Here is a 144,179-nt window from a genome sequence, read left to right as displayed (position 1 = left end):
AAAAACACTTGCGAATGGTCAGCCGAATTCACAATGTATCCATTTCGTAAGTACGTTTTTTCAAATACACAGACTACTTCGCTAAGGATATGTGCAGCATAGTGGTTGGCTGGAGTAACGTCCTAAGTTTTTTATCGTAAAAAAAAGGTTTCGTGAATTCAGACAGAAAATATTTGTGTCACCTCAAAGCGTCATTGACTAACCAATCTAGACACAGTGAGCGTTGCCGTTTGCCTATACGAGCTCGGTGTATTTGACATGTCCTGAAGGGAGGCTTGTGTTTACCTTGACCCCCTTTGCCCGCTGCGGTGGTCTTGTGGCTAAGGTACTCGGCTGCTGACCCGCAGGTGGCGGGATGTAATCGCGGCTGCGGCGGTCGCATTTTCGATGGAGGCGAAAATGCCGTAGGCCCGTGTGCTCAGATTTGGGTGCAGATTAAAAAAACCCAGGTGGTCGAATTTTCCGGAGCCCTCCACTGAGGCGTCCCTCATTATCATATGGTGATTTCGGGACGTCAAACCCTACATATCAATCAATACTTTGACCCCTTTCGTGTGTCTACTATATGCTAAACATGCACAGCAGTTTCTTCGAAGTCATTGATTTTGTTTTCACGAGAAGAAGTGGTGTGGTAGATGTACTTGAATATCGTCGCATATCAATGGATGTATCGATTGAAGTAAATAAGAGCTAGTAGGTATTAGTGTTGGTCTATCGCTAGTTCTTTTGCACATGCCTAATGATTTCGCGCTAATTAGAGCAGTGCTACTCCAACTAGTTCAACAGACTGCCCTATGGGGCTCACCAGCGTTGTGCATTCCAGCAGTGTGAGTGCGAATACCGTGATGGAGCTGAGCTCGAGCGCCCCGAACCAGATAATGATAAAGAGGAGCCATGGAGGATAGCAATGCCACGAAATGCCTGCGACCTTGCCGAACACGACAACCTGAGAATCGTTGAGGAAGAAAAAAAGAAAAGAAGAAAGTATTTTTATAACTTCGGCTTGCCAAGGCTGGCTGTGTTACGTCATGCTGTTTTCTTGCCTATTTTTTTCTTTCGTAACCTCATACCCGTCAGCTTCACGAATGCGTGCCCGTGTTTGTGCGTTTTACAATAGAGTACGACGAGAAAAAGAAATTAAGGAATTACGCAAGCTAAAAAGACGATGCGACTTACTTGGATTTATTCTATGATTATGTTTCTGCATAAACGAATAACACAAGTTTTCTACAAATTTTATTGAATAACACAATTTTTCTACAAATTTTACTGAGTATGAAGTTTTAGGTAATACTAACACTACCAGGTTTTCGGCTCACAACTTCCTGCTTTTCAAGATTCATACCAACTATGGTAAATGATCTTCATAACCTCTGTGTCTTCTCATTATGGAACTCCTTACCCTTATCACTAAAATGTGATTGTTTTATTTCACTTAAAAGTACATTTAAACATTATTTTTTAAATTTCTGAAGTTTATTTATTTAAGTGTACCATATTTATCGCTATATATTGTACTACTGATGCGTGTTTTACTTTCACATGTTTTTGTTTTTTATTCTAGTTTAGGCATTCCTTGCTTGTTCAGTTGTTCTAGTTTTGTGATGTCTTTAGGTTTACTCTTTATATGCAGTGTTTTTGTTTTTGGTCTCTTTCCTTCTTGCTTTTCAAATTCGTTTTTTTTTTCAGTTCTGACTGCTGCTTTTAATTGTTTTATTCGATTGTAAACATAACCGAGGGTCCCTTTGCAGTCGCGTACTTTGGGAGTATGTTTTATGCTTTTTATTCATTTTTTCCGTCCTAATAAATCTCATTGATTGATTGATTGATTCTGAGGCGCGTCGTAGTGAGGGAGCCGTTATAGACGTCGACTACATTGGTGAAAATTTGATTTGCTGCACAAGCTTGAAGGAAAACAAGGGAGACAGGAAAGAGCGCAGTTCCTGTCTCTCTTGTTTTCCTTCAAGCTTGTGCAGCAAATCAATTTTTAGGTATGAACCTACTAGTTTGCTGCACAAGCTTGAAGGAAAACAAGGGAGACAGGAAAGAGCGCAGTTCCTGTCTCCCTTGTTTTCCTTCAAGCTTGTGCAGCAAATCAATTTTTCAGGTATGAACCTACTAGGTTGCTGCACAAGTTTGAAGGAAAACAAGGGAGACAGGAAAGAGCGCAGTTCCTGTCTCCCTTGTTTTCCTTCAAGCTTGTGCAGCAAATCAATTTTTCAGGTATGAGCCTAGTAGTTTGCTGCACAAGCTTGAAGGAAAACAAGGGAGACAGGAAAGAGCGCAGTTCCTGTCTCTCTTGTTTTCCTTCAAGCTTGTGCAGCAAATCAATTTTTCAGGTATGAACCTACTAGTTTGCTGCACAAGCTTGAAGGAAAACAGGGGAGACAGGAAAGAGCGCAGTTTCTGTCTCCATTGTTTTCCTTCAAGCTTGTGCAGCAAATATATTTTTCAAGTATGAACCTACCAGTTTGCAAAAAAGTATTGACTTCATGGGGCTTCTTCAGACACACGGGTTTTCTTATACTTCGCCTGTAGTGGGCATCGAAGCCTTGTCCACGAGCATTACTCTTTGACACCTGAATGGCTTTGACGATGAAGGATAGATTAGAAAAGAGACCGTGAAAACTGAAGCGTTACCCTGAACACTGTTATAATACCCATAGAGCTTGTGATACGGCTCTGTATTCGAACGCTGTAGCTGCTATATTTATGCAAAGTGTTCTGTTTTACAGCGTGCGAGTGTGTACACAATTTAACGGCGATGTACTTACACCGATGACGAGCGGTATGACCGACGACCAAGAGATCTTGATGAAAATGCTGGGATCTCGACTGGTCATCATGTTCTCGTCGATGACCAGTCTTCGCACACCTGCGAAAATATAGAGTCGCTAACGAGGAAAAACACACACAAAAACTGTAAGGCAAACATTGTATTCAAGGGTTCAATCCGTAGAGGTTTGAACATGCCAGGCTATAATAAACATCTATAGGCATTTTGTATGAGTCCTTGAAGTATTTTTCACTAGCTCAAAGTTTTCTCTAACAAAAGCCGAAGGCTTGAAGTGAAACTAAAATATATAATTGAATAAATTTTTAACATCGAGAATAAAAAAGCGGGAATCAGTGAGTTAAGAAATGTAGCATGCAGAACGTTAGCATAGCGGTCAAGCTGACCATCGACAAAGATGTCAATATCACGGCTTTCAGAATTTTGCGCCTCTGAAGGGCATGCTACCTTTCACACAGTGGTCGATCACAGAGTTTTTCACTTTCAATTATATGCTGGTCAATTTGTTGAACTCAGTATGAAATAAAGAAAGTACACTGCTGTCACATAGCTAAACAACCTTGGTGTATGAAGTTTTTGTTAGCTTAGCTAGTCGGTGTGTGCTACGTGACACTTTTTAAGCCGGTAGTTGACTTTGCGGTGTGAAAAACTGCGGAAGCTGATCTGCCCTAGCGGAGCAAACGGAATCCCAGTCTTCAATCTTTCGCACAAGTGAAACACATAAAAAACGGCTGTTTAAGGCCGCTGACTCTTCTTGACGCTAGCTAACCGAAAGCTGCCTCCGGCATGCACTTCCGCATGTGCAAGGTTTTTCATTAGATGGAGGCCATACTCACCGCAGCGCACAACTCGCCTCGCCGTGAATACGTGGCTCGTTGGAAAAGGGAAAAAAAAGCACCATTTTCTACCGCCCTTGCGGGAGCCCGACCTAGCGCCTTGTGGGAGATGAGAGAAGAAGGTTATAAATTAATAGCGGAAAGATATAGTTAAGAAAAAAGGTCATGTAAGCGACATAAAAAAAGAACATAGTGTAGTGAAGAAGCAGTGGGTCATGCATAGCTTGAAAAACACATCGTCAGTGCTAAGCACGAGACGCTCGCCCGGACATTGTCGCTGATTTCGCTGGCTAGGCCTACGCTCCTACCTCGTCTGAAATAACAGTTCTGACTGTCTCAATTCTTTATTATATTTGGTGGAGTTTGCTGGTTCTCCTCGCAATCCTGGAGTTACGAAGCCGGACTCGACCTCCCGCTATGATCACTGCATCTGCCACAAGCCCTCCGCCTATGGCTCCCCAGGCCAACGTGTGCTCCGGCGCTGTCCGTCAGCGGCCACTGTCGGCATTTACCTCAGTGGCATTGCCCACTTATGGCTTCGGAACCATGAGACCGACGTTCTCACCTGGACAGCATTGAAGGCAAAGTTCAGCGAAGTCTTCGGTCGTTCTCCTGTCAGCAAACTACGTGCGGAGCAGCGCCTTCAGTCGAGATCTCAACTCCCTGGTGAGAACTTTACAAGTTACATAGAAGACGTCATTGACTTGTGCAAACGCGTCGATGCGAACTTGACAGAGGTAGACCCTATTAAGCATATTTTCAAGGGTATTGACGAGAACGCATTCCAAATGCTCATTTCAAAAAGCCCGGCTACTTTCGCCCAAGTTACCGAGCTCTGCCAAAGCTATGATGAGCTCCGCCGGCAACCTCTCGTCACCCACCGTGCTGTCCCACATCAGGAATCGATGTCTGGCTTGACTCTCTCGCAAGATCCCGTCCTCCTCTCGCAGATCAAAGATTTTGTGCGCGAAGAAGTTGCCCGCCAACTGTCACTTATCCCCACCCTTCCGGAGCGCAGTGCGCCACTTAGCTCTACACTACGGACTATTATACAAGACCAAGTGTCTGAGGTCCTTCCTCCGCAGCTGGTGCCACCAGTTAATGCACCATTGACGTATGCCGAAGCAGCAGCACGACCACGACCCCAAACGTTACGAGCGCCGCCTCCACTGCCTGCTCCTGTTTATGCCGCCCAGCCGCCACGACCACCAGTCCACCGAGTTCCTAATTCATGGCGCACTGCCGACAACCGACCAATCTGCTTTTCGTGTGGTCTACCCGGACACGTCGCACGTCTGTGCCACTACCGCCCACTCCATTCACGTGAAAACCCACAATAGTATGAGTACGACCACACGTTTCCCTACACTCCAGACCTTGAATTGCACCCTCCTCGACCAAGCCACTGACCTTCTTCTGATCGCCGATCTCCTTCTCCACGTCGTCGCTCGCCCTCCACGTTGCGCCGACGCCCCCCTACAATTGACGCGGAAAACTAAATGACGCAGTTCCCGAGGCAAGAACTGCGTCCTCGTCGCAAAGCGCGAGCCCTCTTCATTCGCCGCCGAATGTAATTAATGCCGTTCTTGAAGGTGTACCTGTACTTGGCCTTATTGATACTGGTGCCGCCACTTCTGTAATTGCCGAAAAAGTGTGCCGTTCAATTCGTAAAGTTACAACTCCTTACTTGGGTTCGTGTCTTCGTACTGCCACTGCACAGCCTGTGCAGCCTGTGGGCGCATGTACCACTAGACTTGTAATTCAAGGAGTGCCCTACACAGACCAGTTCGTAGCACTCCCGCACTGTACTCACGACATCATTTTAGGCTGGGATTTTCTCTCCGATCACCAAGCCGCCATTTATTGCGCTCGTGCCGAAGTCGTTTTTTGTCCCCTTGGTGATGCCCTGCTTGCGGACGATCACCCTTCCTATGCGAAGTTGGTCATTAGTTACGACACGCAGATCCCTCCGCGTGCTACTGTCTTCACACCTGTGTCTTGTTCCGCCGCCGTCGACGCTACCGCATTCTTCGCATCTTCCGCTGCTTTCGTTCATCGCCACCTATCACCGCTCCCAACCGCTGTCGTTACTCTTCAAGGTGGTGGGACCGACGTGCCTGTGGAGAATCCGTTCCCATTCACAATTACGCTGCTTCGGGGCGAATGTATCGGTTCAATCGAATCATTCGAAATCATCGCTACACTTGACGTTCCTGATGGATAATTGGAAGTCAGCGCCCTCTCCTGTAGTTCCGAGAATGGCCCTTCAACTGCCGACGTTTTCAACAGTGTCATCGACGAAGGCCTAAACCCTCAACAGAGGTGTGAGCTTTTGAACCTTCTTGACAAGTTTCGGCCATCTTTTGACAGTAACAGCGCTATCTTAGGTCAAACATCTACTGTATGCCACTAGATCGACAGAGGTAATCACTCACCACTACGGCAGCGACCGTACCGTGTTTCACCGACTGAACGCCGTGTCATCGAGGAACAAGTAGGTGACATGCTAAAGCACGGCGTCGTTGAACTATCAAACAATCCTTGGGCATCGCCAGTTGTTTTAATTAAAAAGAAGGATGGCACAATACGCTTTTGCGTAGATTATCGTCACCCAAACAAAATAACACGAAAGGATGTTTATCCTTTGCCTCAGATCGATGACGCCCTTGAATCTTTACAAGGCGCAGAGTTCTTTTTCTCCCTGGATCTACGCTCTGGGTATTGGCAAGTGCCCATGAATCCGAATGATAGACCAAAAACTGCCTTTGTTACACCAGACGGCTTATACGAATTTAACGTGATGCCATTCGGCCTATGCAATGCACCGGAAACATTTGAGCGCATGATGGACACTATCCTACAAGGCCTCAAATGGAACACGTGTTTTTGCTATTTAGATGATGTGGTGGTGTTCTTGCCCTAGTTTCCCACGCACCTTCGTCACTTGGAACAGGTTCTACGCTGCCTTTCTGCAGCAGGCCTCCAACTCAATTTGAAGAAGTGTCACTTTGGAGCGCGCAAGCTCACCATTCTCGGACACGTCGTGTCGAAGGATGGCGTTCTCCCTGACCCCAATAAGCTACGTGCTGTTAGTGAGTTCCCGAGGTCCGCGTCTCTCAAGGAGCTGCGTAGTTTCATTGGGCTTTGCTCATACTTCTGCCACTTCGTCCGGGATTTCACCTCGATCATGGAACCTCTGACAGACCTACTTCAGGGAGACCGCAATCTATCTGTGTGGTCTCCAGCCTGCGACAGTGCCTTTGCGAAGCTCCGTGAACTTCTTACTTCACCACCCATACTGCGACAATTTGATTCAAGCGCTCTCACGGAAATCCACACGGATGCTAGCGTGTCGGTCTTGGCGCTGTACTCGCCCAACGAAAGCCTGGCTACAAAGAATATGTTGTTGCGTACGCGAGCCGCACTCTTACAAGTACAGAAGCAAATTATTCGGTAACTGAGAAAGAATGCCAAGCGATCATGTGGGCCATTAAGAAATTTCGGCCTTATCTATGCGGCCGCCCTTTCGACGTCGTTACCGATCACCACGCGCTCTGCTGGTTATCCTCCCTCAAGGATTCCTCCGGACGCTTGGCACGATGGGCTTTATGGCTCCAAGAGTACGACATCCGTGTCATTTATTGCTCAGGCCAAAAGCATGCCGATACCGATGCTCTTTCGCGTTCGCCCGTTTCTACTTATATTGCGAGTGTCTCCATCCAAGACAACTTACTTTCGCTATCAGGACCCATCAACAAGGCTGTGGAGCAGCGCAAAGATTCGTGGATTGCGTCTCTGATGGATTACCTATCTGAAACACTCGCCCACCTGCCATCTCGAGCGCTACACCGACAAGGCTCTCACTTCGCCTTCCGTGATAGAATACCTAATCGCCGCAACTACCACCCTGACGGCCGCAAATGGCTACTCGTCATACCCAGGCATCTCCGTGCCAGCATATGTGCTGCTTTTCATGCCGATCCGCAGTGTGCGCACGCCGGTTTGTTTAAAACCTACGCCAGGCTACGTTTTCGGTTTTATTGGCGCGGCATGTACACATTAGTTCAAAAGTACATTCGATCTTGCACAGAGTGCCAACGCCGCAAGCACGATCCTAGCCGTCCTACTGCACCAATGCGCTGCAGCCGTTACCGTGCCCACTGTGACCATTCGACCTTGTTGGAATAGACCTTTATGGTCCTCTGCCATATACATCAACTGGGAATCGCTGGAATATTGTAGCGATCGACCATCTCACGAGATATGCAGAAACGGCCGCTCTACCAGCCGCGACGACACGTGACGTTGCGTCTTTTCTGCTGCAACGTTTTGTTCTGCGTCACGGCGCTCCGCGTGAACTTTTGAGCGACCGAGGCCGCGTCTTTCTCGCAGATGTAATTCAAGACCTTCTTGCTGAATGCCATGTAGTTCACCGCTGTACTACCGCATGTCGTCCACAAACGAACGGCTTGACCGAACGTTTCAACCGCACTCTTGGCGACATGCTTTCTATGTTTGTCGCCTCCGACCACACCAACTGGGATCTTATCCTTCCATACGTAACGTACGCTTACAACACGGCGCCTCAAGCGACGACCGGCTTTTCTCCCTTCTTTTTACTCTATGGTCGAGAGCCATCATCTCCAATCGACACCATTTTCCAATACCGACCCGACTCATCCGAAGGCACACCAGTTTCCGAAGCCGCTCGGTACGCGGAAGAATGTCGGAAATTAGCTCGCAGCCTTACAACACAAGAGCAAGGGCTACAGAAATTTCGTCAGGCCGATGGGCGGTCCCACTACCAGTATTCACCCAACTCTCTTGTTTGGCTGTGGGTACCTCCCTCTGCGGCTCCTGGTACCTCTACAAGGTTCGGCAGCAGGTACCACGGGCCTTATCGCGTCATACAGCGAACTTCCACTGTCAACTACCTCATCGAACCACTTACGTCCACTCTAGACCTGCGTCGCCGAGGCCGCGAAATCGTACACGTGGATCGTCTCAAACCGTATCTCGAACCACTTGTCCTCACGACACCTTAGAACAGCTACTTGGCTCCGTCTTCAGCGAGGGGGAAATATGTAATGAAGAACCAGTGCGTCATGCATAGCTTGAAAAACACATCGTCAGTGCTAAGCAAGAGACGCTCGCCAGGACATTGTCGTTGCTTTCGCTGGCGAGGCCTACGTTCCTACCTCGTCTGAAATAACAGTTCTTACTGTCTCAATTCTTCATTATAATAAGAAAGATGGGAGCCGTTCGAAAAAGTCCGAGGACGGAGCACCACACGGTTAGAGCCGCACGGCGTCAGGAGGTCGCGGAGGGCGAACCAGTCGGCGAGAGGTACGCGTTGGAGATCGCGGGCGGCACAACCGTTCAGCTTGAAATACTTCGAGCAACCGGCGAACTGTCCAGGTGATGAAGAAGCGGCAGTTCTCTTCTTCTAACCGGGTCTCCCCTTACCTAAGAAAATTTCTTAACACACGGTAAATGGCAAGTACTTGCGTCCAAGCATCCCCTAGAAACGAAGCGTTGCAGCAGCAGTGAATGTGCAAATCGAAGTAAAATGGTAGCATGCTGCTCGCAACTGTCTCTGCCTCTCTCCGGCTTTCCAGGCGTGTAATTGAGAAGTTAAAACAGTTCTCGACGGGCAACACCAAAATTTCTTGGCCGCCATTATGGTTGAATACTTGCGTGGCCAAAATCCTAGACTTGGATCAATGACAAGACTGGCATGCCTGAGCAGAGGCAGAGTTTGCGCCCCCCCCCCCCATATTAGAGCATAGGGATGCAAACTCTCATTCACCGACTCACCATAGAACTGAAGGATGACCACCGCCTCGAGCGCGACCATCAAAAGCCGAAAGGACTGGTCCTGGCTGTAGGCCAACACAGACACAACGCTGGCACCTCCCTGTGCATTGAGACGGAAGTGAAAGCTTCTTCAACTCGTAACGCGTGGCACAACAAAGACAGAAATACTGCGTAGCTTCTTTCCCACTTGATGTGTTTTGCGAAACTATTTACTAGTAAGTACCTTCTTGTCCACGAGAAATCGTTACCTGACGTTATTGTTACTGCTCTTTTACTGACGAATATAGAGGTCATTTTTTCCGCTAGCATAGTAACGGGAAGTAGGAAGGAAAACATTGAAAACACGTTCAAGAGGCCATAGAGCAGAACGCAGTCGTCAAGCAAAAAAGTGTACATAAGAGGAAACTTTTAAACAGAAAAATAGCTCTTGCAAATACATTCGTCAGATTTGTACTACACATTACGAGTGATTGTTGCTTGAATATTCAGTCGCTGTTCCGTTCATATAAGTTGTTATGGTAGGATGTTTGCTTAGACCATTTATGAGATCTTACGACTGATTTCCCGGTATTTTCAAAACACCATCCATAGAGACTACTTTTTACGCTTTTGATAGTATATATTCCTTTAAAATACCTTTTTGTTAATTTGGTTGTTGTATATATAAAAGACTGATATTTCATATTAGCTGTAATAAAAAAGATGCTAATATTATAAGCTATAGCACAGGTAACAAATTACAGAAACAACTGAGTCTAATGCTGTCTACCTTTCCACATTTTCACGTTTAAATAAGAAAAGTTTCACTTGAGGAATTGAACAGGCTCGTTGAGGCCCAGGACCTGACTTTTCACATTCTTGTCACCCAGAGAGGCCACGATAGGGTGGTCAGGTTTAACCTTACCATTCCCGAGTGAGCCTAGCGAGGTGACGTCGAGTTGACTCGCGGCTATCGTTGACCTAATAGAGTTGCCTCACTCACTCGCTCGCTCACTCACTCACTCACTCACTCACTCAAAATGCAGAGTCCCTGAAAACATAAGAGTTCAGCGGAAAGTAAGTCGCCCTACAGCTTGAATAGAATTCGTAGAGGTGTGCTAGCCAGGCGCGTCTAACTTGTAATCACGTCAAGATGAAGGCGAATGCCTATCATAGGCTGCCTAAAATCTTGTTTAGGACGCGTTTCTGGCTCTCGCACTTCAATCGAGCACGCAAAAATTGAGACTTATTCAGAACAAAGCGTTTACAAGATGTGAATCGGGGAAACTCAACGCAATTAATTATACGGGTATTCGCCGGTAACTACGGGTTTAAGGACTGGTGCACCTGCCCTAAGTGTAGTGTGGTTGTGTGGGCGGAAACTTTGCCGGACACTTAATAGTAGCACTTTACACAGAAAAAATTAAGTTCTCGCGACCCTGTTTACAGCAAACTTGGATTACGTTTAGCCCAGTTATCAGCTGTTTGTACGGTCAGCCAAGAAGCTGCATGGTAATCTTAGTACTTATTGAGCTGCTAGTTGGTGATAGCTGGGCTAGACGGTGAGGGGCTAGTTGACACTTCTTGAGGTGGTAATAGGGCTTGTCCTGTTGTTGTACTTCGTGTAGTGTACGTTTTGCGCCTCTCCATACAAGCTACACCCAACAGCGAGTAAACGCCGGCCAAAAGTATTTGATGAAAACCTGCGTGTGAGCAATCGCGGCATGTTCTTAACGACCACTAGGTTTTATGGTCGTTCGTGTCACTTGGCCCGCTGTTCAATGGTTTGAGGTGTCTGTTCGTTAAAAAACTACGCAAATGCAGATACACAGACGACGAACAAACGAAACGGTGTTAAACAAAGTTACCACTTGAGGTGGCCACACAGGGACAGGGCTCAGGTGGTTCCTCTTAAAGGGCCACTCACCACAATGCGTGTAAAGACAAGGAATCATTTTCTCCTTTCCTTCACAGACACGATGCACCTTACTTACTCCTTAGTTCTTGAATGCACGGGAACAGTATTACACTAAGCGCTTGAGCCTACCACGATTTCGCACTTCTCGGCTGCACGGTGTTATCGCCACTCGCACAGTTGTGAACACACAAAATGAAGTTTGATCGGTTCATCGTGCCCGATATTCTTGTGAGACAAAGAAGAACGGATGGGCGGCTGGATGACAAAGCAGGGCAGGAGTCGAATCACATGTGATATTTCGCGTATATCAATGAATCGAGAGCATGTACGCTGTAGACGTCACGAGTATTACTGTTTCCGTCCCAGTAGTGCACCAAGAAAGACGAGACATAACAGGAAACAATACAGCGCACTTTGTTTGTATGTTGAGCGCCTGGTGAGTGGCCCTTTAAGAAAATTTCGAATAGTGGACCCTGTTTTCTCTTATACCGATCGTGGTCGGGTAATGTATGTTGCGTGCTCCTGAAACCGATTGAAACGTCACAGGAGTGCTGCCGATATACGAATGTCTCTTATGGCGCATGACTAAGTTTCACTCACGCGGCTGCAGCCGATGATGCTTATGATGAACATAACGCTGCAGATGATGAAGTGTGCCACAAGGCGGTGCCGCAGCACGTAGGGGTGCGGCAATGACACTGCCTCGATGATTATGTCCGGGACAATCAGCTGTACCAAAAAAGAAAAAAAAAGATGTAAATTCTTGCGCAATTCAATACGAACGCACCCAAATGATGATGATGATGATGATGATGATGATGGTATGTGGGGTTTAATGTCCCAAAACGATATGATCATGTGAGACGCCGTAGTGTAGGGCTCCGGAAATTTCGACCACCTGGGGTTATTTAGCATGCACCCAAATCTGAGCACACGGGGAACGCACCCAAACGTCCAAGGTAATTAGAAAGGCCAGCTTTGCTTATCTTCTATTTCGTATGTACTCTACTGTGTTACTTCGCATGGTTTAGCTAGCCAAAAAAAAGAAAAGGAAACTACGGCGAGCCGGAAGTCACGTTCACTGAACAACGTTGGGACGCCGACGGTTAGTATGCATCACCATTTGAAGTGCTGTCGCAAACGCGCCACTGCTCAGTCTCTGCTCTGCCCTACTTCGCCTCAGAAAGACGCATATAATTATCCTGATTGCAAATAAAAAGTATTAAGAAGAACCAATTTTTCTCAACAAAATACATACTTATTTTGGGGGCTTTCCAGAAAGTACGGCACACTTTTTTGCTTGGTCGCTCACCAGAAAGAGAGAAACACGTTTATTTACAGAAGGGCAGAGAGCTCAGCCTGAGCGATAGCATGCTCAGACCTGCTATTATACACCGGGGTAGGGAAAAGGGGAGAAACAAAATGTAATGGATGACGATGGTGAAATAGAGAGGCGGGTATGTACAAATCTTTTCAACTGAGGAAATTCTACAGCCGTGCACACAGTGCAGTTACTTTTAAGGAGGCTATAACCGCCCTTATAGCCATATTTGCACTGTTGGTGCCAGGCCGATTGCCCAACATGGTCTCATCAATTAATGACCTACTGAGAAATCGTTCAGTAAAAAAAAAACTGTTTGTCGTTCACGTGCGTATGTATGGCTGGGCAATCACAACAACGCTCAGCAGGAAAGCTCGGTATTGTGCTGCCATAAGAATCGGCCTTCTGAGGTCTGCGTGCATCTCAGGCAGACAGTGTCACGGCAAAGTGGGCTAATGTGAGAGACGATATATTAAAACGCCGCCATATTTGGGGCAGCCAGAGAACACCTAGATCCTTGGCGCGTCCCAATTTTACCACACGCCTAAGTCCGACCGGCTCCGATTCACATTGTCATTTCTTGCCGTGATGATCGCTGACACTTTTCGCATTACGTATAGGTCAAGTACTGCGGAACTGCCCCGTTTTGTTTTTTGCTGTAAATTCTCACGTAAGACTTTGAATGTGAATACGGTTCAGCACCTTAAGTGTACTCACCAACTTCGGCACCAGCGAGGACAGCAGCCACAGTAGGTACATTTGGCTCCAGAACTCCGGGTCGGGAGCAAGGCTCAAAGCCTGTGGCGTGATCCTAACAATGATGTTAGACCCTGTGCAATCATAGGCACAAAAATTATATTGATGACTTTGAGACTTTGAGCAGGCATGCACCGATGTATGAAACCCCTTTAATGTTGAATACACTATACTTCGCTTTATTAAACCCACATACTTATGATGAATCGTGCTCCATCGACTTCTCGTTGTAATCAACGTATGTTTACAAAAGAAATAAAATGTCGTACACTCTATTGTAGGACGGATGTTGGCCAGGCCAGAAAACGCTAGCACACCCGGTAATTCACAAGCAGTGCCGGTATTTATCCATATAGATGAAAAATGTTATGTATTGTGATCATCATCATCATCATCATCATCATCATCATCATCATCATCCTGACTACGTCCACTGCAGGAAAAAAGCCTCTTCCATGTTCTGTCAGTGAACTTGGTCTTGTGCTTGCTGCTGCCAATTTATACCAAGCAAACTTCTCAATCTCATCTGCCCACCTAACCTTCGGTCTCCCCCTAACGCACTTGCCTTCTCTAGGAATCCAGTTAGTTACCCTTAATGGCTAGATGCGGCGATGACGTAGTGGTTAGAGAATCCACCTCCATGTAAAAGGTCCGGGGTTCAAATCCTGGTGGCGCGCAGTTCCCAACCAGATAAAAAATCGCGTGGTGACGGAACTGCATTAAGAGACCTGGGCTGCGGTCTCACCGGTAACCACCGCCGGTAACGCACTCCCTCACCAGAGAAGGATTGGCCACTCTGGTGCAGTATCTGGCCACTACCTCCCACATGTATACGTCAAATAACTCACGGCCCTCAGTCCTCAGCAGCTGTGAAGCAACTGACCACGGTGGTGATCAGATCGGCAACGCAGCAGAGGGTGCTCAGAATCTCTGGATCCGGACAGGCCGCCATTGGAAACTGAACTTGGCAACTTTTAACGCTAGGGAACGTTTAGCACTTGGGAACGTTTAACGTTTATCTCATCTGTCTTAATCTCGTCTGCCTTAATCTCATCTGTCATGATTTGAGAGTGCTTGCCAAATGTGCTCCACCCCATTCTTATTCTTCTAGTTACTTCAATCTCGTGGTTTGGCTCCGCGGCTATTACCTGTCCTAAGTAGATATAGTCTTTTATAACTTCTAATGCACTATTACCTATCTCGTAGCTGTTCTCTTTCGAGGAAGTTTTACATTGCTTTTTTTCTGCAGACTAACTTTAAGACCTACCTTTCTGCTCTCCTTGTCTAATTCAGTAATCATGAGTTTGCAATTTGTCCCCATGAGTTACTCAGCAGTGCAATTAGAGTTCTAGTACGCATTAGTACGTATTGTCACGGGGTGAGATTAGGTAGAGGGTAGAAATATATTTACAGATTGTACACGCAGTACACAGTGTCCTTGAACCAACATGGCAGAGTGGCAACAACAACACGACCCTTAGTTCAGTCGTCATCTTCGTCGCCTTTATGGTGCATTCGTTGATGTTAATGATGACTTGTATCATATAGCCGCCGCCGGTGAAAGCACCGTCTCGGCTCTTAAGAAAGCGTGCGATCCCGTGCAGAGAATTACGGCTTAATGCGGGAGGCATGAACACATCAGTGAACCGCAGAGACGATGAGGATGGAGTGTCTAAGGAGCGACTTCATAGGTTACCCCGGTCTGTTGGCGCAAGACTTTGTAAGGCCCGTTGTAGCGAGCGAGGAACTTCGAGGACAGGCCAACGAGACCGGAGGGGGAGCCCAGAGCAAGATCAACGATCCTGGGGAGTAAGAGACAGCTCTGGGACGGCTGTCGTAGCGATCATTTTGATAGAGCTGCGAGGCAGAATGGCGATCCCAGGCAATCTGGCGGGCCGCTCGAGCCCGAGTAGTTTCATCGCGAGCGTACTTGGTAGGAGTGTCAAAAGGCAAAGTGAGGTGACGGCCGTACAAGAAATAGAAGGGAGAAAAGCCAGCGGTGTCGTGTCGTGACGAGTTGTAGGCAAATGTCACGTAAGGCAAAGTGGAAGCCCAATCGCGATGATCTGCGGAGACGTACACGGATAGCATTGTAGTCAGTGTGCAGTTAAGGCGCTCAGTGAGTCCATTTGCTTGCGGGTGGTAGGCAGTGGTGAGTTTATGACGTGTGGAACACGAGCGAAGAATGTCATCCACGACCTTGGAGAGAAACGAACGACCACGGTCGGTCAGTAGTTGACGCGGTGCTCCATGGTGGAGAATAACGTCATGAAGGAGAAAGTCCGCGACATCAGTAGCACAGCTTGTTGGTAATGCTCGCGTGATGGCAAAGCGTGTCGCATAGTCTGTTGCCACTACTATCCACTTTTAACCACTCAGAGACGTTGAAAATGGTCAAATGAAATCGAGGCAGACGCGGTAGAACGGGTCTGTTGAAATGTCGATAGGCTGAAGTGGGCCTGGTGGTGCCAATGAAGGATACTTGCGGCGCTGGCAAGACTCACAAGATGCTACGTATCGGCGCACAGAGCGGTAAAGGCCGGGCTAGAAAAATCGACGCCGTACGCGGTGATACGTGCGGGCTGCTCCGAGTTGTCCCGCAGTTGGGGCATCATGAAATTGTTCGAGCACAGTGGAATGGAACGTTCCAGGAACTACCAGAAGAAGTTCTGGGCCTTCGGTGCTTCTGTTGCGCCGATAGAGAATTCCGTCATGAAGCTTGAACAGCCGAAAGGAAGGATCCGAGGTGTCAGAAGCTAGATGGCGTATGATACACCAAAAATTGGCATCACTAAGTTGTTCTCTACGTATGTCCGTGAAATCAGAAATTGCGAAGACACAGGCATCAGAATCGTGCACTGAAAAGTCGGGGAGATCGATGGGATGGCGAGATAGACAGTCGGCATCCTGGTGCATTTGGCCAGACCTGTAGGTCACGTCAAAGCCATATTCCTGTAGTTTTAAAGCCCAACGACGCAGACGTTCAGAAAGATCTTTGAGAGAGGACAACCAGCACAGGGCGTGGTAATCCATGATGACCGAAAAGTGGCGGCCGAACAAGTATGGTGGCAATTTTCCAACCGCCCATACAAGAGCGAGACACTCGCGCTCAGTGATGGAAAACTTGCACTCGGATGGGGAGAGGAGTCCGTGTTGACCTGTAGACCCTGTTGACGCTGGGCGAGGACAGCGCCAATACCGCGTCCACTGGCGTCGGTGCGAACTTCAGTAGGCGCTGAAGGATCAAAATGACCTAAGATAGGCGGGGAAATGAGCAGCGCAGTAAGTCGGCGAAACGAATTGGCTTGCTGGGGACCCCAGGAAAACGGTGTGTCCTCCTTCAGTAGCTGTGCCAAAGGATGGGTATTGTCGGGGAAGTTGTGAACGAAACGCCGGAAATAGGAACAGAGGCCGACAAATCTCCGTACGTCTTTCGTGGAACGTGGTGTGGGAAATCTTCGACGACGCGAATTTTGTGGGGATCGGGTTGCACGCCTTTAGCACTGACAAGATGGGTGAGCACAGTGATTGTTTGGCGGCCGAAACGGCGTTTGGAGGAGTTGAGCTGAAGGCCAGACAACCTGAAAACTTCCAGAACAGCCGACAGACGGCTAAGGTGACTTTCGAATGACGGCGAGAATACAATGACGTCATCGAGATAACAGAGGCACGCTGACCATTTGTAACCCTGTAGCAGGTAGTCCATCATTCTCTCAAATAAAGCGGGAGTGTTGCATAAGCCAAAGGTCATTAACTTAAACTGGTGTAAGTCTATCCGATGTAACAAATGCAGTCTTTTCACGGTATGATTCGTCGACAGAAAGCTGCCAATATCCTGATCGCAGGTCGATAGAGGAGAAGTCGGCAGACTCGTGCAGACAGTCGAGGGCACCGTCAATCCGTGGCAGTTGGTAGACTCCCTTGCGCGCGGCCTTGTTTAAGTGACTTCCGCGTTAGCTGCCATGCTTATTTTTTACTAGGACGACTGGTGAGGCCCATGGACTGCAAAATGGTTCAATGACGTCTTTTGTGAGCATTTTATCAACTTCACGTTGAGTGACGTGTCATTCTGCATGTGACACGCGATAAGGACGTCGTCAGACTGGGCTGTCGTCTCCAGTGTTGATCCTGTCACAACTGACGTCTAACCTAGAGGCTGTCGCCAAAGTCGAAGATGTCGCTGAAGGATGCCAAGATATGCCGGAGATTGGCTTCGTGTGCTGAAACGACGTCTGGCGCGATCATCTTGTCAAAGTCGGCATCAGTGGAGCATTGTGAAGAGGATGCAGTAGCAGGCAAAGGAGTGTCTGCAATGCATGAAGAAACAGAATGTTCACTGATGGAAGAGACGTTGGCTAGAGTCATGCCATCTGGAAGAACTTGAGCGCACCAGCTGAAGTTCAGTATCGGTAGCGACGCCACATTATTCGTAATCGTCAACACAGTAACAGGAAAGGCAACATTTCTGTCTAATAACACGTCCAAAATCGGTGCCACCACATAATCGCTGTCAGGTACCGGAGGAAAAGACCTCATTGCTACCTAGGTAACGGCTTGGGGTGCTAGGCGAACGTACCCGACAGAACACTAACGTGGTTGAGTTGTAGTTGGAGTGACATAGCAATAAGATTCGTCAAGCTGAAGCAAGCCTATTCCACAGTCAATCAAGGCAGAGTGCGTGGCAAGGAAGTCCATGCCCAAAATGAGTTCATGAGAACACTTCTTGGGCACGGCAAAAAGCTCACTTGTGGAGCGGTCAGCAACACTAGCACGTCCGGAGCACATCCCAAGCACAGGAAAAGTTCCACCGCTGGCGACTTGTATGAGCGGCACTGTGGGCGGTGTTAAAACCTTTTTAAGGCGGCGGCGAAGCTCTGAGTTCATCATTGAAATGTGGGACCCTGTGTCTACAAGGGCAACATGTGCATTGTCTAGTTTAACGTCTATGAGGTTGCGCCGTGTCGGCATATTCAGAGGATTTGTCTGGCGAATCGTCGATGCAGCATCACCTCTGAAAACTGCATTGCCTAGTTTTCCCGAGCCAGTTGTGCAGTCGGTGAAGGAGGACGGCGAAATTGGGGTGAGCGCGACGATCGAGACAGCGCTGAGCGGGACTGGTGGTCGGGAGGGGATGGTGACCGACAGTGCACCGTCGACGAACCGTCACCACCGGCTGGCTGAGGCGACTCGTGGCGAGTTCTGAAGCGGCGATCATCTGCCTCTGTGCGAGGGTTGTAGCCATAGGAAGACTGACGCCAATACTACCTGATATTGCAATAGCTGATCACGTGACCAACACGATGGCAGTTAAAGCAAATGGGTTGGTCATCAGCAGTCCTCCACTCAGCGGTATTGCGAGAGCGCGCTGGCAGCCTCTGGCCTTCGGCGTAGGAAACTGGCGGACGACGGTCAGTCGGTCGGGAGGGGGCGGCAGTGCACACAGGTTCCAGGCCAACGTTCGAAAGCTCTTGGCGAACGATCGCATGCACTAAAGTAACCATTTGGAAGCTGGACTCACAGGCACGATAGAAAGTTGAAGTGGGAGACATAGCTTCAAGTTCTCGAAGGATGATCTTCGTGACGTGCTCTGCAGTCAGCGGTGCCTTTGGTACAGGCATGTCTTCGCACGACCATGTTGCTGCGGTGTTGAAAGTCGAGCGAACTGATGGGAAATGCGTCGGCTTTTGGTGGCCTCAAAGCGCTGACACACTCGGAAAATGGCATCTACAGTGTCACAGTCCTTGCAAACTAGCAAATTAACGCGTCATCGGCAATGCCTTTTAATATGTGCGCTACCTTCTCGGACTCATCCATGCCGTCATCTGCTTTGCGGCAAAGGGCGAGCACGTCCTGCATGTAAGACAGGTACGACTCCGATGACTTTTGAGCCCGAGATGAGAGCTCCTTCTTGGCCGCTGTCTTCCTGCCAGTCGGTTTGCCGAACAGTACACGCATGTTTTCTTTGCACGCATCCCAGCTACCAATTCCCGCTTCGTGGTGCTCAAACCACACTCTGGCTGTCCCCTTCAGGTAAAATAGGATGTTCGCCAGAATGAGTGTTTTATCGCAGTGATGATTCCTGCTTGTTCACTCGTACAGCGGCAACCATTCTTCAATGTCGACATTGTCGGTCCCGCAGAACGTGCCCGGGTCTTTCAGCTGGGGCAGAACAGCTGTCGTCGTTGAAGTAGCTGCTGCGGGAGCTTGAGCCGGACCCTCTCGTGCCATCGTGGAAAAAACAAAGCGTCGGCCACTGCGTAGCTCCGCCTTATAACCCCGCACAACCACAAAAATGTCACGGGGTGAGAGTAGGCAGAGGGTAGAAATATATTGACAGATTGTACACGGAGTACACAGTGTCCTTGAACCAAGATGGCGAAGTGGCAACAACAACACGAGCTTTTGTTCAGTCGTCATCTTCGTCGCCTTTATGGTGCATTCGTCGATGTTAATGATTTGTATCAGTATTGTAGTGACTACGTACAAATGAGTGCTTCTAAAGTTCTGTGAAAAGCTACAGGGTATTTATCCGCGCCAATATCAGTGAACGTCGTCGTCTTCTGTAGACTCGACTCCACTTTGTCTCTGCCCGAGGTTTCATGTCACGACCTTCTGCGGTGAAGATGCCTTCCTCGTACATGTTTGGTACGCCCATGTGGACATGAATTAAGCGTTAGTTGTCCCGCGGCTGTTATTTATGACCACAGATAGCTTAAAACCGCCATTTGAGGAACATATGTTGAGGTCCAGAGCGACGGTCCTAATCGCCGGACAGCCGGCCCACTGCTGGCCTTCAGGGAGTGAGGCGCCTTCAAGCGCCCTCTTAGGTGAGGCGTCCTTTAAAACGGACCTAGGCGCTCCGTTCAGGAGTGCCTTGCAGTTGTCTTTGCTTTTTCTTTTGGCTTATCATCCATGTTTTATTTTAAATCCCACGGCACAAGGGGAATATCTATTTCCAAGTAATATATCGCTTTAACACATTGTGACGTAAATTGCATCAAATAAAGATGGAATGAGATTCTTGATGTTGCAGAACACCAAGAAGGGGGTTTAGTTATATTTCCTGTCATGTTGCTTGCATTATTACGAGGATCCTTCATAAAAGGCGCGGGTGCTTGTGCCTAAATGAAAAGTATAAAAAGATGAAACTTGGCTGGTTCATATCAGTAAGCCCAAGTGAGCCAAATGGTGCAAAAATACTTTGTATATTTGGCGTGCAGTCTTTTTTAACGTGATTGTATGCAGGAAAACATTAAGAGGAAAAAAAATGGTTTTGTGCATTAACTTGCAATAATGCTGGCCTACGCACCATAGTCAATGAGCACCCTGACATCGACGCCCATTCTGGCGGACAAGTAGCCGAGGTACAGGAAAGCAGTGAAGGTGCCGATACCATTGCAAGCGGTGTCAGCGACGAGCACGTACAGCACATCCCTGCACAAATTACATGCACGCCGCATGTGAGAGCGTGTCGTTTAAGTAGTCTTTCGTCACTGTCAGAAAACTTTGCACGTTTGTTGTAACCTTCCTGTACTATACATCTCGATAATGATGCCAAGCCTAACACGTAATGTCGACGCCTGCACGCACCGTATCTTCGTTATCTACGTGGTTTTTACTATATATAATGGAAGTGTAGAAAAAAATCATAAGCGATACTTATTTAGCTGTGATAGGGCAGTGACGCCTGGCTGCCAATCGTAGTGAGGTGCCATCAAAAGACATTCACGGCACTCGCAATATTCAGTATATGCTGCAAGCACTCAGAACGATGAAAGCGCCCCTGCATGTATCCAGCGTAACGCGCGCAGAATCGAAATCAAAAAAGCGTTCAACATCACTAATAGTGTACTGGCACCCCCCTTTAATATAAATCCCTCCACCGATAATTTCGAGCCTGCGCTATATAGGTGGTGTCTGCTGCGGCAAACCCTTGTTTAATATCAACCGCTTATCTGGTTAAGCCAGGGCTTGGACCGTATCGCGTAGACCCGAAATGATGCCTGGCTATGACGTCACTGTGCGCTGCCTAGAAACCACTCTGTACAACAGGGTCTTGCTTCGCAATAGAAAGAGAAACATTGTTACCGTGAGCGGGGTACAGAACATGTTAATAGAGAAAGTTTTCGTTGCTAAGGGCAAGAGAACGAGCAAGAGAGGAAAAAAGAAAGAAAAAAAGTAAGACAGAAATATAAAGAGGAACAAAACATGGCATAACAACGCATAATATAGCATAGCAACAGATGGAAAAGGAAAGTGAGGTTGAGGGGCCTTCATCAGGCCTTACTCGCGTGTTACGCACGTTAAGATCAAACAGCGTCGCACAACTCTTATAAATGTGACAGACTGAATGAAGCAAGCAACACTGGCGGCTTGACAGACTCGGCCATACCGTCACGCTGATTCGAGGTGCCATACAGGGCTCCAAAAGCATCTGTGCCAAGTCTAGGCCGCTCTACCAGCCGGCCAACGGGCCAATGTCAGCATGAAATTCGTGAAACCTCCGGAGCCGCTGCGGATTGAAGGCGATGTAGGCAAGCGCTGGAGCCTCTTCAAGCAATGTTTCCAGCTCTTTATTACAGCTACAGAGCTTGCAAAAAAATGAAAGGGCGTGTGCTTCGACGAAAGTTACGTTGCTGTTGAGCGTCGCTGATGAGGAAGCCATCGAGGAGTACAACGCATGCAGCTCCACTGAAGGCCAAGATAAACATGACTGTGACGTAGTAATCGAGAAGTTCGACGACTGCTGCGCTTCAGAAGTCAATACGTTAGTACATCAGCGTTATCTCTTCCGCCCACGAAAGTAAGAGCCAGGTGAGCGTTTTGAACATATTTAGGGGCGAAGCTTGTTAAAGCGGCACCCGTTCGTCCCTCGTCGTAGTGCGCAACGTGTCTTACACTTTGACCTGCTAGGTGGTGTCAGTGGGAGATTTCTGCTGTGCCTTGTTGAACAATAAAAAGTTCGAAGCGTGCGCATTAACTAAAAACGAATTCTCCCTTCTCTCATTTCCCATTAGCAGCAATGGCTTGTACATTGAGCACTATCTGAAAAGAAAGGGTTGATACGTTATACTCGCTGGGTGTAACCTCCTTAGTTTAAGAAAGGTTTAGCGAGCGTTGAGCCGCAGTGCCACGAATGCAGTGAACTAGTATGTACTATGAACTCGAGGTGATTAGAGGTGGGAAGTAGACACGAAGTGCAAGCCGTAAGAAAGTGTGCGTGTGGCACCTCTCGTTCAGTCCTTGGAATGTCCGCTGGATGGCGGTGCTTCTATATGCGGAACATGTGATGAAAAGATGCGAGAAGGTGGTACTTGGAGTGTTGACTAGATGGACGAACTGACACACAGACAGATCCAGGGACGTACGCACGAATGGACGTGTGGATGCACGAACAGACGCATGCAGGGACGGGCGGATGGACGCACGAATGCTCACACAGACGAACGCATGGACGGATGAAAGCAAAAACGAATGGACAGACGGATGCTTCGCACCACTTTCCGTTATTCACTTCGTGGATATGCTGCCATTTTTTTACGAGACTTGAAGATGAAGGCAGGAGGAGCATGGAACTTCAAAGAGGAAGCAGAGTCAATAAGAGACCAAATCATTTTTGGTACAAATGAAGCTAAGCCTCAGGAGAAGCTTTTGTCCGACAACAAGTAAACGTTGCAAATGGCCGTGAAAGTATATGCAAGGCAGCTGGTATAACTGTCACAAACTAAGCAATTTGCACGCGAGAGGAGAAACCAATTGACGCCAGGCGCTAGACACGTGGTGGTTCATAGTTTAAGCAACAAAAACGTTCTAAATGCCGAAAGCGCGGCCGGGTGCACGCACCTTGGGAGTACCCAGCGCACGGAACAAACATGCCGCGCGTGTCATAAGCGAGAGATCACTTTACCGTGTGCTGCTAGACAAAGCAGCAATTAGGCTAGTTTCAAGGCAGCGATGACGATGTGGAAGTCCTCGCGATTGGCAGTGAGAGCAGTTGGTTAGGTTGGATCATTACGGCAAAAGTTTGAGAAAAGCTTGCTCGTTTCAAAGTGGACGCGTGGTTCTCAGGCTAATTTGCAATGCTGCCGGTCGCGTTGTGCGCAAAGAGGCATGCGGTGGACAGTGCGACATGACAGTGGGTGCGTCATCACGGACACACCTACTCTCCGCTGATTCTTGGTCCCATAAAAGGAGAGGAAGGAGGGCGGAGAGGATAAAGAATCGCGAAGGCATGTAGAGTATGTAAGGAGGTGGAGAAGCACAGTGAGTGCGAAGAGAGAAAGGAAGAGGGAGAGGGCTAACATAGCATAGAGGGCTAACGTAACACAGGAGTGAAAACAGTGAGGTAACAGAGGCAGGAGGGTGACGAGGATCGGGGGCAGCATATAATAGCAAGAGGAGAGAACAAGTAAGTAAGAGAGAGTTGGTGGTTCAAGGCCATCAGCTCCACCATTGCCTTAGTCTTCGCACCACTGATTCGTAGCTGCACTTTTTCTTTTTTGGCAAATATATATCAATATCAAAAACATTGCAAGCCTTCATAGACAGCTTGTGCGAGAAGAGTTAATTTTAAAAGTGCCTTAAATACCTTTTGCATTGCAATAACGGGTATTCATCTGAACTTTTCATTATTAAGCTAACAACGACACATCTTTGCCACGAAAAATGCCGAGATGTTAACTCATACCCATAAATTTCATGAACCTGCTGCGAAACGCTGAAAGTCCACGAAGTATACGTTCCGTGAACTTACTGGTGGCCGGACTTAGTCAAGCTGCATGTAAGACAGCTTTTTTTATTCAACCCCTTTCTCCTTGCTTAGATTAAAGAAGGTTGGTTTGATTTAGTCTGAAATTGCTATGTGCGGAGGCCACTTACAACAGCTGATACATCACTTGGATTTTCTAACGAAATCATCGAACGACAAGAACTGTCTTATTGCCGTTCAATAAAAAATGCCGCACTAACACCACTTATTCAGCGATGGCACTCTTTAACCTTGTCGCCGAAAGTTAAGCTCAATCCTTGGGTGATAAATGTAACCGGGGAATCGCGCGGCTCACTCGTGGAAGTTGTTCTTGAAGGCGTTGAGTCTCTGGACGGCCAGGTAGACAGTTCCCGTGACACCCACGCTTTCCAAGCAGGTGTACAGAGCTTGACACCACATCTGCGAGTTGATAATATTAAGCCATGAAGTTGATGATCCATTGCGTGCGCAGTTTGAAAACACAGCTGTATTCTATATGCAGTAGACCTCCGTGGGCAACACCTAACAACTCCGCGGGCAAACCATCAATTGCTCTTCTAGATGGGAAGCTTCAGTATCTGGCGAATGCCGCATAAGGCTAATTAATCTGCTATTGTGCCTCGTGCGTATGAGTTTAGTTGTTTGTTCAAAACTGAAACCGTTTTTTCCCCTCATATATGGTGCGTGATGAATGAGCGTTCTGTCTATAGTCAGCGCCTGTCCTTATCTGCTCATCGTCCGTGTTTTCTACCGTGCTGTATACAACGATCATGAATCACCAACAGGCTATTTATCCACGATGAAGTTAGGCGTAATGAGAACACTGGGTGAGGTCCGCAACACCTTGGACCAAAAATGTGGCGTTGGTTTCCACCAAGAATTTCGGTGGTCTCCAAACTAAAGGAAAAATGCAAATAAAACAAGCTCCTCCTAAAAGTTAAATCACGCAGGTCATGGGCACCTGGGTAACCACGAGGTTGCCCGTTTCACAGCTGGAACGAATAGTTTTGCAATCTCACCAAATAAAGCTCGTTACACTTTGATCGAATAATGTTTTAGCTCTCACGTACGAGTGTGCTCCTAGAAAAACACAAATCCTAAGAATATTCAAAACTTGAGAATTCATTATAGAGCTTGTGGTTTCTGCTTAACTGTGATAGCGTTTAGACTCCGAACAAGGTAAGACGTGACTTTGCTGCTGTGCGCATTTGAAAGCTGCGCTCTCAGAGAGACCGACAGTGAAGTAGTGGAGTTACGAAGATTTGTCACACGCTGCAATCGCGTTGTTTTTTGCCTCGTCCCGACTCGAAATTGTTGCAGGGCTCTTTAACGCGGACGAAAGGAGCAGACTGGTTGATAATTAAACTGTCAATTTATTTGGCCAAACTTCCGGCCGTGTTGGTTCCCGAATAATCTGCAATGTTCGTGTTGTGAACGGGATCTTAACAAAATGATCCAGTACATCCCTGTAGCTTCTCGAACACTGCAGGTGTGGTTAGCGCTGGGAATTACTCTGTAACGAGGTGGTAACAAAACTTAAGGAAGGAATGCGGGAATACATCTTTGTCGGCTGAAGAAGCAACGTGCCGCTTTGGTCTTAGAGTCGGGCCATAATCAGAACAGCGCTATTGCCGCGTTACGAATGAGTTCATATCAGCTCCGAGATTATCTGCATAAAAATGATAGTGAAGTGCGCTGAAATGAATCCCTGCCAAGTTTCGATGCATGTCGGCGTCCAACCTGCCACATTGTTAAATGTGCAACGAACAACAGGGAAATCGGCAAGTTAATTTGAGGGCGCTGCCTACTTGTTTTTTTTTTGTTCCTACGGGAGGGAGTGTAGTCACGTATTTTTCATATTACATAGCACAGCACTGGAAACGCACATCAGTTAGACGCACGTGGAGGTTTATTTTTACCAGCCGTGGATATTAAGCCATTCTCTATATCTATAAACACGTGTGCGGGTGTTATCGCATCTCGTTTTCATTGAAATAGTGCCGCCATTTTCAACAATAATATTCGCGACCGCAAGCCCAGCAGCTTGGCACATTCACCGGACTGCTACACTCATACTTGGATACAAAGATCCCTGATCGAACAAAATATTGGTTCTATCGTAGTAATTAAAAAATAGTCTTGCGGTATATATACCGTTAGGAATATGCTTTCATAACTAATTTTTTGGATATAACCAACTTGCTTTTGTGTGTGTTAGATGCAACTTTGTTATAATGAGGTTTGAGTGTATATCAAGGCAGGTGCGAACTTGCCTCCGCGCTTAGCACGTGGCTCCAGTCTGCGTAGGCAAAGGCCTGGAGTCCCCTTGCGGCGCCTTCCAAGGACAGCGCCCTTAGCAGCAGCGCGACGGCGGTTGCAACGTGCAGGCCCAGCATTACGTAGAAGAACTGCGCGCAGTGCGGGAGTAAGCAGCAATATATTTTTTAAGATAAGGAGGCCGTGCAGCCGAAATCTGTTTGGTATGGAAGATTTTCGCCGAAGCTACTGCCCCATCGCATTTGCGTCGCTTTCTGTCCAGCGGTAAACTTGCATTCCGCTAGTACGTGTGTTGTGCATCGAGCTGTGCTCGGTAGCTAAATCTTTATATATAATAGTTATCGCAGTTTTACGTTTCAAAACAGCGATGCCATTACAAGATACGCCGTAGTGGAGGACTCTGGAGACTTCAACCATCTGCGGTTAATAATAAAAAATGCCACCCACACCTTCCCACGGGGGGAACTTGATTTAATGCGTCGCATTGTGTGGGAGGGGGGTATCACGGGAATTTTGCGTAAGTTGGTATAGTTTGGGATTGTTTATGTGTTATTTCGTCATCATCATCATTATTATTATTATTATTATTATTATTATTATTATTATTATTATTATTATTATTATTATTATTATTTGTTGACGTACGTTCTTGAGCCGGATGAATCCAACGTGGGCGAGGGTGAACACTAATACCCAGATAGCGGCCATCGACAGCAGAGGCTGCACCCGTATGTTGTCGAACGTGTGTTCCACAAATGCTTTCTGACGTCGGCTGAAAAACAAAACAAAATAAATAAATGTAAAATAAAGACGCTGAGCCTGCGCGGAATCCGCAGTGCAGTCACCTGCGGCGAAAGCTGGCCTTCTAAAGCCTCTTGGTGCAACACAACAAATAAACTTGCGTGGCACCGATTGTGCCATAGATTATTTTTCGGGAAAGTAGGGAAGCAGCACGGTCGGGCACTACCAGTATGGGTCAATAAAGACATCCGGCTTAAAAATTAGCCTCGGTGTCCATATAGCGGGGGTTTCAAATACGTGGCACCCAACCCGCATAGGGCAATATATGTCCATAGCATTAATTTTTATTTTGATAAGTAAGTGCGATAGCTCTGCAGGCATGAGTGGTCAAATGCATTGTCTGCGCGAGGCACCCCAAAGGTCACTATGTGTTGAAGCGTAGCTGTGAAAGAAACGCCATATTTCAGAATTTCCGTCCACATGTTAGTCATTTTGGAGATTTTTATTTATATGCTGTCGGACAAAATCTTGCGATGGCCCCAAATATTTTTTTCATAAATGACACGTATGCGAGATATGGAAAATGTTTTCTTTGAAACGGTAGTGTTTTTGCCAATTCGTACGACCTATACTACCACCTTTTTTACTTTGCATTCTTACCTTACCCGGCCCTGGGGTCTGAATTTAGTGACTCGGGCCCGCTGCATGAGAAGAGCTTTAGGTTACCGCCTTGTAGCTTTTATAACAATAAAATTAGATAGACTGAACTGGGTTCTCGGCGTAAAACCATTGACGAAGAATTGGCCACGTATCTGCATGTTGATCCGCAAATGTCGTCGACAGACGATAGTCTTGCGTTGGGAGAGAGTGAAGAAAACGTTTATTTGATGTTCTGCGCAAGAAAATTTGTAAATGGTATTCTGGAGGCACTGCTTTAGAGTGCCTCGAGCGTGCAGTGTAGGCGAACGAGCGCATCAAGTGACGTTACACGTTAGACATGAACGCCATGTGGCAGTTATCCTGTCAAACGAAGCGTGTGGCTTTGAAACGGGCATGCGCACCCGTCTCAGAAATGATAACGTATAGAACGCAAGGCGACGGGTAGGTGCCGCCTTCGCATCGTCTTAACAAAGCGTTCGAAACACTTGCCTTTTCGTGCAAGTGTTGCGTGATCAGCGCAGCGTGATAAACGCTACGGCCCTTAGAATTACTTATGTATGCCCTTTCTAGTAAAAGGCGCCCATGCAGAATATATACGTGTTGTTATGGTGGCTCAGATGTGCGCAATAATTGCAGTTTAATTGACAATCGCACAAATATGAACGCTGAGTCTTGAGCAGCATTGGTGGGCGCTACGGATGGGGTCGGCCGTTTTTCAAGTTTCGTTTGGTGTCGTTTAGACTACTCAGTAGTCGGTACTGTTACGGGTGGACAGACAGACAGACAGACAGAGCCAATTGTTTTTAGTGAAGTTCCCCAAGAAATGACTATCGCCTTTAAATCTTATGACACTCACAAGTCATATGGCGGCAACGGTGTGTACAGATCGGGCATGCATCCGGCGGCCTCTTGCTGGTACGACTTGGACGGCACCAGCGCTACCTGGTCCCCGTGCAGAAGAGGCACGCCTTCTCCGAGCGACAGCCGCCGGAAGGAGTCCACGAATCGACTGCGCAACGATCGGCACGGAACCTGCGAAAGTCACCACAAAGACACGAGTAAGCATCATTTATGCACATTCCAGCCTCTTGAAGCGTGCGCGTGTACCAGACGAAGAGATCTCTCTCTGCTCGAGCTCGAGACTGAACTGGTCACCACTGCCATTGCTGGCTGGAGTAAGTAGTCTACAGACTACGCTCGACCGTCTCATCACAATCAGTGCACATGGAGGACCAAAAAAACACAAGGAATTTCACGACACAAGAGCAGTGCTTGGGTCAGCACGTGTGTTTCACAGGTGGTTTTTGTCCTTTTTGTGCGCTCATCGAGATGAGTATGTTACAACTAGCCCAATTCGCTACTTTGCTTCAGTACGGTTGACCAACTCGTAATTCGCGTAAAGATATTGTGACTGTCGGGGCACACAAAGAGTACCAGGTCACTGCGCTGCCTCAGTGAGGAAATGTAAATAGCGGACCGAGAGTCCTCTTCTGTTTGTTGGTTATTAGTGAAGATTATTTTACGGACCGCTCATGAGCCATTGCTTGAGGGGGAAGTAGGTGAAGTAAGCATACAATACACATTAGGTAACAGCAGTATACACGTCATAATAATGATCACTTGATTACTAACAGAATTGGTTGCTTGCAGAGTTGGAATACAATACTAATAGATTTAAAACGTGTATAACAGAAATAAACATTTGGGTATTTTCTGCCATATTGTGTAATTGAATGACATTATGGCGTTTGACGTTGGCTCCAAGCCACAATACGGGTCTACAACGATAAGATTCAATAAAGAAATGTTGCGGGTAACATGCATGACAGGGTGTAATAACTATGAGAACTGACATTTTCAATAGAAGTTAACCCCTCACATTAAAGAGAAGCTCAGGCCTTCTAAGCAGGCTTGGCGCCTTTATTGTCTACCGGGTCAGTAATAGTGGCCGCCGGTACGCGTTCACTTTATCCTGCATTTATGTATATGCAATCCGAAAAGTTGTCGGGCAGCTCCAATAAACACATTTACCGGATGGCATGGCGTAACAAGTTATATTGACTAGCTCGAAGCTGACCGGTAATTAAGACTAACGCTGTGAATTTATTCCCCACCAGTGGCCGCTTTTCTCGTCCACTGTTTCATTTAGATTTCACAATTTGACAAATGTACTGTTAAAACTACGAAGGCTGCCCAAATGCTTTCATTGACTTCATTTCTTCTTAGATATGGGTAGATTCCTTGTGACTGTTATACGTATGGTTACATTTTCTGAGACAGATAACAGTGCCACAAGTGCATGTACAAGCGCACTTATATGCAGCCTTACTTTGAAACCGAATACTGGATACCCGCCACATCGTTTCATGTGTGGTATGGAACTTACGCCATTCTGTTGAAAAGCCGGAATCGTTTACTGGTGTCGCAGTTTCCACGCAAAGGCGAAGAAACCATCGCGACAGCAAGGAAATTGATGCTATACAAAATCTGGCAGATATCTTTGTTAGTTACCAACTTTGCATAACTAGCCCCGCCACGGTGGTCTAGTGGCTAAGGTACTCGGCTACTGACCCGCAGGTCGTGGGCTCGAATCCCGGCTGCGGTGGCTGCATTTCCGATGGAGGCGGAAATGTAGGCCCGTGTGCTCAGATTTGGGTACACGTTAAAGAACCCTAGGTGGTCGAAATTTCTGGAGCCCTCCACTACGGCATCTCTCATAATCATATGGTGGTTTTGGGACGTTAAACCCCACATATCACTCAAATCACCTTTCATAACTAAACAAAACTCCGGCTTTAGCAAAGCGGCCACCGTAACAAGCGCAGCAACCTTCATGCGGTCTCTTAAACGCAAGGTTACCGGTGAGAAAACTGCACGTGCAAAAGTATAAACCGTTTGCTGATATCTGAGAAGATAACTTGACCACGTTCGAACAATCAGGCTATGCAGTTGCTGGCTTAAGCCACGCAGCCCCTACTGCGGAACCACCCCCACCTCCCTACCCGCTTGCGCTTCTTCAGATGTGCAAAATAACGCCAGCCAGTATTCCTTCCTCTACAAAGCAGCGATGATCGGCTGTATTCGCATGTTTAACTCGCACACAGAACGTACGACGCATGAGGCAATGTTACTCAGTTGGACTTTAACGAAACTTCATGACCATGCCAACTCTGATGGCAACAATGCGCCTTGAGTGGCTATATAACTGCTATCGGAATAATAAATAACTGGCCTAATGCGTGACTTAACAGCCGCAAAATCACTTAGAGAGGACGTATTATTGGTATTCCTTCTTTAATTTCGTGATGTCACTTCGTTTTCACCTCAGTGTACAATTTCATGGACACTTGTTAATGCACAGTTTGATATTTACGTTAAAGTTACGAACGACGCCATGTAGTAATCATTAACATTGCATGGCGATCTCGTTATTGCTACATCGGTTATAATTTGACGCAGCTGGTACGTTATACATACAGCCACTTTCTTGCACAAACCACGTCTCGAAATCTTAGACTATTTTATCTCCTGATAAGTTTGAGCGCGTAAAAAGAACAGCAGAGTTTATTCAAGGGAGCTATTCTTGATGTATCTGCCTATATTGACATGTCCACTTTGGTGGAACGCATTCAGTTACCCGAAAAACCAGTTACCCGTGACGTCATAGTGCTGCTGAATAGGTAGAAACATCGAAGCTGCCAGCTTATCCCCTTTGTAAAGTGGCAGAAATCGGATGAAAGGCATAATAGCAGGACACTTTAACTTAGCAAGTCTCAACTTGAATTTGAACGTGTTGAGAAGTTTGGAAAACGATGCAGCCAATGCGTATTGAACATCCAGGTACGTTAGGCGGAGTACCGCATTAAACCTAAATCAAGTGTTAACGTGAATAGCGTTTACGCACGCGGCCTCTAATATGTGCGTCCCTGAGTGGTTACCTGGAGGCAGTTTTCGTGGCGACGAAACGAATTCTGTCGTTCTCAATTGTGTAGACAGTTATGAAAGCTTCGCGTCATAAAAATGACGTTACGGAAGAAGGACCGGAAACAGGAGGTGCGCTGTTTGCCGAGCTTCGGCCAATCACTGAAGTCCTATATGGACATGCAGTCCGCAAAACATCACGAGAATCGCGCGTCTATAAAACTAACGCGGCCACCAATGATAGGCGTGGGATCTTCGACGCCACAAGTGAATGCCCACTTGCCTTAGCTCTTATTCGGTTAATCGATGACCGAAGAATGCGCCGATATCGCTGCATTTTGAACGTCGTTCTTTTTGAGTAAGCAAGTACGCCCTAATAAAGTTTAGTCTTTACAGGCTCTAATTGTTTTTCTCGCAGTCATGTCATAACCACGTAAGATGTTTCGGTATTCGCGTTGCGCAAGATAAGCAATGCATAAGGCATTGCTCATCTTGCTTGTGGAAGACGGCAATGAGCCCAGCCATACCCATAACATTTAGTTAGAAATCTCTTAGTGGTTTCACTAAGGCTCCGCTTCAGAGGTCCTAATATTCGGTGAAATAGTCGAGCTGACGAGTCGTATTATCCGACAAAGTTTATCTTACTTAGCGTGCTTAGCATGTTTTACAGAAATAGCTGTTACCACAGGGATTTCGGTAACAGCTTGTTAACACAACCTGTTACCGCAATATACCACATGGGCTCCGGTATCACCAGGACTCCGGTAATTTCGACCATTTGGTGTTCTTTAACATGCCATGGAAATCGCACTGTATGCGGGCCTCTACCATTCCGCCTCCGAGAAAATGTGTCGGCCTGTATCGAACCCACGACCTTCATGTCAGCAGCCGAGCATCCTAGCCACTGATCCGCAGAGGCAAACCATTAACTTGTATTCGAACAAGGTCTCGAGAATTCATCACTTCTTTTTTTTTGCGTTGCAACTTTGGCAAGTCTTCATTTATTCGCAAGTAATGTATGACCCTCGCCAGACGGTGTTCTGTACAACCCTGTACGAGCCTGCAATATAGGTATGAGGGAGACTCACAATCTTCTTTCCTTACCTACCCTCCTCACCCTGCACCGGTCCAGTTGCCGAAACTGCAGCTTTTATGCCATCTCTCCGTTTCTCGCCAATGCAAAACGTTTTATTTTATTTTTATTTTATTTATCGGTACTGCGATCTTTTACAAGATCATAGCAGGGGTGGTACAAAACATAAACATAAACATCAGTGGAAACAGGCAAACAAAATATAAAAAAAAACAAATGTAATACAAACTTATGTAACTGATAGCTACAGTGATTCTTCAAAACAAGAGAATCAACAAAAAGCAAGGTACAAACATAGATAACAATCATTTCCGCAGTGACTCTTCAAATGCAGACAATGTATTTAGGGTAACAACATCGTTATGTAGATTGTGCCAATCCACGATAGTCCTCGGAAAAAAAGAATATTTGAAACAATTTGTTCATTGCATCAATGGAGAGATAGTAAGATTGTGTCTCTGTCTTGTTCCGTAACCCGATGAAAAGTGAACGATATGTGCTGTGTCAACTGCATCGTGACCTTTTATTAACTGGAAAAGAACTTTTAAGCGCAATATTCGATTTTGGTCCGGAATGTTTGGAAATTTGCTTTTCAAGAGAAGTTTTGTAATCGAAGTAGGACCGTACGAGTTATAAATGAACCTAACAACCTTTTTTTGCACCCTTTCAAGTTTTTGGTTATCAGTCTGAGTGAACGGGTCCCATATGGCCACAGCATACTCCAGTATAGGACGGATAATGGCATTGTAAGCGAGGAGACGAATACTTGGTATGGTTGATCTTAAAGAACGCCTTAGGAAAAAAAGTTTACGGAGAGATTTAGCTACTACAAAATCTATGTGCTTTGACCAGGATAGATTTTTTGTAATACAGAAACCAAGGTACTTGTATTGAGTTACTTCTGACAGAATTGTATTGTTGGTGGAGTACTGGAAAAAAAGAGGGTCTTTTTTAAGGGAAATTCTCATAAAAACTGTTTTAGCAAAGTTAACAGGCATCTGCCATTTGTCACACCACGAAATTACTTTTAGAAAGTTCCGATTTAGTTTAATTTGATCGTCAACTGAGGTGATCTTTTCATATAAGACACAGTCGTCGGCGTACAACCTAATGTGAACAGAAAGGTCAGTGACGATATCATTTATATATAACAGAAAAAAAAGAGGCCCAAGGACGGATCCTTGAGGAACGCCTGAGTTTACAGGAGCTTGTTTAGAAGATGTATTTTTTACCGTTACAAATTGACGCCTGTTTGTTAGGTATGCTGTTATCCAGTCAAGGATCTTTTTGTTTTGTAGAATACAAGTTAATTTGTGAAGTAATTCAGTATGCGAAACTTTATCGAAGGCTTTTTGAAAATCCATAAATATGGCATCCGTCTGCTTCCCTTCGTTAATTGCTTGAGCAAAGCCATGCATAATTTCCACTAATTGAGTATTCGTTGAAAAGCCCCGCCTGAACCCATGTTGAACATTTGTTAATACTTTATGAGAATTAAGGAAGGTAATTATATGTTTATGAATAATGTGTTTTAGAATTTTACATGATGTTGACATAAGGGAAATCGGTCGGTAATTCGGAATAGACGACTTGTCTCCCGCTTTGTGTAAAGGCTTAATTTTGGCGATCTTCCAGTCATCTGGCAGTTGGCCCTGTTCGGTGAAAATAAACACTGATTGATTGATTTTACTCATTGATTGATCTTGCACAAGCAAGGGGAAGGTGATTGGATGCCCTCGTCTGTGCCCCCCTGTTCACACGCCGATGGAGCTTAGCCTTCGAGCAGTTGGTAAATCGCTTTACGAAATACACTATAAGTTCAGCAGATGTCGACATCGGGCAAGATAGCTTGGCGGAAGAGGCGTGCTCACAGATCCGTGTTTGATGGCGTAACAGGTGTGGTTGTTGGCCGTCAAGCCACCCGGACAGGAGCCTGGCCACGGAACGGAGGAGCCTCCGACTCCAGCGATCTGCAGCAGCACGTCAGACAGGGGAAGCGAGTCGGCGACCACGCGCAGAATCACGTATAGCGTCAGAGCGTAGCCCGTGCCTGAGTTGTAAGTGCAAAGCAGTATTAGTAACGTGTACCTGGTTAATGTCAAAGAAAGGTGCTAGGGTTATCTTTAGTTATCGAGTAACTTTTTACTTCTTTAACATACAAATTATTCCAACATTAGGTAAATTTTGTCTAATATTCTTCTATTACAATATAAAGCAGGCGGCAAGCTTCAAAAATGCACTAAATTGTTTTTTAGATGTTACGTTTTGAAGCTCCCTGTCTATACAAAAATATTTAGCCAAATAATGCTGTAGTTACCTTGAGCCGTTCGAAAGTCGTGGCTTCGAGCTCTGAACAGAGTTCCCTTAATCATGCCTGGGATATCTTGTGTAATGTTTTTGCATAGTCGCCAACGGGGTGGAGAACGTTCTTGCTCACCACTAAAATAGCATATTTTGCTCAAAACTTGGATTTTACCTTCACGTTTTGCTTAGCATGTTAATGCGAGGTGTTCTTGGCTCACTCTTGTCACCCTGCGGCGTAATTTGGTAGGTTACGCTCCTTTCAGAGTTACGTTGTTAAAGAGCTTCAAGTGCCCTCAATGGGATCAAACGTATAGTCTCCCAGAATAGCCACCCGCTGCTTTAATCGTTTGGTCACGCCATTTTCTCTCTATCGATTATCGCGCCTTACATGCGGGCACCTTTTTTCTATTCTAGAACATTTAACATCTGCGCGTTGTTGCAGTTCATGTCCTTCCATCATTAAACTAGCAACATCTGAGGCTTCGTGACTCCTTCAAACCAATATTTACCCAAACTGAGCAGCACGCATCCTTTACTATTTATTGTCGTGAAAAAAAAACGACGATATACAAAGGTCATCGAACTGATCGGTGAGGCTATAAAGGAGAGGAACAAGTGCACAGATGATGGTGCCGATAGAAGGCAGCCAGTTGAGCAGTGGGGGAGCGTACTGCATAGCTGAACCTCGAAAGACGAACTCTGGGTCGTCCAGCTGGGTGAGGATGACACCAGGACACAAGGGGCACCGTCTAAGCGAGCTTAAATTACTTCATAAGCTGCGAGTGTTCTCAGACGCTTGTTTCACCAAGAGTCAACGCAGACCTCGCAGAAATTATGCCTTGCAAAGTACTTGTTAGTTTATCAACAAATCAATGGTTCTATCGCTTGTGATCGAGGTGCGAGCCATGCAAAAAGCATCGCATAAACTGGGTGTCTTGCACTTCTAAGATTTATTGTGTTCCTGTGTGACCCAGATCGAAACAAAATTCGTGCGTGGCGCTCACTGAGGAACAGCGGAACCGTGCTGAAGATGCCGCAGTTGCCATCTCCAGTGAACTGGGCCAGGTTGCTCTCCAGTTGCATCATGGGCATCGCCACGGTCATCAGCAGGACCAGGTACGCCAGCAGGAATGGCACTGCGCGTAGCGAAAGAGCCAATAACGTGTCGTCGGCATATTTTCAAGGCCCGTATTGGAAACCAAGCTTACCCTTTATTCTTTCATTTGTTCCTTATTCAGTGATTACCCCGCTTAGCCTGAAGGCGCTGCAGCGGGGGGTTGCAATGTCGAGAAAAAGACATATTCAGTAATACAACGCACTGGTTCATTTGATAAGCGGTTCCATTCACTGATGGACTAAACAAAAATGAATCAGCATACAAATTAGATTTTGTAGGGTAATCTAAAATCCTCCAACCATGACAATTTCGCGAAGAGAGATATTGAGGACTGGGAAGAGGCATCTGTTTTCGAATGCCAATTTTACCACGAAATAGCTGATACAGGCGCTTTACCAGCACTTTTTTTTTCCGACGAGGTGAGAGTAATTCCCACACTATAGCTATTTTTTCATATTGGTGCCACGGTCATTTTTGTGTGCCGACTTGGGACCCTTACTTACGGCTTGAGTTACCGATTGGTGCTTAACGCGTATCTTGGGGCAATCTGGTACTTGGGGTTAAGCTAAACTGGCACATGATTACCTGAAGCCAGAGGAAAGTAAAGTAAAACAACTAGGTACCACAAGGGCTACTTTAGGTTTTCTCGTCAGACAAAATGGCCGGCTACTACGGCCGTCTCGAAGACTTCACCAGTTTTGCTGGCCTTGTGGAAGCACTTGCACAGGATGAAGCTTATCGTTATGCACCACCGTTTCGCCCACTTCTCAAACAATCACAGAGTCTCACATAGGCGTTTGACGCAGTAGAATTCTGGTCGTGGTACCACTTTTTCAAGTGAGTGGTGCCTCTTTCACTCGCTTTCGCTCGAGCGTCACCAGCAGCGTCAAAAACGCGGTCTTCAAGCAAGAAATTTTTTTTTGAATTCTTACGCAATTCAACTGACAAATGCCTACAGCGAGTGTCACGTGCGAGTTATTCATTCGTGAGTATTACATTAAAATAACCACGAAAATTTTTATAGCCTCATTTCCACGAGTCAGGCTCAGAAAAGTGGTATTTTTGAAAACGAGTTTTAAGCGCAGTTCCTTTTCGCTAAACTGTTTGTAATGTTAAACTGTTACGCGTCGACGTCTGTTTTTCCTCCTCTATAACGTTGATTCCTCCTCTCCCCTTCCCCACTGCAAGGTAGCCTACCGAGGCTCAGCCCTGGTTAACCTCCCTGCCTTTCTCCTTATGTTCTCTCTCTCTCTCTCCGGTTCTAGAATGAGTGCCTAAGCAAACATAGCTGTGGTGTCGAATGCGTTTTACGTGGTCGCGATGGCGACGAACTAGAACTAGTAAAGATGAGACTCTAATAAATGAGCTTGAAGACAGAAAGAAAAACTGACCCACACAACCCTGCGATAGCGTCGAGCACCGTCGTATGTTATCGCTAATTTGATTGTCCCTGAAGCGCGTCGGCCTAATTTTATGCATACCTGTTGGAACATTCCAGCGTTATCGCTTGTGCTATGCCTTGGCTCGGGGCTACTGACATCCTGAGCGCAAACTTATCAGGATATTCTAAAATATTGGGGAGCTTGACATACAATCAGGTGCCGCCTATGCCGAGCATCGATAACACGTGTAATGATAACAGAGCTTTTTTGTTGAGACTCAACGTCTTAAAACCGCGATATGATTGCGAGAGACACTGTAATGGACGGCTCGGGAAACTTATATTGATTCATATGTGAGGTTTACCGTCCCAAAACCACCACATAATTTTGAGAGATGCCGTAGTGGAGGGCTTCGGAAATTTCGACCACCTGAGGTTCTTTAACGTGCACCCAAATCTTGGCACACGGACCTACAACATTTCCGCTCCATCGAAAGTGCAGTTGCCGCAGCCGGGATTTGATCCCGCGACCTGCGGGTCAGCAGCAGAGTACCTTAGACACTAGACCACCGCGGCGGTGCGGAAAATTTAGATCATCTGGTGTTCTTGGTGCACTGGGCTCAAGCACTTCCGCCTAAATCGTAAATATGGCCGCCGCGACCGAGATTTGATTCCATGAAACAGAATTAAGCGCGCCTAGCGCTATCATGTTCTTTAGCTAAACCAAAGTTTATACACAAAGGGTCTCAAGCTACCAGGGCGAGCCAGCTAAGTTTACCCCCGTATTCAGAAACGCTCCTTGACTTGCCTAACCGCCGCCTTGAATGCAGCGTAAAACGCGTTTCGAACGCGCCCTCTTGTGGCGGTGGCAACTCAAGTCGAGGAGCCTGTCACATAGTTATGGTGGCTAGAAGGGGAGGTGGGAGCATCGCGCGCTGCGGAGGTTGGCGGAGAGGGTGTCAGTTGTTCATGCCGACGAGCGGTGGTGCGCGTGTCGCTTTTTAGATGATATAGTGCTAATGGCCAACATGATATAGTGGTAATGGCCAATAACAAGGAAGATTTGCAAAGATTGATGGATATCTGCGGTAATGAGGGAGATAGGTTAGATTTTATATTCACTAAGAAAAAATCAGCAGTCATGATTTTCAATGACAACGAAAGTAGTGAGCTTAGAATACAGGAGGTCACGCTAGAGATAACAGATAAATACAAATATCTGGGCGTATGGATAAGCAATGGGACCGAGTATCTGAGGAAACACGAAATATACGTGACGACTAAAGGTAACAAGAATGCAGCAGTCATGAAAAATAGGGCACTGTGGAATTACAATAGGTATGATGTTGTTATAGGAATATGGAAAGGGGTCATTTTTCCTGGGCTGACGTTCGGCAATGCGGTCTTGTGCATGAGATCAGAAGTTCAAGCAAGATTAGAAATTAAGCAACGTGGAATAGGTAGGCTTGCTTTAGGCGCTCACGGGAATACACCAAATCAGGGAGTACAAGGTGATATGGGATGGACATCATTTGAGGGCAGGGAAGCTAGCAGCAAGATAAAATTTGGGAAACGATTGAGAGAATTGGGGAAAGAGCGTTGGGCTAGGAAGGTTTTCAGCTACTTGTACATGAAGAATGTCGATACAAAATGGAGGAAGCGAACCAGGAAGTTGACTGGTAAATACTTAGCAAACAGCAGGTGGCCAAACCAAAAAGAACTATCGGTTAAGAAGAAAGTGAAGGAAACGGAGACTGACATGTGGAGAATGGGCATGGTTAAGAAGTCCGCACTAGAGATCTATCGAACTTTTAAGCAGGAAATTGCCAAATAAAGGATCCATGATAATACTCGGGGTAGCTCCCTACTGTTTGAGGCCAGGACGGGAGTACTGCGAACCAAGACATATCGGGCCAAATACGAAGGGGTAGACACAGTATGCAGTGCGTGTGGAGAGGAAGAAGAAACTGTCGAGCACTTGATAATGTTCTGTAAAGGGCTTCACCCTATAGTTCAGGATGATGGCGCAGAGTTTTTCAAAGCACTGGGGCTTAGGGACCGGGAGGGCAAAATAAACTTTAAGCGGGTAGACTTAACTAGAAGGAGGTTATTAGATTGCTGGCTAAAGTCAAGGCACGAGTGAAAATTAATCTCTTCACTGCAAAGTACGAATCCTCTAACTCACTTTTTAAGGAAAAAAGTATAGTTTTTGGTTCATTAGGTATTACGGCTTGGTGGCGCTAGCCACCGCCCAATCTAAAGGGTACAGCCATATTCATCCATCCATCCTGATGCCCCTCTGGGCCGAAGCGGAACACGTGAGTTTCCGCGGCTTGCCTTCGTACTGTTCGCACGATGCTCGAAGTTTTGAAGCCTATTCACACCGCATATCGTGATGGCTAAACCAGTGAAGCGCCAGACTGACTGCTTCGCGCCCGGATGCTCTACCGGGTACGTTTCAGCCCGAAAGGCAGGTGTAAAAAGGTCTGTTTTTACCGTACCGAACGATGAAGACCGGCTGAAAGCATGGAAGTGATACGTTCCACGTGGTGACAAACTGCTCGACCGAACTGCAGTCCTGTGCGAGTTACACTTCGAGCAACGGTTTATTGCGAGAGATTACTCCCACATCGTGAATGGTGAAGTTGTGAAGATTCCTTACGGCCGCCCATGCCTTACCGACGATGCAATACCGTCGATCTTCCCAAACACGCCGAGTTATGTCTCTAAAAGCTTCCTCAGAAGCGCAGCTCCCGGACATCGAGAGAAGGGCTCGGCAAAAAAAGAAAAGTGAACGATGAAAAGAAACTTCCTTCGATGGAGCACGATTCTTCCTTAGATGTGACAACGAACGGTGAACGCGTTCTCGGCGCGTCGTGTACAGTGGAAAAACTGGAGCATATGAAAGATGAGAAGCTTCCAAGCAAATACTGTTCGATGTGCCTACTTGCGGATGCCCCGAACGCTGTTGCGTTTACTGTTTGTGCTCAAGCTGGTGATAATGTGTGCTTCAAGAAACTGGTGTTGTGCTCTGCTGAGGATACTTGCTATCATTGTGTAGTGTTTGTGCAAGGGAAAGTTGTAAAGAAAGTGGACGTGTTTGATGTGAATGCTGTGGAAAGCCTCCTCCACTCCATCAACGAGATGGTTGTGTGCTCCGGTTTTGAGCAAGGTGCTACTCCACTGGAGCGGCTTAACAGTTCCAATCAATCAAAATACAGAACGCATGGAAACAATTTGTACAGCAAAAGTTGCCCAGGCATGTCTCAAGATCAAAGGCCTTGTAAACACTGCACGTATCTAAGGAAACTGCTTTTGAACCAAGCATCCTATATAAGAAGAGAAAAGCTAGAGTGGCTACTGGTTACCGTGCTTCGAAGAAACGAATTATGCGGGGAAGACAGTTGAGGCGAGAAAAGGCATAAGTCAGTGAACTAAAGCAAATGCTTGCGAAAATGAAGCAAAGTAATTCTGCCCTCTCTGAATCAAACCTTCAGGAGAGTCTGTCTAAGCTGCCTGAAAAACAGCGGCAACAGGTACAAACATGCTTTGAAGCAGCGAAAAGGAAAGGAACACAGGGGATGAAGTACAGCGATGAATGGCTTCTGGACTGCATTTTAATGCGCATGAAAAGCCCAAAGCTGTATGAGCATATTCGAAAGCATAAAATAATGGTCTTGCCCAGCAAGGGTTGTTTGAACAAGTACGTGAGAAATTATAAGAGCAACTTTGGGTTCAATGATAATGTTTTTGCTGCCATCGAAGAAAAAACCAAAAGTATAGATGAGTTTCACAGGCACGGAGGTCTCTTAATTGACGAGCTGAAGGTCTCGGAGAGCCTCAAAGTGACAAGCAGTGGACTCATCGAAGGTTTCGTTGACTTGGGCAAATACACTTCTCTAGATCAAAGCAGACAAGCGTGTGATCACGGTCTAGTAGTATTGTACCAGCCATTTTCAGGCAACTTTCAGCAAATCTTGGGGGTTTTCGGCTCCCATGGAAATGTCAAGGCAGATGTGCTTGCAAAAATCATTGTCGATGCAACACTAACTGCCGAGAAGTCTGGGCTTTTTGTGGATTTTGTGACCACAGATGGTGCATCCTGGAACAGGAGTATGTGGCGACAATTTGGCATCAAAGGTTCTTCAAAGTCAGTTGTTTGCAAAGTGAAGCACCCTGCAGATCACAGCAGAAGTGTACACTTTTTATCAGACTTTTCGCATCTTGTGAAGTGCGCCCGCAACAGCATTGTGTCGACGGGTCTCCAGGTGCCCGAAGGAAGTGAAGGGTCAGGATAGATGTTGTGAAAGAGGCATGGAAGTGTGACAATAGAGACATTGTGCGGCTTAAAGCAATGCCTCGTGTCACAAAAGTCGTCATTGATCCGAACAGATTTGAAAAAATGAAAGTGAACTATGCCTTCACTTTTTTCAGTGATGAGATGGTCAGGGGTTTGTATGCATATAAAGAAGAGATCGAGAGAGTATGGGGCCTTGGCTCTAGTGATGCAACAGTGTCATTTATCAGAAGAATGGCTAGGCTGATTGCAGCCATGACTTGCCGCTGCAGCCGCGGTGCCATGCGTCCCAACTCGCCAGTCCTAGCTGAATCGGAGGAATTTATTGCATATCTAGATGCGTGGGAAGGAAACGTTGGAAAGCTGGGCTTCTTCAGCCAGGGTACTGCAGAAGGGCTTCGCGTTACTCTGAAAAGCACCATGTCAATTTTCGAATATCTCACAAAAGAGCTTGGTTACAAGTACTTGCTGACATCAAGACTAAGCCAGGATCCTCTGGAGAATGTGTTCGAAATCTTGCGGCAAATGTCGGGAAGCAACGACCATCCGACGCCAACCCAGTTTCTGCTTCCGGCAAATTGTCTGTCGTTCTGTAGTTTGGCGAAGGCACCTGCTAACGGAAATGTGTCACCGTCAGTGCTGAAGAGCCTCATACATGGCAGCCTCAAAGACCGGAGAGAGTTCCAGACGAAGCTTGACGAGCTCATGGACATAGGGTGTCTCAATGAAGTACATTAAATCCTTGAATCGTCTGGCATCCCAACAGATCACTGCGCAATGGTTTTGGTAAAAAGCGACTCCCGAGTTATGCATTACGTTTCTGGATATGTCGCCCGAAGGCTGCTGAGCCAAACCAAGTGCCCTGAATGTGGAAAAGCCCTTATCCGACCACGCAATTCTGATATGCCCGCAGATGCCTGCCTAATCAGAGAAGTAGACCGGGGTGGGCTGCTCTACCCATCTGACGAACTGCAGGCTTTTATCGAAAACATGGAAGACTCATTCGCGCGCTGCTTTAGCTTCAGCAAGCTTAAAGCAAATAGCATTGTGGACTTCATTTCTGCGTTGACAAGAAACCGGCTAACTCATCTTGGCTGCGAAAAACACTCCAGAGATGTTACTAACAGGCTCGTCAAGTTTTATACAATGACAAGGCTGCACTTCATTGTAAAAGCGAAAAACAAGGCACGGGAGGGCAAGCGACGGCAGCGAATGCACAATTTGAAGCTTCGTCGCGTAACGTGAATATGTGTGGAGCTGCGCTTTCATGTGATTGCAATTTAGAGCTGCTTGCTGTATGAGATTGGCGATGTACAAAAATAAAGATGCAGGCTGTTAATTCCCTGAACGTTGCGCATGTATACAATTTTTATTAAAATCTCCTTGATGGAATATACGTCACTCGGTGTGTAAAAAATTTACCAGACACGAAACTAATCGAAAAAGTGAACAGCTGCGAAAACTACAATATAACAAAATCGTTAAAAGTTACGCATTCATATGTAAAGGGAGGTACCGAACGTTGCGATTGTGAGCATATGATCGTTTTACACCGACGTTTCAAATGGTATTCGAACTTATACGCACGGTCTTATCGTGGAGTACGCCGCCTTGCCTTTTGGGTGCTACCGCGTATGTTTGCATGCCATTAGAGGTAGTTCGTTGCCTTAATCTCGGTATACATTCCGTGCTTAAATTTTCGTTTAAAATACCCCATTGCTAGTGCACACAGCTGCATTCCAGTTATTACATGGAGGTCGCAAGCTCTGCAAAGTGCACATACCTTCTCGTGCAGAACCTGGCCTGTTTGGCCGTCAAGGACGCTCGCCTTCACCGACCGATCTAAAAAGCTACAGCAGCGCCGCCGCTGCCGCCATGATCTGTTGCTACACTCCGCAGCTGGTGATGCTCCCACCTCCCCCTTCTAGCCACCATAATATAGTCCCGCAAAGAGTCGGAACACTCAAAAGTTGGAAGCCATAGGGCGCGGGAGGCCCATATAATCAGCTAGAACAAAATGGGGGTTAACATCGCCATTTTTCCGTTTGAAAAAAAAAGCTATTCCCATATATCACATAAGGGTCAATTCAGAAAAGAATGTGAAGTCTAGAGTCTAGAAACACATCAGTCCGGATTTACGCAGCGACCGAAATCCCGACGCTGATCTTGAAGTTCAGAGATTTTGTTCAGCGGTTATGTACCGACATAAAGTGTTTGCGTGAGGTGCTTCACGAAAAAAAAATAGTTTAAGATCAGCCACGTCTGTTTAGGTTACAAAGGGCCAATAATCGCGATAGGTGAAAACATAATGCGAGTTGAACTTAGCAGTGTCCGACACAGTCATAAAGTCAAAAAAGTAATACGGGACCGAGATTCTCACGCCTGGACTGCAAGAAGCGAGTGAATGGTCGGTATACCGCGTGTTTGAGTCCCCTGAGGCACACATTATGGTTTGCCGCTAAACTCTCAATAATGCAAACAAGTAGCTCGTCACCTGTGTCTATATCTCCGCAAACAAAATAGAGAGAGAAAAATATGGAAAGCTTTGAAGACTGCACAGAAAATGTTTTTTGACAAATTTAAGGTACCCGATAGGAACATCTGTATATTGAGCTCAAAATCCATCTGTGAAAGCAAAGAGTTCGCCAAAAATTAACTAAAAGGGACTCTGGAATACGATCGTTCAGCCACCGTGGAAATGATGGGTAGTAAACGAATTTGCCTAGTCTTCGTGCTTGCGGGCTTCTAACGCACTAGTGGCTTTGTTTATTGCTGTGTTTAGAATTTTTTTAGAATAAAAAAAAACCGCTGTGAGTTCGTGAGCCGATATGAATTTCCGAGACTAAAACGGTCAAGGCGGTGGAGCGTAACTGCTAAGTAACTGCTATACCTTTTTGAACTTTGTATTGAGGCAAAGTCTTTACAAGCCATGCGGAACCAAACGGAGCTAAAAAAAACCAAGAATAGAGAAGACTAGGCAAATTTGTTTTCTACCTATCATTCCTATTCGGGCGCTGCAGCTCCCGGAGACGCTAGCCCCAGAGTTGCTTCTACTATACTTATAGGAAACTTGGCATTTTAATAAAAGTTGGCTGATGCGATGGTTACAATGACCACGGCCATGTGAGTGCGGTTTCTGTGTAGATTTGAGCATCGATAAATCGATAATGATCTGGTAGTATAGCGACTTTCCTCTTTTATTCGCAATTTAATTTGATGGTTATACACACATTTACAATTATGCAATGCACCAACTAGTTAAATAGCGTGTTATACATGTACACCAAGTTGCAGGTTGTAGTGACATATGAAGTAAAGGCACTGGCGCTTAGGAGTTTTGGCCCTCCAAGTCAGCCTTCTCTAAATATCATTAACTAACGAAGTTTTCATAACATTTAAAAACCCGCAACTCGGCCTTCTCTGGAGTGTGTTCCACAGGGTTAAATACGCTTACGATGACATGATTCTGAAGTGTTTGAAACACATTTCGACGTGATTTCGAGGTGTTCAGTGTATAAGTGGCTCTACTGCTTGCGCACACTGGTTGGACAAACTTCTCTTTGAACAATGTACCTTCATAGTTCTCAAGCATAGGACGGCTCACTTCTTTCCCATAGTTGAGTACATATCGCTAAACACAACTTCTATAGGCACACGAGTCTCAAAACTCGTCGGTGCAATGGCTATAGTGCGGACATGCGCTTCGCACTGAGTGCAGTAGTGAGTAGCGGTGTACCAACCTCCTCCGTAGGAGATGAACATCATGGGAAACATGGCGGCGTTTGCGCTGCCCGTGGTCATCATGACGAGCGTGGCCAACTTGTGAGCTCGGCTCCGATACTGCGTGGCGCCGCCGTACACTGCAGGTTGACCGGCACGACGCTGCGAATACATTGGAGAATGTGCGAAAATTCGATCATCGCTACAAATAGCGGCAGCGTTTCGCAGGCACACTAGTTGGTAAAATCATGGCGAAAAGAATTCATCGTTAACGGGGTCATTAATTTTTCAGGTTACGCCTCAAGAACTGAATATATATATATATATATATATATATATATATATATATATATATATATATATATATATATATATATACATATGAGATGATATTTCTATTCCCGCCATCTCCTTTCGCGTCAGGGCCCCGCCGCGGTGGTCTAGTGGCTAAGGTACTCGGCTGCTGACCCGCAGGTCGCGGGTTAGAATCCCGGCTGCGGCGGCTGCATTTCCGATGGAGGCGGAAATGTTGTAGGCCCGTGTACTCAGATTTGGGTGCACGTTAAAGAACCCCAGGTGGTCTAAATTTCCGGAGCCCTCCACTACGGCGTCTCTCATAATCATATGGTGGTTTTGGGACGTTGAGCCCCACAAATCAATCAATCAAATCAATCAATTCTTTCGCGTCAGGTCATGAGATCGGGCAAACTTAATATGGTCATATGGAAAACTGATCCAGGTTTATGACAAAGTAGCACCCGTACTAATAAATACTGCTGAGAGTTCAACACTTCAAAGTCAGATATGATTATCAGAGATGCGGGAAGTTTCTGTCACCTGAGGTTAATGAACGTGCTGCTCGATTCAAGTGTACGGCCCTCCAATTTTCGCCCTCACCAAAATTTGGGCCACCGTGGCCGCCAGCACCCGCTTCCGAGGAGGCCGCTAGCTATTACAGAACCAATAGTCATGAGTTGGCCGGCTTGATTGCAAGATAACGCGGTCGTGCTTTGGTATCTGCAGATCGCGAAGACGGAGTGTTACGGATCTACGTCAAGGAATTGAAGTTGTCAAGATTAATCTTGATCTACTTTACGGCTTCAGTAACATTACATTCTGTACGAATCTCGGTCGTTAAAATCAATCCATGCGTAGAGGCTGCTGCACATTTAATACCAGTGTCACATAGGCACCTTTATTCGCTGTCAGGGTGATCCTTATCGGTCTTCTTGATTGCGATGAACTTTATGGCCGCTGTTACATGGCCCAAACTAATCCCGTTCGAGTCAGATGAAATGTACCAGGTGGAACTTGCGTGCCGTAAAACATTTCATGGAAAACACTGTGCGTACGTTGTTTCAATAGAGCCATTTATCTGCAATATGTTATTCGTGCAAGAACTGCTCGAACGCCTAAAGCTTTGCGTGGCAATACAAAAGTAATTTCAAAAATCCATCATTCGGTAGAGCTTTCTTTTGCGCTTACCCTTATCGCTGTGGGATAATTTCGCTTTTATTTTTGATGGCACCTGCTCGTAGCCGTCCAGTCGCAGAGAAATGTCATTCTCGCTGTACACGCACGTGTTCTGCTTCTGGCACCTCAAGTCTTACACTCGCTCCTTCCAGCGGTCGATTACTGTAAAGGTATCTTCATTCGACCATGAAGTGCGCTTACACTGCGACTAAGCCGAAAAGCGGGTGACACACATAGGCAATTCGCTTCAAGGTGCTCCAACTGCTCCGACGGCGCGAGAGTTGATTTTGTCGTCTGCTTATCGTCTGCTTCTCCCACAACTACATGCGGTCAATGAAAATCCTAATGTATGCATTATTACAAATATTTTTGTTCTATCGCAACAGTTTAAAATTTCTTTTAAAAATAGAGATTCAGCTTTTTAAACCTGTTTTTGCCGAACTATGCTTCATTTCCTTGTTTGTTTTGCTTTTAGCAAGCTCGGAAAGGGGTACGACGACAGCTAGTCAAAATACCCCAGCCTGATCGCGTTGGGCGGATCGCGATAGTCTTGATCGTGGTCGCGCCTGATCGCGAATAAAGGTGACCGTGTAGCAGCACCGAACCCAAATCGTGGTTAATCCGAATCGGCACTGACTGCGATTAAAATGCCCGTGTGACACCAGAATTACATTCAATCATTGGCTTCCGGGTGCCTCTACCACGTAGCGATCATCAAAGTGGATCTCGTTAATGACGTCTAGCACTATGTGTTGCGTTCGCGACACGTGAAAAAGCCTTGGTGCAAGCAGCAGAGCCCCTTAAAACCTCTCACGTTCGGAATTACAGTACCAGCGTGATCTGACGCAATTTAGAAGCACCAGCGTGTAAGATACGAAATCACTCTCAGCTCAGACAGCTCACCCCAGTTTCCGGTTCGTGGTCGCTTGTGCTGGTAAGCTTTGGCAGAGTCATGGTAGTATTCGTGCGTGGTACGCAACGCGAAGGCAGGACTCAAATAACGGGTTCGTTCTACAAGGATGGCGGACACCACGAAAGCCACTTCTTCTGCTGGCACTACGAAAAGAAGACCCCGTAGATTCACGCGCAGCAGCTGTCGCAGCGCCCGATGATGGTGATGAGCATATAAATATGAAAGGCCCCAAAATTAGTAGCGCGGGTAAAAACTGTGTACAAAGCACGACAAGGAAAGAATTAGCAACAAGATATAGAAATATCATCTCGATAGTCGCTGAAAAATTGGAATCAAAGGACGTTCGCAACTAATATACGTAACTTATCAAATGCACGGGAGGTTACATGTAGGCGAAAAGGAAGACTGTACGAATAATCCAGAGAAAAAAAAAAGTGGAAGCCGTAAGAATAATCATTATCGTGGCTTGGCGCTTTGTGCTTCCTTCAATGATGAAGCCTATCATGCGAAGATATTTATAGATGTATGACACTCACTTTTTGTGGTTCACCTTCTCTTGTGTCTCAAACTCAATGTGGGGTATGGGCTTTTGTAGAGACCGTAGGTTGATTATTTTAAAGCTCCATTTTCTTCCTCGGTGATTCAACGCGGATGGAGGCACCTGTTCTTTTATAATTTTTTTATTTGCAACTTATGTTTTGTTGCGACGCCCTCATTCATTGCAAGCACCGCTTAGAAAACCATCGACATTTGTTTACCATGTTCTCTATCGCGTTAGTGTGATTCCTCAAGAAAGCGCTATAGTGGGGAACCAAAGCTCAAGTTTGCGGAGCGACGATAATGCCGCGCCTGGCCCTGGCGGAGAGCTCCCGAAAACTTGAGAAGAGACGCGGCAGAGGTCGCAAGCGAGTCGGTGTGTTTCGCCGAAACGGGAGTGCGTGCGACACGCGGGCAACGCGTTCTGTTGTCGGTGCGGGAACTTCGGTGTCGTGCCGTCAGCTTGGCGTGCTCAAACAAGACGCCCGCTGTGCGAATTTGCCTTTTTGCGATAAAAGAAGCGGCCCCATGGAAGCGTCGGCGAGGTCCCAAGTATTGTTATGTTGTGGGCTGCCACAGCAATGCAGACAACACCAAGGGACGCTCTTCACATGTAAAGCTGTACCAGATTCCTAGCAAGCAACAGCCCGCTAACACAGCCGTGTTTGCGAAAGATAGAGCAAGCATGACACGATAGCCAGGGAACTTTTCTACGAAAGATGGCGCTGCCTGTTCAGAGTCGCAGTAGAAGAGATGCACCCCTTCTCCTCAATGAAAAGTTTAGAAGAAAGGGAGCTCAGTGGCTGGAAGAAGTACATAAATAGATAGAAAGGCAGCTGCGAAGTTTTGGAACCATCTAAACTCCCTAAGAAATGAGACGAGCCTAGAGCAGAGTTTTATAATTACAGCCCGAGGTGCTAGGCTAGAAGGTGACGAAGCTATTGAATATATAAGAACAAAGGTGACAGAAAAATTTCAACAAAGAAGTACTTTATGCACCACAATAGACAAGGAGGAATCAAGTGGTGCAATGGCTCCATTTTCACAACGAGAGTGGGAAAGGGCTTGAGAAAAGGGTTCCTAGTAGTAAATCAACAGGCCCAAATTGCATTCCAATTATGCTGATAAAGACATTAGGTCCGAAGTCTAAGCGGGCTTTAAGAGAGGCAGTGAGCAAAGTAATAATCGATGGTGAAGTTCCCGATGGATGGAAACTTAGCAGGATGAGCATGATCTATAAAGGAAAGGGGGACAAAGCTGACATAAACAACTACCGTCCTATAACAGTGACATCAGTGGTCTACAGGCAGGCGATGCAGACTATAAAGGAAAGATTGAAGGCATCGATAGAGGATGAGGGGGTGCTGGTGGAACTGCGGAATGGGTTTCGGAAACACAGGAAATTGGAAGACAATCTGTTCTCACTGACGCAGTGAATCGAAATACCAGAAAAGGATCCCAGGCCCCTGTGGCTAGCATTTTTGAATATAAAGGGAGCATACGATAGCGTGGTTCAAGAGGAATAGGGGAGAATAATGGACACACTAGGCGTGGAACATGTAGTCACTAATCTTTTAGAGGATATCTATAAAGGTAACAAGGTAGTTATAAAGTGTAAAAAACAGGTATCCAAGCCTGCAGAGGTAAAACGGGGGCTTAGGCAGGGGTGTCCCCTGTCACCCTTATTACTCATGATGTACCTACAAGGATTAGAGGCCAAATTAGAGGGAAGTGGACTGGGCTTCAACCTCTCTTTTTTGTCAAACAAGGAAAACTCATTGATCAAGCACTACCAGCATTAATGTACGCAGATGATGTAGTGCTAATGGCCAACAACAAGGAAGATTTGCAGAGATAGATGGACATCTGCGTTAGTGAGGGAGATAGGTTAGATTTTAGATTCAGTAAGAAAAAATCAGCAGTCATGAATTTCAATAACGATGAAGGTAGTGAGCTTAGAATACAGGAGGTCACGCTAGAGATAACATATAAATACAAATATCTGCGTGCATGAATAAGCAATGGGACCCAATACCTGAAGGAACACGAAATATACGTGACGAATAAATGTAACAGGAATGCAGCAGTGATGAAAAATAGGGCACTGTGGAATTACAATAGGTCTGATGTTGTGAGAGGAATATGGAAAGGGGTCATGGTTCCTGGGCTGACGTTCGGCAATGCGGTCTTGTGCATGAGATCAAAAGTTCAAGCAAGATTGGAACTTAAGCAACGTGGAATAGGTAGGCTTGCTTCAGGGGCTCACGGGGATACACCAAATCAGGGAGTACAAGGTGATATGGAATGGACATCATTTGAGGGCAGGGAAGCTAGCAGCAAGAAAAAATTTGAGAAGCGATTGAGAGAAATGGGGGAGGAGCGTTGGGCTAGGAAGGTATTCAGCTACTTGTACATGACGAATGTCGATACAAAATGGAGGAAGCGAACCAGGAAATTGACTGGTAAATACTTAGAAAACAGCAGGTGGCCAAACCAAAAAGAACTATCAATTAAGAAGAAAGAGAAGGAAACGGAGACTGGCATGTGGAAAATGGGCTATATTAAGAAGTCCGCACTAGAGATCTATCGAACATTTAAACAGGAAATTGCCAAGGAAAGGATCTATGATAATACTCGGGGTAGTTCTCTACTTTTTGAGGCTAGGACGAGAGTACTGCAAACCAAGACATATCGGGCCAAATACGAAGGGGTAGACACAGTATGCAGTGCGTGTGGAGAGGAAGAAGAAACTATCGAACACTTGATAATGTTCTGTAAAGGGCTTCACCCTGTAGTTCAGGATGATGGTGCAGAGATTTTCAAAGCACTGGGGTTTAGGGACCGGGAGAGCAAAATAGACTTTAAGCGGGTAAATTTAACTAAAAGGAGGTTATCTGATTGGTGGCTAAAGTTAAGGCACGAGTGAAAATTAAACCCTTCACTGCAAAGTACGAATCCTAAAACTCACTTTTAAAGAAACAATAAATAAATCTAGTTTTTGGTTCATTAGGCATTACGTCTTGGTGGCGCTAGCCACCGCCCGATCTAAAGGGTACAGCCATATCCATCCATCCATCCATCCATCCATCCATCCATCCATCCATCCATCCATCCATCCATCCATCCATCCATCCATCCATCCATCCATCCATCCATCCATCCATCCATCCATCCATCCATCCATCCATCCATCCATCCATCCATCGCAGCGCCACTATGCGTTGCTTCGACTTCCTACAGCGTCCGATGCATTATTTCTTCTGTACACTGTTGCTTAGACATACATGCGTGATTAGGCGCATCATAAACGCCATAACTGACCAACGTCTCGTGTCGACGGCGTCTACACGACTGAGGCAAAAAAAATCATCATCGCATTATTATGATAACATTTGGCATCGTCATTGCGTCACTGATTGACCAGAGTTTTGCCGTACTTCTCTTAACTTATTACTATGATATTATGGAACACGACGTCACACGATGACGTCATCAAACGGCATTGTGGTGTGGTAAAAAATTGACCAATCTCGGGGCCCTGCAAAACTCCACAATATGTACAAAGCATGGAGCGTCAGTGATACTGGACGCCATACGGAATCACGTAAGGTACTAATAATTCTTGAGGGATTCGATAAAATTAACTGATAAGAAGCAAGAAGATGGCGTGTGCATTTGAGTAATCTTAGGCATATACATCAGGCATAGTGGGAAATAATGTGTGAATATTGGCCAGATTCATGGTAACATTGTGATGAAATTTCTGTACAAATGAATTAGAACATCTTACACTTGAGTAAAATGATCTAAGAAGAATGAAGTACACAGTAGAAGAGTACTCACCGTTTCAACGTTTTGCTAGGAGCAGTGCCCATTTTATACTTTCTGGGTGACTGTTTATGCTCAGCCTTTCTGGTATGTACAAACGTACCATTCAAAGGCCTGCTTATTCCTTCTAATAGACAAATGTTTTCAATAAAGTCTTGCATATCAAGCGTGTAAGGTATGACTTATATTATTATGTACAATATTGCACTTAGGCCTGTCCTTAGTAATACACGAAATGATCGACTAATTTATAAGTGTCAATGTTAAATGAATTTTATTACGATAGGTGCTACTATTTTTGTCTCATTATATTTGCTTATTTTATTCTTTACTGCAAGAAGATTTGTCTAGTTGAAGACTATTTCGCTGAATTGGGGCAATCCTACCAATCTCTCGTCTTTAGGAAATAATATTAGGTTTACCAGTGGTATCCCTCTAAATGTAATATTACTGTGCTAATGCTATCTTATCGTCATCTGACTGCACTGACTCGACATTGCTGTAGCTGGTTCCTGCGAAAAGCTGCTAATGTCCAGCATGTATTTTCACATTTAACTTATTAAGTATAATTATACCTGAAACATCAAAGCTTTAGTCGAGTTTTTGGCGTGAACAAACACATGCTGAACTAGGCCACATTGTGAACAAGACTCAGAATATTGCTTCATTGTGAAGAAGGCTACTGTATACGGAAGCCAAAACGTCTTTTTTGGATACATTTCTACCTTGGTCGGCACCGTGTAAATTTGGTACTTTCAAAGCTTTTATTAAAGTACACTTGTGATGGCGCTCAGCAACGTCTATTCACATGCGACGTATAAGAAGTTCCCCCGAATGTCATGGACAAATGCTGGAACCAGTTGTTTGACGCACGACAGACGTTTCATGTGTTCCAGACAAGTGCTACATTTGTGTCCATTCTGGCGTCACTGCAACAAAGTGAGAGAGCTATGGCAAATTGGGGGCCTTCGAATAATTGATATGTGGGATAATGTCCCAAAACCACCATATGATTATGGGAAACGCCGTAGTGGAGGGCTGTGGAAATTTCTAACACCTGGGGTCCTTTAACCTGCACCAAAATCTAAGCACACAGGCCTAAAGCATTTCCGCCTTCATCGAAAACGCAGCCGCCGCAGCCGGGATTCGATCTCGCGACCTGCGGGTAAGCAGCCGAATACCTTAGCCACTAGACCACCGTGGAAAAAAAACGAGGGGACCCTTAAGCTTCGCCTATAGACATTGAACGCGATAGCGATATCCAGTCCCTAGGGTGTACTGCATCCAATTAGTGCACAGATTATGTTGGTTGATGTTACTCGAGGTTTAAATTGTGGAATACTGCAATGCAACCGATAAAGTTGCAAGTGGCTTGTGTGAGAGAAGGTTCCCATGTGCCTGCATTCTGTGTAACGGGTAGCTTGCTTTGAACCACGAGCCATTCCGCACTTAAAATGTTTTCGAACTTAGTGTGCACCCGCAGCAACAAAAAAGCTAGTTGTTGGTCCCTGAAAGGGACCAACAACAGGCTTTTTTCGATCCAATTTTTTTTCGGCGCGACATAAAGCTTGTCCCTTCGTAGTTACCGTAACACTTATTCCCAAGAGCTCGTAGTCGTTTTATTAGCAGTATTTTTCGATCTGAAAGGCTCTGAACATGGTAGTGCCTTTTCATCCGGCAACGCTGAGATCCTGGTAGCCTTTATGGCGGCTGTCGTTCTTATTTCGCAGGATTTCCTGGAACTGTTTCGTAGGATTTCCTGGAACCACGTTTATTCTACGCTTTACAAATATTTTTGAAAATAACAAGCCGTTACAAGGACACGGTTTGGTTCTATAGAGCTTCCCTGCATTTGTACCGCGTCGCCAAGCCAAGTAATCGAAAATGGAACATTGCATATGTCACCAAAGGCAGCGCCACTTTAATGCATACTACTAACGCAAGCTTATACGTACACTTTTATAAAATAATATATTTTTAGGGGTGAAGCTCCTTAGGGTGTGGGCTGTGCGTCCCCTGTAGCCTGTATGTAGCCACCTCTAGTTTAGTTCTTGCAGTGTTCACTAGATGGCGGTACCGTCCCCTGTATGTAGCCACCTCTATTTTAGTTCTTGCAGTGTTCACTAGATGGCGGTACCGTCTCCTGTATGTAGCCACCTCTCGTTTAGTTCTTGTAGTGTTTACTAGATGGTGGTACTTGTAGCTGATGATGAAAAGATGCAAGATGTTATAAACTAGAAAGCGGTACTTGTAGTTGATGAAAGACGCGAGATCTTATAAAATAGAAATGATGTCACATATGGCGCGTGTCATTGGTTGAAGGCAATCGTTCGATTTAGTGCGGCGACGTACGCTAGGAAGAGCGATGTAATAAAATCGAGTGGGCAAAATGTACAGAGGATTCATGGTTTACCAGGTTTACCTCCGGAACTTCGCCCACTCATCATCATTCACTTCGTGGATATGGCGGAATTTTTTATATGAACCAAAGACTATTCGTGTACTAATAAATAAATTGTTGACCATGTACATTAACGCAAGTTCACGTGACAGGGCATTCATGATAGTTCATGTTTTTGCCACCAGAGACGCCACATGCAGGCCATTTTTCGCGATTTTCAATGAAGACATAGAAATAACAACTGGCTTCTCACGAGGAAAACAGGGTTGGTTTGAATCACTATAAGGGACAATCTTTCCATCAGTGCAGTCATCTCATTTCATGTTCTAGGCAGTTGCCTGCCCTTTTAAGGGAATACGCGCAGTAACGTGAGTAGGTTTCGTAATGGGTGGCCGGCCTTAAACCATGAAGTCGTTCTGATAATCACATATTCTGACGTCCGATCGCTTGTACTACGCAATATTGCCAAGTTATCGCACGATGTATTGAGAAGCCTGTATAGAAGAGGCGTGTGTTTCATGGGATCATATCCCGGCTGTGGCGGCTGCATTTTTGATGAAGGCGGAAATGTAGTAGGCCCGTGTGCTCAGATTTGGGTGCACGTCAAAGAACCCCAGGTGGTCGAAATTTGCGGAGCCCTCCACTACGGCGTCTCTCATAATCATATGGTGGTTTTGGGACGCGAAACCCCAAATATCAATCAAATCAAGAGGCGTGTGTTTGTAAAGCATGAATGTATTTGTCACTGCATTTCATGGCAGAGAAAGTTATTTTCACTGCATTTCCAAGCAGACGCGAGACTGTGCGAACACCTGTTTGCCACTTGAACGGCCTGGGTTTGTTCCTCACTCAAACCTGGCAATTTCTTTTTTCAATTTTAGCTGCATCGTTCTCGATTTTTTTTTTTGGTCGTGGACAAGGCGATGCTTTTTCGCTCAGAACGAACAACACCGCCACCGACACCAACGCCGAAATTTGTGCTAAACGAGATTTTTAACACAATCGCATTAAAACGTCATCTGAATGTCAAACGTTTGAGCTGATCACTCTAACAAGTGATGATTTGCCGAACCGAAGTGGCCGAAAAAGAGTGCTCGAACCTCTACAAGAATCTCCACCATGACAGCATACGGAGTGCTGTGATTGCACAGTTTTAAGTTGTGTGCACTCAAATTGAGAACACGCTAAAAGGCGGCCAATTTAAAGAACTCGAACTGATGTAGAAAAGACTTTGAGTTGGGCGCAGTACTTTGAAAGGCTTCACGCGGGGGCAAGTTGGTATCTATTCGCTGCAAAATGTCGAACAGCGCAAAAACTTTGGAAAAGGACGAAAGAAACATTGGTGGAGATGGCTTTTGTAAGCAAAGCGCTCATTGAGCGCACAAATGTATTCAAACTATTCAAGTACAATACATTCTAATATTCGATATTTCGGCCAGTTAGAGGTTCTGAACGTCGTGTAAGCTTCCCGTGTTTTCACTGAAGCTTCGAACCCTTATATCTTTGGGGCGAAGTTCATTGAAGTACCAAATTCGACAAAGCATGGAAAATTTCATCACTAATGCAAACCAGTGTTTTTCGGTATTAGCTCGATATAAGCCACCACGCAGTTCACTACGAATCAACATCATTACACTAGCAATACAGCATTGATGAGGCTGTCGACTTTGGGTTTTTGTTCAGCTCATGAGGCAACCTTGTTTTTGCTGCTGTGTGAATGCACATTGTCAATTAAGTTGAAGAAATGTGCGCACGTAGGAATAAAGCATTTCGTGGTCGACATTGACGAGTCGTGTTTGAATGGGCGGTGATTGACATCCACGTGAAAAGATCTGTGGCGAGTTTATCTGCTCGTTCAGCCGGAGTGAATAGCTACTTTGAACGCATGGCGGTGTCCGTGATAACAACTTTAAGACTTTTTTTCAAAGCCCTGCGTATTGCTTCCAAGAAGTGCAATTTTTCTCACTGTCAGTTAGCGGGAAGTGTGGTAAATGAGAAGAAAATGAGCTTGTCAATCTGGAAACTAAGTTGACTGTGTAAAATTTAACGGTGCACTTCTTTGTGATTAGACGGACGTCTCTGCTCTAAAGTGACTGCTAAGGTCACGTTGTACCACGGCCCTTCACACGCCAGTGCATTTGCGGGGCCTTAAGAATTCCGCGATGCGCGCACAACTGCTAAATTTAGACAATGACGCCACCTCACGTAGTGACGCTCGGCTTGAAGTTAAAAAAAAACCACAGCATTTCCACGAAGTGAATGATGATGAGTGGGGCGAAGAGTCCGTCCATCCGTCCGGGTGTCCAACCGTTTATGTGTCTGTCCGTTCACCCATCCGTCCATCCGTCCGTGCTTCCATCTGACCGTCCATCTGTGCTTCCTTGCTGCTGCCCGCCCGTCCGTGAGGCCATACATACGGCTGTCTTTCCACCTTTCCTTCGCTGCTTCCGGCCGTCTGTTGGTCCGTGCTTCTGTCCGTCCATCTGCCTTTATTCTTCTGTCCGTGCTTCTGTCCGTTTTTGTATCTGCCCGCCCGGGCTTTTGTTCTTCCGTCCGGGCGTCCGCCTGTTCGTTCGTCCGTCCGTCCGTCCGTCCGTCCGTCCATGCCTCCGTCCTTGTGTCCAACTGTCTGCCTGTCGCTCACACTAGCGCCACCTGATGAGTGAGTCATACAACTGCGTGGTTACGAATCGGTCACAAAGATAAATGCATGGACAGACCCACGGCGTTAGGAGCTTCACCCCCAAAGGAAAAAAAAAGCGGCGTACGCTCCTTCTCGTTGACTGTTTCACATAGCATAGAGAAAGAAAGAATGAGAGTGAGAGAGATACAGAGAAACTCTATATGGAAAACTGAAATTTTTGCTGCCGTCTATATATCACTGACAAGCTGTATAGCAATGGGGACTAAAAATCGAAACAGAGGAAAGAAAGATATGAAAAAAACTGGTAGCCAAGTGAATCCGATAAAACTATTTACAATACGGAGGAGGAGGAGGAAGAGGAGGAGGAAAGTTTAAGTGGGAGGACAGGGAGGTTAGCCAGATCTTAGACGGGCTGGATACCCTGTGATGGGGAAAGGGGTGAGTGGAATGAAAGATGGTAAAAATAAATGTTGCAAAGAGAGAGAGAGAGAAATTACAAAAAAATAGTGACAAAGGAAAGGCAACATGAAATAGTATGATACATTAAAATTCGTTTCTGAGGCCAGTTGTCCGCAAAAAGCGTAGGAAAGCTTTCGAAGCCTTCTGGATTGAGGATGGGCTCGGCCAATGACCCATAATCCTTTGTTCCGGCAAAGGCCAATCATCCAGTCTATCCAGAGCTGCAGTCAGTTCTTGTCTTTGCGCGTTGAAATGGGTGCACTCACACAGAAGGTGCGCGACGGTTTCTTCGCAGCTGCAGTAAGTGCATGTAGAAGAGCTGGCCATTTCAATGAGATAGAAGTATGCGTTTGTGAAGGCCATTCCAAGCAACAGGCGGCATAGAAGAGTCTCCTCAGCTCGGGATATCCCTGAGGGAAGTCGAAGCTCCAGATCGGGATCCAAGTTATGCAGGCGCGCGTTTGTGAATTCTGTCGAGTTCCTCTGTACCAGTGTGAGATAACATGCAAGCGAACGAAGTCTTGTAGATGCGTTGTTTCTTGAGAAAAGGCAGGCTATGTATTGGGTACCGTCGTGTGCAGATCTAGTAGCCTCATCTGCGCGGTAATTGCCATATATACCGCTATGACCTGGTATCTACTGATATACTATGCTGTGCTGTTTCTCGATTGCTTGGTGATGAAAAAGCCTTATTTCAGCTACTAACTGTCCGTTATGTCCATGGCAAAGGGGTGACATAAGACTTTGAAGAGCTGTTTTGAAGTCCGAGTAGATAGACCAATTTCTCCAAGGTTCTTCAACTATAAACTGAAGAGCTGCAAGTATGGCGGCGAGTTCTGCATCTGTCGACGACGTCAAATGCGATGTCACGAATTTAATTGTGATGAGGGTCGCGGGAATAACCACCGCCCCAGCTAAGCTTACTGAACACACAGAACCATCCTTGTAAATGTGAAGGCGTCCATTGTGTTTCTCTTGTAGGAAGAGTAATGTGGCCTGTTTCAGGGCTAGATGCGATGTATTTTTCTTATTTTGGATGCCAGGAATAGTAAGAAGGGCTTTGAGTGGGTGTAGGCACCACAATGGTATCGATGGCCGTGCTACATGCGTGAAGTGAAATGGAAGCACTGTGCAATGCTGAGCTACAGTTGCGCTGAACGCTGAGTGGGGCCCAGTAGTTCAAAGTAAGGCGAGGTGATGAGACGGAAGCCGAGGGAAATAAATGTCTTATGTGCATTGTCAAAGCGTCTACGCGGATGTTTGCATTGACTGGATAATCACGCGCAATGATGACTGTCGCTGCTGTAGACGCGCATCTCGGGAGACAAAGACATATTCGCAGTGCTTGGGCTTGGATCGGCTGGAGAACGTGCAAGTTTTTTCTTTGGATCCCGCAAATTGCGGGTAAGCTGTACCGCATATAGATGAGGAACAGAACAGTGTAAAGTTGAAGCATTGCTCGTGCCGATGCACCCCACGTTTACCCAGCAAGAAACCTCAGCACGTGGGTGATCACCGTGAGTTTCGTTTTCATGTGGGTGATGTGAGGACTCCCGGAGAAGTCGCGATCGACTATGACTCCGAGGAATCAGTGGGTTCTCACGTAGTTGATCATGTGTCCATTGATTTTATTAACGCACGGGCTCATCGCCTTATGCGTGAATACTATAAGCGAGCACTTCTCTGAAGACAGCTTTCGTCGCCGTTCTTCCAGGTACTTTGTCGCTAGTGTAGCCACTCTCTGAAGCCGGGCACGGAAATGAAGGCGTGTTACGCCTGAAGCTCAGATGCAGATGTCATCTGCATATATTGATAGATGGCCTGATTCTGGAAGCGCGTCCACCCGGCCGAGGAGCACTATATTGGAAAGTGTGGGGATAAGAGCACCATCTTGAGGCATACCACGATCTATGCAATGATGCGTTGTTGTGCCAGTCTCAGTCTGTACAAAGAAAGTTCTTCCTTTCAAATAGCTGTCGATCCATTGGTAAGCCCGAACCCCTAATCCAACATTTTCCATGACATACAGATTGGCTTCTTGTGATACACTATCGTGTGCACCTTTCACGTCCAAGAACAACTTACAATCAAAATATCAGGTATATCAAGAATTTCCTGTGTGAGATGTACCATCAGAGCCTTCCGACAAGGCTAAATTCGAACAGGTAATTGAATAATGACAGTACGACCCGATGCTTTTTTTAAGTATGCACACAGGGATCAACATGTTGCGCAACGATAATTGTTCGTGGCAGATCATGTGTGTTTCTCGTTCAAACAATTGTCTCTCGGGGCCGTACGTGGGGAATTCGAGTAGTATGTGCTCCACTGTCTCTATGCTGCCACAGTTATAGCAACATGTATCTGTACGCCATACACGGTATACTTATAACCGTTCGTGTATGCCACGTTCAATCGAAGACGATTATATAGCGTCTCTAGGTGGCGAGAGAATGAATGAGAGATTTCAAAGCTCAATTTTGGGTCAATACAACAAAGAGAGCTCTCTTTGTGAATTGGCGAAATCCAAAGGTGGGTTTTTTCTTGGTAGGCATATCCTTTTGCAATGTTCCAAGCGTGGGCCTTGGTAAATATGAAATTCTGGAATCGTAGCCCATTTCGAGCAGCTGCATCTGGTTCAATACCAGAATGGCCAGGTATCCACTGAAACGTAATACTATGTGCAGCAATCTCTGCCTTGTGATATAGATAGGGGTCACAGACGTTACAGGTTGGTGATTCTCACTCTTATGACTGTTTCACATGCTTTGTAGGGCTGCTTTAGAATATGTAAATAGTCCTTTTTTTATGACGAAGCTCCTGAAGGCGTGGGTCGTGCGTCTCTTGTATGTAGTAGCTACCTCTCGTTTTAGTCCTTGGGATGTCCGCTGGATCTATATCCAGCGGACATGTGTATATGATGAATGTATGACGCTTATATATGATGAATATATGATGAAAATATGCTAGATAGCGGTACGTGTAGTGTTCACTAGATAGACAGACGGATGGACGAACAGACACAAAGGCAGCCGGACATGCTGAAAGACGGACGGGCGGATGGACAGACGGAAGGACGGACGGACACTGCTGCTAGCGGATGATTCACGGTTTGCCGATAAAATCCTTCGAAGCTTCGCCCCATTCATCATCATTGATTCCATGAATATGCTGTGATTTTTTAGGGGTGAAGGTCCTTAAGGCGTGGGTCTGTCCATCCTCCTTTGTTGTCGTACTTAGCCACCGGAACGCGAGATGCGAGATGGCGGTACTAGGAGTGATCACTAGATGAACGCACGGACGGATGGACAGACAGACTAGCAGACGGACGGATGGATGGATGGACGGACGCGCGGAGCGGGTGTGTGTCACAGGAGATATGAAATGGACATTTGGACGTATAAATGGATGGACGGACGCATGGATGGACACAAGCATGGTCACGTGGATGGACGGATGCACGGACGGGCGAATAGAGGCTTCGCCTCAGTCATCATCGTTTACTTCGTGGATATGCTGTGATTTTTGTTCTGTAGCTGGTGTGCCAGAATAACCATGGTAGTCTTCCTAATTCGACACATACTCCGCTGACGTCGAAGATGTCGCTATCTCTAGGCGAAACTCGAGGGATATTTTCCTGTAGAGGGCGCGAGGACTTCGTACGACGGTTGACAATGTGCATTACGCCATCATATTCTTTGAACGTATACTCCAACGCTATCTCATGGGTTGCTGCTTGGAGCATGTCCCTTTTTGTTCTGATTGCGGAGATCTATGACACAATTTTGAGTGGTGACCATGTCCAGGGTGAGCTTTCCTTGACATAGTAGGTGACACCTGAGGAGGGATCGATGTACCAGTGCATATACTTTCGGCAGCCTTCCCGAAGCTATAGATGTAGGATTGGGTTGAGCAATATTTTTTTAAGAAGTGAGCCTGGGTATAAACAACATGTCTGAGGTGAATCTGAAGTATCCTCTGCGAAGATAGCACTTCAAGAGTCAGGCATCTTGCTTCCTCTACAGCGCCTGCTGGAGGCGACCCCTTAGGGAGGCCAAGACATATTCGGAGACTGCTCTTGAGTGATGGCTCAAGTTTTCCCCTGGGTATATACGATATATCATGTAGGACAGGTATTTAACACAGCAAAGTCAAATCGACGTGGGCTTTATGGAGGAGCAACATCGATCGGCAGTTGCTGCCCCACTGGGATCAGGCTAAAAACCGGAGTACGCGCGTCTCCGACTAAACCTTCTCACTGCCCCGCCGCGGTGGTCTATTGGCTAAGGTACTCGGCTGCTGACCCACAGGTCACGGTATCGAATCCCGACTGCGGTGGCTGCATTTCCGGAGGAGGTGGAAATGTTGTAGGCATGTGTGCTCAGATTTCGGTGCACGTTAAAGAACCCCCGGTGGTCGAAATTTCCGGAGCCCTACACTACGGCGTGTCTAATAATATTATGGTGGTTTGGGGACGTTAAACCTCACATATCAATAAAATCAAAACGTTCTCGCTCTGTTTCTTCACTTGGGGAGACAATGTGAGATTTCTATCAAAAATCACTCTAAAGGAAAATTTGTGTCTTGACGTACGAAACGGCGTGATCAGTCTCTGATTTCGAGTCTTTCTCTAAACCACTTTATGTTTATTTTGTTTGTACGAATAAGATACCTAAATAATAATAATAATAATAATAATACTAATAATAATAATATTAATAATAATAATATAATAATAATAATAATAATAATAACCTTGCTACTCGTTAGCAAGACTTCGTAATTTTGTTTTGAAGTTGAAATTTATTTCAGGCAAAAGCAAAAAAAAGAAGGAAGGTACAATTTGCCTAGGGGACCGGCGAAAAGGCATAAAAGCCTGACAAAGCGCCTGCCCTCTGTTTTCTCACGGTGTTTCAATTTTCAATTGCATTTTTTTTTTCTCCTCCGCACAATCATGAACAAGGGCGTATGCGGATTTTTGTTTATTTTTACTGGAGGGGGACGTTTTCTTCTTCTGAAGTGGCAGCCCGGTTGGCGCAACTGGCCGAGTACCATGGCAAAAAAAAAAGTGGCATCGAGGCAAGCCCCTGACGTCCTTTCATGGAAAGCCTTGCCCGGCCACCTAAACCTGCAGAGAGAGAGAGAGAGAGATTAATGAAAGAGGAAGAGACAAAAAGGACGCTATTTTCTGCCTCCCGTCGCGGGGGCACGGCTCAGCGCCTTTAGGGATCGGGGAAGGGGAAGTAAAGATGATAGGAAGAAGAGAGGAAGGAAAGAAAAAGTGAATGTCATGGCAAGAGAACGTCTTGTCAGTACAGTCAGTAGTGCGAGTGAAAAGAGTCCGTCTATAAGGCGGCGAGGTCCGCGCAAGCACAGAACTCGAGAAAGGCTCGAAGGGCTTTCGTCTTCGAGCGCGCGGGAAAAAGTATGTCTTCCATTGTTTCGGCAGGTAGTCCAAGCAGACGATAGCGGCTTGCCAGTGCGCAACGCTCAGTGGCCAGGTCAGGGCAGGAGCAAACAATATGCTGCAGCGTTTCGTCATCACCGCACCTTCGGCACGCTGGCGATGAAGAGCGACCCGCGGAATACATGCGTGCCGCAGGCCAGACGCTGCCAGTACGCAGCGTCTGGCCTGCGGCACGCATGTAGGTTTCTTACAATAAAGTTCATTGTTCCTCCTCCTCGACAGAAAAAAGGAGGGCACGGGCCAGGTGTTCAACCCTAGGCTACGTTGTTGTCGTTTCCTGGAAGAATGGCACAAGCCACCAGGAGCGATCGGCAACAAAACGTGCGGCAGTTGAATTTCCTGGAAATAAAAGAAAAAGAAGGGTAAGGGGATACGCGAAAAAGATATTTTATACAGAAGAAAATTATCTGCAGTAATTTGGTTTTTAATTGAAACACTAATCAGTGTAATGTATCAGAATGTATTGAAATACATAAGAGAAAGGAATAAATTATTATAAATAAATATGGAAGCGCTCATCTTGTTAACATGGTAATATTTTTGTCTCTTTTTATAATTATTAAAGAATCGTAATTGGCTACGTCACTGCTCATGAGAAAATTATGGGCAGGGAGACCTTTATTTTTCTCGTTTATGAGCACTCGCCATCGGTGGGAATCATCAGCGTAAAATAATCACCCTTCAGTGTCACCAAAATATGAAGGCTGAAAACAGCAGACTCTGTAGGCAGCCTCCCGAAGATTATGCAATCTAACTTCAGGAGGCTGACAGTATCTAATAAAAAAGAAAATGTTGGTGTATATCATTTACGAAAGACAATGACAACTGCGACTACAAGAGGAGTGTCTTACCAAAACTGGCCTAGATTATATTGTTCCGCGTGGAGTTGCAGAATTCACGGTATATTTACAACACGCAAGAGGTACGTGTAACGTTGACGTACTATTGGGTGGTTGACCCTTATTAATCTGTTGCAGCCCACCATGAATGATGATGATGATGATGATGATACGTCGACCATGATTTATACCCACTCAGGGGTATGTGACACCACTTCAATTTTTTTCAGCTAGTAGCGTCTTGTAGTCCACAGTGGCACAAACACTCATGTGACAATATCAGTAAGTTATTTTGTTGACTGTCTATTACTAAACACACCTACATTGTGAAAGAATTCAGTTACTGAGTGAACAGAATACCGCCAATTTCTTGGAGGAACCCCGCGGTGGGTTTCGCGCTTCAATGACGAACCAAGTGTTTCTTAGTATCTACATCTTCAAGGGCCATCATCATCAAGAACAAGATGCACTTCATGCCAGAGGAAGGTTACTAGCACTTGCTGTGTCGTCAACGTTTCCTTTTCGCTAATTAAGGTGAGAACAGCCCGACATGACTGATGGTGTGGCATCAGAAAAGGTTCCTGATGTCGTCGGTACATCCAAGGTCGAGCAGCTGGTTCCTGAGGTGCCAAAGAGCATGCAAGCAAAACAAGCCTCGAAGGAACCACTGCCATCTTCGTCGCAGGCTTCCACACCTCCGGCATCGTCCGGACCTCAGGCCTCTCTCGAATCACCACCCAATTCACCCCCACAGCCAGTGTCAAAGAAGCCGTCGAGGGCTACCAAGATACCAGCACCTGACGTCAGCCACGGCGATAGTACCACTCGCAAGTCGGCCGCTACAGGCATAGACTCGCCGTCGGTCATTCTCATGCGTCGTTGGTTGCAGAGGCATCGTATCTTGATATGTCGATGCACGCTGTCTACCTCGCTGGCAGCTGTAGCGGCGGCCGTGCTGTTCTTCGCTTACTTCCGCCAAGATCTATTCTACCCTAGCGAGCTGCTCAAAAGGCCGCCTCAGTTCCTTTGTTCGAAAGCGGCCGAGGCAGTTCGCTCCACGCTCAACTTTAGCGTAAACCCATGCGATGACTTCTATTCGTTCGTCTGTAGCCCAGGCGGGTAAGTAATAGGGTAAAAGCAGGTGAGGTGAGGCTATCAGGATGACTGAACAGGGATGGCACTCTGTGTACTAAAGTCGCCCCCTAATTCCGGTACAGATGTGGTTTCAGAACAACATGAATAAATAATTTATGAGCGTATTGTCAGCATGAAGAAGCGACCGCTTTTTGGCGTGGATAGAATGGCGCATTTCAGAGCTCAGTTGCATACTTCTTAGTCCTGCATATTTTGAACGCTACTACTGAGAATGAGTTAATGAGAGAACATTGGGCTGGTTGAAGAAGAGCAATGAAATTTTTAGAGCGGGAAAAAGGGCAGAAAAACCCGGCCATGAGCAGAAGTATACGTGGTCAGAAAACTGGCAAATAGAATTGGCCCGGTATCGAGCAGGGTAGAGTACATGTTATGCGCCTTCGCGTAGAGTCTACACATTTTCTTTATTGTACCTGAGCACTCTGGTGGCATTGGCGGCAAAGTGTAACTTCAGTATTTCAGGGCCCTGGGGATGTGTGTTACCATGCTCGAAACCACGTTAGAAATGCGCAGCATCAGCTGCCATATACCTGTGTAGCCTGGCACTCAAGTTAATTCAATAGACATCTCAGCGGCTGGTTTTGTGCTACTAAGAATGACTGAGCCGGTGGTTACGAAGGAATTGGAAACACAGTCGAACAACACAGAGTTAGATGGTGTGCTGAAATTAATAAGTTCAATCAGACGAAATGGAATCGTCTCGCTCAGGATAGGCTAAGCTAGAGATCACTGGAAGAGGCCTTTGTTCGGCAGTTGACTAAAACAGGCTGAGAATGTTGGTGGCGACCATGAGTTACTGCGATCACCGCATGGCAGTGACATGGGAGGACAACGAAGCTTCATTGGTAAGACGTGCATTCGGCGCTCATTAAGAAGCATGAGGTTACCATGATGTTTTACGAGTCAATTACAGTGTGTAGCATGCACCAATACACCATAATGGGCGTTCCACCTCGAAAATGGTAAGTTGTGTAGCTTTCGATCCCGGTATCTCAATCACGTAGCTCAATTGTTCACCGTGCGCGATCTAGATTTTCAAAAACAAACCCAACCCTCAATGAAGAAGACCGTTAACGTGCCTTGCACGCTACCGATCTCTGTACACCAGATTGATTTTTGAGTGAAGCTTTCGATCAAGGTTTGCTTGATATTGTGACGTGGTCATCATTTTTCTCTCGCAGGGACGGCTCGGTGCGTGGTGAAGGCTCCGCGATTGCTTGGAAGCAGATTGATAGGAACCTCATGAATGTCCCTTGGGAGAGTGACAGGCAGGGTGTGGAAAATAAAGCTGCCCGATTCTTCAGGTCTTGTCGACGCCTGGTCTCCGCCGTCACAATCAACGTCAAAGACCACGCGGAAGTGCTTTTCTCTCTTATCCCAGAGGTCAGCGTCAATGCCATTCTGCAATTCAAAAGCTCCGAAGAGCTCTTAGAGCTCATGTCTGTAGTGTCCCTGAAGTACGGCTTGTCGGCCTTCTTGTCCTTCGCCTCGGGGCCAAACGAGAAGCTTTATGTTGTGGGCGTACGCCCTCCTCTATCGACGTACCTGAATGATATAGATTTACGCCTTGTATTAGCCAACACGGTAGAGATCTTGCAGCTAGGATATGCAGTCTCTGAACGTACCGTTCAGAGACTCATGAAAATAGAAAACGACCTGCAATTGCATCACGGCAAGCCGACTCAGCATAAAAAAGAAGCTTTGAGTAACACGTTTCTTCCTAACGCTACTTACGATCAAGCAAACCCAGAGCAAACAACAGAGCACCAGAGAACGCTTGCGACTAGGAGAACCTCGTTCGTCCAGTCGCCGAGGAATGCTGGAGCGTACAGCGCTTATGAAGAAGACGGGAGCTCTAGTTTCTTGGAAACCAAGCGGAATTCTTCGGGCTCTTCAGCAGATGACATTATAAACACATTTCTTCCGCCACAGAAGTACGTTGTTCAAGTCGGCGATTTAGGGACCCTCCGAAATACCTTGCACGCAATATTTGTGGACATGAATACTTCAGAATCCGCCGTGTATGTCCTGGCCTTTCTGCTTCTGCCAGAGAATCTTCTGATGGTGTACGCGAATAGAAGGGACATGAGTGTCTGCTACAAGTTGCTTCGATTTGCTTTTTGGGACGTGTGGGAATTCCTGGCTACGCGCATGAACCTTGCGGTCAGCCACACAGGAGACGCGCTGTTCATCACTGAGGCCGTGCTTACGACGCTAAAGAAAATAGCCATGCATCGTAACGGAAACCGCCAATTCTCCGCGTCGGTTATAGAGGACAAAATTGAAAAGCTTCTGACGTTGGTGTCAAGCGACACGGGCGTCGTGTACCCAAGATGGATGGACGGCTTGGAAAGTATGAGTGTTCGAAGCCTCTACAGGAATATTATTGAGCTCGGGAAATTCCGGAAGACACAGGCACCAGACGGAAACGTGAGCATCACCAGCAATGGAAGCGTCAAGCAGGAACAGTCAATGAAATTTCGCGTTCCTGTGGAAGACCTCGCGCCCCCTTCTTATTGCAATGGGCCGTTCAGATTTTTGAACTACGCCACTCTCGGAACTTCCGTGGCACTCGAGGCTTTGAAGTCACTTGGCTTGACCTTCTCGGAAGCCCGCGGCTTAGCCAAGACGCCCGCTTTGATCAGTCAAGGTGTCCAACGTGCCATGTCCTGCTTTGGGGCTGAAATCACGCTCCTTCACTGGCCCGAGCTGGAGGGCGGTTCGAAGCACGAAAAAAAGAAGCTTTTAGTTGACGTCATTTTTTGGGCAACCAGTTTTCAGATCGCGCTAGAGGCAAGCGAACTAGAGCAAGCCAGGACTCCGCGGGAGATCCTGGAGCCGGTCATGTTGCAGACCTTCTACGCGCGTTACTGTTCCCACCTCTGCGAGCGCGCTGAAGATCCCTTCTTTCGGCGCGACGATGCCAGATGGGCTAACTTGAAGTGTAACATTGCGGTCATGAACGTGCCTAAGTTTGCGCCGCTGTTTCAGTGCAAACGGGATCAAGTACTCTTCAAGACCGAGTACTGCTCCGTATTCTGAATTTGGGTGTGAATATGGCCTCAGTGGTTTACCCGCGTATTGATGACACACCTCCTTTTGATAATATGAACACACATCGCTAGTTCGCTGGATTACTGATTTATACAGTTCGCATCAATGATGTTCGATGGTGAAGTGATCGTAATAGCCACTTATAGTCGATTAAACTACTTTCATAAAGCAGTGCGATACCCTCATTTTTGCTTTATTTTCCTGTGAGCTTGGGGTGCTTTGAGTGGCAGTAGAGTATAGGGCCGTGGTGACGTCCTTACGTGTGGCTGCATTTCCGATGGAGGCGGAAATGTTGTAGGCCCGTGTGCTCAGATTTGGGTGCACGTTAAAAACCCCAGGTGGTCGAAATTCCCGAAGCCCTCCACTACGGCGTCTCTCATAATCATATGGTGCTTTGCGGACGTTAAACCCCACATCAATCAATCAATCAATACGGGCGTTTCGTGCCCACTTTGTTCAACGGAAAGCATCTCCAAGATGACAAACATGGAAACAGGCCAGAAACACAAAACACGATAAGCGAATTTGCAATGAAAATTTTTGAATTTAGTGTCCAAATACCTTGGTTTCAATAGGAGGGGCGCCGTTATGATGGCTCCGAAAAATGTCTACCACTTCGAGTTGTTTAACGTGGGCGTATATTTAAGTACATCGGTCTCAATCATTTTCACCTCCATAGAAATCCCAGCTGCCATGGTTGGGATTCAAACCCGCGACTGTCTTGCCAGCTGTCAAGCCCCTTAAGCACTACGCCACCGTGGGGAATGGGATGATTTGCATCTTGTACCTTTGGCTGTTATGAGTGTCCGTGCCGCTTGTTGAAAGATGGTAAGTGTGAACACGGTGCAAGGCCACTCGTTTAAAAATATAGCATGCCGTTATTAATGAGTAGTTTTGGCAAATGTTCGGACATTGTATGAGCAAAGTTTCTGATGATTTCACTCGTCACGTCTAGGTATCATACACACAAGCTTTCATTCGCACATGGCCATGTTTTTGGTTGACTATCATTGACTTTGAGATTAAGGTGAAAACATTAAATGCCCCGAAAAACGTCCAATTTGACCGTCGGTGTCAGCATGCCGAGGCATCAGGGTCGAGCGATGCCAGTTAGGTCACCTTATGACGTCACGATAACGTCAGAGATTGCAATTTTCGGCGTAAGGTGGTATGACATGACACGATGATGCCAATCATGATAATGTAGTTGGTCCAAGGGGGTCCGATCACGAATGCAATGTAAAAGCAGGCGACGTGCACCCAATCTTTGAGACAGTGCAAAACCAGATTAGATGCAGAAAGCTTTTGAATGGTGGTGGGGCAGGATCAATGCATCGAGTGAGAAGAGAATAGTATCACTTTGTTGCCATTTCATTTCTTTAGTTTTTATTAAATCACCTACACTTCTTAAAATACCACTCAAAAGGCTATACCTCGCATTCTTGGCTAATACCCCAAAGTGGATACGTGCCATATATCTCAAGAAAACAAAACAAAAACATTGAGTCATTCATAAGCATTGTTGGAGTAATTATAAAAAAATATCGCTACGCTTTCTTGGCCAGTCTCCCACAGTGGGTATGTGCCATATTTTATAGCAAGCAAATCAAACGAAATAGAGTCGTCCTAAGTGAATGCATGAGAGGCCACGAGAGCTGCTTCTCATCAAATGTATGACGCTCGAAACTGCGTATGGGAAACAGCCTCAGTGCTTGGTGGCACTCGTCAAAGTTGCAAGGCTTTGTGCCGGCAGAGTTTCAGCGGTTAGGCTTCTGTAGAGCTGTCTTGCTCTGAAAGAAATGAATGAAAACATTGCAGACAATTACGGTAATGCCTAATGCAAATGCTGAAATTTTCAGGTGTTTTGATTTTTATATAGGTTGAGGCAAGCGTTTCTGCTTCATGGACGCACACCTCTAGACTCTGGCGCACAGCCGTTGAGCTTTTGCTGAGGCAGCTTTTTCAGCAACGGCTGACCACGCACTTCCACGAGTTTCGTTCCACTTCAGCGGTTGCGTTAGTTTTACGACCAAGCTGTACACCTCTACTCCGGAGCGGTTTCACTTCTGCGGACGAAACAACAACAACAACAACAACAACAACAACAACAACAACAACAACAACAACAACAACAACAACAACAACATTAAAGCCAGGACACTAAGCCGTCAACATGCAGGCGCTCGTGCTGTATTGACCTTCCGGTTTTCGTGTTTACAAACATATGTCCTGCTCTGCTTCCAGTTTCGCTTGCCGGCCAACCATTACCAATGGTGGTGAAACAAAAGCCTTAGTGAGGAGCCCGCTTTTTTTTCAAAAGTTTTGTCCCTCTGACTGGCCAAATACATCAAATATATTTTTTTTCAACTAGACAAAACATTGTAAAAGATTATCTTCAACTTGAAGCACCTTTTCGATTAGAAGTGGAAAAAGAGTTCTTCCTTACTTTAGCACAACTTCAAAAAAATTCTGCTTGGTGTTAGAGTGATGATTGAAGTGACCGGAAGTTTCTTAGGAAGCAACACCTGCCGCTGCTATTGCACTCTTGAAACCCGTGGAAGAGCATTCGGCGAGGTTGACAGACTAACCGATGAACGCGTTCTCTGTGGACTCGTGCAGAACTGCAATGCCACAAGTAAGTTTCTACCTCTCAGTCGATTTCTACATCTCAGGTAAATTTTTACCTCTCAGGCAGACGGGATATCTTTTTTACCGATCAGGCATACCGGATGGCGCATAGTATCTGTTTCAATAAACACAACTGCAAAAAAAAAAACCTCAATGTTGCACGTTGGATATAAACGAGCTCGTGAACAATACGAACACAGCCTTCCAAGCATTCTCAGTAGAGAACAGGTTGCGGCGGCTTCACGTCGCACGAGGGCCTCGAATGACGTCAGACGGCCTTTCCTCCTATTCGCGAATTTTTCACGTTTTCAGACATACAGGAGAGACGAGTGTAGCAACTTATTTGGTTCGTTCTCATACTGCCATCTGTAGACCACACATGTTAATTGAATCAGAACAATAGTGGCAATACAATACTTGACGAAAAAAAAAACGCTTGTTGAAAGAACCTCTTGACGAAAGAACCATCTTGTTGAAAATGGTCGCTGAACCAATAACGTGGTTCACTACAGCGACCACAAAACGGTGATCACTACCATTACTCTAAAAGAGGGGTTCTTAAACTTTCTGGCCTTGAGGAATCGCAAACGCCATCAAGCGTCGCGTTAAATGCTCGACGAATCAACTTGCTGCGCTAGCAGAAGTAAACCAAAAATAACACCCTCTCCCACAAAAGGGAACCATGTGGTATGCGAAGCAACGCTGGTGTTCGCTAGTGTTTGCATTTGCTCTTTCGATTTGTATGTTTCCGTGTATGCTTAACTTCATTGTGGAGTTGTGTATATGTTGTCTACTGCTTATGACAACCCCCACTCATTTGTGTGTATTGCTATGTGTGTGCACAGCACCGTGAACACCGGTTGCTGCTATAGGAGAGAGCAACGCGCAGCATTATATACGAGCGCACAGCTGTGGCGGAGGGACAAACGGGAGAAGAGAAATGAAGCGGAGGCAGCGCTCTGACACATCCTCCCACCTCCTCGTTCTCACTTGAGGAGAACGGCTGAGTTGGCGCATGCGGAGTGAGGTAACGGACGGTCGCCGAAGGACGGACACAGCCCCTAGCAAAAGCTGCTTCGCACACTCTTGCAAGGAATTTTTCAGGTTTTTTCTCTATTCTGTGGCTGCCGACGATGAAGAATTATGCCTATAGCTTTTGTAATGAGTTGTCGCGTTCGACGACCCACTTTCAATGCAATTTACATTGTGTGACGCCTGGTCATGCCTTTGCTGCTCTAAAGTGCTGTATTATTGAGATTAACGGGACTCTTTTCGGACATAAAGCAGTCCTGAGGCCAATTAGTCGCGCAGTTTTAAGCTCCGGCATGACGGAGTGGTAAAGTACTGGGCTGGCACGCAAAGAACTCGAGTTCAAATCCACAGAGGAGTAGAACGACATTTTATTAGTGATTTCGGGCATAAAAGTTGGTGCCACAGTCACCCAGTAGTTTTTCTTTTCATAAATATGCCCCTATTACATCTATAATTGTTATAGGTTAACCTGTCAAAGAACCTAATACTATAGAACCGATTGTGCGCCCTCTAACGTGTGCATGTTAGCAATTCGTTTTTGGTTACAGACATTCCCAGCGTTCCATACATTATTTAGTAATACTTTAGGTAAGGCCAGATTCAAACAACTTGATGGTTTTCCTACAGAAATCTACTAACGTATACCACATAAATACTTTTTTGGTACACGAACGTAATGTTTCACGCGCAGTTTGCTGTAAAAAAATAATGGTAATGGCAGACAAGCAGCCAAGCAGCACACACAAACACAAAAATATTTCGCAGATCCCATGTACCTGAGAATCGACGTTATGCGAAGCATGCGAAGGGAAGGTGACCATGTTGGAATTTTTTTATCGAGCGGCACATTATAAAATGACGCTAAATATATGTACAAATATTGCACGTACAGACGTATGTGTAAAAGATGAAGATGTTTATATAACCAGTCGTTTGCTCTTGCGAAACGATGGCAACTGGAACATGCGTATTAGTAACACCAGAAGCTGATATGAAGCGCTGATGCTTGCGAAGATGCTGGCATTGGACACTGCTACATAAATCAACTTCAGCGCACGGCAACTAACCACAAATAACGTTAACCCGACGTGACGGCTGTATCAAAAGTGTACATATGTAATGTTTAAAAACTGGATAGGCAGCACTACAACCACGATGGATGTTTCACGAAGATTAGCGTCTATTCGAAAAGTAGTTCCGAGACGTGGCGTAGCTCCACGCTAAATTATTCATTGCCACGCAGAATGCTTGAGTTCGATTCCACCTGGGACTCTGACATTTATTTTTTGCATTCATCGGGTCGACGCTACCGATACCGGGTATTTCTTAACGCTTGCGCGGTAATATTGCCCAGGTGTGTTCTCGTTGTTTGAGGGTAGGTACTATGTGTCAATCACCTGTGGCACATATCCACATATCAGTGGCACATACCCACATATCAGTGGCACATACCCTCTCGTGGGTATGTGCCACTGTCTGGCGGAAACTGTTTTACGACGTACGCGGCGAGATTGTGACATTTGTCGTGTCTTGAGCAGTGCGTCATATTCCACAAACCATGTGATCCTCCATCCTAATTTTGGTTCACGCCAAGTGAAGCGGGTGACCACGAGAACATCCAAATTTAAGCGGCTAGATAGATAGATAGACAGATAGAGTGATAGATAGATAGATAGATAGATAGATAGATAGATAGATAGATAGATAGATAGATAGATAGATAGATAGATAGATAGATAGATAGATAGATAGATAGATAGATAGATAGATAGATAGATAGATAGATACGCTAAAAGTCACCGAAGTTCGCTAAGAAATGCTTCGCATTTCAAAAAAAGCTTTTCTTTTTTTTCTCACTACCTTGTTTGGCTCGGTTTCTCGCAACCCGCTAAACTAAAGCCCATTAGTACCGCTGACACACGCACACTACGGCTAATAGCAGTTACAGACAGCTACACGTTTAACATAACCACTATTGCCTTCTAGTCGTGGTTATCGCAAAGCAGGGGCTTAAACAGGTCTTGTTCATGGGGAGGGGGGGAGGGGCTCTTTGAGCTGAAGTATGGGCCGGGCAAATATGCATGCCACGGCGAAATGAAATATCAGAGAGGGGGGGGGGGAGGCATGGACCCGATGTGTCATCCCCTCACTACGCCACTGTCGCAAACGGGTAATTCCACGAAAAATCGACACAAATCTGTGAAATTATATATTAAATTTGATTTATTACTTCGTATTTTATGCACATAGCATCCACTGGCCCGAAAAGAAAGTCACTTTTCTTTTTACCTGCATAATTTTTAAGGCAAAATGTATGCAACGTATTCAATAAATGAAAGGACTTATTTCATCGCCAGTCCTTCTCGAAAGTTCATTACTATGTAATGCGCATAAAATATCGTTACAAAGAAGACATTTTGTGTATGAATATATGCACAACAAAGAGTAAAAAAACACTTTTGAAGCTCGTAGAGCGAACAAAACTATTCTTGACAAAAAGTCTTAATATGGGGAATTTAAATATGCTTGCAATAAAATAGTTAGCACGAGGTTGATTAGACTTGTCAACTTTGTTATTAAAACAAGTTTCATTTCTTTCTCTCCGCAATGGCAGCTACTTTTTGGTTACTGAACTCCCGAGCCAGTGAGGTTGTTCTTGAACACGCTCACATAAACACTCGCAAGTTTTTTCGGTAATTGTACAGGCCAATGTGAACGAGAAATGTTTATGCGCAAGTAATTTTTTCCACTGCTAAGCCATGGCCATTCTTCAGCGCGTCAGAATCGCCCTTTTTTGTGTAGGTCGTCCGCGCAAGCGCACTCGCGTTGAAGAGACACGTGCCATAAGTTTTCGTGGTCCAAACGACACGAAAGGAGTGGAACGAGAGACAACTGGTGTCACAAACGAGCAAATGACCCCCCCCCCCCCCCTCCATCCAAACAAGCAAACAAGCAAACAAACAAACAAACAAACAAACAAACAAACAAACAAACAAACAAACAAAAAGTGCCAATGCAGGTGCCTCCACGAACGCCTACTGGGGCGTGGCGGGGCATTTCGGACGCCAAGGACCGCCACATTCGATTTCGACAATCTCCACTGGAGGGGCTGTTCGGACCCAGAAGAAGCCGATTACTGCGAATTTCTCGAGAGTTCAGTGATGCTTTCCTTGTGGCTATAGCGTGGCTGATTGAATCTGATATTGTGTACAACGTCGCATTGAGAAAAATGGCTTCACCATGTGCCATAGAGTTACAAGATTGCATCACATGTAACGAGCAGCTTTAAGCCACTATAACATCGCTAAGGTGTGGTACATATGTACTAGTAATACTTGTTAAAGAAGCAGAATGTTGAATTTGGTCCTTTTTGGGGTGATAATTTTATGTTAGACACAAGTTTGAGATACAAAAAAATTCTTACTCTTCCTGAAATACTTCCTGCATCAAAGACACATTGATCAATGTTTATGATTATGTAGTAATGGCAGAGGTAACGTCCATTGCTTTTTTGGGTAACGGTAACGCGTTACCTTTTTTGTAGGTAACGTAGGGTGGTAACGCGTTCCTTTTTTTGTTGGATTAACAAGTACCGTATTCAGTTGCTTTTCTTTTGTAAACGGATGCAACAGTGATTAGGATTAACTTGGCCACCCACCTGACGTACATTAAAGGTTGGTATGCATTCCCTGCGTCATTGTCAAACATCAGAACACGCTCATACGAAAGTTTAGCCTTGTCAAGTTCGTTTATGTATCGTGTTAGTGTTTAGTTTGTGTACTTTGTTTCTGTAACAAATTCACTGTGCTACAAATCAAGGACAGACTAAAAAGAGCAGACACCATGAGTGCTGGGTGTCTTTTTTGCGTGTTTTTGTCTTCGGCAGTGTGAAGTTATTACGTCATGTCGCACAGATTCGTAAAAGCTTCCATGCACTTAAACTTTTTTTGCTTTCTGCACTGGGGATGTACCGGCGGATTCGGCGCGCCGACGTGGTGAAGAGTGCCATGATGTCATGGTTCGCAGCTTTTTCGAGTGACTGAATTCGCCCCGCCGAAGTGGTTATGTCCGCTAGGTGGACACATCAAGAACAGTTTCCCACCAAACCTGCATACGTACACTCAGTGTTACTTCATGCCCTCAGTACAGTTATATCTATACGTGCCGTGTCCATAATACGGTAGAGGCGCATCCGGCCTCGGCCACGACACTTTGCCTCTACACGTAGGGTGAGTTCTTCCTTTGTTCAAGCGCCCGAACGACGAGTTTAGCGCTCGCACTTTTCAGCCTCGCAGGCCTTGTGTACAGAGTATACGCATGAGCTAATCGTACTCGACGGCGATCAAAGGCAAGCAAGATGAATTCAAACGAGTCTTTTTCTCTGCAAACGGGGCGTTGCCTTTTTACGGCTACGCACAGTGCTTTTCCGCCGGGTGTCGCATTGATTTCATGAATGATTCCATCTGCCATGATGGCGGCGCACTGAATAGCTTTTAGCAAACGGGATTGTCGGAATAGAATCATGAGGGCTAAACAAGCACCGACACATTCTTTAAAGATCGAGAAGTGGCTTTTGCTTGACAGCCTGGTGTGCATATCTTTTTGAAGTATGAACTGCGTCCGTTACGTAGAAGTTGGCTAATTTCAAGGGCGGACAGCGTAGAGACGGAACCATACTTGCCTAGAACGACCAGCCGGCCACTTCTGGTGCTGCTTTTTGCAGATGTCTGCAATAACCGGTACCTTGGTGATGCCCAACATAGCCATATTGCATTCATACAGAATATATATATACGGGCAATATTCAAATGGAAGCCACTAATGCATTGCTGTGGCACGGAAGACATTCTTTGTCTGGGTTTACGCAGTAAAAAATACCTGGCTTTTACACAACGAGGGATCTGTAGTGCTCTAAACACCTTGACAGAGTGATAGCAATCTGCCGCCGTAAGTAGTTCTCTTCAAGGCGTGTATTAAAATCATCGACACCAACAATACAACTGCCGGCGTATAAGAGTCGTCCGCCCCGCATTGGAATATTTCGTGGACATGTGGTATCCGTCCCCTAAAACTGACGTAGAAAAACTAGAAATCTCACTCCACCACGGTGGTCTAGTGGCTAAGGTACTCGACTGCTGACCCGCAGGTCGCGGGCTTGAATCCCGGCTGCGGCGGCTGCATTTCCGATGGAGGTGAAAATGTTGTAGGCCCTTGTGCTCAGATTTGGGTGCGAGTTAAAGAAATTCAGGTGGTCAAAATTTTCGGAGCCCTCCACTACGGTGTCTCTCATAATCATATGGTGGTTTTGGGATGTTAAGCCCCACATATCTATCGTCTATAGTAGAAACCTCAGAGAGAGAAAGGAAAAGCTGTGAGACTTGTTTGTATTGTATATGGTCGCATTTGATTCACAAACCTCATATTTCAAAGTTGCTTGACTGCTATAACTCACGGATATGGTGTATGCTGTCCTAAACTCTTTTTTGAACAAATAAACTAACAAAATGTCAGTACAAGATAGACGTATCACACCTTCTTGCATTTTCGTCCGGTTACGTTACGTTACCAGGCACAGATACAGTATACTTGTATTGCCATTCACGTGCCAATTGTTTGAGGTATCATTTTTATTCCTATATAATGGTAGGGAATCGGAAGAAATTGTGCAATACAACTGACACAAAATTTACTATCGCATCGTGAATCGCATCTATTGTAGGAAGCCTTTGTCTGACGCAGATGTATCCTACGTTTCATTTTCTTTCTTCTATTCGTGCTAATCAATTGTCTGTTTCATTTGAATATTGTCGTAATGACATCACGTGCCTTTTCTTTGTTAACTCTTCAAAGCACACGTCCAAAGAAACTCATTCAAGATTTTTTCTCTTGTTTTTCTGTTTTATGCTCCTATATGCATGTACAACGCTGCGAAGATACTGCACAAAATCGCAGTATCTATGAATAAAAAAGTGTATTTTGCATAGCAATTTGTAGAATCACAAATTGATAACGCCTTTGCTGATTTATGTGAAACTCTACCGTGACACATCAGCTAGCTTTGTCACTCTGCTCGCACTTTATTATTTAAACATTATTCGCGCATTGATGCCGCAGTGCTACCCCTAAAAAGGAACAAAACCCTGTCTGCTACATCTGTTGTACAGATCCTGATAGGTCGTAACCTGAATATGAAATGGTTGTGTTTTTAAACATAGAATTAGCCTACGTATGAAGCTCTCTTTGAACGCTTATTGACATTTTTGTATTCCTCAGCAGTCGTAACTCTAATATAAAATGATGGTGCCTTTAAACACGAAATTCGCAGACGTGTGAAGCTATTCTTCAACGGTTATTGACTTATTTATATCCCTCAGCAGTCGTAGTTCAGACATAAAACTGTTGCTTTTTTAATAATGGAATGAGCTTATATAGGTATGGAGCCCTTCTTCAACGGTCATTGACATTTTCATATCCCTATGGTGTCTTAAACCCGGGTAATGGATGCATAAAGAGCAACGCCCTATTTGTTATTAATCAGGCTACTGTATCGTCATTAGAGAAGCAGCTGCTGCGCAGACAAGGTCAACGCTCTTACTAGATACGCAACGTCAAGATAATGGTGGGTGGAGTATCACACAATATTGTGGAGGGCATGTCATCGATAAGCGACGAATGCGGCACTTGTCAGTGAGGACAAAAAAAAAGGAACACAATCGAGCCAGCAATTTTTCGTAATGGCATTCAAGAAGGGTATAACGTATGCACAGGGACACAGATAGTTCGCGTTCTTGACTCCCATAGTTTGGCTAATGGAAGAACAGATTGTGCAAGGCGAGTACCTTTCTACATGTTTGGTTTATCTCTAATATTATCCCAGTAACACCAAATCTTGACGACACGCTTCTGCAACATTTGAAAAGTTGTTTCAACGATCTGGCAGTATGCGTACGTGCTACTATATGAAAAAAGTGTCATGCCAGTCTGGGGATATTCAAGCGCATATTTCATAACTCGCAAATTTCCGCGACTACGTGCTTTGGCACTGGTGGGCGTACCGATACGTGGCTCAAGAAGTTGCACGTTTACTGCACGCGCATTTTAATGAACCATTTCCGATTAAGTAATGCTCTTTCGAGCGTGGGATTCACGGTGGCCAGCAATTTGTGATTTGATAATCTGACCTCTGGTCCAGGTCCTTTCCCGTTGCCATATTTTATTGATGCCTGGATATGAACGCATAAGCGTCGTTTGTTGCCAGCGGTGATTGAAGCGTTACTCTGCTAGACACGGAGCTGAAGGCTCAACTCCCAGTCTGGAGGGATGAAACAGTTTGGTTAATAATTCGATGGGGTTTGCATCCCAATGCCACGTTATGATATGAGGGACGCTGCAGTAGAGGGCTCCGGAAATTTCGACCATCTAGTGTTCTTTAGCGTGCACTGACATCGCACACTACACGGGTGTCTAGCATTTCACATTCATCGAAGTGCGAACGCCGCGATTGGGATCGAACCCGTGACCTGCGGGTCAGCAGCCGAGCACCGTGATCACTACACCGCTGCGACGGCTGTGTTAGGAAACAATTAGAAGGGAGCATTCCGCAATGCGAAAGACACACATACAGACACAGACATACACACATACAGACACACGCATACAGACACACGCATACAGACACACGCATGCAGACACACGCATGCAGACACACGCATGCAGACACACGCATGCAGACACACGCATGCAGACACACGCATGCAGACACACGCATGCAGACACACGTACATACAGACACGTACATACAGACACGTACATACAGACACGTACATATATACGCACACATACATACAGGCATATGACACCGGCGATACAGATATACAGAGATGTACAAAAACAGACATACAGACACAGGCAGATACAGTCAAACAGGCACATACAGACAGACAGACGGACGGACAGACGGAAAGTAAGTAATCCGTCAGATATGCACACGCCAAGCTTCATCTGCCACCATTTATCCGACGGATCAAAGGCCAGTGAACCAATGTTTTCTGGGATGGCCGAACTTCATGGGGGAGAATTTCTATTCTGACAGGAGTCGGCCAATCTTACATTGAATTGCAACAAGTTCAAATTTGGGAACGCTTAGCTGTATCACGCATATGAGCAACGGTGATTTCTCGATGACTTGCTAAAATGCGGCCCGCCTTCTAGAAGAAGGAAGTGAGCCTTGCGCACGCGCGCATTTTCTCATCCGGGAAATGTGTAGTTAATCAGACTTCGCAGTCGATGCCTCGTAGTTTAGCGGTACTGTTTGCTCGCTGCTTTCTACGCGCAGGTGTAGTGTATAAATGTACCAGAAATAAAATGAGAAACGCTGGTGAAAGTGTTTCTGTTGAAAATTCATTACATGCACTGTGCCCGTAGAGAAAAGAGCGCTCACTAGAAAGTACGCGCGAAGGTTTTTGAGCAAAGTAAGTTTAAAATTTTTTGTTGAGCACGGCTAGAGAAGTAGGAAAACGGAAACCACTGCAAGGGTGTATAATAAACGAGTTTGCCAACAAGGTCAGAAGAGGAGGTTCCAGTCGTGAACTCAAACTTGGCGTCTCAGTAGGCACCCGGCAATGCAGTTTACGAGATCCAATGCTAGCGCAAGAACACGCAGCCTAGCGAATGGACGTAGCAAAATCGGGCCCTCCACTGCAGAGCCACTGCCGCTGAGTCTCTTCTAGCGAGTAGACGAATTAAGATCGAACGCGCCAGTGCATGTATTTATTTTTTCTTAAGCGGGCAAGGAGTCGCGGCTGTTTATAAACGCACCTAGGACGCGTTCTTTGAAGACGTGCCTAAAGGGGAGGCTTGAGCACGTCCATGTGTTCAGCGAACGTTTCACTTTCTTGGCATCCCTGGTGATCGATGCCGTCAGTGCTGAGGCGGCACACAAAAGCTCCAACGCGCCCTCTGGTCAGTGTCGGGAGCGTATGACATAGCCTACAGATTGCAGTTGCCACGTGGAGAGATGGTGATTCGCAGGGCAACTTTGCGCGAGTTTCTTGATCTATGAGCGCCGAAGTGATAGAAACTGGAACTACATGTCATCAACGTACACGCTAATGACGAAGATGGTGTCGGATATCCTTTTCCTTGTTCAGATCAGTTTCACATTATAGTTAACCATGTTTACGAGACTTTTCGTAGTTTTTAACAGCGGTACGTCGAATCTGTCTGCTGCAGGAAAAGTGAGTGGCGAATTTTGTGGATGGTAGAACAAATAAATTCGAAAAATTAGAGGATACTCGAGCTTTATCTCCAAGAGCAGATCGTGTTTGCGTAATCTGGACTCGCACTCATCGCTTTCTGAAAAGCCAGCTTGCTTCGGTCCTCGGTGCATGCTTCAACCATGCCGATAGGAAAAAAAAAACGACTGTGATCTTAATATTAGCCGTTTTAAAGTATAATTGGATGCCTATTGCAAGCATGAATGTTATGCGCCAACTACGTCATAATTATTCCTTTTGCGAATAACAGAAAGGCCTACTGCACGCGTCTGTAGGGCAACACACGAACCCACGCAGGTGTTTCGTTTGTTGATGCTTTTGTTGTTGCTGCTGATTAAACGCGTCTGCGCACTCCTTTTTTGCGAGTGGGCCTTTAGAACACCCTCTCCTCACTCAATTCGCATCTTTCCATGCCTTGCTTGATTCTACGCTTCTGCCACGCAATACCTCATGCGTTACAACTACATGACATTTATATCGTGTGTTTTTCCAAAGCAGAATAATAATGGCTCTGTAGTAGGTGTAAAACACCTGTAGAACTAGTAGAACTATATAGTGGAACACCCGATTGTCACGCAGATGACTTGCGCTCGTTCCTCACAGGGGCTGGCTCATTTTTTAACATTATTATTTGCATAATTCGCGATTATTCAGTCATGGACAAGGTGATGCTTTTTGCTCGCAACCAACGACGCCAACACCGACGTAAGAATTTCTGCTTAACTAGCACTTTAACGTTGTCGCATTGAAACTGGTGCCAAGTATAGAAGCAGTTCCAGTGTTAAATTTGTTCCCAGAATTACAGTGTCTCTAGAGTTTGAAAACTTGGGCAAGTGCGAAGCATCGTTTTTTTTTTTTGGCCCGGTAAATTGGTTGTTGCCAGGAATGAGCGATATGTCATCACGCATTTAGTTTCGCTTCATTTGTCATTAGTTCGAGAAAGTGTTATGCGCCAAATAATAACTGCCTGCTGAGAGTGAACCAGGTGCTAATGGTTCCCGGCTGCGTGTCTGATAAGAACTTGTTTTACTTTTGTGTCATTTTTTCCCGAGCCGCTAAAGCTGAAGCTATGAATACTTTTAGTAGTCGTGCAAAGCTGTGTGTTGCAATGTTTATTCAATCACGCTTCAGTTGCAGGAGAGGCTAAGACCATGAGCAGCAGGAGTACCGCAGTTCCTGCGGGTGCGAATGCCGAACTGGTGAGAACTCTGGCTGACATCGAGAGGGTTGGGAAGGCGAAGCTGAGCTCAGGACCCCGGCTATACTACAGCATGGGCGCTGACGAAGAGATTACCTTGGCGGAAAACGTCCAAGCATTTAAGAGGTTTGTTTTGTTTTGTTCCCTTTGGAATGCAATATGCTACGGAGAAATACGAAAACTGGGGAGGGGGAAAGGGGGAGGCTGTAGTGGATGTTTCGATAAGCAGACTTGCATTTTTCAAGGCTGCTTCTGATTTCCTTCAGGGGCCCCGAAACACTTTTTTAAGTAACCATGGTTACTAAAATCAGTGAATTAATTCTATGCATAGAATGAATTCACTGTAAAAGCGTATTGCACCTCACAAATTTAATGCCGCCAAAAATTTTAACAATCCGTTCAGTACGAGCGGGGTAACAAAGATATGTGTGAAATGCTGCAATCACATTCTCTCTTCTCTCCTCCCGACAAAAGCGCTGGAAGCTAAGCAGGGAGTGATGGGAGGGCCAACAAAAAACGTCACGCGCGCCTCGTGACCTTGAGCACTTTCTTTTCTTTTTTCCTTCGAATATGAGGCCTGTTCAATCGCGCGCGCGTGGATAAGTGACTCCCTCTCACGGCGCTATCTGTAACAACCGAGCGCGCCATGTTGAAATCAGCCAATGGCTGGTAGATGGGCAATCTACGTGTGATCCTTGAGCGTTTTCCGTCATTTGTCGAGGGAGTGAAGAGAAAGCAATTTTCAGCTGACTTTAATAATTTATTGTGAATTCGAGGCCGCGTGCTGCGCTATAACATTTGGCTTGCGTGTTTTCCGGAGCTCCTATTACCGTTCAGCATCGTTTTCTCACCATGCTCAAAAAGAGTTGCAGAGTCCCTTTAAGGCCTGACCCCACGTACCCGTTGCAGCGCGTCAGCACGTTGCAATGCAGCGCCGTGCCTGATCCCTTTGGGGAGAGAGGACTCGCGGCTACGCAATGTTGCGCACCCTGTCTTTCCCTGAATTGAGGGTGTGGCACCAGGTCAAAAAGCAACGCGCTGACGCACTGTGACGGGTATTTGTGGTCAGGCCTTTAGCACTTTTCAATTGAATCGAATTGAATTGAAGTTTATTTGTCCTGAAATTCTTACAGGATCGGAAGCAGAGGCTAAAGGCTATATAGCCTGACATAGGGCCTCTGCTCCTAAATACAGTTTGGCACGCAGGCCGCTCAATCTGTCACATATGTTTTCAGAAATAAATATATAACACAACAAATAACACACAGAAATGATATAAATAACACAATAAGTAAACCATAACACAACAAAATTTAGCATGGTCTTGTCACACTACTTCTGGGAAAACATTAGAAAAATCACTTTATCACAAAAGCGTCATCTGAAAAGAAACTTCATTACAGAATGTAAAATAAAGCATAAGAAAAGCCACTACAACACATAACTCAAATTGATAGATAGGATGTAACAAATCAAGTACAGAAACTTTAATAAGCATACTCAATATCATGGTTCGTTAGGATGGACTTGATGATGGTGTTCGAAGGTACGGAATTGAAATCTATGAGACCGTGTAAGCGATTTAACATTGTGGGTATTGGATACTGAACGTGTTGCTTGCCATAACTTGTCCTTATTGCTGGGATTTTCCGGCGTTGCTGACGCTTAGTATAATGAGTATGCTTCCTACCCTCTACTTCAATCGAAACAAAGGAGGAAGAGATGGCCACAGCGAAAAGGTGGGGGTGACTGAGAGGCCGCTGTGACGAATTGAGTGAGTCAGATGATGATGGATTGATATGTGGGGATTAACGTCCCAAAACCACCATATGATTATGAGAGACGCCGTAGTGGAGGGCTAAAGAAACTTCGACCACCTTGGGTTCTGTGACGTGTTGCGAAATCAGGGCACACGGGCCTACAATATTTCCGCCTCCATCGGAAATGCAGCTGCCACAGCCGGGATTTGATCCCGTGACCTGCGGGTCAGCAGCCGAGTACCTTAGCCATTATACCACCGTGGCGGGGCATGGGGTGAGTCAGAAAGACGGTATTCCGCGAAAAGGAAAAAAAAAGTAACCATGACTTATAACTCAATTTTTTTTCTGTCGGAAACGACTTCCCTTTCTAAATTATGAGACGTGGTATAGTTGGACACTAAGGATCAGTTTGAAATAATGTGACGTTCTGTAATCTGCGAATAACTCGAGCTGAACGAGCTTTCTTGCGTATCAATACTGTGGAAAAGAGGCCACTACAGACGGCGCTTGAACATCCGCTACGACAGCAGTCGCATGCATCTATTTAAGGGAGAAAAACTAAAAGCAAACAGTTTGAGCAAGCTGCGTGGTACGTCGCACATGCACATTTATGAATCCAAATTCTGCTTCAAATTCACATGACATTCGTGGCTTTCTGTTTTTCTTTGTCCAGCGCAGTAACAAGTATTCAGTAGGTAGGCTTCAGAAACAGACGGTTTATGCTAGGTTTCTGTGCTCATACAACTGCAGCTGTGAATGTACACTAAGAGACCTTTATTTTGTGATTGTTTGGAGCATTAGAGCAGTGGTTGATTTCGCATCTGGATGTTTCCTTTTTCTTCTTTCTTTGGCAGCTTTACGAAGTAAAAATGCGTGCTGTTCCACCTAGCTGAACACTTTGCTTTCCACTACAGACCCTTTTCGTGAAAGAACACCCCAAGCGCCCATTACTCGAATTACTCCTTGCCGCCATGTATTGGGCGCCGGAGCAGACGGCACCAACTGCGTTTCATGTAGGCGCAGACGCCGCTCAGCGTTCGAGGTACACGTAAGAAGGCGGGGCTTTCTCTCGCGCTCAAAAACGTGAAGTAACAACGAGTAAATAAAAGAAATACGGATATTTTACTGGTGTGAGCTGCGTTCTGTCTCAAATAGCTCCACGAAGGAAAAAGTGGCCCCGCATCTGCATGTTACACTGCAAATGTCATCGAAAGACGATAGTCTTGCGTCTGTAGAGAGTGAGCGGAACGTCTATCTGATGTTCTGCGCAAGAAAATCAGTGAATGGTATTCTGGAGGCGCTGCGTTTGAGTGCCTCGAGCGTGCAGTGGAGGCGAACGAGAGCCCAGTCACGTCACACGTGAGACATGAGCGCCACCTGGCAGTTATCTTGGATAACGAAGCGCGCGTGCCCTGCGAACGCGTCTCGGAGGTGATAAGGTGTAGAACGCAAGGCGATGGGTAGGTGCCACCACCGTGTCGTCTAAGCAAAGCGTTGGAAGTTCTAGCCTTTTCGCGCAAGCGTTGCATGGTCAGCGCGACATTATAAACGCTATGGTCCTTAAAATTACTTATGTATGCCTTTTCTAGTAAGAGATACACATACGAGTTGTTATGGTGCCTCAAATATGCGCACTGGTTGTTTTTATTCACACAGGTATGAACGTTAAATCTTGAGCACTATTGGTGAGCGCTGCGGATGAGGTTGGCCATTTGGAGTATCGTTTGGCCACTTTGGTGCCGTTTAATGTAACTTTAAGGTCAGACAAACAGACTAACTCACAGACAGACAGACCAAAGTTTTTGCGTCGAAGGTCCTAAGAAAGACTATCGTCTTTAAAATAACGTAGGAATTTTTATATTTCACGTTGAAAATATGGGCGCTATGTTTACCTAATTCGTAACTATCTGCGTGATCGAGAACAGGTGGTATATTTGTCCGGTACCTTTTCCAACCCTAAAACCATAAACATCGGTGTTCCACAGGGTTTAAGTTTGGGCCCGCTTTTATTTTTAATTTATATAAACGATCTTCCTCAATGTCTAGCACATTCGTCCTGTATACTCTATGCGAACGATACCACTATAATACCTACAGATAAAGACGTTGACTCGATGTTGTTTAAACTAAATACCGACCTTATAAATATCGTTAAATGGTTCAATAAGAATAAATTAAACATAAAAGCTAGGAAGTCAAACTTCGTTGTATTTTCGTCACCTAATCAAATTGTACCTAGGAACCCCCCCCCCCCCCCCCCCCGTCTTCGTAAGCGATACTCAAATTCATTCTACCTCTAGTGCAATGTTTCTCGGGGTCAAATTAGATGAACATTTAAAGTTTAATTCACATGTTTTAGAGCTTACGCGGAAAGCCGCGTATGCTATTCGAATATTTCTTAAAGTTCGCCCGTTTTTTCGTTTTGAAATATTGTTGTCACTTTACTACGCCTTCTTTCACAGCAACATAATTTATTGCATTTCATCATGGGGAAATACGTATGCCACTCATTTATCAGCCATCCAACATCTTCAAAATCAAGCATTGAGAATAATAACGTTCAGTGGCTTCATGTCCAATGCATCATCCTAACTCTGTTCGCATGGAATTTTATCAGTTCAGAATCTGGCTAAATATTTTCTCGGCATTCTTATTTACAAATATGTGAATGGAAAACTTCCGATTCTTTTACTACACTCAAGTCAGTTTCCTCAGGCGTCATCGACTCGTTTTGCAAAGGCTAATAATTTCCTTTTACCCAAACCTAGGACTAATTATGGCAAGTTTACCACAAAATTTTCATCTGTTTCCCTGTGGAATTCTTTACCTTTGGAGATCAAAAATAGATCCCTCGAAATGTTTAAAAAAGGCTTGCGTTTGCACTCATTAAATTCTTGATGCATGATATTATATGAATTGAATGTTATTGCATTTTTCTGTTAGTTTTTTGTGCTCATCGGTACATCTTGTATAACTTATGTTCGCCATTTCGTGTAAATCTGTGCATTTTGTATATCTTAATTTTTCTATCCTTACCGTAATAATGCGTGATATTATACAGAGTGAATGTTATGGCATTTTCGTGTTAGTTTTTGCATGCTTAGCTGTACATTTTCTATAACTTACGTTCGCTATTTCGTGCTTATCTGTACATTTTGTATACCTTAAATTTTCTTTCCTTACCACTCTTTACTATTGCGTTGTATCTCTCATGTATGATTTTATAGAAGGTCTCACTCAGTCTCGCGACTTTGGGACCTCCTTCTGTATTTGTACATACCACATGCACTTGTATCACTTGTATTTCAATTCTGAATAAAGACTACATTCCACAGTTAAGGCACCAACACACTTTGACGTGACCTGGCGCGCGTGCGCGCCGCCGTCCGTTTCGTCGTGTCACGCCAGCGTTGCCACGCCAGGTGCCGGGCCTGCCATATGCTCGCGAGCGCTGCGTTCCTTTGACGCATGCACGTTTCAGCGCGTCCGGCGTCCCTACGTCTCGAAAAGAGGCAGACGCAGTGCTGTCTTGGTAACGCATTGGCGCCAAATGCAGCATGTCGCATTTCGCACGGGCTGTCGTCGGGCCGCGCCGACGGACGCTGGTAGCGCCAGTCGCGCTTGGCGTCACACTATAGAGTGCTCGCGTTTTGCTAACGTAGCGTCACTGTGCTCAGCGTGCGCGCGCGTCAACGTTACATTGGAGTATATTGGGCCCTTCATGATGCACTCGAGGCCGTTTCGCTAGCTTCACATATACGAAATTTGGTGTTACGTGACGTCAATAGATGACAAAGGTATATATATGACTAATGCAAACATGATAACCGTTAAACGCGTGATTCTGACAACATACCACGCACATAGTGTGCTCGCGGCAATTTTGGTAGCTCCACATATGCTAAATTTGGCATCTCGTAAAGTGAATACATGACAAAGGGGGAAAGACACATCCAAACATAATATTATTGACACAGAAGTAGTGTACGGCATAATTTACTTCTAAATCGCAACGTTGTGGTGATTTGAAAGTGGCACATCAACCTTCCTCATTCGTGCTTCGCATATCATCGATTCCCACTGTACGTGGGATCTGTCAATTTTTTCTATCTTGCACTGTGGCTTGGGTAGTCAGGTGAAAGCTTTATTTATGCTTTGGAAAGGAAAGGGTAAATGAGACAGAGATGAGGAGAGCTTGATACACTCGGTAGTCCTTCGCAACCATCTTTGCCCAACCCAAGATGGCCTCCTGGAAGTCGGGTTTCATGCTGCTTAAGGCAGCCTCCCACTGCTCTGTAACTCTATGTTTACTCAGCGTTCTCGCCTTACGCTCGCTACGCGAAAAATCATAGTCGGCCAACAGAAATCGCCTCGCGCGTTGCGTTCCTCTCTAATCGGGTAGTGGCATTCAAAAAGCCTAACATCCCGTGAGTAGGCAACCTTAGCCCATGTTTGGCGTACAATCAGTCATGATCTTGTGGCTATAACATCCTTTTCTAATCGTCTCCACTCTCACTGTTAACCACTACATCTACCTGAGACTTCCATGATAAAGAGACTTCCATGATAGAGACCTCCACTCTCACTGTTAACCACTACATCTACTAGAGACTTCCATGATAAAAGGGCATATAATAATTTGCCAATCATTAATCGTATACATGATAATTATCGGGATGAAGCTGTGTCCCTAAGCACTAACGTGGATGCATTTACACAAACGGTGCTTTAGGTGTCGTACACCAACAGACATTCTATAAGCTAACTCATTAAATGTACCTTAAACATTAACGGTAAGGAGGCGTTCTACTCTAATGTTATACCAATTCTTATCACGGGGGGATTAGCCATGTTTTTCTTTTATGGCAACACTCTCTTTGATTGCCTGCGATCAATGCCTAGCTTCTCACCAGCGTCTTTTGTGGAACTTATAGTGCCACCCACGGATACCAGCAATGCAGATATACCAAACTTCTCTTCTAACACAGTCAATGGAATTCGAGTGCTGATTTCACCGTACATACGTATATGCGTAGCGCGCGAATGAACAGTTTACTCTGTCTACGAAAGTACGAACAAAAGAAGAAAAAATAAGAGACGATTGTATCTACGTGTAAGAATTTACGTGAAAAAATCACTTAAGCATTGTGCCCAGGAAATACAACTATGGTCTTTTTTTAGAAGATACAATCCGAATCGCTGCTTGTTTTGGGCGCGATGCTCGAAGTCTATAGCGGGCAACCACAAACGTTCCAAGAACTGTATTTCGGACCATTTTGTTTGGACGCTATATTCCCGGGCGAAGCTAGCCTATGGCTTTCTCGCGATGTTCACATCCCACAAGCTCTTAATCGTTACATGGGCTTACGTTTGTGTATAACCACGTCCTATGCAGACTCCGTCTACTTCCTCGTCTTTTGAGGGGCGTAGCGGACCGAAGCTTGGAGACCGTGTTGCTGGGTAAACGAGTCTCGCTGCCTGTTGGAATTTCACCAACAGCCTTCCACAAGATGGCCCATCCTGATGGAGAAGCGGCCACGGCCAAAGGTGAGCGTGCGCGATTTATTATTTGTAACAGTGTGACCTGTGCGACTCTTTCGACCCTGGTGTTGTCACTATACAACATATGTCCTAGCACTCTATAATTTCGCATGGGAGTGCCTGAGCATCTAGAACAAATATTTCGGGCACAAAGCTTCGTAATTCCCCGATATATGTAGTAGTAGTGTTAAAAAGAATTGTTGATTTGGTATCAGTTTAATGATAAATTTTTTGGTAACGTGTGCCTTTTTTTTTGGTCATGTGTGCGGCGTCACGTGTGCAGCACGGTGAGCTATATCATGTGCAGTAGGGTCACGCAACGAACAAGAGTGGGAAGTTAGCGCTCATACTATCGTCTGTTTTTTCCCTTCTTCACCGTTGCATCTTCTCTTCACGCTCAAACGAGGCTGCGCTAAAGCAATGCCATTTTATCGTGCCCCAACTCGTTCAGTCAGCAGTGCTATTCTGATGAAATTTGCAGGCGATTGGCCCGTATGGTTTCAACTTTTGAGAATCTACTGAAATAGTGTCTGTTTTGAGGCGAAGCGCGTGCAGGCTACCAAGACGTCGCGTGCAGCGTGGCGTAACCTCGCACAAGCCGGTGGCCCATGAGCATTATGCCCATGAGCTAATCCGCATACAGTGTTGTATCCATGAGCTATTCCGCGCACAACGGAGCACCACATACTGCGTTGGCCCATGGCACACTGTTGTACCCATGGATACTGTGTTGTACCCGTTAGCTACTCCGCAAACACTGTTGTACGGCATATAGCGTTCTTCCTTGAACTATTCCACATGAAGTATTGTACCCACTAGATATATATGGAGCGTTTACTCATGGATAAAGCGTTGTATTCATGGGCTAGTTTTTCCGCATACAGCATTGTACTGGACCTTCATACCACCACACCACACCGCAACGTAAGTGCCACTCACCACCAGTCACAGTACGAATGAATAACACCACTCAGCGTCTATTCGTGCATGCACGCGTCTGCTGCCGATGAACACTGCTAAAACAGATTGAATTTCATCCACGCCTGGGCCGCGATTGCTGGCTACCTTCTCACGTTTTCAGTATCACATGAAACATGCTATTTGCAGCGCGATGTTATTTCCGTTGAACTTCGAAGAGATCTTGAGGGCAATGGCAAAAATGCAGCTGAAAAATCCATGTAATCTTTTTCGTCATCAGAACACTCTGATAATTGAATAGGCCAGCGCACAGAAATGAGAGTGCTGTCTATAAGCTTGGACCGAGAAATTGCACTGATATGATGCGCTTGCTTTGATGCAACTCATTTAGACGTGGAACAAAAGTTGTAATTTTTGACGTCGCATATTGAGTGCCATTTCAATGCACTTCCCATTATTGTTTATTTCTCAGAAAGTCTATACTTGCCTGTCCCAAAGAGACTGGTAGTTTTGTTTTGCGAGCCCAGCAGCATGCTGCGAAAATGTTGTGAAGGACAGAATCTGAAAGAGACACACAATTATTTGTTTTACAACAAGACAGACGCGTTTCTCTATGCTATTATCAATAAAAGAAGTAAATGTCGTGTCAATCACAACACGAGGTCCTTGTATCTTTAAATGTAACTCAGACAGTGCTAATTTATGTGCTTCAGATCATGTGGAATTCAGTAAGTGTGGCCTTCTAGTCAATGCTGTTGTGACCTCAGTGGTATAAAAGATGACAGAAAAGATGAAAAAAATGTCACAATACAGTTCTATTGATGTTTTACATTGATGAGATTTGGCTGACTGTACATATCCAAGTGCCTAAAAAAGAAAAAAAACTGCAAAACCGTATTCTGCTTAGAGTTCCGGAAGAATCAGTAACACATTGAGTTATCAGTCAGTAACACAATCAGTAACACAGTAATGATTGAGTTATTAATCAGTAACGCATTGAGTTAAACTGAATAGTTTTATATTTGATTTCACGAGAATTGTATATCGTTCTACATTGAAAACTGCTGAAAAACTGTTCCTTTCTACTTTCACGCAGTTTTTTAGATAACAAGTTCGGCTTGGTGGTCTCTTGGTGGTACTAGCTGGGTCGAGTGGGGGTCTTGCATGCATCTTCGCTGGACCTAAGGGCTCATCACCATCACTAGTGACACACTAAAATAAAAACTCGAACAAAGTGCACGTTGGAATAAAACAATGCAATCAGCCCGCCCATATTCCCTCTATTCTCCTATGTATGTCCTCTCGTTTTCTCACTTTTTCTTCTAAAATACATTACTCTTTCAACGGCGGCGAAGCATGCAGAGGCCGACACAAACGTGGCGATCTAAGAAATTTCTGCCACATTTGTTGCTGCGATGCTCGTGGTCATTGTCTGCGCTTGAACCAATTATGCACTCGCTGCAGGTTCCTTAGCGCAGGGACAAACAAAAGATATTTCCACTTCATAAATTAGTAGGCATCCTGCGTTCTTCGGTGCTCTCTGACGATTGATTTCATGTTTTCAGCCGCGGCTAAAGCTGGAATGGTGATGATCGTCAGCATATCAAGCACCACTGCCTTGGAGGACGTCAGACACGCCGCACCTGACGCCCTGCTGTGGTTTCAGGTTTGTTCAAAACGATGCTTTATGTCTCGCTTGCAATCACGGAGCCATGTAAGCCAGTTCAGAATCTCGGGAGCAGTATTCTTTCAAGATAGGGTATCTGAACCGCGACAAGATTGATATTAGGACTAATGTGTTAGCAGTATCCGAGGAATAGCGCATCCAGGACGAGACAGAGAAGACAGGTAAAACAAACACAACACTAAATTTCAACAATGCTGTTTTTTCTTCTAGAATAAACAATGCATGTCCTTTAACACGTGCACGTACTCAAACCAGAGACATGCATCTGAATAAAATCACGTGACACTTAAATATTCTATTTTTGTTGCTGATAATCGTACAGATGGTTTACTGATACGCATGCCACCATACTCGGCGTTGACTCGCGCTTCTATAAGAAGCCTTGTTGTTTCGTTCCTTTCAATGATGTTGGTGTGAATGAAGAGGGATTGGCATGCGCACTCTTTGCAGTGAAGTGTGGGGAACCTATCTGGCCGCTCCTTAGCAGCTTAATTTGTTGAGTCTGTCGTTATGAATAACCAACAAGCCCGCCGCTCCACCTTAGATGAATGTACTAACGTTTCGCCTCCCCCACGGAAAATGTGTTCACCATAAAATGAACGGCGCATTTTACGGTCTTATTTTTTGTTCAGTTTGGTGTGTGACGCAACAAAAATATTATTTTCGTCGCGATTTGGAGTGTGCAGCATGGTTTAGATTAACGAGCACTAGAGATAAAGCAACGTATATTTTAAAAATACTTTATGCCGGCCTGGCAGGCTTCCGTCATACTCTCAACTGCATTCAGAGGCAGTGTATCTAGCTGAATGGCCTACATATACGACGATAGGACAGGTTTTTACAGAACAAGAATGCGAAATACAGAGACACGGCTGTAAAAAAAAAGAAAAAAAAAGCAGGGTGGTTTTAACTATAGACGACACAGAACTACCAACATCTCTTCTGGTTGTTCTTTTCACGGCCTGGTTTTATTCCAAGTCCCTGACGGATTCATGACAGCCAGCTGGCTTAGTCGATCTCTTAAGCAAAGGCGTATACGTTAATTATAAGTATTATACTGCCAGCAGTGTGTATTAAGCTGCCGGAAAAACATAGAGTAAATAAACTTCCACCCTGGGATTTCGCCAACTTATTTATAATAAGTCTTCCTCTCAGTGTGCACCTGTAAATTTCAGTTTGGCGTTATAGTACTCCAGTGTACGACGTATACAGTCAGTGCAGACAAACAACCAAAAGTATTGTAAGTGAATTTATCGCAACTGGGAAATTCCGCAAATATTCACGCATTCACCCACTCTTCCACACGAGAAGAACACACCAGAAACAGTGCTCCCTACTGACTGTAAATTTACTGCATTATGGCAAATTACCAACTAGCCCAACAACAAGTTTTAATCAATAAAAAGTATAGTACGTTTATTGCCACGCGACGTACACCCTAATATGAAGCCTATGCATAAGGAATCATATACAAGCATCCATCTCTCTTATCGCAGAGAATGCGTAAAATTTTCACGCGGAAGTTGTACTCATGCCTATATAAGTTTTAGTAATGAGTCCTGAAAAGCCCGTGCGCTGCTTTTGGGAGCAGTAATTGAATCAGCGCGACCCCGCTTTTTGTTTTTTTTTTTTTGACGACAGAGAAGCTGGACTTCCTGGTTGGCGCCCCGCCGCGGTGGTCTAGTGGCTAAGGTACTCGGCTGCTGACCCGCAGGGCGCGGGTTCGAATCCCGGCTACGGCGGCTGCATTTCCGATGGAGGCGGAAATGTTGTTGGCCCGTGTGCTCAGATTTGGGTGCACGTTAAAGAACCCCAGGTGGTCTAAATTTCCGGAGCCCTCCACTACGGCGTCTCTCATAATCATATAGTGGTTTTGGGACGTTAAACCCCACATATCAATCAATCAATCAACTTCCTGGTTGGCATACTTGACACATGTAACTGATAAGTGGTTGCATGCCTTGATATTGATTAGTTGCGTGGTGATATCATCGGTTAATATCTCATCCTGAGAATAATATTCATTTGGAAATTATTGCCTCTTTGTGATTGTATTGTCCCCCGTGAAGAATTGCGCTAGCCATTCATGAATTTTGTAGTGATAACAAGCTCGAACTTATGCGTTGAGCATATTTGGGCCACAGTTCTTCATCAAGTCCGGAAGCTTGAAAAATAAAATAAAGCTATACCATTTGCAAGAGAAGCCAAGAAACATGGTGCTGAATTTACAAAACTTTTTTGTAAGCAAATTGTGCCATTGTTAGGCACGCTTCGCGGATGATGTGTCCCACACCGGCATTGATAGACACAGCCTTTGAGAAGTACTTCTAATTTAAGACGACTTTGTAGATACGTGTTACCTGGTTTCCGGCAAGACGTGGCAGTAAGTTGTGTTGGTAGCGTGGTGAAAACCATTCTTTGCACACCACAGGACAACAATCTTGAGAAGCAGGCGCAGTCTTGTCTTCGCTACCACGTAACTCAACCCCGCCCAATAACAGTGATCACAGCTGCAGTCACACACATGCAAGCGGTGCTGTAGCGGGAGACCTAACGTAAGGAAAAAACTAACACTTAAAAGACGTTGAAACGAAGGAACGACACTAAACGTCTTTTCAACGCTAGTTCTTCTTTTCTTTTTGCTATAACAGGCTCAACATCCTTCAGTTTAACGAGAGACATGCTCACGTTAGGCGAAAGGCTCAAGCAGAGTGGTGGTGGCTTCTTTGTTCAGACCAGCCGAAAGCTTGATTGCTCTGTATTCGGGTCTCGTGCCACACTGCTTGAGCTATACACTAGATGCGCGGGGCTTGGGTAGTGCATGTTATTGATGACGGCAGTGCAATCGGATGGTGACGCTGTAATGGTCTTCATAGATGTCATATTTGCGACTCTTGGTACTTCCCGTAGCTCTGCGTCCTTGCGGACCGAGCGATCACGCATCGACTGGTAACAAGGTCAGAGAAGGCCGGCTACAGCGCCATCGTGTACACTGCGGATATTCCTGTGGGCGGCTCGAACACCGAGAGGTTCGGCGACTATCTAAACGACTGCTCGGGAGATCTCAGGTAAGCTAGCATACAAACCGCGTTCATCCGGGGCCCCTACCTGGTTATGATATAGAAGTTGTGTATGGCTAGGCAAAACCAAGATCTGAACGCACGCTTATTCGACATTTCTACCTTTCTGTTGATAGACAGATTTAGTAGCGCGTCCGCAGGCGCCGTACGGACGCAGCCTGCGAGATGTTTGCAATGGGAGGCGGCGTACGTACGGCTGCAGACGTGCAACTAAATCTGTCTAGTAATTTACCTCTCTCTTTTCTCTCTGTATGTCCTATATGCGCGGATGCCAGCTATGCGTCTTATGGGCCGGCACCTAGCACGTTATAGGCAGAAAATCAGGCCGGAAGATGAGATGAAGAAATTCGCAGGTATAACGCAGCAGCAGAGAGAAAACAGGGCCGAGTTGATTGGCCCTGCAGTTGGGGCAGTCAGGCTGATGATGGTGATGATATGCGCAGAAACTGCTAGCGCGGATATGCCATAAAAATGGGCAAAGAGCAGCCCCAAAGCCAGGATTTTATTTGGTGAGAGGCAGTTGTTGAAGCACTTGAAAGAATGCCTATTTTTATTCTTTGTCCTCGGTAAAATACCCTCTTTATCAGAATTTCAAAAGCCAGCCCCCCCCCCCCCCCCCCCCCTCTGGCAACGGCCGGAAAAAATACCTTTACTAGATACTACTGGTTTACTGAAAATTAAGCATTCTACTGCGAGCAAAAAATGACACAGGAATTCAGCTAAATGCGTTACTTACTGTACTGGTACACAATATATGAAGCAGGATATGAAGCAGATAAAATCTCTCTTAAGAGGTGACCAATAATTGAGAAAGAACAGTACAAATTAACCCAGTGGTAAATACCAATGTCAATCGTTTTAACATTGCTGGTTAACCTTATAGTGCGGAAAGCATGGGGGCAAAATTTTTCATTTTCTTTTCTTAAAAGAAAAGAACAGTTGGGCTATCTGGTGGAGCCTGCAAGAAATAACGCTGCACTGGGAAGGAAGCTGCGTTCTAAAACTCGACAGATTTCACGCCTTGTGGCGATCGGTTTGATGCCCAGTCAACGAGTAGCAGCCTGTGCCGCATCTTCCACTTTGAATGAAGCCTTGGGAATTGGATAGATTTTTTTCTGTTCTTTTAGTTTTTTTCTTACCGCATACCACAGTTTGGTGCACGCTTTAATCACAAGTGCACGCCACGGTAGGATAACCTGCACAGTAGCCGTTGTCGGGCTATTCGGACAACGCATGGCTGTATAGCTTTGAGTGGGAATAACGCCAACGTAGGTTCATCGACATTAAACGACAGTATAGCTGTTAAACAATAATTGACATTGGGCAAGCTCTTTGACGTGAATGTTCAGCAAACAATCAACTACTTCTGTAAGAACTCGTTTTAATTTCGTGTTTTGCTGATCCTATGACTGAGGGATTAACAATGTTTTTTTTTTCGCTCTGTCCCATGGTGTACTGTCACGTTCATGTACTGATCACGAAAGGTTTGCCAACTTTCGAGAAGAAGACGTCACCAACACTGGCGGAAGATTTCAGCCGCGCCAGGTCATGAACCCGGAGAGTACTTGGTCCGACGTCACCTGGCTCAAGAGCATCACCAAACTGCCCGTTGTCGTCAAAGGAATCCTCACTGGTAGGTGGCTAGATGGCAATAAAAAAAAAAACTCTGGCCGAACGTGCCTAACGTCGCTGGAAGAGTGAGGAAAAGTTGAAATGTTGATGTCAAAGATAAGCTTACTGGCTACCTTAAGCATTCGCCTGACGTGTCTCATAGTTTGTTTGTTGCCTGTAAACTCTGGCACATACCCACTCTGGGAGATTGGCCAAGAAAACTTGTAGTAGTCTCTATCTAACGACTACAAGCGAGTGCTTTATGCTTGGGTCCATTAAGAGTTCAGTGACCTATTGTCATCACAGAGATTACATTTAAAAATGCATCTAATTAGATAGCAAGGAGACATTTCATTCAATGAGAGCCGAACCCATTGTCTCTCTGTCTTCGACGACTGATGCCGGGCACGCTATTCAATGCGCCATGGTGATTTTTCCTGTCGATGTGTTCATACTCTCTATCCCCTCTCTGAGAGCATCCAAAGAGGTTTCGCACTGTCACCGTGATGGGAGGCATTGCAAACATCCTGCATCTCCCCTGTGCGGGCCCCTGGTTTCGCATCGCCACCGTGTTCGGCACATGCTAGACCAAGAGAAGATGTCGCGTAATGATGTCATCGCGAGAAGTCACGCGCTGTAAAGTCAAAAGGACTGGAAGATGGCGTCACAAAGTGTTGACTATCTTTGACGTCATGATGGAGTCTTATGGTGACGTCATCACGTGATTATGAGGTTTCGCATCACTTGCGGGGAGCGCGAACAATACGTTTTCTCGTTTGAGAAGACATCTAAGGCTTTCGCCTCATAATTTGACGCAGCCTGGTGCCAAACCTGCAGGAAGTGCGCTGCGAGGCGGCCTTTCTTGGTTCTCTTTGTTTCTCTCGTTCTTTGTCCCTACGCGTGTTTATTTCTCGCTCTTCTTTTTCTTTCCATCTGTTGCTCTTTTTGTATCGCTCTCCGTCTTTCTTGTCTGTTTTTTTTCCGTATCTTGCAAGCTGTGCGTATTTCTTTGTCCTTTTTCTGCGCTTCTTCCCTTTCTTCAGCTGTTTTTCTCCTTGACTCGTTCTTTCCCCCACGAGTTGTTGCATCGGCCGCCTGAAGAATTAGCGCACGTTTTCTACAGTGAAGCACAAGATGAAAAAGAGGGTTAGGAGGAACATGAGGACAGCGTGCGCATCATTCGTTCATGATTATAGTACTTCGCTCTCTGTTAACGGAGTAACAGTGGGCTGAAATGGCTCGGCAAAAAGAAAAAAAAACAAATTTTATACATAGACAGGAGAAAAACGTAAAGAACGATGCGACAAAACGAGCTTTCGACAAGAGCTTTTGAAACATGATTTGTCAATACATGAAGATTTTAGGTGATGATGTTTATCAGTTATAAATTTCTATGGCCGTGGCATAGTGCGCGGAAAACACAACCTTGGGGCCGTACGAGAAAAGCGGGAGTAGACAACTGCTGCTCGGGAAGGTGGGCGGCGAGTGTCACGTGCGTGTTCGTGAGCGCCATGCTCCAATCACTGGTGCTCTCTCTCTCGATCGGGGGCTTGCCGGTAATCAGCTGTTACTGATGGAGCAATAAATTCTGCTATAGATGATTCTTTGGATTTTCCACGCTGCAACATTTCATCGTGGCCTTTCATTGTTTCATGCACGACTGCAGTTGTTGCCTGTCTGTCACTGTGGTTGAGTGGTACATTACCGTGCTCGGCCGTTGACCCGGAGGTTGCGGGTTCGACCCCGGCCGTGGTGGTCGCATCCTCCGATTGTGGTGAGAGGGTGGAGGCCCATCTGCTGCGCGCTGTCAGTGTGCGTTAAGAAACACCGGATGGTGGAAAGTTCTCGAGTCCTCCACCACGGTGGCCCTCGTTCCGTGGTTTTGAGACGTAAGACCACAGACATTATTTAGCTGCCTGTATGAATAGAAGTGTTTCACTGCTAAGCATGTGCGTGAAGGTTCAATTCTCGGCATATAGACAGGAAGAAGTAAGATGGTAGCAGTACCAGCAGTGATGTACAACGATATAAAGACAAATAGATGGTCTACACACGCATGAAGCTTCCCTTGCCCACGTTTTCTCTACAGGGGAAGGGCTCCTATTTTGGTTTGTTAAGGTTGGTGTCGATAAATAACGCATTCTGTATTATTGCGCGAATACGCCTTTATGTTGTCAAGCGCACAAGTTTGTATGTAACGTTGTTGTGGAATGGGAAGTTCTGGAGCGTTAAACCCATGAAAGGGAGAAAGAGAAGCAAGTATTGCTTGAAATTTTGAAATACAGATGCCTAGGTATATGCTGGTGGACGATGTCTGCTAGGGGATCAGGTTTTAGAGCTATCGATGACGAAACACTTCAAGTTCAATGCAGTAAATTGTAAACTTATGTGCTCTCAATTATTATTGGAAGCAGCATGAGTGGAAACGAATTTACAGAACGTACGCTCAAAGAGAAGCAATTAGCCCAATCTTTAGAGACTTTTATGAAATGTAGTAAACCAAGACAACGGCTCTGAGTGCTTTGGTTGCTTATGTAGATGCTGGAAAGCGGACAGTGGGCAATATTCGGGCCGTTCCCGCTGCAAATCAGATGATTCGAGGCAACCGCTAAAACGCCAATGTCCGAACCAACATGTTACGTGATCTCGATTTGATCAATGAGGTATAAGCGCACGCATTTGAAATTTTGTGCGGGATTGACGACATGGCGTGACATCGCAAGCCAGTTGCCCACACGTGCGCTGCGTTGACCGATGGTTTTCACGGCGTAAAACTTACTGAATTGTTCTTGTTAAGAAAAAACAATTCACACTATGTAGCCGCGGTGGGCCGCTGCCTTGTGCAGCCTCAGCCTCGGCGACCAACTCTAGGCCTTCCAGCAGGCCCGCGAGACGGCAGTCAAGCAAGGTCTTGACGTCCCCGCGCGGGAGTCCCAAGTCCTGGTCGGTGAAAGCTCTGCCGAACTTCCAATAAAGTACTTACCAACTAACCCATCTAATGCATAAAAAATCCGCATTTAGAAGAAATGTCCGACGGTTTAGAATAGGATGCTTCTATGGGAGAAAAGTAAAATGTGTGTTTCGAAGAAGTTGTTAACAATTTAGAGTGCTTGGTACCCTAATATGGGAGATTATAAACCCGTCCTGTTGGCTTCACACTTGATGTGGCCCTGTCGACGAAAATTACGCCACAAATTGAACATGAAGCAGCGAAGCCCATTAAATGGCGATAACTAATTGCGTGTTTAGACAAAGTTTTTAATGATTTAGGGTACTTGGTACGCTACTATGGGAGAGCAAAAAGCCGTCTCGTTGCCTCACATTTCATGAGGTTATGTTGTTCAAAGCACTTCCGCTTCTGTTTCTAATTGTGGTGAGTAAATGTTGTTAACGATTTAGAGTACGCATGTATTTTACTATGGAAGAGCATAAAGCCGTCCGGTTGGCCTCAGACGGGATAAGGCCATGGCGTTTTTGAAAAAAAATTGGCAGATCCCACGTACAGTGGGATTCGATGATATGCGAAGCACGAATGAGAAATGTTGATGTGTCACTTTAAAACGAGCACAACATTACAAGGAGGAGATAAATGATGCCGTACATGACTTCCGTGTCATGATTATCATGCTTGATGCGTCGTTTACCTTCGTCACGTGATACCAAATTTAGTATATATGGGTGGATGGATGGATACGCTCAAAGTCGCCAAAGTTCACTAAGAAATCTTTCGCATTTATTAAAGTGGTTACGATTAAATGTAATCTAGTATGGGAGACCATAAAGCCGTTCCGAGGTCCTCACACATTATGGCGCTACCTAGTTTAGACCAAGTTGTTAACGATTGTGGGTATTTTGTACCCTAAATAGGATGAGTTCATTTTAGACCCCACGTAGGGACATTACATGAGGGATGAGGTGCAAGAATAACTGTTACTCTACGAGTGTTTAGAAAAAGTACTTAACAATTTAGAGCACTAGGTGCTCTACTATGGGAGAGCTGTGTGCCGTCCCTCGTTTAGGAGAATTTTATTTCAGGATATATCATACACAGCCTATGTGCACACATAAAAATGAACAATGGTGAACAATGCGTATGTACAATGCAAAATGGTACAACAAAGACAGGACATTCATGACATCTAGATGATTAAACTTAAATAAACAGTAAGGCTATATGAACAAACAAGGGGAGGTCATTCACAGTGTAGGATGATATTTTGCATTGACCTGTGAGGACAATTTGCTCTCGCGCTCAAGAACAATATTGCACAAAAAGACATGTTTCTAAGAAGGAAAAGGAAAATACACACTAATGTCACAGTGGTACAAAGTGGTGAAAACATATTTATTTATTTATTTACATAAAATTTTCTGCGGAGAAGCTCCGAGTAGTCGGACATGCTTGGCTTGCGGTGGGGGGGCCCTTAGTCCAGGGCTCCGCTTGCAGCAGCCGCTCTGCGGACCCGGTTGATAAGACTCAACTGATCTTCCAGGTTCTCGCTGGCCAGCAGCTCCTCCCATCGCTCCGCTGTTGGATTTTGTACTGGTTGTAAGGCTGTAATGGCCTGACACTCCCACGTGACGTGGTACAGAGTGGCTTTAGCTGAACACCATGGGCAGAGAGGAGAGTATGCCGAGGGGTGCATTTTACTCAGGATGTGCAAATTTGGAAACGTGCCGGTTTGAATTTGCCTCCAGCTGACCGATTCCTCTTTATTTAGTGTTCGGTGTGGTAGCGAATGAGCTTTCCTAAGTCCTCTGTAATGGTTTAAGATGGCCGAATAGTCGCAAGAGACCGGAACGAGTTCCTCAGGTGCGGAGTTGGAAGGTGCTCGGCTCGCATACCCTCGAGCTACCCTATCCGCTGCCTGATTCCCCTCCAGTCCCATGTGGCCCGGAGTCCATATAATCCGATGCCAAATTCTGAGTGGATGTGTAATAGAATGCTCGCCAGTGTCTGTAACGCTCATGACGACGCTGAGTGCGGGTTGGCTGATGCGCCCCTGTAGGTAGTTGCGGCAAGCTGCTTGAGAGTCCGTGAGAACTGTCAGTGACCATCGTTGTCTGTAGCCGAGGGCGAGAGCGAGCGAGATGGCAGTTTCTTCAGCATCGGTGATGTTGCGGCATCGCACGGAAGCGCTGGTACGTTCTGTGAGTGTGTGGTCCACGACTGTGGCTACAGCCTTATTATTTGCATGGTCATAGTTGGCGGCGTCAACATAGTACGTAGTGTTTTTGTGTGCATAAGTTCGCTCGAGGGCTTCCACTCTGGCTTCCCGCCGGCCCTGATGTAGTCGGGGATCCATATTGCGGGGGATGGGAGCGACTTTATAAGTGGCACGAAGTTGGTCCGGAATGGGCTTGCGACGAGCTGCGTCGTGAAACTGGCTGATGTAGCCGAGGCGTAGGAGCAGGTCACGGCCTGTAGGTGTTTGCTTGAGCCGTTGCAGTTGTGTGGCGAGTTGCGCTTCACAAAGTTCTTCAAAGGTGTTGTGTAGGCCCAATGCGAGGAGCTTGCTAGAAGGAGTACCCGGTGGTAGCTTGAGTGCCGCTTTGTAGGCCTTGCGGAGCATTGCGTCTACTTGGCCCTGTTCGCTCTTGGTGAGGCGTTGGTAGGGAAAACTGTATGTCACCCTACTGACCACGAGGCTACGTATGAGTTTCAGGGTGTCCTCCTCGCGCATGCCATGGCGACGAGTGGCTACCCGAGATATCATTCGGGCCACTTGCAGTGTAGTGGTGTGGAGAAGGGAAAGTGTGTGATTCACATGGCGGTTCGACTGTACCCACATGCCTAATACTCGAATGGTGGATTTCTCTGGGATTTGTTTGCCAGCAACGACAACCTGGAGGCGGGAGCCTTGGTTGTTCTGCGTCGATGGTGGGAGCTTGCGTCGATAAATTCGTAGAAGCTCAGATTTTTCTGTTGCACAGGCCAGGCCTCGTGCCTGCGCGTATTGTTCGACGCATGTGGCTGCCTGCTGCAGGTTATATTCTTTTTCTCCAAGGGACCCCCGCGTGGCCCAGATGGTGATATCGTCCGCATACATTGCGTGATGGATGCCATCGATGCGGTGGAGTTCATGTGCCAGGCCAACCATAGCTACATTAAAGAGTAGCGGGGAAATCACTGAGCCTTGTGGGGTGCCCTTGTTCGGAACCTTGATAACATCTGATCGGATGGAGCCGAGACCGACTGTGGCAGTGCGGTCCGACAAGAAGGCGTGAACATAACTGTAGACGCGCTGCCCACAGTGAAGGGCCTCGAGGCCCTCAAGTATGGTCTGGTGGCTAACGTTATCAAATGCGCCCTTAATGTCTAAAGTCAAGATAATGTTTTCTCCTTGCTGGGGGGCGTTATCAATGGCTTCTTTTAATTGTAGCAGTACATTTTGCGTTGAAAGATGTGCCCGGAATCCGTACGTTGAGTGCGGGAAAAGGTCATTGCCTTCGAGGTAATCTTGCACGCGATTAGTGATGACGCGCTCGAAGAGTTTACCAAGGCAGCAAGTGAGGGATATTGGTCGGAGGTTTTCGATCTGAAGTTTTTTGCCCGGCTTCGGTATCATTATGACCTCCGCGTGCTTCCATTCAGGAGGAGGCGTGCCACGTTGCCAATGATCATTGAAAAACGCCGTGATTTCTTGTACGGCGCTGTCGTTGAGGTTCCTGGTAAGGGAGTACGTGATTCCGTCTGCCCCAGCAGCTGTGTTGCGATTGCTGCTGCGAATGGCTGCGTAAACTTCGTCCACCGTTATTGGTCGGTCGAGAGTGTCATTGGCACGTTCACGATACGCAGCTTGAGATGCGGGTGGGTAGAAATCGCCAAAGCATTTTCCCCGGACTTGATCCAGCAGCTCATCGTCAGTACCCTCAAAGGCGTGTATGAGGCGCATGACTGACTTATTCGTCTCATTTTTTGTGCGAGTGGGGTCCATCAAAGCGCGCAAAATGTGCCACGTGCGGGCCGTGCCCAATGAGCCTCGAAGAGAGTCGCTAAACTGGGCCCAATTGAGTCGCGCCAGTTCTGTAGCGTACTGCTGTGCCTGAGTGGTGAGTGTGGCGATCCTTAGCTTGAGGCGTCGCTTATGTTTTTGCGTCCTCCATCTGCGGATGAGGCTCCTTCGGGCTTCCCACAGATGTAGCAGATGGCTGTCCACTTCCGGCAGTGCAGGTGTTCTGTTAATGGTGGTGGTCCAACGCTCTCGAATTTCTTTAAGTTGGGTGCACCAGTCGATGAGGCTTGTGAGGCTGTCGAGTGAATATTCGCTCTCACAACGAAAGGCGTCCCAGTTTGTGATGCGTGCTTCTCCAATACACCGACGCGCTGCGCTCTCTGTAACTTTTGTGCGGAGAATGAAGTGGTCGCTGCCCAAGGATTCCTGCAGTGTTCTTTTCCCTGGGCCAATCGGCAGGCACCTTGGACGAGGGCATGGAAATCAGTGGTTTTTTGCTTTGGGGCGCTATATACGTTGACAATGATGATACTTCGCTTTTCTCCTTTCTTTTTTTGCCTGAGAACTAGCTCCACAATCACATGTTCTATGTTGGTGTCTGGGATATTGTCTAAGCCAACTGCGGTTAACGCTTTGTCAATCAGGATGGCCGCTTTGCCCTTTGTTTGACTATTATAGGACTCATAACCTGAAAATATGGGTGGCGTTCCGGGCTCCTGAAGCGCTATGACATCTGGCCGAGCAAGGTGTGTGTTAATGTACTGTTGGAGGAGGCTCCGCTTTCTGCGGAAGCCGCGGAAGTTCCATTGCCAGACTTCTAAATGTTCGCCAATGAGTGGGGCTGTGCTGCCCATGGTTAATTCGTTGAGTGGAAAGGCGTGGGTATCAGAATCTCGACTTGCGACGCCGATGTAGGAGTGAGGGTGAGGGCGCTGGGTGTCAATGCGGGGGTAGCGAGGATTTCGGATGCATGTGATTCCAATCCTAGTCTATGGTAACTTTGATCTGTCGTGGCGTGCGAGCTACGAGTAGCCCTCTTCCTGCGTATGTTTTGGCCTGTTTCAGCAATTTGCACCTCGAAGCGTGTCTCGAGAGAGTCGAGGCGTTCTCCGAACTGCGTGAATACGGCACTGAATTGTTGCGATAGCTGCTGCGCGAGCGTTGAGAACATTTCGCGTAACTCTTCGCGTGTGACTGTGGTGCCCGACGCAGCAGGAATTGATAGCGCCGTTTTAGGGGTGTTCTGTCTCTTGGGGGAGGTTGGGGTTTTTTTTTTTCGGGGGAGTCGGGTGGCGATCCAAGACGCGCCATTAGGGCATGAAGTTGAGAACTGTCCTTTGCTTGACGTGCCTTGACGGCCGCCAGCTCCTGTTTCAGTTTTATGTTTTCCGCGAGAAGTTGTTCGTATGCGGTGGACAGGGTATTGAGTGGAGCGATGGGAGAATCTACATTTGCTGACCAGCTCACCTTATTGTCGGCACCGGCTGATGGAGTGGGATTGGGCTTCTCATTATGCTTGCTGGAGGCGTGCTGGGACTGTTGACAGGTGGGTTGCTGCTGCTGTGTCTGCCCCTTGGTCATCTGGTTCTTCGGATGCTGTCGCTGCTGTGGCTGCTGCTGTTGGCCAGGTTCCACAGAAGGGAGGGGCGGGAAGGACTGTGACCTCGAGCGTGAGCGGGAGTGGCTGCATGAGGTCTCGTTTTCCTTGCTGAACCACCTACGTTTGGGAGTGGGTGGGTTACGATGGGGGTTGCGGCCCCTTGCTGGTGCTGCTGGTTGAGGAGGTGGCCGTGGGCGCGGGGCCTTCAGTCTCTGAGTGCACTCTTTCACGCCCGTTAAGTGGGCATCTCCACACAAGTGACATTTGGGAGCACAGGGGTGACCGTCAACGGGGTTGAGGATACCACACTGCCGACACACGGGAGTGTTTGGCGTGGGGCATATGTCTGAGTGGTGCCCCGGTTGTAAGCAGACTTAGCAGGCTTGTCGCGTCGGCTTGTACGGATGGCAGGCCACCTCCCCACCGTAATACAGTACATATCGGGGCAGAAGGGGGCCTTCAAAAGTGATCACGGCAGATTTAGTAGCACCAAGCATTCGTGCACTGTGCACTGTCACTCCCTGCGTGCGCACGCGGAGGTTGGCGGTGAGTTCTTCCGGAGTTGTGCCAGGGTCTATCCCATGAATAACTCCCCGCAAGGTGCCCTCAGGGGCCGCCACATAGGTATTGAATTCGTAGGTCTTCCTCTCAAGCGTGAGGGTGGTGATCCGACGAAGAATTTCGGCCTTCTCAACATGCGGCGTGCTGGCAAGAATGATGTTCGACCCGGGGCGAGTACGTATAATGAAATGATCACCAGTACAACGTCGTCGTGAATTGCCCGCCAGTGCTACGGCTCGGGAGATCTGATGCGTAGTGAAGTTCCGAATGGCCAGGCCCTTTTTCGGGCGCATGATGATCTTTATGTCCGTGCGTGGAAGCGGCGGCAGCTTCCGTCGTAGCTGGCGCGGCTTCGTTACGTGTGGTGGTGTTCGCGCCGGCGCGACGCCGGCCGCGTCTGCCTGCGCAGCAGGAGCGCTCGCACCCGCAGCTGCCTCGGCGTTGACGTGGCTGGGCGGAGTGCTTGCAGGACCGGCCGGCTGCATCAATTCCGCTCGAGCTTTGTCGAATTTTTTCTGGCGTTGACGCTGGCGACGGGAAATCGCCAGTTTCCAGTTGGCGTCGGTGTCGCTCGCCGGTCCCAGCGATGCAGACGATGTAGGATGGTGCACGGCAACTTCATCTTCGCTTGCCGAGGTGAGCTCGTCGAGGTCGAGAGATTCCGTGTTAAAATGGGTGTCGTTAGGGCTGAATGCAAGTTGAACGCATCCGGGGTTTAATAGATGCAGCCAACGTTTGGATTACAGAGGCTAGAACGCTTCTCTAGTGTCCGGAGCGGCGGAGTATTGGTGTAATATTTCTCGAGCCTGTGGGTAGGTGGCGCTGCCGCTCGCTGGCACGCATTCAGCGCGGGCGCTTGCGCGCGCTATCCTGCCGTTCTACACCTTGGTAAATCAGCGTTGTTTCCTTCATTTCACTCTTGGCACGCTCCGTGGCCTTTTCATCAACGCGAATTTAGCTCAAAAGACTGCTTCGGCTGAAAAGTACGCGAATGTTGCTTGCTGAATCTGCGTGCGTTGTAGTTCTGTTGGCCGCGATTGAAGTTCTCGAACTTGCTGCGACAAATAGGTATTCTGCCTTTCACTTGCGCTTTTTTCTAGTGTCTCAAAATGAGAGCTGCCTCGGCGTCCGCTGCACTAATTACGCAAGCATCCACATTGTCGACAACCAAAGTAAAGAGCCTAAAGTGAAACTGGGCAGAACGTTACGACGCCTGATCTGCAAACCGCCTACCATTTTTCCCCCATCTTTTGCTGAAGGCAGCACTTTAACAGCGTCAAAGTAATATTGAAAGAACACAGTAGTTCAGAAATCAACACAAGCAACGTCTTTACGGTTTATCGTATAACATTTTACAACACGAATCTAAAACACCAAACTTGACTCTACACTCACTGGCACCGCCTGATATTCAGAAGCTTTTGCTTTTGCCTCTGCAAATGTTTAGAATTGTTGGAGGCTTTGGTGGGAAAATGCAGCCTCGTAATAGCATAGAATTTGATGATGTTTGCTGTCACTTCCTGGCCGTGAACTTGGCAGCCAACCATCTTGACTTCATTGCCATGAATAAAGCTAAGAAAACAGGTCATGCTCTCAGCATGCAGCTGGTTGCGGTTGAAAAAAATTGCCCGCAGCTTCCCTCGGGGGAACACTGAGGAGGATGCAGACCATATAATTGGTTAACGGGGTGTTAAAGTGCGACTTACTTGGGTCGATGGCTAAATTGGTTAACGTGGTTGTGAAATGGGGTGTTAAATTGCGACTTACTTGGGTCGATGGCTAAATTGGTTAACGTGGTTGTAGGAGGGGGTGTTAAATGAGTGAACACGTACACACGTATGCGAAAGGGCGGCGCTGGTCGAAGGGACGTCGATCATTGTGTTTGTGGATTCGTTGGAATTCATTTCACCGCGACCTTGGACGTCAACGTGCCGTACAAACCAACCGACGAGCGGCAACTGAGCGAGCGAGCGCCGACCTTGAGTATATATACAGCACGACGGCGCATGCACTGTCAGCTGTTGAATGTTCTCGAAGCACGACGCCACATGCGCGTCCACTGGAGAATCAGGAGAATTGCAGATGTCGAACGCGGTGTGTAGAGGAGGAAGGGTGCACAGATGGTGGAGGAGTGAAGCGCGCGCGGTGTGTAGAGGAGGAAGGGATGCACAGATGGTGGAAGAGTGGGCGACGGCGCGACGGCGCATGCGCGCGCGTCAGCTGTCGAATGTTCGAGAAGCGGTGCGGACGGCGCACTACAAGGCGCGAGTATAAGATGCTCCGCATCTAAAAAAAACAATAAATGCGTTCACAATTTCTGTCACAAGGCGTTCAAGTGGTTTCGATGGGTAAAGCAAGCCACCATGATTAAAAGCTTGAGTTGGTGAAGCGTTAATATTCAACGTTGCCTGAACAGGAAGGATGCATAGTGATGATGCACACTCGAGACACAATAATTTCTTCATGGTCTTGCGTACAACGTAGCCAGCTCCATAATAAATTATTCGACTGTCAATATTCTTTTCTACAAAGTCCTCGCGATGAAGCAAGGAGCTGTGCTTCTCCACCATATCTGCGGCATCTGCTAAGTTTCGTTCATCTAAAAGCCTGTCCACGAGAGTTGTCATTTTACCAGCTTCTTGTGTAGATGCGTCAGACGGCTCCAAGAGTGCACTGATCAGCTCAGGCTGAGAATTTCCACCCCTGGGTGGTCTTTCTAAGCTATAGAAGCTGATGTTATTAATAATGACCAAGAACTGTCCCGGAGTCGGATGATCATTACATCCGAATGACTGACGAATAATCCCAAAGACGTTCTCTACTTTGTTTTGACTGAGGTTCGCAGTAAGCAATTACTTATATTGAAGCAAGCAAGTGGCATAATCCAAAAAGGACAACGTATTTTTCAGTGTTATGCGAAGTACCAGGGCAGTCCATGCACTCAGAAAACCACTACCATGCTGTGCTGCGTGCTCCTCCCATTCGCTTAAAAATAACGAACTCTTCAAAAAACTCTGCACTTTTAGAGTCTGATCGAAGACCTCTGAGTGGTGTTCGCAACGACATGATGAAAATCAACTTCTCCAAAAGCCTTACAAAGTGCTCTGTAATCGACTATACGGAACTTTTCATGCAGATCACTCTTGTAGAAAGAGTCCTTTCAGGACCTGCTCACGGAACAGCTGGTATGCCAGGTTGACGCGCATTTTTTCAAAAGCATTTGGCTCGACATTTGCCTGTGTTATTTGTGGCATCACTTTCGGTGTGATGGCCTCTCTGTCATTTTTCCAAGCCTCCTTGATAGGACAGACATGGACGTGGCCTTGTGGGATCTGTAATCTTTTGGAAACAAATGCATTCCGCACGCACTTAGCAAGGTGTGGAAAGTCAGAAATCATGGGCAGGTGTCTTGCAAAATCAACAGGGTGGGGATCCTTGCATATGATTTCCCCTAATGACGCTGCAACTAATGAGAAAATTATTTAAGCTAACGCAGACAAGAAAAACATTCATTGTTTTACGAAGATGCACAGAATGAGGCAACTTACCCTTTATTCGAAGCAGTTTCCAAAGAATTATGTTCCGTGGCGCACCGCCACTTGTCCAATAATCAACATGAAGACCTGATTTTCCGGCAAGTATCGTCCCTTCAAGAAGTAATTTTGAAAGTAGAGGGGCCTTCACGTTGCCTTTGGAAGAAAACATGCCAAGTATATGGGTTCATCTGCCTGTAAAGAAGACGAAGCAATTATTGCAGCATTTTGGACAAACGAAGGCTCTTTGTTTCACATATGCGAAACTAAAAAGTGGACAGAAACCAAATTCTTGTTATTTGTAAGCCACACGTGGAATTTATGGAGTACAACTAACAGAAACCACCCACCTTGGAAAGTCTGAAACATTATGATGAGTCCATGGTTTCTCAGAGAAGTCTTGTCTTCTGGTTCAGTGAAGTTGCCAAGGTCCATAAAGCCACTCGATTCTCCAGACGCTTTTACTGCAACATTCTGGGATAGTTTCAGTTCATCGAAAACGAGGCCCCCATGGAGACTGAACTCATCCATGTCCTTTGTTTTTTGCTCCAGGGCTGAAAACACCTTGGGGTTGAAGCCGAATGTGCTTTTAAATCCCTGCAAGTGCTTGTCCAAACAAGTCTTGCTTGGTAGTGCCATGACTTCCCGCTTCTTTATATGTTCACATAGCCGCGGGCTCTTCATCCGCATCAGGATGCATTCCAGAACCCACAGCTTGTCGTAAGCCATGCCGCGGCTCGACTTCCTTGACACGGCTTTAAAACAAGTTCGTACAGCTGTCACGAACGAGCGCTCCGAAAAAGCACGCGCCGCGGAATTCTAGCGACAGTAAAAGGGCTGAAAAACGCCTCAACGTCAACGATAAACAAGAAAACAAGCATCCAAAGACTCCCCGCGCGCGCCGTCTTTCCCCCCTCAGAAGCGTAGTTCGCCGACGAACCTCCTCGCATCGGCGGCTGAGCAAGCCCGGGAAAGATCTAGAAGGAAAGAGGTGTGGTGATGTCTGGTTGCGTCACGGGTCGCGGACGGCCCTCGAAACGTCTCGCTCTTTCCCCAGCCTTGGCTGTGCATCGCGCCGACAAAACGATGAGAACTTTCCGGAATCTAGCGCGAAAGGTCTTCAAGTGAGCAGCGGAGAGTGGTGATCAGGAGAAGAAGAAAATTTGCGCCCGTGCGCGTAGACAGAAGATGAATTTTTCGCACAAGTGTGCGTAGGGTTATTCCGCCGTATCGTATCGGCGAAGGTTTTGTCTTTAGCGACAAAGCAGGTAATGAAGAGGATTTCCCCCTGAGGGGTGTAGACTCGTGCTACAAGCAGAAGAGTGTGTCTACCGCCAGATAGCGAAGACGCGTCCTGCAATCGCAACGCGTGGGGAGCCGACGTGTTACCGGCGAAGTTTGGTGCCTGGAGAGCGGTCAATTGGAGACGCGAGGTTTCCTGGAAGAGAAACTTCGGGAACACACCACACATGTATTGTCAAGTACCCTGTAATCTCGTTTGATGTTTCTAGACCATTTCTGCAGACGAACGGGATCTGTGGGAGCTCCAAACAATGACACTTTCACCTCCGATGACTTGTATCCACCCTTGCAAAGCGGCACGAAGCACGTGCTACTCTTACGGGCAGGCATGGTCGCACATCCGACGAGAAAGGTGAACGCCGACAATATATGATGTTTGCAGCTCCTTCACAAGTCAACACAGCACCAGGACGAAGTAGTTTGAAACCGCGCAAGCACAGCACACGCACAAATATACTGCAGACACCTTGCTACCGCGCCTGACAGGCCTGCCGCCGCGCACAAACTTGCCAGCGTGCCAGCGGGCTGCAGAGCCATCTGGCGGACAGATCCGAGCACATTTCACTGCGCCCGTGGAGGGCGCCGCCCGCTCACATACGTACGTACGTACGTACGTACGTACGTACATACATACATACATACATACATACATACATACATACACACATACACACATACATACACACATACATACATACACATACACATACATACATACACATACACATACATACACATACACATACACATACACATACATACATACATACATACATACCAGGGATGGACAGACCCACGCCTTTAGGAGCTTCGCTCCTAAAAGGTGCTCTATACACAAAGCCAGGCATCTTTGGAGGTACATTTTAAACACTTCTGCTTGGAAATGCAGGGAAAATAGCGTTCGCACTTGCTTTACAAGCACGCGTGTTCTGTGCAGAGTTCGCAATACAACATATTGTATTGCAGTAACATTGCGTAGAACAAGCGTACATTGCCATCGGATGTCAGAGCATGATGATGATGATGGCCTCTATGCGTGACTTACACCTGCTGTGGGCACGCACGTTAATGCACGTATTCTCTGAATGCGACGTAGTGGATACATAGCAAGTCCTAAAATATTTCACGCGCATAAATTCTCTTGGTTTGAAGCGAGCTACCCGTTATACATGTGCGAGAGCTTCACTGACATAAGCCACTGTCAACTGCATTGATTACGCTAGAGTAATCCACAATTTAAACTTGATTGATTGATATGTGGGGTTTAACGTCCCAAAACCGCTATATGAATATGAGAGACGCCGTAGTGGAAAGCTCCGGAAATGTCGACCACCTGGGGGTTCTTTAACGTGCACCCAAATCTGACCACACAGGCCTACAATAATTCTGCCTCCATTTGGAAGTGCAGCCGCCGCGGCCGGCATTCAATCCCGCGACCTGCGGGTGAGCAGCCGAGTAACTTAGCAACTAGACCACCACCACGAGGCCACAATTTAAGTTTCGCTGGGAACATCATACAATAAGAACTACGCGCTAAGTGGTTGAAGTACGCCATAGGAACAGGATATTGCTGTCGCATTCAACTCTTCAAGGTCAAGCTTGAGGGTCCCCCCGATTTACATGCGTAGATGGGTCTTTTCCTTTATATACGCAATTTTCTTTTATGTACGCAATTAACAGAATTCGTTCACGACATTTCTTGTTCACTTGATTCCGGAGACCAGGTCGACGCCATTTTCATCGATTTTTCCAAAGCATTCGACCTGGTATCTCACACTAAGCTGATATGCAAACTAACTGCCATATAAGCAACCCTAGCTTGGTCAAGTGGATAGAAAACTTTCAGATCGCGCGCAATTCGTAGAATTTAACGGTTCCGTATCCAATAAATCTGACGTAACTTCTGGAGTTTGCCAGGGCTCGGTCCTTGGACCACTGCTATTTCTGATCTACATAAACGACCTGCCTGGCAACATCAATTCTAAAATCCGTTTTTATGCGGACGATTGCGTACTATATGACACCATTAGCACACCGCAGTGTCACCAAAAACTAAACGAGTCGTTTTCTAGGTTTTGCGCGTGGTGTAAAACGTGGCAGATGTCCGTAAATTTCCGCAAAACAGTATCCATGTCTTTTACTCACAAACGTTCCCTGTCCAATTTCACGTACTCATCCGCTGACATAAACCTCCAAAGAGTTACAGAATATAAGTATCTTGGCATTATTTTCACAAGTAACCTATCCTGGTCGAAACACATCGAATATGTATGCACAAAGTCACTTAAGAAACTGGGTTATCTTCGGCGCACACTCAGCCAAGCACCGAAAGACACCAAACTCCTGATGTATAAAACACTAATCCGACCGACACTCGACTACGCATGCTCCGTGTGGAACCCCTACCGAAAAGGCGAAATTAACAAAATTGAAGCCGTTCAAAAGAAAGCCATCCGATTTATCTGTCGCAGGTATGACTGCGCTTTTTCACCAACCACAGCCCTCGTATCTCTAGAGCTAACCACCTTAGCTGCCAGTCGTGAAATTGAATCACTAACCTTTTTTCACCGCATCATTCACTGTTCATATCGCCTGTCATCGAACAAATATGTCACATATGCAAGCCCCACTCAGACCAGAAGCAATCACACCCTTAACGTTTCCCCGTATCATCCCCGCACAGACACGTTCAAATATAGCTTTTTTCCGCGAACAATTGAGCGTTGGAATTTGTTGCCTGGCCACGTGCGCTCTCTCGACTTGCTTACATTTCCTTCTAAAATGCAACTCTTGTAAACTGCGTACATATACCACTTTGTTTCTTTTCCACCTTTGTACGAGTGCACTTTTGTACTTAGATGTGTATATTAGGTCGATCTTATGTAAACCTTTACCATGCCGCTAAAACTGTACACTTCCTTCTATGTTGACTTTCGAACACCTGGTTTCGTCGTTACTGTGTTTTATTTCTTTCTTTTTGCTTTTGTTTCATTATTGAACTTGTTTGATGCACGGTTTTGTGCGATGTACCTACTCCTGCTATAGCCCCAAGAGGGGCTGCAGTATGTTAAAATAAAAAAAAATATAACGTGGATGAACTTTGCCTTCCCGAAGTTCTTTGACATGCACCTTAATGTATTTGCATGGGCATTCTGAAATTTCACGCTACCGCATATCACACGTTCGCGCATGACCGTTTAACAGTGAAACGTCTCAGTGGCTAAGCGACCCGTCTCCTGCGTCTTCTTGCGAGTTATGCGCTACCAACCAGCATGCCAGAAGAATAAATGTTACCAGGGAACGTTACCGGTTCACGTTTTGTTTTTGCGCAACCTACACACGGGCGGGCAGAAACAGATACCGCGGGTGCAAATTTTGTTAGTCTCGCAGATAAAAGTGAATTGTCGTTTTCAATAAATCGATATTGAGTTTGCGCCCGTGGTGTCTGCGTCTTTTAGTTTGTGTGTATTTTGCGCAAAAAGATAGCCCTGAATCAGTACCAATTCACCCAACTTTCTTTACTCTTGTAACATTTTCGAATATTATGTGACTGTATATTCTGAGTTTTGCTAGATGTGGACTGATTAATTCATGACATCACTGTACGTTACTACGTGTGATTTGTCGCCCATCTACGGCGTGATAGACAGATCATCTGCAGTTTTGCAGTCCTCAAAAAGTATACATAATATTAGACAAACTACGCTAAATTTAATACGTTACGGAACAAAATACACATACAAAAATGTCCAGACTGGCACGCGGTGGCAGCGACACCGCTGTGCTTGGCCTTGTCAACCACGTCGGGTTGCCGAAACGGCCGCCGAATGAAGAGGCCTCCACCAGTCGGTACACTGTCGGACCGCCACCCCGAACTGAGCGACCGGTGTCACCGAAAACTGTCATAGGCAACCTGCACGTCTGCGTCGTTCATAAGGCTACGCCGCTGCCTTTATCTTCGTCGTCGTCGTCACCTTGCGTCTTCCACGCACTGTAAAGTCGTCACGAAGTACTCGCTGCCGGTCTATCGAGGTTTCCGATGCGCTTTCAAGCAAGAGTTGGACTCGAGGTGGACTAAACACGCAGATCTTCCGGTATATGAACAACCTTCGGCCAGGCTTCCTTCCAACGGCGAACTCTTCACGCCTCCTCCACACGACGACAGTGATGGAGTGAGCGCCAACCTTCTGCTTTAGCACCCGTTCAAAACAAGTACGTCCCTCTTCCAGCGACTACTTCGAGAGTAACGCCACCAAACACTTCACAATCCGAAGGTCCAATGCTAATGCCCGATGACGGTGGTGCAGCTGAGATAGCGCATTTTTCACCGAGTGTTCTCTTCGAAGTCGTCATTGTCGGAGGTCCACCTCGACGCCGGCCCACCGAAGGCTTGATCCATGAAGGCTTAATTCGGTCTTCAGAATCGTCGCTTGCAGGCTTACCTTTACCAGCTTTCTGGTGCATCGTGGTAAGGGCGCAGAGTTCTGGAATGTCTGCTTGCATCCAGGTCGGTGACGCCAGTGGCGAAGTGTCGGGGCCTCGGCTGATCGTGAAACAATCCGAGAACGAAGAGTTCAAGTGGGACTTTGTCCTTCTCGCCTTGTGGCACGTTGGTGCAGCGACGGCTCGCAAATCTCGGTCCTGAAGGTCGAGACTTCGATGAAGCCCAGGTGAGGGATTCGGTCGGGTTGGTATACTGACAGCCAGATTCCGAAGGCGGGCGTTGTGGAATGATTTGGCCACGAGCACCAGTACACGAAGCTCAAGCACGACCGTGCTTCGCAAGATTCGGGTAGCGAATGGTAATCGGGGGCCGTGCCGGTGCAGGGAGCACGAGGGCACGCACGCTGGTAGCAGCTGCCGATGACCGCGAACGGCTTTCTCTTCTTTGTCGAGAAACATCGGTATGTTCTTCGTTGCTCTATTCTGGACGCCTTAGAGGAGCTTGCTGCAGTTATTTCAACTGATGCGCACCAAAAGATTGTAACTCTTTCAATATGGTGCCCGCAGTTCATTACTTGGCGTTATTCAGCGGTCACGTTCATTCAGTCAAACAGTTGCACGGTACAGTGTACTGTTGTGCATCGATCACCTGTATAAGGGCAGGGTTAGTAAAAAGGCAACCTAATGCTTGGCAAAGTGCCGTAAACCGTCACGGTCGATACAGCGCAAAAGGAGCAGTGATATAAGTCACGCATGTCAAAAAGGTCTAAATAAATAGGCAGCCTAGGATACAGAATTCTTGTCATGATTTTTAAAAGATTGCTAGAAGAACGGTAACTGTCAGGCATGTCTGCAAGACTCACTTCATAACGATAGTGTATGGCAACAATTTTCTTTCATTGTCACAGAACAATTAATCTGTGGAAACACCCAGACTTGGTGAATAGCAAGCATACAGGAAAAAGAACCAGCAAAAAAAAAGACTGAGTAAGCATACGCGCAGGTGCTTTGCTTCGCTTTGCTTTCTTAGATACATGCATCGTACCCACTGTGGGGGATTGGCCAAGAATGCAATGTAGAGACTGGTTAATGTTATTTTAGGTAAGCTATGCAATTTAAAACCAGAAATAAAGAAATAAAATGGCACTATTACGTGAAATATTCTAATTACCTAAAGTATTCCGCTTTTGAGCCAGTATTCCATACTGCTCTACTAACTTGACGGGAATAATTTTGAAAACTTAAGTTTCAACTTAACGAAATGACGAAGAATTTTAAATACAGATTAAGTGGTACTCGCTGACTAGTTATATTGAAATTCTACACGGAATCAAAGGCTTCCTTGTGGCAGTATCCCAAACCTGAAGCACCGAAGTCTAAAACATTTTCCTCGTACAATGTCAAGCGTAGTTCGTAAAAGGAGTTATTAGATGTAGAGTTCTGATACGAGAATATCTTGCACATGACAAAAAGTAATGTCTGATATTTTCCAGTTTTCCGCAGAATTTGCAGAGGAGTGATATCGTGAGACCAGCCCTGTAGCCGTAAAAGTTTGATGGGGGTACACGACATCGAAATCTGGTGATCATCACTTCTGATTGTCGAGAATGGCTCCACTGCGATTTCCATGGATATTTTAAGAGATTATATTCCGTCTACGTGGTTATTGCTTCCATCCTATCTGTGTGGATAGCTGATCTTCAGAGCCTGATTGCGGTGAAGTATTCTACTACCGGGAGACCCTGAATAACTGGAAGATCTAGTGATGAGTGGACTAAGGCATTGGCCATTTCATTTAATGTTAACCCAGAGTGACCTGCTAGCCATTCTAATTTTAGGTACTTCAGCTGAGACTAAACTAAAGATCGTAACGTCGTGATGGCACGAGAAGTATGACAAGCTGCAAGAGCTCTGCATGCCGAGAGCGAATCGATAATTATGATTGCTCTGTTCTCATTCCTCGGAAGTTTTCGCAGTGTCATAATGACTGCCATTAGCTCCGCCTCAAAAACAGGAGTGAAATCGGGTAGCCTCACGGCAAATGACCAGGTAAGTGATTGGGAGACTGTTCCTATGGCTGCCCTTTTCTCATTGACAGTAGCATCTGTGGCTATTATGTTACGTGCCTGTGTATGCTGCGGGAAATCTGCGGAATTTGCGGGATTGAAATTCAGAATGTGGAGGAAAAATCTCACCATATCTACATTAAGAATATGATTTGTTTGAGATATCAGATGCAATTACCTCACTAATAATGACATTTATACTAGTCAGTTTATCGTGTACATATATTATCTGCAGTGTATGAAAATGTGGCCAATGAGCGAGAAAGAATGAATCTGAGTCATGTATGAAAACAAATTCAGCTCTTCTCAGTGATAGGCTGTAAAATTTAAAAAAAATGTCTGTGCTGCAGCAAGCGGAATCGACAGAGCAATGTAGGCAGACGCACTTCCTGATAAATAACATTAATTGCTGTAAACCTAGAGAGCCCCAGACACAAGCGCAGAGCTTCGCACTACAAGAGAACCAACGGCTTAGTTTTGTAGGCAGGTCCTCCTGAAAACAAGACACATCTGAATTCTAATATTGGGTGCTTATACATTTTGTATACCATTAACATGGTGTTTCTACGTAGGCCAAATTTGTGATTACTCATTCTTCGCCGCCAGCCTAGAGCCCGTTGAGACCTAGCTGCTATGTACTTCATATGTGGACTCCAGTTAAGTTTTCATTTTACAACACATTCAAATATTTAAGGGAGCCTACATGCGGAATAAGTTCCTGATTGTATACAATGTCAATTAAAATGAAATCAGCCATGGGAAACACCAAGACAGCACTCTTATTCACATTTAGAGCCATTGAAATTAGCTGAAGCGATCTTTCTAGCACGTTCAAGTATACTGGTATTTTTGTTTTAGCACATAAATATCATCCCCAGCAGAAAGAAAGGCTTTATCATCAGCATATACAGAGACATAGATATCCTGGCAGTTAGTTATGGAACTCATTAGTATAATAAAAAGAAGAGGTGGAAGGACTGCTTTTTGGGGAACTCCGCAATTTCGTTTGTATCTAGATGACGAGCATCCATCCTTGACACAATAAAATTCCCGTGAGTTCAAAAACTCAGCTGAACCGATGAACAGATGTTTCTTTTCTTTCTCAACCAACAACTCCAACGCCTACAACAGGAAGATATCTCGTTACAGTTACCGCGTTAGTATTACTAATATTGACGCGACTATTTCCCCCAATTTAACACGAAATCTATGCATACTGATCAATGTACACTATTTGAAGTAATGTTACCGCGTAACATTACTGACTGTTTCCTGAATGTAATTCTGAATTTTAATATAAATTCTGAATGTTCCTAATTCTGAACTGAATGTTAACTCGTGCCCTTACTCGTGTGGTAATGGCGGCTAGGCAATGGCGCAATAGAAGGGGCAGATGCCGTTCATCTGGCTTCAAGAATTAGTACATACCGTATTAGCCTAACTACGCTGAATTTAATCGGCTACAGACGACATTCTATAAACAATAAATATCTAGTCTGATGTGCATTGGCCCGGATGCAGCCATAGCTTGGCCTCGTAATCTACGCCGGAGCTGTGCAACAGTCACCAGATGAAGGGACCTGCGTTAGATAGCCAACCGCAGCACAGACAACTTGTTTCTTCGAAGCCCCTCATATACACTCTCCATGTCTGCGTCCTCGACGAGGATGCGAGAAGCTGCCTTCGTCTTCGTCGACGACGTCTGCTGCGCACCACAAGTCATCACCATGTCCTCGCCGATGGTCTATCAAGGTATGCAACGTGCTTTCAAGCTAGAGTGGGACACGAGGCAAACCAAGCAACCAGTTTTCCCAGCAGATGGGCCTTCTTCGGCGAGGCTCCCTTCTTATGGCGAACTCTTCTTGTCCACTCCCCACGACGATCGCGGAGGAATAGGTGACAGCCTTCAGCTCCAGCAGCCCTCCCCCCCTTGTTTTCTTCAACACAAAAGCGTCCCCTTTCCAGCGATGAGTTCGAGTGTGACTGCCCCGAACACTTCCCCATTCGAAGAGCCAATGCTGCCTGATGACAGTGGCGTAGCCGAGTATCGTGTTTGTCTACCATAGTTGTCCTCGAAGTCGTCGTGGTCGGACATCCACCTCGGCGCCAGGAAGCAGAAGGCTTGATCTGGTCTTCAGAATTGTCGCACTGACGCTTATTTTGACCAGCTTCCTAGCGCGTCGCGAGAATGGCGAGTAGTTCTGGAAGGTTCGCTCGCGTGTTGGACGGTGATGACGCCGGCGGCGAAGTATCGATACCTCGTCTGCCCGTGATGCGATCCGAGAACGAAGACTTCGACTCAAACTTCCTCTTCCTCCTAGAGGTGCGGCATGTTGGCGCAGCGACGGCTGGCATGTCTCGGTGGAGCGCAGGTGAAGAGCGCAAATGATGACTTCAGATGGTTGGAGCGCAGAAGGAGGAGCGCAAGTGAGGGCTTCGCTGAAGCGAATACAAAGCCTTTGGTGGGGTTAGTACTGGCAGCCAAGTTCTGAAGGTGGGTGTCGTGTAAGGACTGGGCCTCGAGCACCAGGACGAGGAGCTCGAGCACGACCGTGCTTCACAAGATACTAGTAGCGAATTGCAGTCGAAGCCCTGCCGGCGCGCAGAGCAAGAGGGCACGCAAACACGCTCGTGGCAGCTGCCCATAACCACGAACTCCTTTGTCTTCTTCATTGGGAGATAGTGGCACGTTCTTGGTTCCTCCGTTTTGAACACTTTAAAAGAGCACCTCGCTCCGGTTCTTCCGGCCGATGCGCACAATTGATTCTAATCACATCAATATCTTGCCCACAGTTCCTTATTTGGCGTTCCATTAGGTTACTTCGCAGTCGCGTTCAATTCAATCCAACAGCAGTTACACAGCACAGTCATTGATAACACCTGTGTTGTGTCGGCGGGCGGCATCCGAACGACGGCAAGGGGCCCGACGACTGAACGCGGAACCTGGCGCACGCCGGTAGTCGGCCCACCGACACGATTGAGTCAAACGAACTCCACGGAAGCCTAACAACGACTCGGCTGACCAGCCGCCATACATTAAAACCACACTACGAAGCGACGCGTACACACGTAATTGGCTGCTGACAATCACGTGTGCTGGTCTGCAATGACATCGATATATAAAGCACAGAACAACACGACACAGTGCGCATCCTTCTCAAGGATTGCGCCACTGCACCACAACCTGTAAGAGGCAGGGTTCACAAAAACGCAGTGTAATGCTTAACAAAGAGCCCTGACCTGCCACAGTCAATACAGCAGGCATGGAGCAGTGATTTCATGTACACATGCTAAACAATGTTTAAAAAACAATACAGTCAAAGTTGAGCGATGCTTGTAACAGTTCATAATAGATCCTTAGAAAAGCGATCATACTTCCAGACCTGTCTGAAAGAATCGCTTTAAAAAGAGGGTGTACTGTAACATTACTCTTTCATTGTCACAGAGAAACTTGTGACAATAACCAGACTAATTGCATAATAAACATACTGGAAGAAGAACCAAGAAGCGAGAGTCAGACTGAGTAAGCATACTTCCATATGATCAGAAGTTCAAATCCACGGTACCACGTTGAGCCACCAGCAGAAAGCTCCTGAGATAAAGGAAGGATAATGAAATATGAATCAGTTAGCCTTATATAATACACAGCCGCCTCGACTAAATCTGCACAGATAGCAGCACATTATCTAGCGTTTGTTGTTTGCTTGATCAACGCCTCTGGAAAGTCATGATATGTTTTGCGCTAGATGGATATAGTTTTCTATCTTTAGGGCTATTTGAAAGTTCCTGTGTATCTTTAGCGGTGATGGCGGCACTATCCCGGCCTTTTTAGACGTAGTTTGGGGCCTCCCAAATGCACCAAAAAATCGCCGAAGGGGCTCATTTTCGTCGTGACACCTATCAAACAAAATACGTTAAAGGTGCCCTGGAACACATTGCCAAGTAACCATGAAATGAATTCACTTAAAGAGCTTATTCCCTCACGTATTCAACGCCGCAAAATTTCAAGAATCCATCCTGTGCGAGTGGAGTTATCAAGGCTTGTCGCATGCTGCAATTGCATTCTCTCTTCTCTCGATCAGACAAAAGCGTTAGAAGCTAAGCAGGGAGGGGTGGCAGGGGCAAAGAAACTAAATCAACCACGCCTCGTGACCTTGAACACTTGTCCCTTTCTGTTTTTTCGAATGCGCGATTTTTTTAGTGTGATCGCGCGCGCGCGCGTGGACGTGTAGCGGCCTCCCGTGGCGATCGTTGTAACGAGCTTTTTCGCTCACAACCAACGAGGCCGACCATGATGGCAGAATTTCTGCGACACAAGCTCTCTAACGCTATCGCGTTAAAACGACGATTCTGAGCTCGAGTTTCAGCTGGACCTCCTTCCTGGAGCGCCGCCAGTATAGCCAAGTAACATGCACTTTCACCTCCCCCCCCCCCCCCTTAATGCTACTTGCGAACAAACCTTGCTCAACTTTGATCCTGCTTTGCTAAACCATGGTCTTATTGGCCTAGAGTTACACTATTTTGTAGTCCCTCACTGTAACTTGCAGGCCAGCTCCATTTGTCATTGTCACTTGGTCTAGTAAAGCCACGACTATCATTGTTCGGATCGCGGACAGAGGCATCAAAAGCAACAGGTGTGTCTTTTACAGCTCCGTTGTGAAAGGAAACCGATGCCTTTGTTAGGAAAGATGAGTTTAGTTGCTCGAGCAATTTGTTGGAATCGAGTACAGGGCGAGATAAAAAATGCTATATACGTCACCTATGATCCAAGGGTGTTAGCAGTAGGTGCGCATCTCAAGTTTTGTTGGATAACTTGAATTAGAAGGATCTATTACATTCGAATGAATGGAAGAACTTAATTTGAAGTCTGGCAGTTTTCTCCGGGCGAGGTGGGGGAAAAGGGGATTAACCCTTGTCCCTTCCCACGCTCTGTCGATTATGATGGTGGTGTCTCACGTGACCTGTCGAAGTTCGTGGACCCAAGCAGCATCTTCGGCTTGCCGGACAGCCCAAAGCTGGTCAGCCAGCTCGTCGCTGGTGAGTTCCACCTTCCAGTGGCAGCGAAGCTGACGTAGCCAATCTGCAGCAGTGACCGCAGCCGCGGCGGCGGCCGGCCCTCGCGCGGTGATAGCAGCAGCCTCGGAGTTCGTCCCTGCCTAACATGCGTCGAGAAGTGAGTGGCGGCAGCCGCATTAACTTTTCCGGCTCACTCCCAGAGCATGTGCCGCAGTGTGGCCGCACGCTTTACACGCGTCCATCTACTAAAAAAGATATTTCATGCGTATGACCACTGATCGTTCGTCTTTATGTAATGAATCCATAATTGTGCTATGTTATTTTAGTTCTTTTTTAACTCCGTTTAAATTTCTCTTACTGTACTAAAAATGATACTTGAGAAGTTGGCTTGTTGTTTAACTGGGCTATGCACCATAGCTCAGAAAGTTTTATTTTTGCGCAGTCGAAGCGGCCATTCAAGCTGTTGAGCACGGTGCATCGGCGATCATGGTTTCCAATCATGGTGGACGCCAGCTCGACTGCGTTCCGGCAACCGTAAGCTACCGTGACTCGAAGCATCCTTTCACTTCCCTGGTTTGTTTCTGTCCTGATGACACTAGGCTACTCGATGACGCTAATGCATGGATGCCTGCGAATGCGAATGGATAATTTTTGTTGCGATTTAGTAGACTGAAGGTTCGTCTACGTGGGCATCCAGGTCATTCTGAGCACGGAAGCTAATCAGCCAGCAAAAAAGTGCTTGACTGAACGCGTAACCATGGAGACATTAGAATACTCATGCGTACCTGATTCTGAGATGCTAGCTGCCTTCATGATAGAGATGGACGCTGCCACAAACGTGATCAAGAATTCTCGATTACCAGGTAGCATATTTCACGAGCTTCAGATACGATCCCCAACGTTGTGATGGTACTTTGTAGGCGGGATAACAGAAGTGGCAACAACTTTGCCAGTGTTGCCTTCACCATTAGCCTATCATCACCCACCATCGTCATCAGAGCTGGTTTTCAGAATGGGCTGAATACTGAGAAAGGGGCCGTAAATTACATTTACGAAATTGAAAATTCGTTTGCAAGCAGATGTCTAAGCCCGTATCTCATCGGTCATCAACCATTGTCCTCAGGCACGTCTTAGCTTACACCAGCAATGGTTGCACCCATGATGCAACCATGGCAGGCCTTGATGCCGCTTGATACGAAGTATCTTGCGTGGGTGCCTTTCACTCATAAGTATCTCATATCTCATATCTAGGCCTTCTGAGTAAAGTCCAACACGCCTATTCATAGAGGGTAGTGGTCACCTGAAATTGAAAAGCAGCCTTGATTATGTAAACTTTTGAAAAATTTCCTGAAATACTTAAACGCATGCCCGTTGTATACACTGCCTAATAGAGAAAGAAAGTGCTCACAAACAGAAACCGCTGCATTTCAGATCGACGTGCTGCCCGAAATCGTCCGCGCCGTGGGATCGCGCTGCGAAGTGTACGTTGACGGAGGTGTCCGCCTCGGTACCGACGTCGTCAAGGCGATTGCTTTAGGGGCTCGAGCAGTATTCGTTGGAAGACCGGTACTCTACGGCCTGGCATACAGCGTGAGTACACCTCCTCTCCTCCTTGTGTAGAAAACATTTCTCGGTGCTTTCCTACACTATAATTCCATTGTGAGTCGAGATATGAGGCATAAAATGATTGCGAGCGAAGTGTCATCGTCAATAATTACGCGAGTCGTGGAGGATTTCAAACTTAGGAAGTGAAAAAGAAGTTTATAGCTGATGGGACAAGCAAGGAATGCCACAGATCGGCACTGAACAATCACTAAGCTGTACTCTGTGAGTTCGTGTAAAATCGTCATTTCTTTCGTTTTGAATAAATTCAAAATTTGCCTTGTTTGTTTCTGCACTGGCTACATTCAATGAATATATGCTGTGCGATTTGTCCTGTTTTCTCAATTTTCTTTGAAGTCAGGCTATGTCTCTTGATCTGTGCTTGGCGAAGAGCAAAAAAATCAGCTGTAAGCACAGGTTATATTAAGCTCACGTACAAACGCGTTTATGAGATGCAGGCCTCGGCATTGAGCAGCTGTTCATGTGACGCTATTGTTAGCATCTATTGCAAAATATTAGTATCCGGATATAACAATGTCCTCCAGGCGTTGCAACAATCCTCTTGTAATAGCAAACGCAAGCTAATAGTAGAGAAAAACACGTTTTGCAGTGCTGATATTCAGAATGTGAAAAACGAAGAGTTTTTGCAATCATATAGTCACATACCATAATATCTCGTCGTTAACAACACTAGCGTAAGGAAGAAACAGTAACGAGCTCTCAAATGTTCACCGATTTTGTTATGTTGAACATACAATTTTGTCTACCTCAACAACAGGGCGAACAAGGTGTGCTCAAGGTTTTCGAAATTCTTAGAACGGAGACTGATCGGGCAATGGCGCTGATGGGTAAGAAAAATTGTGCCTTCGTTCTGCTACCTCTTCTGTTGTAAAGGCGATATGCATCACTATATGTCCGGTACGCAACAAGTACGCAACAAAGCGTAAATTCATTGATATTTTGTACTGTCGTCAGTAATCTTAAAGGAGCCCTGTAACTGTTTTTCAAGTAACCATTGAATGAATTCACTGGAAGAGCTTATTGCCTCACGAATTCAACGCCGCAAAAATTTTAAGAATCTGTCTAGTGCGAGTGGAGTTACAAAGGTTTCTCGCATGCTGCAATTGCATTATCTCTTCTCTCGTCCCGACGAAAGCACCGGGAGCAATGCAGGGAGTGATGGCGGGGCCACAGGAAAACGTCAGGCACGCCTCGTAACTTTGAACACTTTTTTCTTTTTGTTTTTTTTTTAATGCGCGGCTTTCTCAGTGTGACCACGCGCGCACTCGTGGACAAGTAGCGGCCTCCCGCGGCGATCTCTGTAACGAGCGAGCGTACCATGTTCAAATCGGTCAATGGCTGCTATATGGGCTTGCTACGTGTGGTTTTTTGGGCATATTCCGTGAGCTGTCGAGAAAAGAGAAATCAGTTTTCTGGAATGTTGATGATTTATTGTGAGCTCCAGGCCACGTGCTGCACTACAATATTTGGCTCGCGTGTTGTCGGAAGCCTCTTCTACCGATCGGCAGCGTTTTCTGACCATGCTCTAAAAATGTTGCAGGGCCCCTTTAACACAACAGCTCCAGAACGTTTACTGAAACAGTTTGACGCTGGCACCGCGTACCTTCGAGGCGTCACCCACACATATTGACATGCCGTTCAAGCATACCACGGTGTTATCTCGGCAAAAGCGTTCAGTGCTTCACCTCTGACATCAGTCAAACTAATCTGTGCCACGTTCAAGTAAGGCACTAAGCCGAGTTTGAAGGTTTAGATTATTTTAAAGGCTTATAACTACGCTGTTGAACATGAGTGCAGACAAGTTAAAAACAGGACGCGATGCATGCACTACTAATACGAGTGGGTGCATATAAGTGAAACCTTGATATCTCTTGTTGACTGCGAGCTAAATTTTTTACATGAAACTTTTGTGACGTAGGCGTAAAAGGTCCAATGAGCTATAGATGCATGTTATGTTCACTCTATATATGCCGTTTTACAACCAATAAACGTTCAGTTGGGAGCCTGAGCGCATCCTGTCTTTTACTCGTCTTCGTCCGTGTTCAATAACACAGTTGTAAAAAAAAATGTCCTGCGTAGAAGCATCCGTGTTAAGCTTTTTGACGACTCTTTAATGACCAATTGCTGACTCAACAGCACTGAAAATTACTTGACCCTTTGCTACACCTAATAAAGAACTAACCAAAGTAAAATAATTCCACAGCCTTCAAGCCTCGTTACTACACGCAAATATTCATTGTTTCACCCTGCAAGCTTTCACTGGTGCGACTTAACTAATAATGGGGCCAGTTGTAAGGTCCACTATTTAGGTTTTACTAAAGCTGAAACCATTCATTCGAGCTCGAGATTGTATATTTTGTTTTTGTTTCTTTGACCTTGTCCTAAAAGGGTAGTTTGAGCCTGCAATATTATTACCTAATTATTTCATAAATAATAAATAATTACGTAACTAAATACTACCAGGTGTTTTTGTATGTTAAAAATGAAGTGCAGAACAGCAAAGGTCTACAACGTGTTTTTTTTTTCTCTCTTTAGGTTGCCGATCCGTGAGTGAACTACACACGGATATGGTGGTTCACCTCGAACGGATATCTAAGCTGTGATGAACAACCGCACGTCACTTCTATCGACGGTCCTGGCATAACCGAATACGAGGATTACGTTTACACAGGCCTCTCTTGGGGGCATAGGGCACCACTCTTTTGTATAATACAATGAAGGAAAATTAAAAGAAAGATACTCATCTTAGCTTCACTTTTGTATGGGTGAAAGACGTTGCGCAGTATTGAACGAACGAAAAGCACCGATAATGTTTCTTACTAAGAAGTATCACGCGCGATCATTTTGCGCGAGCAGTATCACTCGCTTGTGTAGCATGGCTGTCAATCATTTTTTTGAAAAATGTCCAATGGCACTGTAAAGCTTACCTTGTTTTAGGCAGCGCAATTCTTTCACTACTCTTCATTTGAACATACTCCTAAAATAGCGTAGTGTACAACAAAAAGGTACTGACAAACATTTCACTGTATAGCAATGCAGACGTGTATAGTGGCGCTGAAGTCAATAACTACTTCAAAAGTTGTTCTGAAAAAGTCGGGAAGAAAGAGGAACATGATGGACAGATGAAAAAAAAAAACCACAGCGTATCCGCGGCGTGAATGATGATTGGTGGGGTGAAGCGTTCGTCAGTCCGTCCGTGCTTTCGTCCGCCCATTCCTTCTTGCTTCCGTCCGTTTAACCGTCCGTGTGTCCATCCAGTGTGACCGTCGGTGCATCCGTCCATCCGTGCGGCCCTCAATGCATTCGTTCATACGTCTGTTCTTCCGACTGTCCATCCATCCGTCCGTGCGTGCGTTCGCCCCTCTGTATGTCTATGCGTCCATCAGACCGTCCGTCTATCTGTATGTCCATCCCTCCGTCCATTTATCCAGTGAACACTTGAAGTACAGCCATCTCACATCTTTTCATCAAGTGTTCATCATGTACAAGTGCCGCCATCCAGTGGATATTCTAAGGACCGCTCTTTAGGGTATGTGCCACCGGTGGCTGCATACACCATCGGAGGATGGACAGACCCACACCCTAAGAAGCTTCGCCCGTAAAAAAAGGCGTTCCGTTATTTGTACATTGAGAGAGTTAACTCATAGCTGATAAAAGGAACTAGAAGAATCGTCAGCAAGCATACAGCTGACACAGTAAGCGATATGGTGGCTAAGAGCGTTCAGCGAAACGTCAGAGATGTGGAATTGGTGTATTTAGTAGCACTGAGCGATAGAAAGCCGGCTCTGTGTAAACACTGAAAGGGTAAAGAGGAAAAAATCAAACATGCAATTTACGACAATTCAAGGGGAGATGCGTTTCGCCGTTAGCAGCAAAGTCAGGTAGCAATATTACGCATGTGAAGCGAGATTCAGTGAAGCAGTGAAGTTCCCATGCGGTGGGAAGGTAAGTAAATGGCGGAGGATTGATCCACCCGGATGCGTGCTATGACACTATAGTCTACAGAACCCCTTAGGTTGCATAGACAACACTGTAAGACAAGAAAGGATGTTATGCAAATAAAAGATAACAGGAATTCTGGTCGCCCCGCCGCGGTGGTTTAGTGGCTAAGGTACTCGGCTGCTGACCCAGAGGTCGCGGGTTCGAATCCCGGCTGCGGCGGCTGCATTTCCGATGGAGGCGTAAATGTTGTAGGCCCGTGTGCTCAGATTTGGGTGCACGTTAAAGAACCCCAGGTGGTCGAAATTTCCGGAGTCCTTCACTACGGCGTCTCTCATAATCAAATGGTGGTTTTGGGACGTTAAACCCCCCCATCAATCAGGGAATCTGGTCACGAAAAAGTAGGCAGATAGTCCAAAAATAAGAGGTAAACCAACGTTAATCGATCCAATGGCCCAGAAAGTTGGGCTACGAACTTAAGGTATTTTTATGGAATGATAAGGACAATGATATGTCGTAGCGCGGGAATAATAATAATAATAATAATAATAATAATAATAGTAATAATAATAATAGTTTTAGTAATAGTAATACTGCAATCTTGATCTTGGTGATGCGCAGCTCAGCACCTCGTCACTAAAAGAGTCACTGTTTCATCGGCTGTCGCCGAAAAAAAAACCTCGCCTGATTTCTTGCGCACTCACTTAAATTCTCAGAATGGCGACAACCACCTTTTTTTGTATTTTCCATGGATTGTTTGGTACACCCACCCTCGAAAGATTGACGCATTACCTTAAGCTGGTGACATGTGAACTACGACAGTTCCAATTTTATTCAAAGAGTGATTTACTTCTCGGGTGTATTAGGATTGGTAGCCTCGGGTAAGTCCCGTCGACCATCCACATTTTAAGGTAAAAGCCTTTTACAGCTTTTACTAGTGTCCGCCCGTCCATCCGTCCGTCCGCCCGTCCATTCCTCTTTGCCCTGCAATAATGACAACTGTGACCTCTCTTCTTTCCTACCTCCGCAATCACGTGATTGCTAACAGAGTAAGAGATCGTAGAGCTAATCTAGGATCTAAACACTTCCAGATACTAGAGCTATTCGTCCAACAGCTCTGGGATGTGGCAGCATTTGGTATAATACGCTTTTCTTAACATATAAATCTTCATAGTACAACATTTATTTGAGGTTTGAAAGAACTCCGCATCGATCCAGGGTTTTTCTCACACCACAAACTCAGTCCTACATACACAATCTCAAACAGGGCGCCGAGCAGATGGGCCGCATAATTCGAAGCATTGCAAACAAACGGGACGAGTTGCAGGTCACAGATGCCCTTATGCTCGTTTGTGCCTTCACGACCAGTCGTGTCGTACGCACCAAGCTTTTGCTCCGCACCAGCAAGTAGTATGAAAACAATATTGCCGGAACTATACAAAAAGTCACGAAATGGGCTTTAAATCTTCCCTTCACCACCTCCAAAAGAGCCATTTCGGGCCCATCGAACATGGTGCTCATCTGCTGAAATGTCTGAATATCGCACGTCAGACCCATAGAGACGTAACAGATCAAGTACCGGAAGCATAGAACAAAACTCTATCTTTGACCTCCACCGAGTAACGTGGACACTCAAATCTCATGAAAGCTGACGATAGTCCCAAGTAAAAGACTTTGTGTGCTAATGAGGGTCTCAGAGAGGCCCAACTAGCACATGGCCATATTCGCAGAGTGCGTGGTGGTATACCGGTGCTTACTACAGCAGGATCTATGGCTGTGTGGACGATGTTCCTTGTGAATAGGTATAACATGTCGGTGAAGTGGCAATGAGCCATCGATGAGGCCTAGGCGCTGTCCGCGAAGGGTGATGGCAGTGGCGGCAGGTGATTAAGTGCCGAGGAGGCCTAGACGTCGCCGTCATGCTGCACTTAATGTGGCTGCACGAGGGCGGGTGCCTCGGACGAATAATTGTTTGTTTGTTTGCTTTAGGCAGAAAGTTCCTTAAGGTCGAGACTTATCCATCGGTGTTGTGCGCCGCTGACGATGATGTGGATGACGATGAAGAACAAGCGCGTCTCAAACCACACATTCTCTTTCGGCCAAGGTACCCACTATATGACTGACAATGACGCTACTATTGATGAAAAATATGATAATCTCAGAAAACTACTGGCTTGCGCAGTAGATGACGTCTTTATATGCTCTACGATGTATTTTGTATGACTTGAAACGACCAACAATAACCAAGGGAACGAGCCCAGACATCGCCTTTGATAACTTTAGGCTTGGTTCGATACCACAAAGCAGTAATAATGAAGGGGAAACGAGATTCGCAACACGCCATACTAGTTATTGTTCGAGATTCGCAACACGTCATACCTGTAAATATTGTATGTAACTATATGACGCTCGGCACTCATTAACATGCGTGAGTTGTAAATTTCGCAAGTTATTTGTGGTAACACCGAATAATCCTACTGCTTTGCCCACCGATCATCCAATTTTTTCGTCCAAACCTATGGAACGTACTCACTCTGGAAGATGGGCCATGAATGAGTAGTTGAAGGTTATTTGTAAAATTTTAGGTGATTCAAAAGTAACGAAATAAAGCTACCATAATGCGTAGCCATAAATAAGACTGCAAGTAATATGCTATTTAGCCCGCCATTTCAGAGTCTGCATACGAGCTCGGAATTCCGTCTTTGGAGACGTTGCCGAAGTTTGGACAGGTTGATGATTGATCTTAAATAGTTTTCGTTTATCCGCAATATCTCTTAAAATTTACAGATGGTCAACGCAGAGGTCAATAGAATATGATTGGTTTGTAGTCGAATCAGTCACGCCAACGCTGCAGTAATGTAACAGAACACACCAGAAGGAAATTACTGAAGGCGGTGTAAGAAATAGTCTCTTGGTCTATATCTCGGAGTGTGTTTGAGCCATCGATGCGGGTGAAGAACGTGAACAAGCGGAGAGAAACAAAGAAGAAAAAGAAGTAGCAGGTTCTTACGGTGCCCGTGGTTCGCAGTCAAAACGTGTGTTCGCAGAGCTTGAAGGAACTTCTACGTCTTTGAATTCGAATTGATTCGCTGGACTAACAGGCGCTGTTCTGTAACGAAGGGCGCAAAGCCACGATGCCGGGCACCCCGAATGAGGAGACGCCGAGCCATTCGTCACGCAACAGTTCAAGCACGCCTGTTACTTCGACGCCAAATGAAAAGTTGTTGCATGACTCCAACCAGCCGCAAGACAAGGACCTCCCGCAGCAAGCTCCACGGGGAGAAGGCGCAGTGCCGTCGGCATCCACGTACCGAGTTTCACGGACAAAGGAACGACCGCGGGCGTCCCAGACGAGTCTGGCACTCGGCAGAGGGATACTCAAGTCCAGTCCCTCCTTCCAAGCAAAGGAGGACACGTCGAAAAGACCCCAGACAACGGCGATAGCGTTCTCTCAGTCTTCGCTAGTGGCGCCAACCTCGCCTGAAACTTTGTTGCGACCACACTGCACAGGTATGAACACGAATAACCGCAATTGCATGTTACTGAGAACTAGCAGACGATGATACCTAACAGAAAAAATGAGTGCTTAAACTAGTATTTGTTTTTTGATCGTATATTGTAGCTTTTGCTTTCAGTAGGGCATGCGCACCAAAGAAGTACATTTTACACACCACAGAGGAGAAAAGTGAACTTTTTATAGGCTATACACTAGGTATACCGTTTTTTTATGAGGACATTTATAAGCTATAAATATTATTGTGAGCTTAGAAAAAAAAATGCGACGACTTAGAGTACGTTGTAATCTACTATGGGAAAGCATTAAGATGGTCACAGCACAGCTTTGTAGTCAACAGGTTCGTATAGAAAAAAATCCCGGCATATCCACAAAGTGAATATGTGGAGAAAAGACGGCCTTTATTACACCCGACGGTCTGTTTGTGTTTAATGTTATGCCATTCGGCTTGTGTAATGCCCCCGCCACATTTGAAAGATATATGGACACCGTTTTACGGGGTCTCAAATGGGAAATTTGCCTGTGTTACCTGGAAGATTTGGTGATTTTTGGCCGAACATTTGAAGAACATAATCATCGTTTTGACCTCGTTCTAACCTGTCTCGAGGAAGCTGCGCTTACACTGAACTCAAAAAAATGTCGCTTTGGAGAACGTGAATTCTTGGTTTTGGGACACCTGGTGGATAAAAATGGCGTGAGACCGGACCCGCAGAAAGTCGCCGCTGTCAGCAACTTCAAGCAGCCGCAGTCCCCCAGGGAGTTGCGTAGCTTCCTGGGCCTGTGTTCTTACTTTTGTCGATTTGTTCCGAATTTCGCTGATAAAGTACAACCACTGACTGACTTGCTGCAAAAGGATGTCCCTTTCCACTGGACGCCGGATTGCGAAGCAGCCTTTAAGCAGCTTCGGTTCATACTGACTTCAGGACCGGTACTACGCCATTTCGATCCTTCTGCTGAAACGGAAATTCACACAGATGCCAGTGGAATCGGCCTTGGTGCAGTGCTCGTTCAGCGCCATGACAATGCTGAACACGTGGTCGCTTACGCGAGTCGTTCGTTGAGCAAGGCAGAACGAAATTACACAGTCACAGAACAGGAGTGCCTCGCAATCGTTTTCGCCGTGCACAAGTTTCGCCCATACATTTACGGCCGTCGCTTCTCGGTAATCACCGACCATCATTCTCTATGCTGGTTGGTAGGCCTCCGAGACCCATCTGGACGACTGGCGCGATGGGCTTTGCGCTTACAGGAGTTCGACTTCACAGTACGCTTTAAGAGTGGTAACCGGCACGCAGACGCCGACTGCCTATCGTGCCTTGCTCTACCGACGACTGAGTGCGACGCTGACAACTTCGACCAGTATATCGGCGCTATTGCCTCTGAGTTCCCTGATCTCGCGACTTTCCGGGCAGCCCAACAAGAGGACCGCTCCTTAGATTCTCTGTTCGCCTCCGCAAATGAACACGCAAACCCAAGCTCTTTTGTGGTTCATGACGGCGTCCTTCACAAGAAGAATTATTCCGGACAAGGCGCCCGTCTGCTTCTAGTTGTTCCACGCACTTTACGGCCTCACGTCTTTCGGTCCTTACACGACGACGCAACCTGCGGCCACATGGGCTTCGCCAGAACGCTTAAACGAATCCAGCAAAGGTTCTATTGGCCCAAGATGCGACACGACACGGAAAAATACGTTGCTGGATGCGAACAATGCCAACGACACAAACGTGCCACGGCTAAGCCGCCAGGACTTCTCCATCCTGTTCCACCTCCTAACTCTCCCTTCGAGACTGTTGGTGTCGATATGCTCGGTCCATTTCCACGATCGAGCAGTAACAATCGATGGGTCGTCGTCTGTGTTGACCACCTAACGCGCTATGCAGAAACTGCTGCAATACCGGCTGCAACGGCCATGCACGTGTCGCAGTTTATGCTTCGCTGTATAATTCTCCGCCATGGTCCTCCACGCGTTGTCATTAGCGACCACGGACGTCAGTTCATTGCCGACGTCGTTGAAGAGATCCTGCGTTTGTCTACCTGCCATTTCCGCCATGCCACACCATATCACCCGCAGACCAATGGTCTCGTAGAGCGCACAAACTGGACTCTCACGAACATGTGGGCTATTTATGTCGATTGCAAGCACAAAAACTGAGACGAAGTGCTACCTTACATCACGTACACGTACAATACCGCGAAGCATGAGACTACAGGTTACTCTCCATTTTACCTGCTGTACGCTCGCTCCCCACGATTTTGTCTCGACACTATACTACCTTTTACACTTGACGTGGAAACCTCGATAGCCGAGACGCTCTGCCGCGCAGAAGAAGCCCGTTGCATCGCACGCCTCCGAACCTTGGCATCCCAGCAGCGTTCTAAGAAACGTTACGACGCCTGCTATCGCTCCGTATCTTATAGTAAGGGCGATCTTGTGTGGTTATGGACACCAGTCCGCAAACGTGGTTTGTGCCAAAAGTTCTTGGCCCACTATTCCGGTCCATTCGTCATTCTTGACCGCCTCAGCGACGTCACGTACGTAATCTCGAGCATCACAAGCAATGGTCGCCGCTCTAGCAAAACACAACTGACACACGTTGCGCGCCTTAAACCGTGCCACCATCAACCATCTGAGTGACTCGCCCAGGGGGCATCGTCTGCGAACCGGGAAGTGAAACGCGCTAGCGAAGATTCGACGAAGAGGAGGAAGAGACTGGACTGGCTCGCGAGCGACGCTGTTGATCCTTCGCTGAGCTATACCTCTGCATTACCCATCTTGTAAATAAACGCGTTCCATCGTACAGTATATTTTTAATAGAGAAGTACCGCCATCCAGCGGACATTTCAAGGACTAAACGAGAGGTGGGTACCTACTACTTCTTCTACTTCTACTACTACATACATCGGGGACGCACGACCCCGCACGCCCCGCGTAAGAAACTTTGTCCAAAAAAGCTATTCACGATTTGGAGTACTTGGAACTCTATTGTTTAAGAAAAATGTTTAGCGATTTAAAGTGCTTCGTAGTCATCTATGGGAGAGCACTGGGCTGTCCCGCTAAAACCAAGGAGGTTAGGAGCGTTTTCCTCGCACGCCCAATGATGCTGTGTTTAGAAAAAAGAGGTAACGATTTAGCGTAGTCGCTTCACTACTATAGGAGAGCTGAAAGCCGTCTCGTACAAGACCGAAGAACAGAGGGGCTTAAGCAAATACAGTGAGATTTATATACGTGTCAGCTCAAGTGTTTGTTAAAGCTGGTTGTAAAGCTAGATATACCTGTATATTACCACTGCTTTAACACTCGGTAAACTTTATTATTAGCACCATGGGTTATACGAAGGGTACCAGAATGCAGTTTGAACCCCTGTAATTCCACCTCTGGCGTCGCCTTTTAAATCATGACAATGAGCTCCGCGCTTCCATACCTAATGTCGTGAGTGAACGTCCATACTTTCGTTTGTAGATTAAACCTCACAAAAAAGACACAGCAGCTGAAAGGAAGAGGTAATGGCTGAAACGAATTGGAATGTTACACCAAGTAACAGTAATCATAATTTAACGTCCCCAAAGCACCATATGACTATAACTGACACCGTATTGAAGACTCCGGAAATTTCGACCACCTGGCGTTCTTTAACGGCCGGCCAAATCTGAACACACAGGCCTACAGCATTTTCGCCTCCATCGAAAATGCGACCGCCACAAACAAGATTCGATCCCGTGACCTACGGGTCAGCAACCGAGTGCCTTAGCCACTTGACCACCATGAAGAGTACTGTTATACGAAGTTAGGCGATCACCCAAGTATTCTTGAAGCCGAAGCAGCTCTTTGACTAGCCTGTGTAATGCTGTCCCTTCGTCCGCACCTCTCCCCTCGCCACAGGCATTGGAGTGGTGCCAAGTTGCTCACGTTCTCCTATAAGTGCACAGTGACATCTCTCTCCCTCTCCTGCCGCGTGCACGCCGCGTGTCTGCTCTCTGTCGCTTCACCCTCTCCGCCGCTCTCAACCCTCAAGCCTAGGCCTTCCCTGTGCACCCTCTCATCCACGCCACCTCTCTCCCTTTGTCGGCGAGAAGCCACGAAGCGGCGGGTTCGCATGCTTCGCGGGATTCGAGAATGTCGTGGTGCCGATAATGTCGACCGCGCACGCTGTTCGCCGCGCGATCGCGCCGATGGGTGGAACGTCGTCGTGGCATGCTTCCCGCTAGTGTGCGCGTACCTTTCCCGGCTGTTGCTGGCGTTGTGAGGGCTAGCGAAGCTGATCGCGTTCGCAAATAGCGACGCCAACAATAACAAGGCACGGGCCAGGGCATCCGAACACAAGCGTCGGCAGGGGAAGACCAGCAACACCGACGATGTGCGAGTCAAAAACACCAATCGCGTTCGAGAATACATATGGCACGCGGGTAACACCGACGAGACGCGAAACAAGAAAGCCGAACGCAAGCTTCGTCAATACGCCCCGCCTCCCGCGTCTTTGCGTTTCAAACAAACGTTTGCTCGAGTAAACGCTACACCGAGTTTCACTTGAAACCACTGTTTTAGCCCCCGCGTCGACGCCCGTTTCAACCGGGACAACGCCGTGCGCACCACTGCTGCTTTGCATCTCATCAGGGTTCCCTTCGGGGAGATCGTCGATAGTTCACTCTGCAAACTTTCCTAACTCAATAAAATGCTGGTGTAAGGAAACACGTTGGTTACAATGAGTAAAACTACCTTCGTCCCGTCTACCTCTCGGACACAAACTGAGCGTTAAGAACACTACAAAAATCATATGGTGGTTTTGGGACGTTAAACCCCACATATCAATTAAGATCACTACAAAGAAGGGAGCCATCTGCTGATTCCTGTTAATCTAGGGCGCAAGCGGTCACGCCCACTGTTAACGCTTCGAACTTGAATCCAGAACCACGCATCCAGGCCCCAAACTCAGCAAAGTAGAATAGATAATGTGGCGTTGTTTTCAAACACGCCCTTTTTCGTTACTTCTGGTGTACAAAGATATTTGTTGCGATCTTTTAAACCAAATAAACTAGCTAACTGGACTAGTTGGCTGTGCACACTTAAGGCTAACAGCGCAAAAATAACGCACGGACACAATACATAAGGGATCGGGATGACCTATCCATTTTCCGCCTATGACCATGTGTTATTTTCGCACTGTTAACCTCATGTTTTCATACTGCACTGTTCAAAGTGTGGCTCTGCCCCATTCCTCGCTCATATATGTGACTGCAGTGAAGATTACCCTCTTGCCCAATTCCTGTCTGATTTAAGAACCCCCTCACTCGAGGTGAGGAAAAATGTGCTTTGTGTCTTCAGCCCTGGAATTATGGCATCAGGCTATACATTGAGCAGGGGAGGTGGCTGCTAGGTGCCAGCAAAGCGCCATTTTTCAAGTTTCTTGTTCGCCCAGTAACGTTGATTTTCGGTTCGTGATATAGTGAGGTGCAGATGAACATTTGTTCTTGATATTTTGTGGGAGGAAGACATAAGAGGACAATGAGCATACAGAAGGCAAGACATCTCATTTGCACAGAATAGCTCGTACTTATCGACCTACGAGGAAGTTGCATTAGGTGCTTCTTAACCTTTTAAATGCCGCACTATGAAGCAGTAGGAAAAAACTAGAATTTATGTTGATAATTTGCATTGGCCTTCTAAATTAACTATGATCGAAATACAGCCACATTCACAATGTCTAAGCATGTTTTTTCGCATGTTCCATTTTTGGAACATTGGCATTTCCCATATGCAAAACACACAATTTCTCTGGAACAACTTTTATTGACTTTTCAGTCGGGTTTCCTTATTCAGGATAACTGAAGAATAATATTTAGCGTCATACGATGTCTCTGAAAAGTATAAATATTTATAACAACACTTTCTGAAAATTTCTTCTTTCATACTACTGGCTGTACTACAGTGACCAAATCACAAACCATGGTAAGCGGCAAAGCCTTTCTTTTCGGCAAAGCACTAGGTACCTGGAGTGGTAGTCCACCGCCAAGATGAATGTCTGGCTGCGGAGGTGGAACAGGTTCATGCTGACAAGTTCCCAGGGACGTCCAGGTAAGACCGTGGAGACCAGGGGCTCTTCAAGGTTCACCCGAGTGGAAGCACATTGCTCGCAGTTAGTTACCAGAAAGGCATGTCTGCCGAAATGCCAGGCCACCAAATGGACTCTCGAGCGAGAACTTTCGTCCGGTTGATGCCTTGGTGTCCTTCGTGCAACAGCGTCAAAACAGCCGGCCGAAAAGAATGCGGGATGACCATCCTGGCGCCTTTCAGTAGAACACCGTCGCAGACAGAGAGATCATCTGCTGCTGAGGCATACTGGGAGAGGGGACAGTGTTCGCTGTGGCTCCTGCTCCTCAGACGGCGGTGGTTCCACCCTTGGCGCAGGAGGTGCAAAAGGCACTAGGTGACACCGGTTGCGTTGTAGGACGCCACCCTGCTCCGTTTCCACGACATAACTTCGTGGTCGGCGTGCTGGGCTAAGCACTGTAGCTTTGACCTGATCAGGTCGTACCCAGACACACTGGCCTGTTCGGAGCGATGACAGATCTTGAGCTCTGTGATGCCTGTTAAAGTCAGCGGCCTGTTTCTGCTTGTAGGCTGCATCTTTTCTCCTCACGTCTTTCCTCGACGGCCAGTGAGGACATAACTGGGAGTCCTGTATCGGCACTTTGGTTCGGAGTTGTCTTCCCATCAAGAGGTGGGCCGGGCTGAAGCCATCGACTCCAGGGGTGTCCCGGTAGCTGAGCAAGGCCAGATGAGAGTCTGCTGCTTTGCGAAACAACTCCTTGATGGTCCTGACCATTTTCTCCGCCTCTCCGTTCGGTTGCGCATAGTGCGGGCAGCTGGTGACGTGGTCAAAGCCGTAAAATGCCGCCACTGCTGCAAACTCAAGTGAAGAGAACGGTGGACCGTTGTCTGATCTGACTTCTCGCGGAATCCCATGCCGGGCCAAGATGCTTTTGGGAACGTCGATGACTGCCTGAGCCGTTGTGCTCCTCAAGGTTACAACTTCAGGGTACCTGGAGTGGTAGTCCACCACCAAGATGAATGTCTGGCTGCGGAGGTGGAACAGGTCCATGCCGACAAGTTCCCAGGGACGTCGAGGTAGAATCGTGGAGACCAGGGGCTCTGCAAGGTTCACCCGAGTGGAAGCACATTGCTCGCAGTTAGTTACCAGAGAGGTAATGTCTGCCGAAATGCCAGGCCACCAAATGGACTCTCGAGCGAGAGCTTTCGTCCTGTTGATGCCTTGGTGTCCTTCGTGCAACAGCGTCAAAACAGCCGGCCGAAGAGAATGCGGGATGACGCATTCTGGCGCCTTTCATCCTGGCGCCTTTCAATAGAACACCGTCGCAGACAGAGAGCTCATCTGCGGCTGAGGCATACTGGGAGAGGTGCAGTGGCAGTTTGGACTTCTGTGGCCAACCATTCTGGCAGAAGGATGTGAGGGCTCTGCATTCGCCATCGGACTCTTGTGCTTGTCGCACGTCCTCTGGGCTTAGTGACAAGGCTTCTGACATGCCACTGACCACTTGAGCTACAAACAATTCCATGGTGTCCAGGAGGAGGGACGCCTTTTGGGTGATGCGTGACAAGGTATCTGCCGTAGCTAACAGCTTTCCTGGCACGTGGAGCATTCGGAACTGGTATCGCATGGTCTTTAACCTGAGCCTCTGTATGCGAGGCGGCAGCATGTCCAGCTCCATATTGCCGAAGAGAGAAACGAGTGGCAGGTGATCTGTCTCAACATCAACGGTCATGCCACGGACGAATTCGTCAAACCGTTGGATAGCCCATGTTGTTGCCGACGCTTCCTTTTCTGTCTGGCTGTAACGCTGCTCTGTCTCGGTCATTGATCTCGAAGCAAACGCAACTGGGCGGCGCTCTCCAGAGGGCTGTGTCTGCAGCAAGACTGCGCCCAGTCCGAATGAGCTTGCGTCAGCCGAAACTGTGGTGGCATATGATGGATGGTACTTGGCCATGCAACGGTCTGATGTCAGGAGTTCCTTGATTTTCTCGAATGCAGCATTTTGTTCCTGCTGCCGCACTCAAGTCGCAGACTTGTTTAGAAGTGCTCTGATGGGAGCTGTGACCTCTGAGATGCTAGGAAAAAACCGGGCAAGATGGTTCACCATTCCGATCAGTCGCCGGACACCTGCGATGTCGGTTGGAGCCTCCATGGCTTCGATTGCTTCGACCTTGTCTGGACTTGGCCTGATGCCTTGTGCTGAAACGATGACTCCTAGGAAGGAGACTTCGGAGACACCAAAACGACACTTGTCTTGGTTCAACGTGATGCCTGTTTTTGCAAGGCGAGACAGCACCTGGTTCAGTCTGGCATCGTGCTCTTCGCGGGTGCGCCCAAAGACCAGAATGTCGTCTATCGTATTGGCAACTCCTTCCTGGCCCTCCAGGATCCTGGCCATCTGTTTTTGGAAGTACTCCGGCGCGGAGATGATGCGAAAGGGGAGCCGGCAGAAGCAGTATCAGCCAAATGGGGTGATGAACGTTGTGAGCTCTTCGGAGTCTGCAGATAGTTTAACCTGATGAAAACTGGCTGTTGCATCTAGCTTGGAGAAAACTGTTGCGTCGCCAAAGAGGCCAAGGACTTGCTCTACCGTTGGTAGGATGTAGCGTTCCCGAAGGACAACCTTGTTCAGCTGAGTCAAGTCAACGCACAGCCGGTAGGAACCATCGGCTTTCCGTACTACAACGAGGCCAGAGCACCACGGGGTTGGGTTGTCAACCCTGCGGATCACGCCTCCTTCCTTCAGTTTGCCAAGCTCGTGACGGACGACCCCGAGTAGCGGGATGGGAATCCTGCGAAGCACGCTTAGGGAGAAGGGTGCAGCGCCAGGTCTCAGAAGGATAGTGTACTCGTCCTTGAGGGTGCCCAGTCCCTGGAAGAGCTCAGCACGCAATGTTGCTTTCGGAGTCTGAAGTTCGTCGAGAAACTTTACAACTTCCAGAGCTTGAAGCGCCGGCAGTCCAAGAACAGGTACGGTGAGAGACTGGCTCACGTACAAGCGCTGAGAGCTCAATTTCCCGTGCCACCGAAGTCTCGCCATGTACGAACCCAGCACGCGCAGCGGCTGACCGCCAGATCCGGTGAGCAGGCTGTTGACGGGGTCGAGCTTGGCCGGCAATGCAGGGAATTCGCTCAGAACGGCGGACACCTCGGCTCCGGAATCGACCTTGAACTGCGCTGTGTAGTTGTCAACAGTGATGTCGACGAACTTCGCCGCGGCGAGCGTCCCGACAGCGTGTAGCTGAATGGAGCCGAGCTTCTGTTTTGCCTGCCGCGCACGGCACACTTCCGCAAAGTGTCCTTTCTTTTTGCAGAAGTTGCAGACGGAGTTTCGAGCAGGGCAGTTAGAACGTGGATGTGGCGCGCGGCCGCAGAATTCACATGTTGACGGCTGGCAGGAGCGTTCTGCTTTCCGCGGGGGCGAAGGCCGCTTATCGTGGTTGCGGCGGCGAGAGGCGAACTTCTTATCTCGTACGGCGTCGAGGTGTAGCTCGCGGGAGTGCTCTGCGCAGTTTTTAGGCAACGTTTTTTCTTTGTCGGCGTCTTCTGATTGACGGGCCTGCATCCATGCTTCTTTGAGCGTCAACTTCGTGTTCCCGCAAAGCTGGTCCGAAAGGCGCGAGTCGCGGAGGCCGACGACAAATCTATCGCGTACAAGCCTTTGCTCGACCTCAGCTGACGGATAGTTGCACCGCTTCACCATTCTACACAGTTCGGCGTAGTAGGCGTCGACGCTCTCATCGGGTAACTGAACACGCCGGTGAAAGCGCGACGACTCGTACAGTTCATTCGCCGGATGCACGAAGTGGTCGGTGAAGCTGGCGGCAACCGCTTGAAATGAGGCGAGTGATGCGGTGTCGAGCGAGAACGTCTCAAGAAGTGGGCGGGCCTCCGGCCCCATGCAGTACAACAACGAGCGTACCTGCATGTCGCCGGATGCTTGAGTCAGGCCGGAAACGACAGCGTAGTCCTCGTAGCGGCTGAGCCATGCTGGCTAGGTTCCCGGGTTCACAAAGTCGAACGGTGCGGGCGGCTGGAGGTTGAGGCTGAGCTTTTTCGGTGCCACTCCGTCGAGGGCCATCGTCGTGCGGTACGGGCGAGTTCGCAATGAGGGGGCGTTACGCAGCCACTTCTGACACCATGTCTCGTGAACGGTCCCGCGCGAGCGTGCCGGAGCACGAGCGGCCCGTGCCCGCGGAAAGAGACGATACGCACAACAGCTGCTCAGCTAACGAAAAAGGCCCCCCCCCCACTTTATTCGGGGCAGAATATATACAATCTCAGGGACGCCACATGCCAGTGGCAGCCGAACTAAATGACTGAAGGGTGGCGACCTCTACAGTGCAGCCGCTTTTTGCACTCCTGGCACTGATTCTGTTATTTTTCTTGCATTCCGCGCATCTTCCCCGAGTCGTTTAGATGATGTAGTGGCCATCAGTTTTTCTGTCCTCATGTCTCGGATGAACCCGGGGTTCAGGTCTTACAGTGTGTTTCTGCTTGAGCTGCAGCAAGGACATGGTGACGTCCCGCCGAAAGTCGATGTGCGTCATGGCAGCATCACTACCCTCGTGAAGCTCGCAGTGGAAGAGCCATCCTGCGACGACAGCCATGTTCAAACCATTGCTGGAAAGGTTCCACTACCATTTCTTGCTCCTCAGTCTCGGTCGATAGCTTCCGAGGAGGCGGTCCATCACATCTACTCCGCCCCTGCCCTCATTGTATTTTCTGATCAATTATGGTTGAGGAATGTCCACCTTTTTGTTTGAGCGTCGTGGGAAGCGTTTTGCACTTCCAACAGGCTCGTGGCTGAGGTGGTTAGAAGAAACTGTGACGACTTCATTGTCATTCCACCTGCATGCGCAAACTGCCCCTTCACACTTGTAGTGGAAAGATCCTTTTTCTTCCTTTTCGATGTTTTTCAAGCTCTTCAGTGGAACACCACCGGTTCTTGTATTTCGCACATCCCCTGTCGCTCGAATCCCCTTGTCAGCCAGTTTCGTCAAGAGGCCGTGAGAAGTGAAGTTGTCAAAGTAGACTTCGTGATGTTCAGGCGCTTCCAGGACTGATATCATATTGCTAACAACCCTGGTCCCGAGAGGTGTCTTGTCATCCTTCTCGTTCTTCTCACAATATATTTCCATCACATAGGGGTACCCCTTCGAAGAGCACATCATCCATATTTTGTACCCAAATCGAAATGGTTTACCGCGAATGAATATTTTGCGCGAGTGGTGGCCATAATAGGGCACCATTGACTCGTCAATGCTGAGCCTTTCTTTGAACACTCCAAACTGGCGGAAACATTTAGAGATTTCGTCGTAAAACGGCTGAAGTTTGCCCATTTTCTCGCCTCCTTTCAACTGAGTGTTGTCAACAACATGAAAGAACCTTTTCAGCTGCCGGAACCTATTGCGGGCCATCACTGTCGCGACTATAGGCACAAAAAGATATTCTACAGTGCTCCTATACGAGTCCTCAGACGGAACGGAGTGGTACGAGCTGAAAAGTAGGATGCCGAAAAACTGACCTATGTCCACTCCTGTGACGTCCACCTCCTCCCTCTTTTGGAGTGCGTATCTTGCAGTTGGTTCAGCCAGTGAACCAAGATACTCCGGAGAAATAAATTTGCTGAACAGCATAAATGGGCTCATGTTTGCAAGATCAGGAAATGCCTCTAGCAATAACGGAGGACTCTCGCTAGTAAGTGTTTTGTCAAACGTGGCATGGTCACCCCATACAGGTGTATGGGAGTGCTTTGGAGTATTTGTTTTCCGAGCGTTCGTTGAAGCTTTGCGTCCTTTTCCAGCAGTGAATTGCCGCCCCGCTGGTTTCTTTCGTCGTGGCTCAGGACTCGAACATGCAGAAGGCGAATCAACGTCTTCATCCCTGCACTGCATAACTTCAACATGCTCACAAACATCATCAGAAACAACTTCAGAAAAGTCGTTTTCGTTCACCTGCTCCTTGTCAGTAATATTGCCATCTTCAACAGGTAGCAATTGGCATACAGACGCACTTTCGCGTTCGTCATCGGGAAGGCTGAACAAAAGGTCAATTGCTGCCTCCAAAGTCAGGAAGCGTTGTGCCATGACCTACAACGAAAGTTATTGCGACACTTTTATGCCGCCTTTGGTTGGGTGTTGCATTCACAAAGGTGTACTCCTTTCGCATTGGTATGGCAGACACTCCTACATGCGACTACTGCGGAAATGAAGAAACCATCGAACACGTCCTCTGCAGCTGCGCTTGCTACGACACACAGCGATGCCAGCTACGGATGGTTTTGAATCGACTTGACCCCGGACCATTTTGTGTGCGGAAGATACTAGGACCTTGGGCATCTGCCTCAGTTGCGCAGAAAGCAACTAAAGCACTGCTTCAATACCTTAAGTCAACAAACCTG

The 144,179-nt window shown here is 46.5% G+C and overlaps 2 protein-coding genes and 1 non-coding gene across 6 annotated transcripts; 2 read left to right on the top strand and 1 right to left on the bottom strand.

Moving 5' to 3' along the window:
- The first annotated feature begins 76,192 nt into the window (after window positions 1-76,192).
- LOC119179158 (2-Hydroxyacid oxidase 1) lies at window positions 76,193-127,019 on the top strand. Of its 4 annotated transcripts, none has more exons than XM_037430231.2 (10): window positions 76,193-76,335; window positions 82,513-82,705; window positions 89,735-89,886; window positions 92,364-92,464; window positions 95,396-95,553; window positions 97,050-97,198; window positions 123,096-123,187; window positions 124,085-124,243; window positions 125,034-125,103; window positions 126,812-127,019. In XM_037430231.2, exons 2-10 carry the CDS (start codon window positions 82,533-82,535, stop codon window positions 126,877-126,879), a joined length of 1,122 nt encoding a protein of 373 aa, XP_037286128.2. In that variant the 5' UTR covers window positions 76,193-76,335; window positions 82,513-82,532; the 3' UTR covers window positions 126,880-127,019. The 4 variants fall into 4 exon arrangements, with proteins under 4 accessions (XP_037286128.2, XP_075725512.1, XP_075725514.1 ...); XM_075869397.1 differs by lacking the exon at window positions 76,193-76,335 and adding an exon at window positions 78,852-78,937; XM_075869398.1 differs by lacking the exon at window positions 76,193-76,335 and adding an exon at window positions 78,901-78,937 and having other exon boundaries at window positions 82,519-82,705.
- A 1,345-nt stretch (window positions 127,020-128,364) lies between these two features.
- TRNAS-GCU (transfer RNA serine (anticodon GCU)) lies at window positions 128,365-128,437 on the top strand. Its single transcript has one exon. It is a non-coding gene; the product is annotated as a tRNA-Ser (tRNA).
- Window positions 128,438-140,234: 11,797 nt separating this feature from the next.
- On the bottom strand, window positions 140,235-141,704 carry LOC119179160 (uncharacterized). The gene has a single exon (XM_037430233.2). The coding sequence runs from the start codon at window positions 141,702-141,704 to the stop codon at window positions 140,235-140,237; it is 1,470 nt and encodes a 489-aa protein (XP_037286130.2).
- Between the last annotated feature and the right edge of the window lie 2,475 nt (window positions 141,705-144,179).

The sequence above is a fragment of the Rhipicephalus microplus genome, chromosome 7 (assembly GCF_043290135.1).
Source record: "Rhipicephalus microplus isolate Deutch F79 chromosome 7, USDA_Rmic, whole genome shotgun sequence".
Lineage (NCBI taxonomy): Eukaryota > Metazoa > Arthropoda > Arachnida > Ixodida > Ixodidae > Rhipicephalus > Rhipicephalus microplus.
The sequence above is the reverse complement of the archived record's forward strand: the minus strand, read 5'-3'. Positions and strand labels throughout refer to the sequence as shown.

Coding starts and splice junctions, on each gene's coding strand:
- LOC119179160 (XM_037430233.2), bottom strand. CDS start 141,704: ATGCAGGTACGCTCGTTGTTGTACTGCATGGGGCCGGAGGCCCGCCCA.
- LOC119179158 (XM_075869397.1), top strand. CDS start 78,916: ATGGAAGAACAGATTGTGCAAG. Junction 78,938..82,512: donor GGAAGAACAGATTGTGCAAG/GCGAGTACCTTT, acceptor ATCACGCTTCAG/TTGCAGGAGAGGCTAAGACC. Junction 95,554..97,049: donor GACTGCTCGGGAGATCTCAG/GTAAGCTAGCAT, acceptor TGATCACGAAAG/GTTTGCCAACTTTCGAGAAG.